The 142,957-nt window shown below is 49.6% G+C and overlaps 2 protein-coding genes, 2 pseudogenes and 4 gene segments (V, D, J or C); 6 read left to right on the top strand and 2 right to left on the bottom strand.

Moving 5' to 3' along the window:
• Positions 1-32,606: 32,606 nt before the first annotated feature.
• LOC128583500 (immunoglobulin lambda constant 1-like) lies at positions 32,607-119,732 on the top strand (annotated as a pseudogene).
• LOC128583485 (immunoglobulin lambda-1 light chain-like) lies at positions 45,566-114,830 on the top strand. Its single transcript, XM_053587689.1, has 4 exons — positions 45,566-45,887; positions 46,006-46,311; positions 106,260-106,295; positions 114,383-114,830. The coding sequence occupies exons 1-4, from the start codon at positions 45,755-45,757 to the stop codon at positions 114,700-114,702; spliced, it is 795 nt and encodes a 264-aa protein (XP_053443664.1). The 5' UTR covers positions 45,566-45,754; the 3' UTR covers positions 114,703-114,830.
• On the bottom strand, positions 65,071-65,499 carry LOC128583502 (39S ribosomal protein L42, mitochondrial-like). Its single transcript, XM_053587703.1, has one exon. It carries the CDS (start codon positions 65,497-65,499, stop codon positions 65,071-65,073), a length of 429 nt encoding a protein of 142 aa, XP_053443678.1.
• On the top strand, positions 94,127-95,722 carry LOC128583503 (immunoglobulin lambda variable 3-9-like). The segment is given in 2 exon segments: positions 94,127-94,281; positions 94,632-95,722. Coding segments are annotated over 2 exon segments (426 nt in total).
• Positions 110,170-110,259, bottom strand: LOC128585004 (uncharacterized; annotated as a pseudogene).
• A 6,708-nt stretch (positions 119,733-126,440) lies between the features above and the next one.
• On the top strand, positions 126,441-141,607 carry LOC128583421 (immunoglobulin lambda constant 6-like). The segment is given in 4 exon segments: positions 126,441-126,644; positions 127,554-127,650; positions 129,003-129,323; positions 141,498-141,607. Coding segments are annotated over 3 exon segments (621 nt in total).
• LOC128583420 (immunoglobulin lambda constant 6-like) lies at positions 132,184-134,016 on the top strand. The segment is given in 2 exon segments: positions 132,184-132,340; positions 133,697-134,016. Coding segments are annotated over 2 exon segments (477 nt in total).
• Positions 134,828-141,624, top strand: LOC128583419 (immunoglobulin lambda constant 1-like). The segment is given in 4 exon segments: positions 134,828-134,871; positions 139,768-139,774; positions 139,903-139,942; positions 141,178-141,624. Coding segments are annotated over 4 exon segments (411 nt in total).
• Positions 141,625-142,957: the final 1,333 nt, after the last annotated feature.

Raw genomic sequence — 142,957 nt, 5'->3', positions numbered from 1 at the left:
TTTAGTGTGGAAGTGAACACTCTTCCTCTTTCCCCTTTTACACAGATAGAGGCCTGCTCCACACACACACTGTTCCATCTATCAGGTAAATTCCAAGAACCAGAATTACTAAGTCAAATGAAAGGTGCCCAAGTTATTTTGAAAGGTATTAACAAATTGCCAAGAGTGTCTGTACCCATTTACACTCTGACCAGTGAGGTTCTCAGCCTGCCGATTTCCACTCAGCCTCCCTCACATGTTATCCAACGATCTTAGTTTTAACCTTTGGTCAGTTTTACACATTAGGGAGATTGTTGTTTGATATAAGTTACAAATATTTTCCCCACTCATTCAATTGTGTTTCATGTTTGCGTATGGTTGGGTTTTTGTTGTGTTGTTGTCTGTATAGAAGTTTTCTATTTTTTTATATTAAATATATTTTCTTTCATGGTTTATGGATTTTGAGGCCGGTTAAAAAGGCTTTTCTGAGTATAAAGTTATTGAAGAACTTTGTTACATTTTTCTAGTGTCTTTATGGTTTCATTTTTCACATTGAACTCTTTTTTTATTAAGTCTTTTGCACATAGATCATAACCCAGACACTTATCATCATTTGATTTTCAATAAGCCTATTAAAAATATAAATTGGGTGAAAGATTCCCTAGTCAATAAATGATGTTGGACAAATTGGCTGGCAACTTGTAGAAGACTGAAACTGGACCCACACCTTTCTCCTCTAACAAAAATTGACTCTCACTGGTTAAAGGACTTAAACTTAAGACATGAAACTCTAAATATTCTTAGAGAGAGTGTAGGGGAAATGCTTGAAAAAATTGGCCTGGGAGAATACTTCATGAGGAAGACACCCCAAGCAATTGAAGCAACATCGAAAATACATTACTGGGATCTGATCAAATTAAAAAGCTTCTGCACTGCCAAGAACACACTATGTAAAGCAAATAGACAGCCCTCAGAATGGGAGAGGATTTTTGCAAGTTATGCTACCAACAAAGGTTTAATAACCAGAATCCACAGAGAACTCAAACTTGTTACTAAGCAAAAAACAAGTGATCCCATTTCACTGTGGGCAAGAGACATGAACAGAAGCTTCTCTGAAGAAGACAGGCGCATGGCCTATAGACACATGAAAAAATGCTCATCATCTTTAATGATCAGAGAAATGCAAACCAAAACTACTCTGATATACCATCTAACTCCAGCAAGAGTAGCCCACTTCACAAAATCCCAAAACAACAGACGTTGAACTCTTGATTCATGTGTATAGTGTACAGAGTGAGGTGTAGGTCCAATTTTATTATATTTTTTTAAAGCAAGCGAGTTGTCCAGATGCTGCTTATTGAGGATTCTATTTCCGCATGGTGATCTGAGACACCCCCTTTACCAGAGATTCCATTTAGTAGAATCTGTTTCTGTTCTTTTGATTTTATTTCATTGGTCTGCCTAGTGTAGGCCAGTACCAACTTTCTTAATAGAGGCTTTTACTATTTGGTTTGGCTAGCGCCCCTGTTATTTTTGCTTTTCCCTCAGAGTTTTTCTAGATATTTCTACATTATATATTCCAAGCAAATTTTAGAGTCACTTTAGCTCAGAACAATAACAAACAAAACTCAGTACTGACTAGAAGCTCTTTTTTTTTTTAATTAAAATTACCTTAGCTGTATAAATTAACATCAAAATAACTTATATTTCCTTTCTAATCAAGGACGTATTTTACGCTTTGAGTACTAGGATTTTTGGCTTTGCATTTGAAGACTTTAGCGTTAAATCATGCAGCACTAGCTTACAGCATCTTACGGCACCTATAAGGCATTCACAATTGCAGTCACTAAGTTGCATTTAGCAACATGACCCTCTTCTCTGAAGAGTCTCTCATGCATTCTTGTGAAACAAAGTTTCTTTCCATAAATGCCCTGAAGTGTTGTCTTGATAAAAGAAGGAAACTTTTAACCTCCTACTCATCAAGCTCTCTCTATCTCTCAGCATATCACTTGCATAGGTCACAATCACATTGCATCAGATAAAACATATTTTATGGGTTTTTTTAACAATCCAAAATAACCCAAAAAGCAAGATCATAGCCAAATATATATAAAAAAATTAATTAGCTTTTTTCTGTATTCCAGAACTAACAGTTTAGAAAATTCAATAGTGAGAAAGGTTCCTTCTACAATAGCAATAAAACTATAAAATGCCTAGGCATGAACTTAATAAGAAATATGCAAAGATCTATTTGAAGAAAATTATAAAATTTTAAAGGAAATGAAAAACATTTGAATAAATGGAGAGACACACCTGAATAGGAAAACAGTATTATTAAACTTTCCTACAATAACATTTATATTTAATGCAATTCCAAAAAAAGTAGTAAGAGGATTGCAAGTTTAAGAGTTTATTTATTGAATTAAATACAAAGGAATTGTTTTATGTTTAATACATTTTTTTCAAAATTCACCAAGAAGAGAAGACCCTGGAAAATTTTAAAGCAGCAGCATGAGAAGGACTTCCCCTGTAAGAGTCGAGAATGAACTGCAAAATTCAAACCCTGAAAACGGTGTGGGTCTGTGGCAGGATTTTTTTTTTTTTTTTTTTTTTTGCACTTTTTGGTCGGGGCTGGGCTTGAACTCACCTCTGTGGCAGGAATATTTAATTTTTAAAAAGCAGAAAAAACCCACTAGAGTGCCAGAAGTAAATGTATTCTTTTCTAACATTTTATTATGAGACTTTTCAAAAGTATAAAACATAGAAATGAAAGAGGACCTAAATAAATGGAGATATTCTACATTCATGGATTGGAAGATTCTATGAAGACAGTAGTACCCTGTAGACTGATCTACAGATTCAGTGTCAAAATCCCAACAGGCTATTTTGCACATATTGATAAGCTGTTCCTAAAATTCATCTGGAAATTCAAGTGATTACCAAAACAATTTTGAAAAATAACCTTGTTGGGGAACTCCCACATCCTAACTTTAAAACTTACTACAAAGGTATAGTAATCAAAACAGTGTGGCACTGGCATAAGGAGAGACATCTAGAGTAGTGGAATAGAATTGAGAATCCAAAAATAAACCTATACATCTACGGTCAGTCAGAGCAGAGGTGTGAAAAATGAGTTTGGGCCCCCTTACCTCACATCATATACAAATATTAAGTGAGTGTGGATCAAAGACTAACAGCTAAAACTATTAGAAGAAAGTGTAGGCAGAAATTGTGACCTTGGGGATTAAACAGTGGTTTCTGAGATAGGATACCAAAAGCACAAGAAACAGGGGAAAAATAGGATTTCATTCATTTAAAAAATTTCATGCTGAATGGTCCACATGCAGTGGTGTTAACCATAATTGATTGTATTAGCTGTCACACTGATGCCCTTGTTCCTTCCCTACTCCCACTGCTTCACTTGACCAGCTTTTAAAACAAACAAAACAAGACTTTTGTGCTTCAAAAGAACCCAACAACGAAGTGAAGGACAGCCTGCAGTGGAAAGGAAATATTTGTAAATCATGTTAGATCAAGGACTTGTATTTTGGATGTATAAACTCTTACAACCCAATAATAGACACCCCAAATAAAATATAGGCAAAAGGTCTCAATAGACATTTCTCCAAATCACAGATAAGCATGTGAAAAGATGCTTGACATCCTTAGCCATCAGAGAAATGCAACCAAGACAACCACAATACTACTTCACACCCATTTGAGTGAGATGCCACTTCATACCCACTAGGATATCTATAATAAAAATACCATATAGTAACAAGTGTTAAGATAGGGAGAAATTGGGAATATTCTGCTTCTAATGGGAAAATAAATGGTGCAGCCATTTTGGAAAATAGTCTGGCAATTCTTCAAAAGGTTACATAGGTTGGATGAGCTGGCTCTTGCTTATAATCCCAGCACCTTGGGAGGCTGAGACAGGAGAATCACTCAAGCCCAGGAGTCCAGGATTATGGTGAACTGTGATGACATCACCACACTCCAGCCTGGGCAACAGAGCAAAGGCGTCTCTCTAAAAAGAAAAAGGTTAAACATATGTTACCAAATCACCAAGAAGTTTCACTCCTATGTATATTTCAAGGGAAATGGAAATATATGTGCACATAAAACACAAATATTTATAACAGCATTATTTATAATCAAAAATGGAAACCACTCAAATGTCCGTCCACTGACGAATGGATAAGTAAATTGTGGTATGTCTTTACAATGGATGTTACTCGGCAATAAGGAGAAATGAAGTGCGATAAATGGGTACAATGTGACTGGGCCTTGAAACCTGTTGCCGAGGACTACAGGATTCCATTTATACCAAACATCCAGAATAGCCCAAACATAGATACAGAAAATAGATTGGCGCTGCCTCAGGGAAAATGGGGCGTACGTATTCATGAGTACAGTTTCTGTTTGGGGTGATGAAAATGTCCTAAAATTGATTCTGGTACTGGTTGCATAATTCTGTGAAAATACTATGAACCATTTCTTTATATACTTTAAATGAATTGTACCTGAAGCTGTTTTTAAAAATTCAGTTAACATGAGTCACCATGTTACTAGAATGAAGAAAAAAATGACCATCTTAGCTAAAGAAAAATCATCTGACAAAACGTTCATGTTTCATAAACAAACAAAAAAACTCTCAGCAAATTAGGAACAGAAGAGAATTTCTCCAACGTAATAAAGGCTTCTTTTAAAAAACTTCAGCTAACATGATAACATGGTGAGAGACTGAATCCTTTTGCCTGACGCTGAGAATAAGACAAGAATGATTCTCTCCCCATCATAGGTCATAATTTCATGTTTCTTTGCATATCTGATCATTTTTTGTTGGGGTATCAGACATAGGGAATTTTATCGTTTGGGGTGTTGGATATTATAGTCCTAACATATTCTTGAGTTTTTTCTAGGACACAGTTTAATTACTTGGAAACAATTTGATCCTTGGGTCTTGCTTTTAAAATTTGTTCAGCGGGACCAGAGCAGTGGTCAGCCATGGGCTGGTATTGCCCACTGTTGAGGCAAGGTCCTTATGTGTACTCTGTCCAGTGCCTTGTGGAACGCAAGTCCATCTGCCTGTGGGGATCAGGCACTTTTCTTTCTTTTTTTGGAGACAGAGTCTCACTATGTAGTCCTCGGTAGAGTGCCGTTGCGTCACAGCTCATAGCAACCTCCAACTCTTGGGCTTCAGCGATTCTTTTCCCTCCATCTCCCAGTAGCTGGGACTACAGGCGCCTGCCACAACGCCCAGCTATTTTTTTTGTTGCAGTTGTCATTGTTGCTTGTCAGGCCTGGGCTGGGTTCGAACTTCCAGCCCCGCTGTGTGTGGCCGGCGCCCTTTTGGATGACATCCTTTTGGATGGTTCTTCCCGGGCCACCAGTAGCTTCCTCACATGCTGATTGACAGTCATCTGAGTACTCTGCAGGTAGGTCTCTCTTGGTCTCACTGTGCAGCTCTCTCCTTTCTGGCATTCTGTCCACCACACTAGTCACTTTGTTCCCCCAGACTCTCAGCTACATCTCCCCAACTTCAATCCATGGGCTCCACCAGGTTTCCCTCTGCGCCATGTCCTGGAAATGCTACCAGGGCAGTAAGCTAGGTCAGATGGAGAGCTCATCTAATTTGCTTCCCACCACTCAGGGTCACTGAGCTTTGTGGCCTGATATATGCAGCCTTGAAAACTGTTCTTTCACATATTTTCTATTCTCTGTTTTCAGGTAGTACAATGAATATGGTCACTGTTATTCCATGTTAGCCACAAGCATTTGAATTATTTTTTAACAGTTGACAAAATGATTCAATGGAGAAAAGCCAGTCTTTCCAGACTATAGTGGTAGAACAATTAGGTATCCTTAAGCAAAGGAAAGAAGAAAGAGTGAGGAGGAAGGAAAGAAAAGGAAAATTGAGAAAACTTAAGACTCTTAATACCATATGCTAAATATAATACCAAAAGGCTCATTCATAGGCTTAAATACAACAGCCAAAACTATAAAATTCTACAAGAAAACATAGGAGAAAGATTTTTAACTTTTGGATAGGCAATGACTCCTTACGTAGGATCCCAAAGAAAAATTTATGAAAGGAAAAAGTAATAAATTGGACTCATACACAGCAATTCCACTCCTGGGTATATGCCAAAAAGGATTGAAAGAAGAAACTCAGATACTTGCACACCAGTGTTTATAGCTGCATTACTCACAATCGCCAATGGGTGGGAACGTGGGAACAGCCTGGCTGTCTATCAGCAGATGCATAGGTAAATAAAACGTGGTCTTTACATTCAATGGAATACTATTCATCCAGGAGAAGAAATAAAATGCTGAGAAATGAACCTTAATGACATTGTGCTAAGAGAGAAAGAAACCAGATATAATGGACAAATATTGCATAATTACACTTATACAAGGTAACTAGAATAGGAAAATTCATAGCCAACAAAAGTAGAGTAAATGTTTCCTGGGGTGGTGATGGTGGGGGAGTTAAGACATTTATGTTCAATGGTTTATTCATTTCCTAGGCCTTCCATGATAAAGTGTCACAAACAGGGTGTTTTTTAAACCAGAAATTCATGTCTCACAATCTGCAGAGTGGAAATCCAAAGTCCAGGTGTTAGGAGGGCCATCTTCCTCGACACCTGCGGGAGAGTTCTTCCTGGCCTCTTCAGCTTCTGTGGCTCACTGGGCATTTTGACTTGCAGATGCATCACCCTCATCCTGCATCTTCTCTTGGTGGCTTCCCTGAGTCTCTTCACATGGTCTTCCTGCTGTGCATGACTGTGTTCAGATTTCCTTTTTATACACCACTCAGCTTAGGGCCCAACTTGGTGACTCCATCTTTTATTTTTTTAAATTAAATCATAGCTGTGTACATTATTGCGATCATGGGGCACCATACACTGGTTTTATAGACCGTTTGACACATTTTCATCACACTGGTTAACATAGCCTTCCTGGCATTTTCTTAGTTATTGTGTTAAGACATTTATATTCTAAATTTACTAAGTTTCACATATACCCCTGTAAGATGCACCATAGGTGTAATCCCACCAATCACTCTCCCTCCGCCCATCCTCCCCCCTCCCTCCCCTCCCTCTCCCTCTTCCCCATATTCTTAGGTTATAACTGGGTTATAGCTTCCATATGAAAGCCATAAATTAGTTTCATAGTAGGGCTGAGTACATTGGATACTTTTTCCTCCATTCTTGAGATACGTTACTAAGAAGAATATGTTCCAGCTCCATCCATGTAAACAAGAAAGAGGTAAAGTCTCCATCTTTCTTTAAGGCTGCATAATATTCCATGGTGCACATATACCACAATTTATTAATCCATTTGTGGATCAATGGGCACTTGGGTTTTTTCCATGACTTAGTAATTATGGATTGGGCTGCAATAAACATTCTGGTACAAATATCTTGGTTATAATGTGATTTTTGGTCCTCTGGGTATATACTTAGTAGAGGAATTACAGGATTTAATGGCAGATCTATTTTTAGATCTCTAAGTGTTCTCCAAACATCTTTCCAAAAGGAATGTATTAATTTGCATTCCCACCAGCAGTGTAGAAGTATTCCCTTTTCTACACATACACGCCAACATCTCTGGTCTTGGGATTTTATGATATGGGCTGATCTTACTGGAGATAGATGATATCTCAAAGTAGTTTTGATTTGCATTTCTCTGATGATTAAAGATGATGAGCATTTTTTCATATGTCTGTAGGCTGTGTGCCTGTCTTCTTCAGAGAAGTTTCTCTTCAAGTCCCTTGTCCAGACTGCAATGGGATCACTTGTTCTTTTCTTGCTTATACATTTGAGTTCTCTGTGGATTCTGGTTATTAAACCTTTGTCAGAGACATAACCTGCAAATATCTTCTCCCATTCTGAGGGCTGTCTGCTTGCTTTACTTACTATGTTCTTGGCTGTGCAGAAGCATTTTAGTTTGATCAGGTCCCAGTAGTGTATTGAAGCTTCTTCAATTGTTGAGGGGGTCCTTCTCATAAAATATTCAACCAGACTGAATTCTTCAAGAGTTTTCCCAGCACTCTCTTCTAGTATTTTCATGTCTTAAGTTTAAATCTTTAATCCAGTGAGAGTATATCATAGTTAATGGTGAAAGGTGTGGGTCCAGTTTCAGTCTTCTACAGGTTGCCAGCCAGTTCACCCAGCACCATTTGTTAAATAGGGAATCTTTTCCCCACTGAATGTTTTTAAGTGGCTTGTCGAAGACCAAATAATGGTAAGTAGTTGGGTTCATCTCTTGGTTCTCTATTCTGTTCCAGACATCTACCTCTCTGTTTTTGTGCCAGTACCATGCTGCTTTGATCACTATCAATTTATAGTATAATCTGAGGTCTGGTAGTCTGATTCCTCCTGCTTTGTTTTTATTTCTGAGTAATGTCTTGGCTATTTGAGGTTTTTTCTGATTCCATATAAAATGAAGTATTATTTTTTTCAAGATCTTTAAAGTATGACAGTGGAGCTTTAATAGAGATTGCATTAAAATTGTATATTGCTTTGGGTAGTATGGACATTTTAACAATGTTGATTCTTCCCAGCCATGAGCATGGTATGATTTTCCATTTGTTAACATTTTCAGCAATTTGTTTTCTTAGAGTTTCATAGTTCTCTTTATAGAGATCTTTGTTAGATAAACTCCCAAATATTTCATCTTCTTTGGCACTACTGTGAATGGAATAGAGTCCTTAAGTGTTTTTTCAGCTTGACTATTGTTGGTATATATAAAGGCTACCGATTTAGGAAAGCCGATTTTGTTACCTAAGATGTTGCTGTATTCGTTGATCACTTCTAAGAGTTTTATAGTAGAATACCTGGTGTTTTCCAGATACACAATGATATCTTCTGCAAAGAGCGAAAGTTTGATCTCTTCTGACCTCATATGGATACCCTTGATTGCCTTTTCTTCCCTAATTGCGATGGCTAAAACTTCCATTACAATGTTAAAGAGCAATGGAGACAATGGGCAACCTTGTCTGGTTCCTGACCTGAGTGGAAATGATTTCAATTTAACTCCGTTCAATACGATATAGGCTGTGGTTTTGCTGTAGATGGCCTCTATCAGTTTAAGAAATGTCCTTTCTATACCAATTTTCTTAAGTGTTCTGATCATGAAGTGATGCTGGATATTATCAAAAGCTTTTTATGCATCAATTGAGAGAATCTTTGTTTTTTAATTTGTTTATGTGCTGAATTATATTTATAGATTTATATATATTGAACCAGCCTTGACACCCTGGGATAAAACCGACTTGGTCATGATGTATAATTTATTTGATGTGTTGCTGGATTCTGTTTGTTAGGATCTTGTTGAATATTTTTGCATCTATATTCATTAGTGATATTGGTCTATAATTTTCTTTTCTTGTTGGGTCTTTTCCTGGTTTGGGGATCAGGGTGATGTTTGCTTCATAGAACGTATTGGGTAGTATTCCTTCTTTTCTATATTTTGGAACAGGTTGAGTAATATAGGTACTAGTTCCTCTTTAAAAGTGTTGTAGAATTCTGATGTGAAGCCATCTGGTCCCGGGCTTTTCTTTTTTGGAAGATTTTTGTGTGGTTGATGCTATTTCAGAACTTGATATAGGCCTGTTCAACATTTCCACTTGATTCTGGCTAAGTCTTGGAAGGTGATGTGCTTCCAAGTATTGGTCAATTTCCATCAGATTTTCATATTTTTGAGAATAAAGTTTCTTGTAATATTCATTATGGGTTTTTTGAATTTCTGAGGAGTCTGTTGTTATTTCGTCTTTGTCATTTCTGATTGATGAAATAAGAGATTTTACTCTTTTTTTCCTGTTTAGGTTAGCCAAAGGTTTATCTATTTTATTGACCTTTTCAAAAAACCAACTTTTTGTTTCATTGATCTGTTGTATAATTCTTTTGTTTTCAATTTCATTTAATTCTGCTCTAATTTTGGTTATTTCTTTTCTTCTACTGGGTTTGGGGTTGGAATGTTCTTCCTTTTCCAGTTGCTTGAGATATCCCATTAAGTTGTTAACTTCCTCTCTTTCTGTCTCTTGAGGAAGGCTTGCAGTGCTATAAATTTCCCTTGTAGGACTGCCTTTGCAGTATCCCAGAGGTTCTGACAATTCCTGTCTTCATTGTCGTTTTGTTCCAAAAAATTGGCGATTTCTTTCTTAATCTCATCTATGACCCAGCTATCATTCAGAATAAGGTTATTTAACTTCCATGTTTTTGTATGAGTATGCAGATTCCTGTTGTTACTGAGTTCAACTTTTATTTCATAGTGGTCCAAGAAGATACAAGGAATAATTTCTATTCCTTTAAATTTACTGAGGTTAGACTTGTAACCTAAGATGTGATTGATTTTGGAGTATGTTCTGTGGGCTGATGAGAAGTATGTGTATTCAGTTTTGTTGGGATGAAATGTTCTGTATATGTCTGCTAAATCCAAATGTTGGATGGTTAGATTTAAATCTAAAATTTCTTTGCTCTGCTTCTTATTGGAGGATCTATCCAACACTGCCAAAGGAGTATTGAAATCTCTGACTATTATGGAATGGAGGAAATCAAGTTGCTCATATCTGTTAGAGTTTCTCTTATAAATTGAGGTGCATTGTTGTTTGGTGCATAAATATCAATAATTGAAATCTCATCATATTGAATATTACCCTTAACAAATATGAAGTGACCATTCTTATCCTTCATTACTTTTGTTGGTTTAAAGCCTAGTGTACCTGTAAATAGAATTGCAACACCTGCTTTTTTCTGATTAGCATTTGCCTGAAATATGGACAACCATCCTTTCACCCTGAGTCTATATTTATCTTTTAAGGTAAGATGTGATTCTTGTATGCAGTAAATATCCTGCCTGAGTTTTGTATCCAGTCAGCCAACCTGTGCCTCTTTAGAGGACAGTTTAAGCCATTACCATTAATGGAGAATATTGATAAGTCTGGTAACATTTGGGGTATCGAGTGTTTCGAAAGTCCAGTGGATATTTTTAATCGTTTTGCCACTGTGAAAGTTGGAATTTGATCAAAAGTTTCTGAGTGAGTTTACTTTTGTGGTAGAGGATTGAGCTGGTCATTATGGAGGATAGGTCTGAGAATATCCTGAAAAGCTGGTTTGGTTATGGCAAATTTCTTTAACCTGTGAATGTCATTAAAGTATTTAATTTTTTTTTATCATAAATGAAACTCAGTTTAGCTGGATATAGAATTTGGGATTGAAAGTTATTTTGTTTTAGGAGATTAAAAGTTGATAACCACCCCCTTCTGGCTTGAAAAGTTTCAGCAGAGAGATCTGCAGTCATTCTAATATTCTTCCCTTTGTAGGTAATGTTTTTCTTACGTCTGGCTGCTTTCAGAATTTTCTCCTTCATATTAACTTTAGTGAAGTTAATTATGATGTGCCTGGGGGATGTCTTATTTGGGTTGAGTCGTGCTGGAGTTCTGAAACTGTCTGCTGTCTGAATCTCTTGGCATGTCTGGAAAATTCTCCTTCATAATTTCATGGAGAAGGGTCTCTGTGCCTTGCAAAGCCACTTCATTGCTTTCAGGGATTTCAATGAGGCAGATATTAGCATTCTTCAGATTATCCCAGAGCTCTTTGAGAGAATGGTCTGTTTTTTCTCTCCATTTCTCTTCCTCTTTGAGAGTTTGGGAGCATTCAAAAGCTTTGTCTTCAATGTCAGAAATCCTTTCTTCTGCTTGCTCCACTCTGTTACTGAGGGATACTACTGTATTTTTCAGATCTTTGAGGACTGCAAATTCTTGCTTCAATGTATCAAAATCTTTGGTGGTTTTGTCTTTAAATTTGTTGAATTCTGGAGACAATGTTTGAATTTCTCCTCAAATTTCTAATTCTGACTTTTGAATTGCTCCTCGAATTTCTAATTTCAAATTTTCATCCATTCTATTACTCTTGTTTGCAATCCAATTTTGAATTCGACTTCTGACATCTCAGCCAGCTGTTTATGAATAGGATCTTCAGTTACATCTGCTATCTTTCCTTGGGGGCATTGATCTACTCTTGTTATTCATGTTACCAGAGTTTTCCACTGATTCCACACCATGATTATTTTAAACCATTTGACTTTTCCCCTGGAGCTTTGCTGAGGATCCAAACAGTGCTGCAGCCTGAGAAACTAGGGACCTGTTTGGTGTGGTGGGGCTAAGTGGCTCTGTCTTGTTTTCAGCTGGTCTCTGTCCAACCCTAGTGATACAGTTACTCTGGGTTGAAGTCTCAGCTGTGGAGAAATACCAGCAATTAAGTCATCCGGCCCCCCACAGGTAACAACTGGAAAAGGAAAATCAAACCTTCCTACAACCACACACCCAGGGCACCACTTGGATAGTCCTCGGGCAATTGGCTCAGTTGAAATGGTCCAAATGAATTGTCTCTGTCAGCACCTGTCTCAGGTGGAAGAGTTTAGAAGGTCTCTGGCAACTAGGTCACAGGGGTCTGCTGACAACTCAAATATGACTTGCTTCGGTGCTCCATGAAGTCAGGAGGGCCCACCCAGCAAATAGATTAGTCTGGGAGGGTTGATGCCTCCTTTCCCACTTTGTACCTCTGTCACCCCCTGTCACTGATAACCCCACAGGGCTGTCACCCAGTTACCTCCAGTGAGCAGATACTCCAGGGGTTTGCACCTGCCTGAATCACAAGGAAATCTATATCTGCTCAGCCAGGCTGCTGCTCTCTGCCTCTGTCCAGCAGGGGGAGGTGAGGCCTGACACCCTCGGGTGCTTGATGGAGGCTGGGAGGGTGTTCACTCAGTGTCAGCCCCGTCCCTGATTGATGTTGCTGCCCAAAGAGAACAACTTTGTGAAATTTGTTTCTGTCCCTGCTAAATTCTCCTGCAGAAGAGAAGCTGTTTTGAGTTCACAGAACCTGCACTTCAGGCCCTGTCTTTGCTGTTGCCCCATAGTTTGTATTCACAGCAAGGTTAGCTGTCAGTTCTAGCCTCCTGCCCTCCTTTGTCTAGGCTGATGATCCCCTGAGGGCCGGTTGCATCTTAGGCTCAGTAAAGCAGTCCTCTGGGTCAGCCCCGCCATGGGAGTCTGCAGCACTGCATGTGGGTTTTATAGTCCCTGCGCTCCACCCAGGTTGGTACCGCCTCAGGCAAACCCTACTCATGGGGCCTGTGTTTAGCCATTGGCTGCCACCTGAGAAGATGCCTGGCCTCCTCTGGTTGCCCAGAGAGACAGGGGGTGTGACTTCAGAATATCCAGGGGTGAGCCCTATTGTTGCCAAAAACGGCTGCTGCTCTGCGCCTTGGGGCACCACTGCTCTGGTGTGGTTCCCTCTCAGCTGACCGTCCTTTCCTCATTCCCATGCTGCAGAATCAGCACTGACCAGCTGAAGTCCAGGCCCTGTCCACACCCCTTGAGAAATCACCCAAGAGTCTGGACTCCTGGGGGACAGGCCTCCAGACCTCAGAGTGAGAATGGAGGAGAGTGCAGGGAGCTCAGAATTGCAGGTAGAGAATATATACAGTTTTACACAGTTTTATGCCTGTCAGGAGAGTGCCATGGCACTATAGTAGGGGAAGTAGGTCCAGTTTTTAGAGGGTCTTTCCCATGGAGTATAGTGGGAGGACTTTTGAACTCTGCTCATTTGTTTATGGGGTATTCCATGCCATTCTCATTGGGGAGTGGACTCCTGTCTGCTTGGTGATGGATTTTGTACCTTTTGTTTGTATCCTTGGGATCGCAGCTTGCCTCAGCAGGGTTGATGTGCATTCTTCAACCTTCTCTCTTGGCGCAGCTCTAATCCACCAGGTTACTTGCTAAATTCCTGTCCTTTAACTCTCCTTCTGAATGGGAGCCTCTGTGGAAAGCTGGCTTCAGTCCAGCCTCTGGTGACTCCATCTTAACTTGATTACATCTACAAAGACTCTATTTACAAGTAAGGTCACATAATGTAGTAGTGGAGGTTACAACTTAAACATCTCTTTTCTTGTGTGGGATACAATTCAACTCATAACAAATAGGTTCTGAGTTTCTCTTTGGGCTGATGAAAAAATCTAAAAATTCAGAGTGGTGATGGTTATGTAACACTGCATGTACTTATGTCACTGAATTATGTACTTAAAAATTATTAAAATGGGTTCCAGAGCAATATTGCAGTGGGGTAGCAGCTTCTTTGCAACTGGGCACTGTGAGTCTGGGGAGACAGGACTCCGGGCATCTCTGGCTGGTGGAATCTGCCCATGAACATCCCTTTGAGGACACAGGGAGTCAGTGGGGGGAATTCTGGACCCCATGAGAAGGACAGAAGCAGTGGAGAACTGGCAAGTGTTTGCACGCATTTGGTCTAATCTCGCTGGCAGTTGTAAGTGCAGCAGTGAGATTGCAAACTGAAGGTGCCTTGCCTATGAGCTGTTTTGTTTTTTTTCTGGTCTTGGCACTCAGTTGAACTGCCTTGGGAGAGCTTGGGTGGGAGTGCAGAGGACTTTGGGGTTGTCTGGGGCCCCAGAATGAGCAGCTGAGCCTGACAGAGCTAATAGTGTTTGGCTACAGCCCTGCAGACCCATTGTGGGAGAAGTGCCCCAGCAAGCTCTGCCCTCAGGGTCCCAGAGAAAGGATTGGGTGGGAGCAAGTAATCTAGTGACTGAGCAGCCTAGAGGCAGGGACTAAGATACCTTACAGCTTTGGCCTTCAGGGGCACAGAGTGAGACCAGTTTTAGCACACTGGGTAAGTGCATAGCCACTTCAGGAGTGATCCCAGCAACAAGTGCTTTCCTGGAAAATCTTCTCTTCAGCCAAGTTTAGCAGTTTAAAGTGCCTTTTAAGAGGGATTAGGAGAGATTTAGGTTCTCCACCTTGCTGGGTTTGAGAAATCAACAGAGGCCTCCTGTCATATCAGCATCGTGATTAACATCTCATACCCCAGAATATCACCTGTTGCCCAGACAAAATTGAGCAAAATATATATATATATACACACACACATATATACACTATATATATATATATATATATATATATATATATATATATATATATATATATATATACAAACACACACATATATACACTACATTGTTTTTGGGTTTTTGTTGTTGTTGTTATTTTGTTTTTTAATTTTAACATTTTCCCTATAGATTTTTCTTTTTTTGTTCTTTCTATTCTTTCTTCATTTTTCTAGTTTAAATATAATTTCCCATTGTTGCCTTTTTCAACAACTAGAACTTTATTTTTGCTAGTGTTTCTACCCATATTATTTGGTTTCTACCCCAATTTTATCCCATAATGTTTTCTGTTTGCTTGTTTTCGTTTGGCTTATAGCACTTTTGTCTTTCCTCTCTACTTGGTGTAGGTGGGGTACTGTGTCTGAACAGGCTAGCAAAGAGCTGCTGACCTCAAGGGAACCACCCAACCTGGCGCCCCCAGAGGTTGGGGTTTTTTTAAGGTTGGGTCAAAGTACCCTACTGTACACCTATATTGCTCTGTCTCCCTCTTTCTGTGCCTCTCTTGTTTTTGTCAATATTCCCTTTTACCCACCCCTCTCCTTTCTCTTTTTTCTTCTCTTTCTTTCTTTCTTTTTTCCCTTCTTGCTCTTCTAACTTCTCATCGTTCTGGTCCTGTACCAAAAGGACTCATCGAAACCCTAGGCCAGAGGCACGGCAATTTAAAGAGCAAGAGCAAGTGAAAGGAAAATTAGGGCAAGGAAACAGATAGAAGAAATCATTCATGAGGAACAATCCGCAGAAAACTCCTGGCAATATGAAGAACCAGTCGAGAGCAACCCCCCCCAAGGGACCGTGAGGTAACTACTGCAGAGGATTCCACCTATAAAGAAATGTTAGAAATGACAGAAATGAAATTTAGAATACAGATGATGAAAACAATGAAGGAAATGCTGGAAACAATGAAGGAAACTGCTGACAAAGTGGAAAATAACCAAAAGGAAATCCAAAAACAGAATCAAATGACAGATGAATGATATGAAGATTATAGAAAGGATATAGCAGAGCCGAAGGAACTGAAGCAGTCAATTAGGGAATTTAAAGATGCAATAGAAAGTATCAACAACAGATTAGACCATGCAGAAGAAAGAATCTCAGAGGTAGAGGACAAAGCTCTTGAGATAACTCAGATAGTTAAAGAGGCAGAAAAGAAGAGAGAGAAAGCAAACATTCACTGACAGAATTATGAGACTTTATGAAGCATTCAAACATATGAGTAATAGGTATCCCAGAAGGGGAAGAAGAATCCCCCAGGGGAATGGAAGCCACACTAGAGAATATTATAAATGAAAATTTCTCAAGTATCACCAAAGATTCTTACACCCTCCATTCAGATTTATTGGACCCCAGGTTCCCTCAACTCTAACTGAGCTTCTCCAAGACACATTGTGATGAGCCTGTCCAAAGTCAAGACAAAAGAAAAGATTCTGCAAGCTTCCAGGAGTTAGTGTCAGTTGACCTACAGGGGCAAATCCATCAGGGTGACCACAGACTTCTCTAATGAAACTTTCCAAGCAAGAAGACAATGGTCATCTACCTTTAATCTACTTAAACAGAACAATATCCAGCCCAGAATTCTATATCATGCTAAGCTAAGCTTTAAAATTGATGGAGAAATCAAATCATTTCCTCAAAACATTGAGGAAATTCTCCACAAGTCCAGCTCTACAGGAAATACTTCAACCTGTTCTACACACTGACCAGCACAATAAATCAGTAGCAAAGTAAGAACTCAGAAGTTAAAGGACACAAACTAACTTCCACAATGATGCAAAAGATAAAACTAAGCAATGGACTCTCACAAAATAAGATGAATAGAACACTACCACACTTATCAATTATCTCAGTAAATGTTAATGTCTTGAATTCTCCACTGAAGAGACATAGATTGGCTGACTAGATTAAAAAACAAAAGCCATCCATTTGCTGTCTGCAGGAAACATGCCTAGCTTCAAAAGACAAATTAAAACTCCAAGTTAAGGTTTGGAAGACGATTTTTCAGGCAAACAGAATTCATAAGAAAAGAGGACTTGCAATCTTATTTTCGGATACATGTGGATTTAAAGCAACTAAAGTCAAAAAAGACAAAGATGGTCATTTTATATTGGTCAAGGGAAAAATACAACAAGAAGATGTTTCAATTCTAAATATTTATGCACCCAATTTAAATGCTCCCAGATTCTTGAAACAGACCTTACCTTGTTTGAGCAATATGATATCTTATAAGACAATAATAGCAGAAGATTCTAACACTCCTGTCCCAGAGCTGGACAGATCCTCTAAACAGAAATTAAACAAAGATATAAGGGACTTAAATGACGCTCCAGAACAACTGTGCTTGATAGATGAATATAGAGCACTCCTTCCCAAAGCTAAAGAATATACATTCTTCTCATTGGCACATGGAACATTCTCCAACATTGATCATATCCTAGGACACAAAGCAAATCTCAATAGAAACAAAGAAATTGAAATTTTACCTTGTATCTTCTCAGACCACAATGCACTAAGGGTGGAACTCAACTCCAGCAAAAACATTCAACCTCACACAAAGGCATGGAAATTAATCAACCTTCTGTTGAATGACAATTGGGTGCAGGAAGGAATAAAACAGGAAATCATTAACTTCCTTGAGCATAACAACAACGATGACACAAGCTACCAAAACCTGTGGGATACAGCAAAAGCAGTCCCGAGGGGAAAATTTTTATTGCTTTAGATGCCTACATATGAAAAAGAGAAAGAGAGCACCTCAACAAACTCACAAGCCATCTATAGAATTGGGAAAAGAAGAACAATCTAAGCCTAAACCCAGTAGAAGAAAAGAAATATCCAAAATTAAATCAGAGATCAATGAAATTGAAAACAAAAGAATCATTCAGAAAATTAATGAAATAAGGAGTTGGGTTTTTGAAAAAATAAATAAAATAGATAAACCATTGGCCAGTCTAACTAGAAATAGAAAAGTAAAATCTCTAGTAACCTCAATCAGAAATGATAAAGGGGAAATAACAACTGATCCCACAGAGATACAAGAGATCATCTCTGAATACTACCAGAAACTCTATGCCCAGAAATTTGACAATGTGAAGAAAATGGATCAATATTTGGAATCACACCCTCTCCCTAGACTTAGCCAGGAAGAAATAGAGCTCCTGAACAGACCAATTTCAAGCACTGAGATTAAAGAAACAATAAAAAAGCTTCCAACAAAAAAAATGCCCTGGTCCAGAATTCACTCCAGAACTCTGCTTCACTCCAGAATTCTATCAAACCTTCAAGGAAGAGCTTATTCCATACTGCAGAAATTATTCCAAAAAATTGAGAGGGAAGGAATCTTCCCCAACACATTCTACAAAGCAAACATCACTCTGATACCAAAACCAGGAAAAGACCCAACTAAAAAGGAGAATTTCAGACCAATTTCACTAATGAATACAGACGGGAAAACTCTCAACAAAATCCCAGCCAATAGATTACAGCTTATCATCAAAAAAGTCAATATGATCAAGTAGGTTTCATCCCAGGGATGCAAGGCTGGTTTAACATACGCAATCCATAAACGTTATCCACCACATTAACAGAAGCAAAAATAAAGACCATATGATTCTCTCAATAGATGCAGAAAAAGCATTTGATAAAATCCAGCATCCTTTTCTAATTAGAACACTGAAGAGTATAGGCATAGGTGGCACATTTCTAAAACTGATTGAAGCTATCTATGACAAACCCACAGCTAATAGTTTACTGAATGGAGTAAAACTGAAAGCTTTTCTTCTTAGAACTGGAACCAGACAAGGTTGTCCTCTGTCACCACTACTATTGAACATAGTACTGGAAGTTCTAGCCAATACAATCAGGCAAGAGAAGGAAATAAAGGGAATCCAAATGGGAGCAGAGGAGGTCAAACTCTCCCTCTTTGCTGACGACATGATCTTATACTTAGAGAACCCCAAGGACTCAACCACAAGACTCCTGTAAGTCATCAAAAAATACAGTAATGTCTCAGGATATAAAATCAATGTCCACAAGTCAGTAGCCTTTGTATACGCCAATAACAGTCAAGATGAGAAGCTAATTAAGGACACAACTCCCTTCACCATAGCCCCAAAGAAAATGAAATACCTAGGAATATACCTAACGAAGGAGGTGAAGGACCTCTATAAAGAAAATTATGAAATCCCAAGAAAGGAAATAGCAGAGGATATTAACAAATGGAAGAACATACCATGCTCATGGATGGGAAGAATCAACATTGTTAAAATGTCTATACTTCCCCAATAAATCTACCTATTCAATGCCATTCCTATTAAAATACCAACATCGTACTTTCAAGATTTGGAAAAAATGATTCTGCGTTTTGTATGGAACCAGAAAAAAACCTGTATGGCTAAGGCAGTTCTTAGTAATAAAAATTAAGCCGGGGCTATCACCATACCAGATTATAGTCTGTACTCCAAAGCCATAGTGGTCAGACAGCATGGTACTGGCACAAAAATAGAGACATAGACATTTGGAATCGAATAGAAAACCAGGAAATGAAACTAACATCTTACAACCACCTAATCTTCGATAAACCAAACAAGAACATACCTTGGGGGAAAGACTCCCTATTCAATAAATGGTGTTGGGAGAACTGGATGTCTACATGTAAAAGACTGAAACTGGACCCACACCTTTCCCCACTCACAAAAATTGATTCAAGATGGATAAAGGACTTAAACTTAAGGTATGAAACAATAAAAATCCTCCAAGAAAGCATAGGAAAAACACTGGAAGATATTGGCCTGGGGAAAGACTTCATGAAGAAGACTGCTGTGGCAATTGCAACAACAAAAATCAACAAATGGGACTTCATTAAACTGAAAAGCTTCTGTACAGCTAAGGAGACAATAACCAAAGCAAAGAGACAACCTACACAATGGGAAAGGATATTTGCATATTTTCAATCAGACAAAAGCTTGATAGCTAGGATCTATAGAGAACTCAAATCAATCCACATGAAAAAAGCCAACAATCCCATATATCAATGGGCAAGAGACATGAATAGAACCTTCTCTAAAGAAGACAGACGAATGGCTAACAAACACATGAAAAAATGTTCATCATCCCTAATTATTAGAGAAACGCAAATCAAAACCACCCTGAGATACCATCTAACCCCAGTGAGATTGGCCCACATCACAAAACCTCAAAACTGCAGATGCTGGCGTGGATGTGGAGAGAAGGGAACACTTTTACACTGCTGGTGGGACTGCAAACTAGTACAACCTTTCTGGAAGGAAGTAGGGAGAAACCTCAAAGCACTCAAGCTAGACCTCCCATTTGATCCTGCAATCCCATTACTGGGCATCTACCCAGAAGGAAAAAAAATCCTTTTATCAGAAGAACACTTGTACTAGACTGTTTATCACAGCACAATTTACAATCGCCAAAATGTGGAAACAGCCTAAATGCCCACCAACCCAGGAATGGATTGACAAGCTGTGGTATCTGTATACCATGGAATACTATTCAGCTATTAAAAGAAATGGAGACTTTACATCCTTCGTATTAACCTGGATGGAAGTGGAAGACATTATTCTTAGTAAAGCATCACAAGAATGGAGAAGCATGAATCCTATGTACTCAATTTTGATATGAGGACAATTAATGATAATTAAGGACATGGTGGGGGTGGGGGAAGGGGAGAGCAGAGAGAGAAAGAAGGTGGGAGGGGTGGGGAAAGGAAGAGCAGAGAGAGGGAAGGAGGGACAGGGGTGGGGCCTTGGTGTGTAACACACCTTTGGGGGGGCAAGACACGATTGCAAGAGGGACTTCACCTAACAATTGCAATCAGTGTAACCTGGTTTCTTGTACCCTCAATGAATCCCCCAAAATAAAAAAAGAAAAAAATATTAAAATGGTAAACTATTTTTTTATCACAATAAAAATGCTTGTAGGATACTCAGCAAATGTTAAAGATAGTTTTATGTACACGGTGATAGGGGTTGGGATCATTTTCTCTTTCTCTCTTTCTGTCTCTCTTTCTCTCTCTCTCTTTTTTTTCTTCAGAAAGAGTCTCACTTTGTTGCCCAGCCTAGAGTGCTTTGGCATCAGCAACCTCAAACTCTTGGGTTAAGTGATCCTCTTGCCTCAGCCTCCTGGGTAGCTGGGACTACAAGTGCTCAGCACGACTCCTGGCTAATTTGTCTGTTTTTAGTAGTGATAGGGTCATACTCTTGCTTAAGCTGGTCTGCAACTCCTGAGCTCAAGTGATCTTCCCACCATGGCCTCCCAGAGTGCTAGGATTACAGGTGTGAACCATTGCACCTGGCCAATTTTCTCCTACCTATAATTTTATACATCACTTAAAAAGAGAAAATATACTTATTTTTAACAGAGTTAATCCTAAAGAAGAGCATGTACACCAACATACTTCACTCTACTGAAAGTTCAGTTTTTAGTGGAAAATTAAACCCAGTTTCATGACATCTAGTTCAGTGAGACAGCAATTCAGGCCAGGCACGGGGGCTCACACCTGTAATCTGAGCACTCTGGAAGGCCCAAGCAGGTGGATTGCTTGAGCTCGGGAGTGTGAGACCAGCTGGAGCCAGAGCAATACCCCCATTTATAAAAAAAAAAAAATAGTCAGGCATTGTGGCAGGTGCCTATAGTCCCAGCTACTTGGGAACTGGGGGCAGGAGAACACTTGAGCCCAGGAGTTTGAGGTTGCTGTGAGCTATGATGATGTCATGGCCTTCTACCCTGGGTGACAGAGAGAGACTCTGTCTTGGGAAAGAAAAATAAATAAATAAAAGCAGCTCAGTGAAACTTTTCCACCATAAAATGTTTATTTTGGTTTCTTTGTTTTAAGGAGTCTGGATGTTTATAATGCAAAACTTCAAATGTTTAACATGAATTTCTTCATCAAAATGAGAAACAATTTTCTGTTAGGGGCTAGTAAAAGATGCCGATTCTATAGGCCAGTATGACGATGTTAAAAACTTAATCTCGAAATCTGTCCAAAATTAGGTTTTCGTTATTTTTTAAGAAACAGTCTCTTGCTCTGTCCCCCATGGTGGAGTGCAGTGGCCCTATTATAGCTCCGTGCAACCTCAGATTCCTGGGCTCAAGTGATCCTCCAGCTGCTTCGGATTCCTGAGTAGGTGATAATACAGTGAGCACTACCATGCCCAGATTTTTTTTTTTTTAAGCAATGCTCTTGCTATGTTGCTCAGGATGACCGTGCACTCCTGGACCCAAGTGATCCTCTCTTCTCAGCCCTCCCGAGTTCACAGAGATGAACCGCTGTGCCTGGTCTTAGTTCTCATTTACTTGCAGGGAATACTGAGGGATCTGGCACATTTCTTTCATTTAGGTCTGATAAATCCAACCTCTGGACCCTTGACTTTGTGCTTGATTGTTCTGGATAAGTTTTACCAGCAAATCTAATAGTTTTCCATTGTCAATTTTTAGGCATAATTATTATAAGGGAATTAGGGGATTGATACATAGTAAAAATGAGACGTAAGGTTACATCTCTATTTGGTTCGAATTGTCAGTCTACATAAGCATTTGTCGACAATCTACAATTGATTCACAGGAGTAGATTATTATTTTAGAAGACAGTGTTAATCTCTTTCCTTTCTCATGGTCAACTCAGGGAAATTTCTCACAGGTGTAAAATTTCTGCTTTCCGTGACCTTGGGAGGCTGGGCCAGCGAATCCAGGGGGTTTCTGGATTAGGGGTCTGGCATAGCCTGAGTGTCCATATGTCACGCTGAACGCTCTTTCCAGCGAACTACCACATGGTATGCTCTGAAAGAGAAAGTCTAAGCTAAGTTTATCTAGAAAATAAAAGTAGGGAAGTATTTGTATATCTGTTAACCATATTCAAATCCTGAAGAAGTAACAAAATTACTTTCATATCTCATTAGATATAATTGTATCGTTCAGCTTCATTTTCAGAAAATGGAAAGTACCACTCATTGGCATTTTGCCCCTTACCAAAACTTTTTAATATAAGATTAGCAAGATATTAAAGCTGTGGTAATTGGATGTCTTTCAGGGTAATAAACCATTAAAGTTTATGAATCATGTTAACAGAAAGCCCTCTCAGTTCCACCATTTCCTTTTATCAATTCATTGTACAATAAACATAAAATCTTCTGCCTAGAGTTCAGAGCACAGCAAGGGAGAGGGGAAAAAGCTAAATAAGAAAATCCAAAAGTAATCAGTAGCAAATGTTCAGTAACCTTCTGATTCCCAAGCTCATGACAAATGCCCAGCGCTTACTGCACTGCTGGGACCAGTGGGACTTGGCTGTGGTGAGTTTTCCTCTCAGTAACTTAGTACCTAATTTTTTTTTTTTTTTTTGTAGAGACAGAGTCTCACTTTATGGCCCTCGGTAGAGTGCCGTGGCCTCACACAGCTCACAGCAACCTCCAACTCCTGGGCTTAAGCGATTCTCTTGCCTCAGCCTCCCGAGTAGCTGGGACTACAGGCGCCTGCCACAACGCCCGGCTATTTTTTGGTTGCAGTTTGGCCGGGGCCGGGTTTGAACCCGCCACCCTTGGTATATGGGGCTGGCGCCTTACCAACTGAGCCACAGGCGCCACCCAACCTAATTTTTGTTCTTAAGGATCCCAGGGACTCCCCAGATATATTTCTGGAAGTCATGCCAAAGCCACCTCAGTCATATAAAAATAATGATGATTAATTCTAAAGAGTAACAGTGACATTAGGGTTTTGTGGGAGGAGTCACTTAATAATTCCCTGAGGTCTGGGCCAGCTGGTGGAAGCCTCTAGAACAGTGGTTCTCAACCTTCCTAGTGCTGCGGCCCTTTAATACAGTTCCTGTGGGTTGTGACCCACAGGTTGAAAACCACTGCTCTAGAAAGAACAGGGTGTGGACCACAGGCCAAATCTCCAAGTAAGGAGAGTAGATGCCCCTTGTCACTGGTGTGGACAAGAGTTTGCCAGTGAGAAGCGTGCTGGGCTATGCCACTTTGTACCACCCTACTGAGAAGTGTCCCTGGAGACAGGTCGTGGCCACTGCTGTGAGGCTGATCACAGACCACGTCGGATAAGGCCACTTAGGGTGAGCAGCCCTGAGGTTGCCCCAGCTTGCCGCCCTGCAAGGTGTGCAGGCCTCAGCCCTGGGAGAGAGAACCAGCCAACACAGTCTGAGGGCTGAGGACCTGAGGGGTCGGCATGATAGGAACTTACAGGGCAGAGTCCCAGAAAAGAAAAAGTGACAGAGAGCTCTGGAGATTTGCAGAGAATCTCCTGGAATGATGGGCAGGCTTAGAAACCAGCTGAGGTTGGGCAAGAACCACTGCAGAGGGGCAGGCAGCATAATCCAGTACAGGAGGACGTTGGGCAGAGAGCTGCCAGCAGGTGCCGCCTCCCCGGAGGGGTTGACCTCCCTGCACCTGAGGCTGCTGCGGCCCGACCTAACAAAGCATAAAGGCCAGCCCTGAAAGGATCAAACGCTAACTTAACCACGTCCCAGAACAAAGTACAAAACTATTTAAAGGCATACAACCCCCCCCAAACCTGCACCCTATAATCTAAAAGTTACGATGTCTAGCATCTAATTAATAATTTCCAGGGGTGCAATGAAATAGGAAAATATGACCCTTAATCAAGAGGAAAACTTGTTCAAGGAAATGGCACAGATGATGGGAGTGTGGAGATAAAAGCATGAAGCAGCAACGAGAAACGTCCTTAGGAGGTTCCAGAGGGTGGAGGAGTGCGTGGGCAGGCCAGCAGGGAGGTGGATGCCATCCTGCTCCTCACCAACCTTTCAACTTACCCATCTGTTCATGTCAGTTAGACTTAGAGCAGGGGTCCTCAAACTGCTGGCCGCAGGCCACATGAGGCCGTGTGAATTGTGTTTGTTCCCGTTTTGTTTTTTACTTCAAAATAAGATGTGTGCAGTGTGCATAGGAATTTGTTCATAGTTTTTTTTTTTAAAAAACTGAGGGACAGTGAATTGGCCCCCTGTTTAAAAAGTTTGAGGACACCTGACTTAGAGTTTCCTGTTACTCGCTGGGTTATAATTTGTTACTAGCACTACTTATTTTGATACGCAAATCGTACTTGACTTGATCAGTAGGAGCCCCTTCAGATTGTCATCTGTGCCCTTTTGATACATCCCAGTCATTCTTTGAGCACTCATTAAATTTCTGGTGAAGTTAAAGAGCAAGTGATGTAAACCTCACGTGCACATCAATACCCCCAGTTCCAGCCCAGTCCCACACTGGGCTCATTCTAGTTATCTGGATTTGTAACTCCTTCTCCAGCAGCCTCACTACTCTGATCCTTATATATGGATGGGTTTGGTCAGTCCCTATGACCACCGTCACTACCCTGGATGGCTGCCCCTTCCCAGCCCTGGCACCTCACACAGGGCCATTGTCACACTCCTCCACGTGCACACTCACCCTGCATGTGCTCTGACATCCTGCACCACCTTCTGCGCCCCTAAACCACATTGCAACGTCCCTCCCAGGGCCACCATGGCTCCTGCCTCTGCCCAGATACCCACCCTTATTCAGAAGCACCAGATGCTTTTAGTTCTGAGTGGTCTGGTAAGGCATGAAGAGGGGCTGTTCGATGCACAGAAGTTAATTTCCTTTATGGTTTGTGTTTTCTTGTGTCTTATTTAAGAAATCTTTTTTTTTTTTTTTTTTTTGTAGAGACAGAGTCTCACTGTACTGCCCTCGGGTAGAGTGCTGTGCTGTCACAGCTCACAGCAACCTCTAACTCTTGGGCTTATGCGATTCTCTTGCCTCAGCCTCCCGAGTAGCTGGGACTACGGGCGCCCGCCACAACACCCGGCTATTTTTTTGTTGCAGTTTGGCCAGGGCTGGGTTTGAACCCGACACCCTTGGCATATGGGGCCGGCGCCCTACTCACTGAGCCACAGGCGCCGCCTGAAATCTTTTTTCTTTTATTATTAAATCATAGCTGTGTACATTAATGCGATCATGGGGCACCATACACTGGTTTTATAGACCGTTTGACACATTTTCATCACACTGGTTAGCATAGCCTTCCTGGCATTTTCTTAGTTATTGTGTTAAGACAATCATATTCTGCATTCACAAAGTTTCACATGTACCCTTGTAAGATGCACCGCAGATGTAATCCCACCAATCACCCTCCCTCTGTGTGTTTTAAAACAGCTACAGTGGCTGCCTGGTGGAGAACAGGCTGCAGGGAGGCAGGAGGGGAGCAGGGGACTAGCAGGGAGACCCCTGCGGGTGTCCAGGCGGCCCTCAGGGCAGGCGAGTAGCCTACAGGCCCGCCGGTGTCTGAGCTGAAAGATGTGCCACTGGGGCGGCAGGCCATGGGTTTTGTCCTGAACACCTGTGAGGATAGAGTTGTCATTCATGAGATACAGAAGACTTCAGAGGGAACAGGAACTGGGGAGGAAAACCAGGTGTTTGGTTTTAAGTAAATGCACACACACAGTGACGTACAACACGCACAGACAGGAGGGCGCGGCTTGTGACAACATGATGCATTTTTACGGAGCAAACCCGTACAGGAAAGCAAGCCCTTGGTCTCCCCGCCAGGAGCGCGTGTACAGCGTCTTCTAACACCATACGTTTGGTTTGCTAGTTTTTGAGCTACATATAGATGGGGACATGGTGAATATATTCTTTCTGGTTTCTTTTGCTCAACATTTTAGTTGTTTATTTATTTTTATTCATCCCTGTTACATGTACTTGCCCTGAAGTATTCCACGTGTGAATACACCATCAGTAACTTATTCTGTAGTTGGTAGTCCAATTTACCAAATATTTTCTTTATGGGTGCTACTCTTTGGTCCTATTTAAGAAAAGTTTGCCTACTTTAAGTTTATGATAATAGTCTCTTGTGTTTTCTTCTAAATATTTTCCCTGGATTTCCTGCCTTTTGTCTTATCTTTTACATTAAATATACAATCCACTAAGAATTAATTTTTACGTGTGGAATAATGTAAACTAGAGATCAAGATTAATTTTAAAAAATACGTGTATCCAGTTAACCCAGCCTCATTGATTTACAGGTTTATTCCCTTCTCTCCGTGGTGTGCTGCAGTGTCGTACTCATCATAAACCAGGGGGCCACATATGTGTGGGTCTGTCTCTGGACTTCCTATCATGTTCATTCATCTATTTTTCTGCCTGGGTACCAAACCCCCCCAGACTTAATGATCATAGCTTTATAATACAGCTTAATTTCTGGTGGTGCAACATCTCCAGCTTTGTCATTGTTTTAGACTGCCTTGGGTATGTTTGGCCTGGAACTTGGCTGTGTCAGTGACCGTCTTGGTCTCTCTCCTGGTATCTTTGCATTTGTTTTCTCTTCCACTCGGCTGCCCCCCAAATGCTTATTCCCAGCATTCGCACCTTTGCCACTCACCTGCATGGGGCTGTGCTGACCTCAGTCTTCATCATCAGCTTTGGGCTCTTTACCTGCAAAGACCTGATCTTGTCAAGACTTTCTGGATTGAATTCATGAAAATAGGGATCTGATTGCCCGTTCACAGGTCCTCTCCTGAGGCTCTGTCCTCCCACCCCGTCAGCTGCCCATGTAGCCTGGGACCTATTCTTGTCCAGTCAGCCACAGCCAGGAGAGTAGAGTCCTTCAGTAGAAAACACAACCACCAGCTGGGCACAGTGGTGGGCATCTGCTGTCCAAGCTACTTGGGAGTCTGAGGTGAGAGAATCACTTGAGCCCAGGGGTTCAAAGCCACAGTGACCTATGATCCCACCATGGCACTCCAGCCTGGGCAACAGAGCAGGACCCCATCTCTAAACACACACACACACACCCACTCAGGTTTGCCTTCTCAGCCATCAGGGATGGTCGAGGGCAATTCTTATGAGGGGTGGAGGGTGGAGGGGTGGGGGCACATAGGTTGGCATTTCCTTTCTTTCATCGAGTTGTTTGAATTGTATCTCAAGAGAAAATGGCATCTAAGTGAAGTGCACAAGGTTTATTTTGTGGACTTTTTAACATGTGTTTTCACTTTCTGCTTGTGTATTTTTTATTGAGTACAATTTTGTTTATCACAACATAAACTCATAGCAAATATTTGTGGAATGAATTCCTTTTGAAATGATAGATAAGAACTTCCTTTTTTTTCTTGATCATACATTGATTTTCTTTTACTTCTGCATTTTTTGTTCAAAAAGAAAATCCCTATACTTCAAAAATCTCCATATATGAAAAGGAAAGTTGGACTTTTGGCAAAGTGCTGCCAGGCAAATAAGAAGTGACATTCATTTACCTGTCCCAGTTAACTAAAAGGAGGGACTTTGAGTTCTACTCCTGGAATTTAAAATTATTTTGGAATTTAAAAACTTTTCATTTACTACAAATGTATTGAGAATATTTATTTACTTAAGATGATTATTATTCCCTGAAGCCCAAATGCACAATGGATGCAAATCTAATAAATATCTTGAGATTGGATGAAATTGATTTTAGAAACAAAATGTTTCCTAAGGTCAGCATGTCCTTTTAATGTCTTTGGATCCAGATGTTTGGCCTCATTTGCTGGAGTGGTTGTAGCATTAGCCTGTCAGTCCCCTGCTGTCTGCCATTATTTAGTAGCATTAGAGGCAGTAAGTGGGCGTGCTTGTTGCAAAGTTGCAGAAAGGCTTTGGTTTGACAAAGATACCAACTGTGACCCTGTCCAAAAACGCCTGAGGTTTAAAACTACAAAACAAATGACAAAGTCATTCCATGGAGACCCAGGATAGTTCTCACTTTTATTCTATTGTCCTTGCCATGCTGGATTTACTGTCATTATTGTTGACTTCAAATGTCAGAGTGGCTGCTGCAGCTCCAACTGTCACATCCATATCCAGCAGAAAAAGTGCGCACAAATGCAGTCTGTTACTTGTCTTCACAAGAGCATAAAGCTGGGTGGCGTCTGTGGCTCAGTGGGTAGGGCGCTGGCCCCATATATCGAGGGTGGCAGGTTCAAACCCAGCCTCCGCCAAATTGCAACAAAAAGTAACTGGGTGCTGTGGTGGGCGCCTATAGTCCCAGCTACTCGGGAGGCTGAGGCAAGAGAATCACCTAAGCCCAGGAGTTGGAGAGTTGGAGGTTGCTGTGAGCTGTGTGATGCCATGGCATTCTACCGAGGGCGATAAAATGACACTCTGTCTCTACAAAAAAAAAAAAAAAAGCATAAGGCCCCAGAGAATCATTCCAGCCCCTTAGCTCTGACATCCCACAAATCAGCACGCTCTTCCTTCTCTCATAAACCAAGGATCAGAGAAGGGAATTTCTATACTCACATGGGGTTACAGAAACCACATCTGCCTGGCTCCTGACACACAGCACATGACCCACTCTGTGATGGCCTACACAGGGCTGGTGGGTCACACTGGCACATAGTGAGGCTGGACTCCCTGGTGCCCAGTCTCTCAGGTGGCAGGTGCTGTGGGGGGACCCTGGGGGAGGGAAGCTCCTGCTCCGAGTGTCCTCCCCCAGCAGGGGGCGGCAGAGCTGCAGCCTGGAGAAGCAACTGGAGCTGCCCAGTGGGGCCTGTCAGTGCAGTGACAGATCCCCCTCAGTTAAGGGACTACTGTTCACTTTACCTCCACTCATGCTCTGTGCAGAGACAGTGATTCTGGGACCCTCACAGTGAACATCAGGCCTAAGACTTCGTCTTCAGTCAGGTGGGTTTCTGGTGCTTTTTCCAAGTTTACGTAAAACATTGATGAGAAAAAAAAATAAAGAGCTGAGATGATGTTACTGGACCAAGACTGTCTGGGTGCCTGTCACTGTCAGCAAATATGTAGGGCAGGGATAGGTCCACCAATCTTTATTTGTCGGAAGGGTAGAGATTCTGGAGAGCATAAGAGTAGCGTTTCTGAGACTGTTCTGTTTTTCCATTTCCAAACGCACAGGTTTTTCTTTTTTATGCGGGGGCAGTCTCACTATGTCACCCTCGGTAGAGCTCTGTAGTGTCACAGCTCACAGCAACCTCAAACTCTTGGGCTTAAGCAATTCCCTTGCCTCAGCCTCCCAAGTAGCTGAGACCATAGGCACCCGCCACAACACCCAGCTATTTTTTGTTGCAGTTGTCATTGTTATTTAGCAGGCCTGGGTCAGGTTCGAAGCCGCCACCCTTGTTGCATGTGGCCGGCGCCATAACCACTGTGCTATGGGCGCCTAGCCCAAACTCACAGTTTTGTTTTTTTTTTTTAATTGTTGGGGATTCATTGAGGGTACGATAAGCCAGGTTATGCTGATTGCATTTGTTAGGTAAAGTCCCTCTTACAATCATGTCTTGCCCCCAGAAGGTGTGGCACACACCAAGGCCCCACCCCTTCTCCCTCCTTCACTCTGTCTGCTTTTCCTTCCCCCACCCCATGACCTTAATTGTCATTAATTGTCCTCATATCAAAATTGAGTACATAGGATTCATGCTTCTCCATTCTTGTGATGCTTTACTAAGAATAATGTCTTCCACTTCCATCCAGATTAATACAAAGGATGTAAACTCACCATTTTTTTAAATAGCTGAATATTTTTTTATTTTTCAGAAATATCTGTTTTAGTAAACCCTCACTCCTCAATTATACCAATTATTACTGATTTTAAGTATACTTTCCCCCATATTTTAACAATCAGGATGTATTTTGTAATCAATGGCCTATTGCAACGGCTATGCTTTTTTCTTCCTGGTGGTAAATGAAGTAGTTGTGCAACTTTTTTTTTTTTTTATTGTTGGGGATTCATTGAGGGTACAATAAGCCAGGTTACATTGATTGCATTTGTTAGGTAAAGTCCCTCTTGCAATCATGTCTTGCTCCCAGAAGGTGTGGCACACACTAAGGCCCCACCCCCCTCCCTCCTTCCCTCTCTCTGCTTCCCCCCCCCCGCCATGAACTTAACTGTCATTAATTGTCCTCATATCAAAATTGAGTACATAGGATTCATGCTTCTCCATTCTTGTGATGCTTTACTAAGAATAATGTCTTCCACGTCCATCCAGGTTAATACGAAGGATGTAAAGTCTCCATTTTTTTTAATGGCTGAATAGTATTCCATGGTATACATATACCACAGCTTGTTAATCCATTCCTGGGTTGGTGGGCATTTAGGCTGTTTCCACATTTTGGCGATTGTAAATTGAGCTGTAATAAACAGTCTAGTACAAGTGTCCTTATGATAAAAGGATTTCTTTCCTTCTGGGTAGATGCCCAGTAATGGGATTGCAGGATCAAATGGGAGGTCTAGCTTGAGTGCTTTGAGGCTTCTCCATACTTCCTTCCAGAAAGGTTGTACTAGTTTGCAGTCCCACCAGCAGTGTAAAAGTGTTCCCTTCTCTCCACATCCACGCCAGCATCTGCAGTTTTGAGGTTTTGTGATGTGGGCCATTCTCACTGGGGTTAGATGGTATCTCAGGGTGGCCAAACTCACAGTTTTATACATAAAAGTTAAAAGTAAGAACTATACTAACCCTTATCTTCAGCAACAGGAATTAACACTTGTCTTAAACAATCGTGATCATCATAACCCCCAACCCATAACAAACAATAGTCAGCGTAGCCCATGACCCATATAACAACATTCCAATTTAAAACTTAATCTTTTAAATCAATTTACCTAAACTACTCAAATATACACTTTCAGATTAAAGCTGAATTTACCAAACAATAAGAATGGGAGACATGAGGTGAAAGTCAGGTACGATCTAAAACCGACCGGACCAGCCGTGTCGTGTCGGCCCTAGCCTGACTGACTCTGTCTTATGCTCACTATGTGTGCTCTCAGGGACAAAGGTTAGTTTTTGGTGGAGATGGGGAGGGCACAGAAGGAGCCACACCATGTGTGCAGTGAGACTAGGAGCAGTGATGAAACCACAAAGGCGGGTGGTCATTCAACAGACAGCCTGGTAGTAAGTGATTCAGAATAATCCTAATGACACCAAACAGTATATAGACAACATGACCAGGGTCTGACCTAAGTGAGTTGGGGCTACAGGGACAGTTGGAGAAGGAGGAAGATGATTCCTAGGGTCCTCCCATGCTGGCTCAGGCATGATCTGTCATCTCGGCTGCTCCCAGCTCAGTCCCATGGCCAGGCTCCTGGAAGGGGCACAGCGCTGCTGAGCCTGGCCCGGGACACACCACAGCCAGGGCGGTTGGGACAGTAGACATGGGGCCATTTCCCAGGAGGGTGACTGTGATCTTAGGCCTTGGAGGCCAGGGCTGATTTGTTGTCCTGAGAAGCAGATGGAGGAACCTGGAGCCCACCCCTGGCTGCTCAGTCCCTGTGCTAACCCCATAGCTGGTTGAGTGACATCCCTCAAGGAGGAGGCCCATGGGACATGAATTTGCATAAACCCCAAACACACACTGCCCCACAGGGCGTGAGAGGGAATAAGACAAGCCTGGGGAGCCCATCTATGCTGTGGGCTCAGAGGCAGAGCTGTGGGGGTGTCACCATGGCCTGGACCCCTCTCCTGCTCCCGTTCCTCACTTTCTGCTCAGGTGCTGTCCCCAAACTCTGCCCCAGTCTCTGTCCTCACAGGATTCTGAGCCAGCCTCTCTGGACCCTGAGTTCAGCGCAGCACAGCCTCAGGGTGGGACCCTGGGGAATGGCTTCTTCAACTTTAAGCCCTTCTCCTGTCCTCTCTTCCAGCTCCTGGGCCTCTGATGAGCTGACACAGCCACCCTCAGTGTCAGTGTCACTGGGAGGGACAGCCAGCATCACCTGCTCTGGAGATGTACTTGCAAAAAAATACACTCAGTGGTTCTAGCAGAAGCCGGGCCAGTCCCCTGTGCTGGTGATGTATAAGGACAAGGAGCGGCCCTCAGGGATCCCTGAGCGGTTCTCTGGGTCCAGCTCAGGGACAACGGTCACCTTGACCATCACTGGGGTTCAAGCCGAGGATGAGGCTGACTATTACTGTCAGTCATGGGACAGCAGTGGTAATTATCCCACAGTGACACAGACAGATGGGGAAGTGAGACACAAACCCCACGCTCCATCTGTGTCACCCTCTCCCTCCATCCCTAGTAGGTCTATGGACACAGTCATGAGCAGGGCTTGCCCAGGTCACCTGGACCTGAGACTCCTGGCTGCCTATCCCTCCTGCCCTCCAGGGCAGCTCTGCAGAATGTGGGGCAAGGGTGGATTTAGGGCTGGCAGGCCCAGCTGTCCTGTGAGTTGAAGATAGAGGGTCTGAGTGAAAGGACAGACAGAGGGTGACATCTAAGTGATCAAGAAAAAGCCCGAGGGACAAGCAGGGCTCTCAGCTGTGAGTTCAATGCCCTCAGAGCTGTGTCCCCTGGAGGAAGCCTCCTCCTCTGCCACTGACGCCTCCAGAGCAGCAGAGCAGAGGCAGGGGGAGGGGAAGTCACATTTTTGCTGGTCGATCCCTGAGGACGTTAAACATTTCTCATGCATCATGACAGGGTCTAGCCCCTCAATCAAGCTCAGTGTGATGAAGACAGGGCAGTTAAGCACCAGACCCAGGGACCTAGGAAGGACGTGGGGGACACACAGATGAATGGTGTAAGTGACAGCTCCCAGAGATGAGAAGGGAGTGGAGATTTCAGGCCAGGTTTTTTTTTTTTTTCTTTTTGTAGAGACAGAGTCTCACTTTACCGCCTTCAGTAGAGTGCCATGATGTCACAGGACTCACAGCAACCTCTAGCTCTTGGGCTTCAGCGATTCCCCTGCTTCAGCCTCCCGAGCAGCTGGGACTACAGGCGCCCGCCACAACGCCCGGCTATTTTTTTGTTGCAGTTCAGCCAGGGCTGGGTTTGAACCCGCTACCCTTGGTATATGGGGCCGGCGCCCTACTCACTGAGCCACAGGCACCACCCTCAGGCTAGGTTTTTGAAAGGTGAGGGTGACCTACCTGGGCTGGAGGGCTGGGCAAATTCCGTAGCTTGCCAGGAAAGTTAGGGTCCTTTTGTTTGTACTTCTCTCTTGGGGGTGGGGCTAATGAGGTCCTTTGTCCGTAGGAGGAGAGGGGCAGGGAAAGGGGGAAGGGAAGGGGAAGGGTTTGAGTAGGGCTGCAGTAGCCCCCAACATTGGGCTTCTTAAAAGCAGAGGAAGTGAGATTCTCTATTGTGGCTTAGACCTGTAGGGAGAGGAAGACTTGCCCTTTTCCCCCTGAAAGTTCTCTGAAACATCGACTCACAATTAAGGCCAATTAATAAGAGATGTTTACACCAAATACCATGTGCGTGGGGAGAATCATAAGAGTGATTACCCGAGGGCTCAGTGATGGTCAGACCCCTTTATAGATGCCTTTTAGAAGGGAGACTGTGGAGCGTGGTGCAGACAGCGGGTGCCAGGGAGGATGACTCGGTGGGGGAAACAGATTCGTACATTAAGCTGAGAGACAGGTGCTGTGTTTTAAATGATTTGGGCCGGTTCTGCTCACAGAACAGGGGAGGAAAGGAAGGAGAGGGGGAGGAAAGGAAGGAGAGGGGGAGGAAAGGAAGTCAGTTGCCCCCACTTTGATCTTTTGATCAGGTCCGTCCAGTTTTATTAGATGGAGGGAAATCCCCTCCTAATGGTTTCCGATCCTGAGTGGCTTTTAATTCAAAATATTCTTTATGCCAGAAGTCATCTTTGGGGTGAAATTTTCTTAGCTCCTCAGACCAGAGCTTCTGAAATTTCCATGAGCTCCCAAATCTCCTGAGGGGTCTTGCTGAGAGGCAGATGCAGCCTCTGCAGGTCTGGTGGCCAGAGACCCTGCCTGTCTGCCAGCTCCCAGGTCAGCCTGGTCCTGCTGGTCCTCCAGGTACCAGAGTTTGCGTGGATGGGCCTCTTTCACCCTCCTCACACAGGCACGGGTGAGACTCACCTGAGGAAAGTCCTTCAAGCACTGGTGACTTTGTCCCCCTTACACTCCTGTGTGCTGAGGAGGTGAGATCAGACCCCTCCTGAGCTTCTAACTTGCATCCTGGCCCAGGGTTCCCCATCACCTCCCTGGAACGGGACATCTCTGAAGTTCAAGATTGAGGCCATGTGGTCCCTCCATGTGGCACAGTGAGGGCTTGGGAGCATCAGCTCACTGAGGCCACTTGGAGCCAAGGCTCAGACCCTGCCTGTGGTCTGTGTGCTCAGAGACACTCTTGGTCTGCTCAGCAAGGGTAGCTATATATGATGGACAGCTGGCTTAGTGTCCACGTGGGGACAATTCAGGGGTGTCACCTTGGGATCCCTGCCTCTAGCAATCTTTATCTACTTCCTACTGGGGCAGGGCCACTCTTTTCATCTTCTGAGACTTTTACACTTTCCTCCCATAACAGAATGAAGGACAGTTGAGGTGACTGATTATGAGTTACTGCAGGATGCAAATAATTTGAGGTTGGCCTGGCTGATGTGGGGTCAGGCTCAGTCTGCAACCAGCATTTCTGAGCCCAAAGGGAGGCAGGTTTTTTAGCTATTGAAGACACCTTGCCACTGCCCCACAGATTACCTTGGCTCCCTGCCCCTCATCTCTCTCCTGGGAACCATCCTTAGCTGTTTAACACTAAATTATCCTTCCTTGTTCTTTTTAAAAGCCCCTTTCTCAGGGAGGCCACACAGGGCCTGAAGACTAAACCAGAGGCCCTTGCTGCTTCTTCTCACTGCCCCTTGTGTTATGCTTTTAACACGTGACATCTCATTTAATGCCCCTGTCATCGGTCAGCCTAGCTGTGTGAGGCAGGGACCCTGTCTGAGCACTGCAGTGACAGCATATTACAGAGGTCAGGGATGACTCACATTTGAACCTGCAGAATGTGCTTGTGGAGCAGGACAAGACTCGAGACCTTGTGTGTCCCTCCTTGTGAGGGCCATGAACACGTCCCATCGACATCACACTCAGAGCTGTCCGTGCAGTCAGGATGCCCCTGTCTGCCATCACACAATGATGGGACATTTCCTTCTTTCATTCTTTTATCTTTTTTTTTTTTTTTTGTAGAGACAGAGTCTCACTGTACCGCCCTCAGGTAGAGTGTCGTGGCGTCACACGGCTCACAGCAACCTCTAACTCTTGGGCTTACGCGATTCTCTTGCCTCAGCCTCCCCGAGCAGCTGGGACCACAGGCGCCCGCCACAACGCCCGGCTATTTTTCGGTTGCAGTTTGGCCGGGGCTGGGTTTGAATCCACCACCCTTGGCATATGGGGCCGGTGCCCTACTCACTGAGCCACAGGCGCCGCCCTCATTCTTTTATCTTGATGGGACTTTTCTGAATGGTGTTTTCTAAGGGTTCCTTAGGGAGGGGTCACCCCAGCACAGGGCTGTGCATCTGGTGACAATCCCAGTTCTCGATGCCATCACCACGGCTCACCTTGTACAGGGCAGGGGCACAGGGAAACTGTCATCCCAGAGTCCAACCCTTGACCCTGACAGGATGAATGGTTTGATCCCCACACAGCTGCCAGTCTGAAAGCTTTAGCACGGGGATGGCTTCCTGAAGGGGCCAGTTGTGTGTGCAACCTCAGGGATGTACCTTATGGAACAGTAGCCCCGAGAATGGCCTCCAATTGGCTGGAAGAAAGCGGTGGGGCTGCTGCACAGAGGGCAGCCAGAGATGGTTTAGCAAAGGAACAGCAGAACAGCCATTTTCCATTCTTTTGGTGGCAGCCCATCTACTTGCAGGTTTTCTCTTTCCTTTCCTTTCCTTTTTTTTTTGAGACAGAATCTCACTGTGTTGCCCTTAGTAGAGTGTCATGGCATCACAACTCACAGCAATCTCCAACTCTTGGGCTTAAGTGATTCTCTTACCTCAGCCTCCCAAGTAGCTGCGACTACAGGCCCCTGTCACAATGCCCAGCTATGCTTTTTGTTGTTGAAGTTGTCGTTGTTGTTTAGCTGGCCCAGGCTGGGTTCAAACCCGCCAGCCTTGGTGTATGTGGCCGGTGCCCTACCCACGGAGCTGCAGGTGCCGCTGCAGGTGCTCTTAATAAACCTCTGCTAGTAACTCTGCTTGGCCTGGTTCTTTTTGGCACCTCTTCACCTTTCAACAAATAACAACCAGTCCTGCTAGATGGGGTCCACCCATTGCAATAGGACCTCATGGTAACTAACTGTAAGTGTAACCACCATACTATTTCCATGGACTGTCCCATTCTGTGGTCCAGAGGGTTAGGACTTCAGCACATGAACTGGAGGGACTGTAGAATTCCAGTCCTGCAGTGTCATTATTATGGGTGGGGCCTCTTCCTTGGCTCTGCAGATTAAACTTGCACCACCAAGCTCTCAGGTGGGGCATTACCTGACAGCCCAGAATGACCTGTGGGCCTCTACAAAATGGATGGTCTCTCCTGAACCTTGAAGGGCAGCTTTTCATGTTGTGACAGATCCTTCTGCTTTGTAAGGAGGGGCAGATCACCACGTTCATCATCCTGAGTGGAAGCTCAGGCGGCTCCAGGGCAATCACAGTGCAGTCTCTGCTGCTATGATGTGTTCATCACCAGCTGTCAGGGTTCCCAGGATGTCCAGGGTCCATCCGTGCTCTCCGACCATCACCGGAGTGAGCACATCGCTGACACGTGGACAAGCGTGTCTGCCGGGCTCCCAGCCACGTGCTCAGCTCATTTCTCCAGGGGGTGGGGCTCAGTGCAGCTGCTGCCCTGACAGAGAACCTCCTGCCCACTCTGACGCTGAGATTATCTGCTTCTCTTCTTGGACAGCAGGTGCTGGGTGTCCTGCAGCCTGTTGCTGTTGAATGTGAAATATTCCACACAAAACTTTTCCGTTTTCTTCCCTTGCCTTCATTTTCTACCCCCAGTGCCTTTGCGTAATAATAAGGATGAGGATGAGGTTAGTGAAGGGAGGGGCACTAAACATTCACACGTGTTTAAGTCACATCAGACACTACTCAAAGCACTTTGTGTTCCCTAAATCCTTCAGTCTCAGCCATGAGAAAAGCATTTTCATCACCACCCATTTTACAGCTGGGGAATCTGCAGTGCAGAGCCAAGACAAAGAGAGGAAGAGCAACTTGTCTGAGGTCAGAACTGGACAGTGGCTGACCCAGGAGAAGAACCCTGGGTCTGCTGCAGGAGGGAGAGAGGGGAGTGGGCCCACCTCTGCCCCCAGCACGCAGGGAGGGCAGTGTACCTGGTTAGACATGACAGGGTGGTGAGGAGAGGGACTGGAGAGCTGAGATGAAGTGGGAGGAGGTGAGGCTCAGGGTTGGAGCAGGGCAGGGAGGGGCTGGAGAGTCAGGCTCTGTGCACTGAGTCTCCTGGATGGAGCCTTTGAAACTGTCCTTACTAACTGATGAAAGTGTCCAAGGAGAGGATCAGGGTAGGGTCCCCAAAGTCTGTAGTAGAACAGGCTTAGCTAAAATAATGATAATAATTTGCCACTGTCCCCCCCGTTTGGTTGGTAACAGTCACTGCCCCTTGTTGGCCTGTAATTCCTTCTCTAGAGGGCACAGCTGGCAGCCATAAAGATTCTCAACGTCTCTGTGTAGTTAACCTCACCTGTCTGGAACCTAGGGGCAGTTTCTGAGATATCTTTCAGGTCCTGCATTCCAATGGCTCGGATGACCCACGCAGACAGCGACCCATGATGTCCACCCTGAACCCAGCCAATTAGCAGACCCTGGCTGCCTAACCCTCTACTCACCTGTCTTTTAAAACCCTGCCTCCCCAGTACTTGGGAGGCAGATTTGAGAATTTCCTCCCGTCTTAGGTGGCTCCTGTGGCTCAAAGGAGTAAGGTGCTGACCCCACACACCGGAGGTAGCGGGATCAAACCTGGTCCCAGCCAAAAAAAAAAAATTCCTCCTGTCTTTCTGCTTAGCACTCTGTGGAATAAACTCTTTTTTTTTTTTTTTTTTGGAATAAACTCTTTATCTGCCATAAACCCTGCTGTCTCTGGGCACCATCTTCTGGGGCAGTGCTGTGTGGCAACACCTTGACCCCACTCCCTACGGTCTGTGGCCTCTGGGAAATCACATCAGCTCCTGATGCTGTTCCCCATCAGCAGACCACAGGAGAGACTGTGCTGTGAGCGTCAACTGCTGCAGGGTTATTAGGAATGGCCTCTCAGATGGAGGGTGTCAAACCTCAGAATTAAGCTCAGAAGTAGTCATCCTGCACCAACATGTAGGATGCAGGGTGACATTCCTCCTGTGGACACCAGGGGACACTGTGGCCTTAGTTTGTAGACCCTGATAACTCAAGTCCCCTGGTAAAGCTCAAGTGCAAAGGGCAGGACTCATGATTCCTTTGAGCTCCTTATTGTCAGGTGAAATCCACTCTGCCCTCCTGACACCCTGGCCCTTCTTTTGAACTTGGGGAATGACCAGCATGACGCCCTCAGGCTCAGGTCTCAGACTAAGGCTCAGATAGAACCCCTGCAGTTGCAGATAGATCTTCATTCTCTGTCCCCCTGGGCAAAGGGAAGGAAGTGGATTTGCATGAAGAGACTCCCCCTTTTCTGATAAGAGAGGCCTGTAGGCTCCTCCTCTGCTGTAGGCTCAGAGGCAGAGCTCTGGAAGTCTCACCATGGCCTATACCCCTCTCCTCCTCCTCCTCCTCACTCTCTGCACAGGTGCTGCACCCTGGTTCAGCCCCCACAGCACCAGGGGTCAGCCTGGCCATGGCCTTCAGCTCAGCACAGGGGATACTGCAGAGTGTGGGGCCCTCTGAGAATGAGACCCTCTTCCTCAGAGTCACCTGTCCTGTCCTCTCTTGCAGGCTCTGTGGCCTCCTCTGAGCTGACTCAGGTACCTGCAATGTCTGTGGCCTTGGGATAGATGGCCAGGATCACCTGCCAGGGAGACATCATGAGAACCTATGTTACAAACTGGTACCAACAGAGGCCAGGCCAGCTACTATGTGCTGGTCATCCATAGTAGCAGCAAGAGGCCCTCAGGGATCCCTGAAAGATTCTCTGGCTCCAGATCACAGAACAGAGCCACCCTGACCATCAGTCGGCCCAGGCCCAGGATGAGGCTATTACTGTCAGTCATCTGCACACAGCTATACTTCCCACAGTGGTCCAAGTTCACGAGGAAGTGAGACCCACACCTGTCTCTGCACTGACAAGTTCTCGCTCTGTTATGAAGATGCTTCCTCTGCCCTGTGCGGAGGGGCCTTCATGTTCATGACCTTGAGAATTCTCTCCTCCCACCTGCCTCTCCCCTCCCACAATGCGATTTGCAAATCAACCTGCTCTCTGGTTGATGTTCTACTGCAGGGCCGGCTTCCTCTCAGTGTGACGGCTTCCTCTCAGTGTGACGTGGTCCTTGAACAGGCAGCTTTTTCTAACTCTTCAAAGTCAGGAAGACAGTGACCAGCAGGTGTCTACTCAGGGCAGCTCCTCCAGTTCTCAGGGAAATCCCCCACCCGCATTGCAGCCTAGATCCAGTTGTCCAGGTGTGACCTTGTCTCATTAACTCTGTGTCCACCACGCTCTAGGAAGAATGGCCATGTTGATGGCTGTTTCTCTGCATATCTCCTAAGTGACAATATCTCAGGATAGATCTGCAGATGTCACTGAGGGCATGAGGACAAAGGGAAGGATTAATTTTTAGTGTCTTTGTCTTTGATTGATATGCAGGGGGCTGAGGGGGTGAGAATTTGAGTGAAAGTAGTTATATAAGCCCAGCCCCTTAGCCTCTCCTCTCAATTCATTTCCTGGAAACAGTCATGGGGAGTGTCTCCACCTCAGGGTGGGCTCTTCTCAAATGCTCCTTTGTTCCATAAGGAAGAGGCATTTGGTGAGTCTAGCCCTTATTTCTCAGGGATAATCAAGATTTCAGATTTCCAGGTAGAACCAAAGCACTTTCTAGCTGGAATCCACATTACGAGGAATCACTCAGTTCACACATATACAAGTGACTATGTGAGAGTTTGATGGACTCCCAAGTGAACCTGGGCTTACCCTGTAGAAATTATGGTAGGGTGAAAACCCATCCTGGTTAGCGTGTGACACTCCTTGGTTTTCTTACTGCAAATTTCAAGTCTGGGAATAGGTTCATGCCAGGAAAAGCAAGGTAGTTGGTCACCTTACCCAATTCAGCTTTTCTCACGGTGTCCACAAAATTCGGGTATTTTTCCCACTGCTTTTCCATTTGCTTTCTTATTTTTTTTTTTAAGAAAGAAAACCTTTTTTTTTTAAATTTTTATTTTCATTTATTTATTCTTTTTTGCAGTTTTTGGCTGGGGCAAGGTTTGAACACACCACCTCCAGTACATGGGGTCGGCGCCCTACTCCTTGAGCCACAAGCACCACCCTCCATTTGCTTTCTTATTTACCCTTGAGAAAATTCTTTTTTTTTTTTTTTATATTTTGTTGTTGTTCTTTTTATGGCCAGGGTTGGGTTTAGAACCCACCACCTCTGGTATATGGGGCCGGTGTCCTACTCCTTTGAGGCACAGGCGCTGCCTGAGAAACTCCGGGCTTTGATCAGGTTGGGCTGGAGCAGAGACCACAGGGATCCCTGAGGAGACGGGTCACAGCCCCTGTGGGAGGGGCCTCTGTTATAGGAGACGCCCCTGTGGGAGGGGCCTCTGTTGTAGGAGACACCCCCATGTGGGCGGGGCCTCTGTTATAGGAGACGCCCCTGTGGGAGGGGCCTCTGTTGTAGGAGACACAGAAAGGTGTCCCGAGGCTTGGCCCCATGACCGTGTGAGGCTGGGCAGAGGCTGTGCCCGTTCACAGGGTGTGTGTCCCTGAGACACCAGTAGGAGGCCGAGTGAACTCTGCTCAGCTTTTCCTCTGACACTCAGCGAAGTCTGCTCCTGGAGTCCGACACCGGGATTGGGACCATCACAGGACAAGTAGACGAGCCATTCCTTAGGCTGCCGCCACTGCCTCTTCCAGGATCACGCCCCTTAAATGTCCGGAGCACGATTCCCTCTGGAGAGGTTATCACTGTATTTATCACAGGGAGTTTTATAAAGAAATCCTGTAGAGGGGCAGTGCCTGTGGCTCAGTGAGTAGAGTGTCAGCCCCATATACTGAGGGTGGGTTCGAACCCGGCCCCCACCAAACTGCAACAAAAAAATAGCCGGACGTTGTGTCTGTAGTTCCAGCCTGTAGTTCCGGCCTGTAGTTCCAGCTACTTGAGAGGCTGAGGCAAGAGAATCGCCTAAGACCAGGAATTGGAGGTTGCTGTGAGCTGTGACACCAAAGCACTCTACAGAGAGCGACAAAGGGAGTCTCTGTCTCAAAAGAAAAAAAAAAGAAAAAGAAAAAAGAAAAGAAAAGAAAAGAAATACTGTAGCTAACCTTTGTTTGAACAGGACTGTGCCTGGAGGTGCAACAGCCTTGTATATGTGGAGACTCAAACAGTGAAAAGCTCTGCCTGCGTTTTCCCCAGGTACTAACTCTTTCTTTGTAACATAGAGAGAGAGAGAAGGGTCACTTTAGTTAAAGGTGATTTGGGGTGATCATCATCACAATGTCCACCAGTGATTTGCTGTCCAAGGGAACCAACATTTCCCCTCATGGATGACTGAATTCCTGAATTACACGCCTCCACTCATTTTTGTAGCACCATTCAGGTTTTTTTTTTTTTTTTTTACTTTTTATAAAATTGCTATTGTACAAAAAAAATTGCTAATGTACAAGAAATTATTAGATCAAATTATGCCTGAAAGATAAGAAAATAGACATTGATTTTTGTCTATTTTGAATTTGTTTGCTGTGGCTTATTTATTATTCATCACTTTTTGTAAAAATATCATTTTTACCTCCCTGTTGGTGACAGTTGTGCCTCTTGCTTAGGAGTCACTTCCTTGGCACAAAAATCCAAAACCAAATTAAATAAGAACAGGGCCCCCTGCAGCATGGGGAGTCCTGAGGTTGCTCCTGGAGGTACCAGAACACCACACAGAGCAGAGGTGGCTGTTTGTGAAGAGCAGAGTCTGTCTCCTGGGGAAACACACAGACGCCTGGAGTGCATAGAGGAGTCTCCAGTCAGCCCATGACACGGGATTCAATCCCCAGGCCCCTGAGTCCCACACAGCGGCTGGGTGATTTCTGGGCAGCTGTCACCCGTTATCATTTTAGTAAGATCTTAAACAATAGACATTATTACCTAATGTCTAAAACAATAAACATGTTCATGTGTAACACAGATGCAAACAATAGTCTTCAATGCCAAACCATCACTGCCCCCTCCCCCTCCTGTCCTCACCTACCCCTTTCTTCAGCCTCCTTGGGGCCACCAGGCAGCTCAGCTCATTCTCAGCCAAACACCCCCTTTCTGTGACCTGGAGCATGTCTCTCACATGATATGAACAGTGACGCGAAAGGAGTCTCAGGGCGGCACCTGTGGCTCAAAGGAGTAGGGTGCCAACCCCACATGCTGGAGGTGGTGGGTTCAAACCCAGCCCCAGCCAAAAAACAAACAAAACCCTGAAAAATAAAATAAAATAAATAAAGGAGTTTCCACTGAATATTCACACCCATAGTGTCCAGGCCATTCCCTGAGTGGAGATTTCCATTTTATCTTTTGCAGCCAAATTCACCTCTTTCTGGAAAAACGCACTAGGTTAACCATTTCTCTGTGAATGGGGAGAACATAATCCCCATTCACAGAGGGGCTGTATGGAGGGAGCCCCGCACTCCCCAGGAGGTGGTCTCAAAGTGCACAAAGCTTGGCAGTAGGAAGAAGGCTCCTTGTCCTCTGTGATATCCAGATGTGATATCCAGATGTGCCCAGAGCAGAGTTCGCTGGAGCTGAAGCCTGGAAGCCCACCCCAATCCGAGTCCCCAGGCCCGTGACCCCCACGCATGGGGCACTCCCGGCCCTCCCTCCCTCATGCTGCAAAATTTCCTTCGACATGTCTGGTTGCCAGTGTGTCTCTTGCTTGTCCCTTGCTGTTGTTATGCCCAGATCTTGAAATCCCTCACAAAGACCACTAAGGAGCTGAGTCCAATGCAAAAGCAAAAGAGCCGTTTATTCACAGACTCGAGTCTGGGCTTCTCATTCCTGCCACAGCAGGAGGGCAGAGAGAAGCCCTGACCCTCAGAGGGAAGAGCAGTTTTAAGGATACAGAAAAGAAAAAAGCCGGAGGGGGGGGGAGTAGGGGCTTAGGGACCTAAATAATGTTTGAGTTGGGCTGATTGCTTAGGGGAAAGATTTACTACTACTGGGGCCGAGGGCGGGGGCTGTTATTGAGGGTGGGGGCTGTTATCGCTAGGGGCAGACACTCTGGAGCCCAGGGGTGGAGGAGGAAGCAGGTTGCCTATCACCTTTGGTACGCAGCTGTAAATTGAAGGCTGTGGGGCAAAGTGGGGTCAGTGAAGGCTGTGAGACAAAATGGAGTTAGTTTTAACAAATGGAGTTAGCTTGGTCCTTTCACTGTCACCCAGGTTTGTGACTCACCTGCCTAAATTGACACCTGTCTTTTCCTCAGGCCTGAGCCCAGAGCTGCCTCAGGAGCACAGACCCAGAACAAGTCAGTCCTGGGATCAGGTAGGATGTCCTGCGGGGAGGGTGAGGGCCTGCTGTGAGCACCAAGGCCAAGCAGCTGGAGGGAGCTGGAAGCCACCAGGGAGCCTGGGCCTGGGCTGGAGGAAGAGAGGGAGCAGAGCAGGGACTTCCAGCCCCACTCAGCTGCCACCCTGGGGCTAGGACCCTCTCTCTGAGGCCTGCAGGGGCAGCCGAGGCTTGGATTGGGGCAGGGAGTCACATGGGTCACAAGGGACTCTGCAAAGTTCTGAGGCTGCCTCCCCCACAAGAACACCTGAGTGACATGCTGGCCACAGGTGTGCCCTGTGTCTGTGGTGCCCTGTCGTGATCTAGGGCTGGGAAGGGGAGCGAACCATAGTGGAATTGGTGGGGAATGAGGAACATACAGCATAAGAGAAGACACGGAAACCAAGGATGAGATTGGGAGGGCTGACGGAGCTGATGGTTGCAGCCAGCCCCAAAGCACATAATCAGCTTTATGTTATAGTATCTTTACAGGGTTGTCCAGAGGGAAGTAGCATAGACAATATGGGGAAATAGCATAAACAGAAGACATAATTTTGGTCCTACAGTACAATTGGAAAATATAAATGACTTTAATAAAAACAAATCATCATGTTAATGGTTTCTACTCACTTCATTAACGAATGATAAGAAGTAAGAAGGGCAAGAACTGGAGGATCTCAGGATAATTGATGAAACAAAGGAAGAACTACATGATTTAGTAGTGTCTACTGAACTTCATTAACATGTTACAAGATCACGAGGGTCTCTGCATAGTTAACTGGACAAAGAAAGGGCTCCGTGACTTCTGGCAGAGAGAGCATGAAGACAGGAAACTGGCAGCTTTGAGAATGGAGGAGCAGAGTTGGGGGCTCATTCTCTGAATGTTCCCCAGGCTGGGAGGGCTCTGCCAGTCTCACAGCCTGCTCTGCACAGTGCCTGACACATCCTTTTCAGGAAGGACAGATAAATGCCTCCAGGCCACATATTGCTGTAGAAGTTGGGGACAAATGGATGATGAGGCCTTGTCCTAGCTGAGGGGAGCCTGGAGAAGGCTGAGGGAGAATGAAGGGACCCCAACTTGGCCTCTAGTGCTTGTCAAGATTAGATCCTCCCAGTCACTATGAGGCCCTGTCCTCACCTCACCCACTCAAAGTGGAGATAGGGCAGATCCTGACACCCTCAGGTGGGAACCCCTGGGGTTCTCATACTAGGAAGGGCAGTCACTCCTGGGTCTGGCCCTATATCCTCAGTATCCTCAGAGGCTTTGATCTTAATTTTTAAAACCCTCATCAAGGAGTTTCAATCCCCACTGCAGAGCCGTGCTGTGCAGGAACATAGGAGTCTCAGAGTCCAGAACAGGGCAGAGTGCGGGGAGGAGGCAGCTCAGGGCACAGATTTGCATGGAGGCCCCTCCCCTGAGCAGGGATAAGAGAGGGTTGGCCAGGCCCAGGGGTGCTCTCAGGGGCAGCGCTCTGGGGGTCTCCACCATGGCCTGGGCTCTAGTCCTCCTCACCCTCCTCACTCAGGACACAGGTGACACCTCCAGGGAAGGGGCCTGGGGGACCTCAGGCCTGTCCCTGTTTCTGCTGCTCCTGAGGTTCCCCTGGGGCCCAGCACTGACTCACCAGCCTTTGTTTTCTTCTCTTTTCAGGGTCCTCGGCCCAGTCTGGCCTGACTCAGCCTTCCTCCATGTCCGGGTCTCCTGGACAGTCGGTCACCATCTCCTGTACTGGGACCAGCAATGATGTTGGGAGGTATAATGATGTTTCCTGGTACCAACAGCGCCCGGGCACACTCATGAAACTCCTGATTTATGATGTCAGCACTCGGCCCTCCGGGATCCCTGATCGCTTCTCTGACTCCAAGTCTGGCAACACGGCCTCCCTGACCATCTCTGGGGTCCTCGCTGAGGACAAGGCTGATTATTACTGCTGTTCATACAGGAGTGATGGCACTTTACACAGTGGGGCGAGTTCATGGGGAAGTGAGACCAAAACCTGCTTTGAATTCACTCAGGTCCTCACTGCTAAGCTCAGGCTTTCATTTGTTCTGTTCTTTGATATTGTTTTATTTGGAAGTAATTTCATGTTTAAAGAAATTTTGACAAAAATAGTATAAAAGACTCCTTAGTCATCTATTTTGAGAATACCCAATATTTCCCATAATGCTTTCCCATAAATGCTTTGTTCCTCTCCTTCTTTTTGTGTATTTATAGATACATATTTTTGGATATCTGAGTTATATATGTACAGATATAGTCATCATTCGAAACACATATATTTGTTTGTGTTTATATATATCATATATACACACCCACACACACAGGCACATGCATACAAAGTTTATTCATTGTCTAAACCACTTGAAAGTATGTTGTATCCATAAAGCCCCTAGCCCCAGGAGGCCCCTGTGGCTCAGTGAGTAGGGCACCAGCCCCATATACCCAGGGTGGCAGGTTCGAACCTGGCCCCAGCCAAACTGTAACAACAAAAAAAAAATAGCTGGACATTGTGGTGGGTGCCTATAGTCCCAGCTACTTGGGAGGCTGAGGCAAGAGAATCGCCTAAGCCCAAGAGCTGGGGGTTGCCATGAGCTGTGATGCGACGGCACTCTACCGAGGGCAACAAAATAAGACTCTGTCCCTAAAAAAAAAAGCCCGTAGCCCTTTATATTTTTGGAAGGAATATAATACATGTTCTACAAATTCACCATTTGTAAAAGATGAAGGATGTGCAATTCAGTGGCTTATGCACATTTATGGGTATACACACCCCTTAACACTCTCTAATCCCAGCCCATCTTAAGACCCATAACTGAAGCACCTCCCCCCCACAGATGTCCCCACACCTGTCCCCACTTCCTCTGTCTCATCCCATCCACACTGTGTGATTCTGTGGAGGTTCCCGTGGTGGGCAGACCCCACACCCTACAGTAGGTGGCCCTCTGTCCCAGCTTCTTTGACTCAGCATAATGTTTTGAGGCTCACTCACACAGCAGCATCCATCAGAACTTCATGTGCAGTTACCACAGATGTTAACCTGTGTGTGAATGTGCCACATCTGGTCAGCTCCTACCAGCTGACCGGCTCTCCTTCAGCCCAGGTGTCTTCTTCCGTGGCCATCCAAGGGCAGAGTGTCTGTACAGGATTGAAGGCAGGAGATCTTGCCGACACCATGACTTCCCAAGAAGAAATTCAACTGTAATATTCATTGTTAGGAACAACATTGGGAGAAGGCGGGTCTTGATCCTGCTCTCACCCTGAGGCCTCCCAGGAGTTCCCCCGTGGGGTGCACCTTCCCTGCTCCCCTCCTGCCTTCTGAGAGGCACTGGCTGTGTGGCAGTAGCAGGGAGGGATCATAGTCCCAGCTCGGTGTCACCAGGGCAGCAGGAGAGGCTTTGCCTGCCCCAGGCTGCGTCTGTGTCTCCTCCTGTCTCCTTCAAGAATTCTGAGTGACCTGGTGACCATGACCTCCAAAATGGGGATGAAGTCTCTCCTCTCTCCTTATTGCACCTGTTCACGGAAACCTTCCCTCTTCTAGTTGTGTTCTGAAACCCTCCCTACATAGTCTGCCAAACTACAAGAATTCAGGTCCAATCTATTTTAATTTTGTCTATTTATTTTAGTGTGAGATGTATCATACCTAAATAAGAGTCTATGAGATGAACAGTTAGAATTATGAAAGACTCGAAAATGCATCCTGTGTCCTCCCTACATCTACTCACCCAAATCACCCCCCATGTCAGTGCTCACCTGAGCAGGCTCCAGCTTGTGCCCAATCCCTCTGTCTCTTTCCTTTACCTGATTTTCAACTGAGCATCATCCCCTAGGACACGTCTAGTGCTGGGCCAGTGAGCAGCCACCAGCAGAAAGGGAGGACAATGTGACTGAAAGAACCAGACTAGCGCCATCTTAAAAGTTTCACTTTCCCACCCCCCGCCATTTCACTCAGTAAATTTCACCTTTCAGGCAAGTCCAGGTGATTGCCCAGAATCATGAGATAACTGCCCACCAATCAGGGAACCCTCCCCCCACCTAACCAATCCAGAAGCACCCCCTTTGTTTCAAGCTGTGCACGCCCACCCACTGCGTGGGACCATAAAACCCCCCTGCTCCAGAGCTCGGCGCTCCTGGCTCTGATCCGTTGTAACAGAGACCCCGGGGTCCAAGCTCGAGGTTGCAATAAAACAGCTTTTTTGCTTTTGCATCGGACTCGGCTCAGGTCAGTGTCTGGCTGAGCGCCCCGTGAGGTGACCAGAGCCTGCTTGAGGATCTAACCAGCAACTGACCCGGGGGAAAGGGCAGAGACCCCCTCCCCACTGTCAGGCATCTGCCACTGTTGGGCTCTGTCCAGGTACTGGGCATCTCCTAGGAGTTCTGTGCAGGCATCAAGTGATCCCTAGCTTCTTCTTTGCTCAGAATGCTTCTTGAGGAATATTCTAAGATCCCTTCCCTAGGAAGTAGAGAGGGAGAACATTTTAGAAGCTGAGGGGGACATGGGTCATGGTTCACGACCAGGACATCGTGGTGCGGAGAAGAGAGTGCAGAGATGAAGCTGGTAAGACTCTCCTGCAGGGTACATGTCATCTTTTCAGATCACACCAGTGCTGTCAGAAGTGTGTCACTGTCAGCTTTTCCAGAAATTAGCTGCACCTGAAAAACAGGGGAAGCTGGCTCAGTGGCTCATGCCTGTAATCCTTGCACTCTGGGAGGCCAAGGTGGAAGGATTGCTTGAGCTCAGGAGGTCTAGACCAGCCTGTGTAAGAGTGGGACCTCATCTTTGAAAAATACCTGGGTGATGTGACAGGTGCCTGTCGTCTGAGTTACTTGAGAGGCTGAGGCAAGAGGATCACTTGAGCCTAAGAGTTTAAGGTTGCTGTGAGCTATGACTCCATGTCATTCTGCTGAGGGTGACAAAGTGAGACTCAAGGAAAAAAATAAATGGGGGGAGAAGGGAACAGTGAGTGGAAGGGGCTGGTCAGAGAACTCGGCATCCACAATCACATGGGTCCCTGGAAGTGACCCCACTGTCTAGTCTTCCTGTCCCCAAGCAGAGAAGTGTGTGTGACCCCCGTCCAGAGGAAACCCTGACAGGTCTAACCTGAACTCAGCCTCACCACCACAAGGGGCAGAGGATCCAGACTCCCACCTCCTCCCTAACTCTCAGCCTTCTACATCACACTCACCATCACTGCCCCAGCCAGAGGGCTGAGCTTCCTACAGGCCATCTCTGGTGGCTCTCACCACACATTTGGGAAGGAGCTGTGACATCAGATAATGAAACTCACTAATTCATGCTTTAAAAAGTGCTGCCTACCTCGCTGCTGAACATTACTATGGTCACCAGATGGCCAAGGGGAGGACTTCTGAGGTCACTGCAGTGATAGTCCTCAATGAGGCCTGGAGTACTTGTCCCAGGGTGAGTTCCCATACTCACTGGTCACTCCTTGGACCATGACAGTCCTGATGGCCATTCCAGAAAGAGTCCCAAACTTTCTTTGAAGGGTGGACTAGGTGTTGGCATCCCTGCATGGCTTCCCGAGGGAGAAACCCCACCGTAACTGTGGGATATTCAGAAATGAGGTATGTAGCCCTATTCTAGGGTGAGTCTGTGAACTTCATTGTCTGACCTCATGTGTTAGGACTAATCTAGGTAACTCTGGTCCCCCTGCTCCCTCCTTCCAAGTCTGTGCTGTTCCCTCTGCTCATGTCTCTGACATTCCTGTTGGTGGATGTGTGTTCTTAACACTTCCTGAAGTTGAGCGGAGTTTCAGGGAGGAACAGTCAGGCCTGTGTCCGTCACGTGCAATGCAGCCACTGAAGCTGTCTTCACCTGTTGCATTTTGACTGTGACCCATATGAGTGTGGCTCTTTGGACATGGGTTACCTCCTATGCTGTGATGTGAGTCCTGCTTCCTCAGCGGGCAAGAGAAATTCATTGGTGCAAATGGTGCAGTGAGAGCAGAGGGGAACAAGTGAAAGGAAGTTCATGGTAGACTCTTCAGGGAATAAACTTCCACTGTCCAGGTTTTGTTAACAATTGAGCAGTCACTGAAGCTCAGAGAAGGCTCTACAAGCATCTTTTTCAAAACAAAAATGAACTTTTGAGCGCCATCTTGATCGTTCAAACTCATTGAACTTCTTGAACCTTTTAGCTAATAGCTTCCAAGAGGATTGCTCGGTTATGTTGCCCGTATTTCTTCTGTTTCTTCGTCTTTTGAGATTGAATGACAAGCATAAGGCATCATGCGTCATCCCAGGTCTGCCCCCTATGTTTCTCTTTGCTAGGGGGGGATCTTTTTCCCCCTCTGTGCTTCACTTTCATTATGTTCTGTTGCTTTGGCCTCAAAGTCCCTAAGGTTTTCTTCTGTCGTGTGTAAGGTGGTTTCAGCAGCACTAGTTTGGGTTTACTGTTTTTTAGCAGCTCCACTTTATTTTCTCTTGTATCACTGACTGTTTTTCAGGTCCTTTCTTACCATTGACTTCAACAGTGTTCTCTCTTGTTTCCTGGGTCATTTTGTAGTAGCTGCTCTAAAGCCTCTTTCAGATAAGACCACGTGTTATCTCTGCCTAGTCACTTGTTGATTGCGTCTCCTATGTCACTTGATGTGCTCCTGCTTTCAGTATGTCAGGGGATTTGGGGTTTTATCCCAGATTATTTCATGAAACTATGGGTCCTTTACATCATACATTGACAGTGGAGTGAGGGCAGGCAAAGTGCTAAGGGGAGGAAGGTTCAGGCTATAAATTCCAAACCGTCTTCTGTGGAGTGTGTTTTCCACATGTGTTGGATTTGACTCACCTTTGCTCTGGTGCTCACATCTCTCTCGTGTGTGCAGCACTGAGTGCTCTCCGTAGTATCTGAATAGGAGTCTCCCTATTACTTTTGCTCTCCAAGCCTTTCCCATCCCATCTATGCCCAGATCCATGCACACACAGGAATTCAGATACGAGGTACACACTGGAGTTTTGAGCTCACCCCAGAGCACACTCTCTTAGTGTTTTCAAATCCCTGGGCTTTTCCTGGTTGGTCCCTTTGTCCAAACACAGGAACTTTAGTTACTTTGCAGGACAGCAAGTTTCTTTTCTTTCTTTCTTCTTTTATTATTGTTTTTTGTAGAGACAGGGTCTCACTTTATCACCCTTGGTAGAACCTCACAGCTCATAGTAACCTCCAACTCCTGGGCTTAGGTGATTCTCTTGCCTCAGCCTTCTGAGTAGCTGGGAGTACAGGCGCCCGCCACAATGCCCGGTTATTATTTGGTTGCAGTTTGGCCGGGGCCGGGTTTCGACCCACCACCCTTGAAATGGGGCCGGCACCATACCCACTGAGCCACAGGTGCCACCAGCAGCAAGTTTCTTAACGAACCCTTTTTAGGAGCCAGTTGTCAGGAGGGAAGGAAAATGCCATTGGGTATTGTGCTGCCCTCAGGGGAAAACAGTCTTTGTAATAAAAATGGAAATTTCTTGTTAATTCCAGTGTCACTGCTACCACCGGACAGAGTATATGGGAGAGTGTAAAATGGAGAGAGAGAAAATAAGGCAAAACAAAGTGTGAATTTTCCCACCCATAGTGATCATCAAAAACGTCCCCTCCCTCCCCCCAGTCTGATCAGCAGGGCTGTCCTGGTCACCTTCTGTTTTCAGGTTTGTGCTCCTTTAGCTGTGGGGCTGCCCTGGACTCAAGGCACAGGCACCAAGAGAGACTGGAAACCCCACAGTAGTTCTGTGCCATTTGAAATGCTGTGTCATTTATGTGTGATTTAATTGTCCTGGCTTCAAATGGCTGCTTCATGCACTTGCCGTGGTTTGATCGACGGTCCCAGAGGGGAGACAGGGCAGCGTGTGTTCCAGTGTGCAGTGGAAGCTGAGCTCGTTCATGGTCATGGGGACTGATGGTATTAAAGGAATTGTACCACTGGCAGCAGGAAAAGAAAACAGGGAAAGGGAAAAGGTGCAAACGTATTAGAGGAAATAAACGAACACACGTATTCGCTGAATGTCTGTGCTTGTTCCTCAGCGCAGGTGGGGGAGTCAGCCGGGCGGGGCCTGTGGGGTGCTGAGATGGGGGACCCAGAAAGCAGGACGCAGTCATCTCCCTGATGTTTATGGGAGATGAATCAGAGTACAATGAAATGAAATGTTCCCATCAAGCCGAAGTTCTTAGAAAGTGTGACTGTGATGTTCACAGAAAGGTGTGGTGTCCACCTCCCCCTCCTGACCTCTGGTCATAGCCCCTCGGATCACCACCCTGCAGAGTGGACCTGGCCGTCCTCATTTCCCAGGCTGAGAACCTGAGGCCCAGAAAGGACAAACCCCTGGCCACACCTGGGAGGGTGTAATTCAGAGACACAGACTCAGGCTCAGGACTCTGGCTCTGCTTGGGACACCTGGTTCCTCCTGTGTCCCCCTCGATGCCGCACAGGGCCTGTGGGTGGGTGGCCTGAGGTGACTGATGTGCTTGGGGGATTCAGTGCTGCAGATGGTTCAGCACAAACGGTGGGAGCAGGGATGGGGACCGTCTACAGCTGGGGAGACCTGACTCAGCACCATAGCAGGTGTTTCCACAGTGTGTGAGGCTTCATTTCCTAATAGTGGAGAGCCCCAATGTGCCTGTGCCCAGAAGAGGGCACTGCAGGGCTGTCCCAGGCCTAGTCAGGCCACAGAGACATGGTCATCTCACAGCAGAGACACTGAAGGGCCAGAAGCTGACTAGGATTGTTGTGCCCAGTCGAAATCCCCCAGAAAGACCACCAAAGAGCTGAATCCGATGCAAAAGTAAAAGAGCCGTTTTATTGCAAGTTTGAGCTTGGACTCCTGGGGTCTCCATTACAATGGATCTGAGCCAGGAGCCCTGAGCCCTAGAACAGGGGTATTTTTATTGGATAGCACAGCAAAGTAGGTGTATACAAGTTAAACAAAGGGATCGCTTCTGGATTGGTCACTACTGGTCCTGCGTATGGCCCATTCCAGGAGGCAGTTTCTGATTGGACGCTGATGACTCAAGGCCCCCAAACCAGCAATTCACAGTGACTCATTGGTTTTAGACAAAATGGCTCTGAACCTTAAGATGGTATCGGTCTGGTTCTCTCAAATATGGCATTGGTTTGGTTCTCTCATTCCCCCCTCCACTTGTAAATTAAAGGGCCCAAGTAGTGGGAAGTCAGCACATCTTTCCCTCCCATGTGAAACACATGTAAAACATTCAAGTTGCTGCCATCAGAACATGCAATTAATGAATTTCAACCCCCTGTGCAGAGCCCAGGGCTGAGTGGGGGAGGAGGCAGCTCAGGACACAGATTTGCATGGAGGCCCCCTCCCCTGGGCAGGGATAAGAGAGGGCTGGGAAGGCCTGGGGGCGATCTCAGGGGCAGCACTCTGGAGATCTCCAGCATGGCCTGGGCACTGGTGCTCCTCACCCTCCTCACTCAGGGCACAGGTGACACCTCCAGGGAAGGGTCCTTGGGGACCTCAGGGCTGACCCTTGTTCTGCATCTCCTAAGTTTTCCCTGGGGCCCAGCACTGACTCACCAGCCTGTGTTTTCTTCTCTTTTCAGGATCCTGGGCCCAGTCTGGCCTGACTCAGCCTTCCTCCATGTCGGGAGTTCCTGGACAGTCGGTCACCATCTCCTGTACTGGGACCAGCAATGATGTTGGGGGGTATAACTATGTCTCCTGGTACCAACAGCGCCCGGGCACACTCATGAAACTCCTGATTTATGATGTCAGCACTCGGCCCTCTGGGATCCCTGATCGCTTCTCTGGCTCCAAGTCTGGCAACACGGCCTCCCTGACCATCTCTGGGGTCCTCCCTGAGGACGAGGGTGATTATTACTGCGGTTCATACAGGAGCGGTTACACTCTACACAGTGGGGCGAGTTCATGGGGAAGTGAGACCAAAACCTGCTGTGAATTCACTCGGGTCCTCACTGCTAAGCTCAGGCTCTCATTCGCTGTGTTCTTTGATACTGTTTAATTTGGAAGTAATTTCATGTTTAAAGAAATTTTGAGAAAAATAGTATAAAAGACTCCTTAATCACCTATTTCGAGAATCCCCAATATTTAACATTTTCCCATAAATGCTTTGTTCCTGTCCTTCTTTTTATGTCTTTATAGATACATATTTTTGGCTATGTGAGTCATGTATGTACAGGTGTATTCACATAAACACATATATTTGTCTGTGTTTATATATACCATATACACACCCACACACACAGGCACGTGTGTACAAAGTTTACTCATTTTCTTTCTTTCTTCTTTTTTTTTTTTTGTAGAGACAGAGTTTTACTTTATGGCTCTCTGTAGAGTGCCGTGGCCTCACACAGCTCACAGCAACCTCCAACTCCTGGGCTTAAGCGATTCTCTTGCCTCAGCCTCCTGAGCAGCTGGGACTACAGGCGCCCGCAGTTTAATCATTTTCTCTCTTTTTTATTTTGAGACAGAGTCTTAGGCTGTCGCCCTTGGAAGAGTGTGGTGGCATCACAGCTCACAGCAACTTCAAACTCTTAGGTTTAAGCAATTCTCTTCCCTCAGCCTCCCAATAGCTGGGACCACAGGTGCCTGTCACAATACCCGGCCATTTTTTGGTTGTAGTTGTCATTGTTGCTTAGCAGGCCTTGGCCAAGCTTGAACCTGACACCTAGGCTTATGTGGCTGGCACACATATCTCATTTGGCAGGGCTCCCAGTTCATTTGTTTTCTCAATCACTTGAAAGGATGTTGCATCCATAAAGCCCCTAGCCCTTTATATTTTGGTGGGAAGTATAATCCGCATTCCACAAATTTCACCATTTAAAGATGTGCCATTCAGTGGTTTAAGCATGTTCGTGGGTGTATACACCCCTTAACACTGTGTAACCCCAGCCCATCTTAAACCCACCACACTAGCACCTCGCCCCTTAGCTGTCACACCCTGTCCCCACTTCCTCAGTCCCCTGCCATCCACACTGTCTGTCTCTGTGGATGTCCCCGTGGTGGGCAGCCCCACATCTGGAGTCCTACAGTAGGTGGCCCTGGGTCATCTGCTTTCTCTCAGGATGTTTTCCAGGCTCACTTACACAGCAGCATCTATCAGAACTTCATCTGTAGTTTTCACAGATATTAATCTGTGTGTGAATGTGGCACATCTGGTGAGCTCCTACTGAGAAGGCCAGATGGGCCCCATCTTGCACTCTCTCATCCCACAATCCCCACTTTCTTAAGACCTGTCCCTGGGCACTTAGGCCTTGCAGAAATGGGAAGTGTTAAATAAACTTACCCTGTGGAAACAGGGCAGATTAGCCCAGGATGCAGGCCCTTGTAAAACACCAGGGGGTTCTCTTTAATGCTGGATCCCAACCTGCCCTCTGCTCAGGATGCAGGTCATTGTAAAACACCAGGTGGTTCTCTTTGATTTTGGAATCAGACCCCCTGCCCTATAGAATTAAATTTGCGGTTTGAGTCTGTAAACTGCTTTGCAGTAGGAATTCCAATCCCCTCCCCAACTGAAAGAAGGGTATAAAAAACCTATACCTGTGTAAAGGGGGCCAAGAGTTTGAGGATATGACTCCATCTTGGTTGGCTAGCCAAGAAAGGACGCTAGACCTAATGTGAACTCAGAGTGTGGGCGTTTTCTCTCGCATTTGGGCACAACACAACCAGCTGACTGGCTCTCCTTCAGCCTGAGGTGTCTTCTTCTGTGGCCATCCAAGGGCAGAGGGTCCATACAGGATTGAAGGCAGGAGGTTCTGCCATCACCATCATTTCCTAGGAAGAAATTGAACTATAATATTCATTGTTAAGAACAACCCTGGGAGAAGGGGGTCTTGGTTCTGCTCTCACCCTGAGGCCTCCCAGGAGTTCTCTCGTGGGGTGCATTTTCCCTGCTCCCCTCCTACCCTCTGAGGGGCACTGGCTGTGCAGCTGGAGCAGGGAGGGGCGGCAGTCCCAGCTCAGTGTCACCAGGTCGGCAGGAGGGGCTTTACCTGCCTCAGGCAGCGTCTGTGTCTCCTCCTGTCTCCTTCAGAATTCTGGCTGAAATGGCCACCATGACCTCCAAAATGAGGGTGAGGTCTCTCCTCTCCCCTTATCCTTACACCAGTTCATGGAAACCTTCCCTCTTCCAGATGTGTTCTGAGACCCTCCCTATACAGTCTGGGAAAGTACCAGAATTTATGTGCAATGTATTTTAATTTTCTCTATTTAGTTTACTGTGAGCTGTATCATACCTAAGTAAGTTTGTATGAGATCAACAGTTAGAATTTATGAAAGACTAGAAAATGCAAACCACCTGCGCCCTCCCTACATCTACTCACCCAAGTCACCCCCCATGTCAGTGCTCACCTGACCAGTCTCCAGCCTTGTGCCCAATCACTCTGTCCCTTTCCTTTACCTGATTTTCAACTGAGCATCATCCCTGAGGACATGTCCAGTGCTGGGCCAGTGAGCAGCCAGCAGGAGCCAGCAGGGGAAGGAGGGACAATGTGACCATCTCAGGAGGCCCTTCACTGACTCAGGTCAGTGTCTGGCCCAGCACCCCTGTGAGGTGACCAGAGCCTGATTGAGAATGTGACTAGCAGCTGACCCTGGGGGAAAGGGCAGAGACCCTCAATGTTAGGTATCTGCCACTGTTGGACTGTGCCCAGGTCCTGGGCATCTCCTAGGAATTCTGTTCTGACATTAAGTGATTCCCAGCTTCTTCTTTGCTCAGAATGTTTCCTGGGGAATATTCCACGATCCCTTCTCTAGAAGGTGGAGAGGGAGAATATTATGTACACCGATGGGGACACAGCTCATGGCTTATCACCGTGACAAGGCTGGTGTGGAGACGAGAGTGCAGAGAAGAAGCTTGGTCAGACTCTCCCGCAAGGTACATCTCAGCTCTCCAGATCACACCAGTGCTGTCAGAAGTATGTCACTGTCAGCTTTTCCAGAAATGAGCTAGACACTGTGACCTTAAAAAAATGAGGAGGGAAGCTGTGTACTGTGGCTCATGCCTGTAATCCTAGAGTTCTGGGAGGCCAAGGTGGGCAGATTGCTTGAGCTCAGGAGTTCAAGACCAGCCTGAGCAAGAGCAAGACCCCATCTTTGAAAGATAGCCTGGCATTGTGGTGGGCACCTAAAGTCCCAGCTTCTTGGGAGGCTGAGGGAACAGCATTTCTTGGCTCGATGCCTGTGGCTCAAGCGGCTAAGGAGCCAGCCACATACACCTGAGCTGGTGGGTTCGAATCCAGCCTGGGCCCATCAAACAACAATGACGGCTGCAACCAAAAAATAGCCGGGCGCTGTGGTGGGTGCCTGTAAACCCAGTTACTTGGGAGGCAGAGGCAAGAGAATCACTTAAGCCCAGGAGTTGAAGGTTGCTGTGAGCTGTGAGGCTAGGGTACTCTACCCAGGGCTATAGCTTGAGGCTCTGTCTCAAAAAAAAAAGTATTTCTTAAGTTCAAGAGTGTGAGGTTGCTGTGAGCTATGACGCCATGGCATTCTACAGAGGGAGAAAAAATGAGACTCTGTCTCAAAAACAAAAAAAATGGGGGTGGGTGGGAGGGATCAGTGAGTAGAGGGGTCAGGTCACAGAATTCAGCATCTGTAAGCACATGGGGACCTGGAAGTGCCCAAGCTGTGTGGTCTTCAGACCCCAGCTAGAGAAGTGTGTGTGACCCCCTGTCCAGAGCAAACCCCGACAGGTCTAAGCTCTGGACTCAGCCTCACCACCACAGCAGGCAGAGGATCCAGACACCCACCTCCTCCGGATACTGCCCCACCCAGAGGGCTGAGCTTCCTACAGGCCATCTCTGATGACTCTCACTGCACAATTGGGAAGGAGCTGAGACATCACACAATGAAGCTCAATGATTCATCCTGGAAAATGTGCTACCCACCTCATTGCTGAATATTTCTATGGTCACTAGACCACCAATGGGGGGACTTCTGAGGCCACTGCAGTGATAGTCCTCAATGAGGTAGGTAGCACTTGTCCTACATTGAGTTCACAAACTTACTGCTCACTCCTTTTACCATGAGAGTCCTGAGAAAAAATGTTCTAAGTTTCTTTGAAGGGTGGATAAGGTGTTAGCATTGGTGCAGAGGGAGAACAGTAGTTGAAATAAATAGGAACATTTCCTCCTAACTCCACTGTCACTGTGTTACCAGGCCAAGAGGGTCTGGCCTCCTGTCCCTGTCAGCCAGCATGCAGAGACTGGGATAGGTCCACCTATCTTTATTAGCAGAAGGCCAGCGATCTCGGGAATAGACAGAGTAGCCTGTCCGAGACTGCTCTGTTCTTCTATTTCCAAAACTCAGCTTTACACATAAAAGTTAAAAGCAAGAAGATTTCTAACCCTTATCTGAAGTAATAGTAATTAACACTTGTCTTAACAACAGCATTGCCATAGCCCATGGCCCATAATAAACAGTAATTGACACAACACATGACCCATATAACAACATTCCAATTCAAAAGTTAATCTGTTAAATCGATTGCTCTATATTACTAAAACATATACCTTCAGGTTAAAGCTGAATTTACAAAACCGCAAGAAAGGGAGACACAAGGTGAAGGTCAGGTTGGATCTGAAACCGACCAGCCCAGCTGTGTCCCGTGCCCTCCCCTCACTGATTCCATCTCATTCTCACTACAGGTGCTCTCAGGTTCTGCCACCACATAGAATGTCCAGGAATCCGCAACACGGAGAGAGAGGAAACAAGGGAAAACAAAGTGTGAATTTTCCCAGTCCACCGTGATCAGCAGAAACATCCCCCCCCTTTCCCCAGACTGATCAGCAGGGCTGTCCTGGTCACCATCTGTTGTCTGGTTGGGACCCCTTCAAGTGTGGGGCTGCCCTGGACTCAGGGCCGGGGGTCCCCAAGAGAGACTGGAAACCTCACAGTAATTCTGTACTGTTTGAAACGCTGGTGTCATTTAGGTGTGATTTACTTGTCCTGCTCTTCAAATGGCTGGTTCATGCACTTGCTGAGGTTTGATCGATGGTCCCGGCGGGGAGACAGGGCAGCGTGTGTTCCAGTGTGCAGTGGAAGCTGAGCTCATTCATGGTCATGGGGACTTACAGTGTTAAAGGAGTCCCACCACTGGCAGCAGGAAAAAAAAAAGGCAGGGAAATGGAAAAGGTGTAAAAGTATTACAGGAAATAAATGAACACACGTATTCGCTGGATGTCTGTGCTTGTTCCTCAGTGCAGGTGGGGGAGTCAGCCGGGCGGGGCCTGTGGGGAGGACAAGAAAGCAGGAGGCAGACATCTCCCGGATGTTTACGGGAAATGAATCAGAGTAATATGGAGTGAAATCTTCCCATCAAGCCAAAGTTCATAGAAAGGATGACTGTGGTGTTCACAGAGAGGTGTGATGTCCACCTCCCCCTTCTCACCCCTGGTCATAGCCCCTCGGATCACCACCGTGCAGAGTGGACCTGGCCATCCTCATTTCCCAGGCTGAGAACCTGAGGCCCAGAAAGGACAAACCCCTGGCCCCACCTGGGAAGGCGTAATTCAGAGCCACAGACTTAGGCTCAGGACTCTGGCTCTGCCTGGGAGGGCTGGTTCCTCCTGTGTGTCCCCATGGGTGCCCCACAGGGCCTGCGATTGGGTGGCCTGAGGTGACTGACGTGTTTGGGGGATTCAGTGCTGCAGATGGTTCAGCACGAAGGGTGGGGGCAGGGATGGGGACCTTCTGTAGCTGGGGAGACCTGACCCAGCAAAACAGCAGGTGTTTCCACAGGGTGTGAGGCCACATTTCCTAACAAAGAGACCCTATGTGCCTGTGCCCAGCAGATGGCATTGCAGGGCTGTCCCAGGCCTGGGCAGGCCACAGAGACATGGTCACCTCATAGCAGAGACACTGAAGGGCCAGCCGCTGACTAGGATGAGGGAGGTCAACACATCTTTCCCTTTCCCTTCCCTTTCCCTTATGCATGCAAAACACATGCAAAACATTTAAGTTGCTGCCATCAGAACATGAAATTAATGAATTTCAATCTCCTGTGCAGAGCCCTGCTGTGCAGGGACACAGGAGTTCCTGGGTCCAGCCCAGGGCAGACTCAGGGGAGGAGGCAGCTCAGGACACAGATTTGCATGGCGGCCCCTCCCCTGAGCAGGGATAAGAGAGGGCTGGGCGGCTGGTCTCAGGGGCAGCACTCTGGGGGTCTCCACCATGGCCTGGACTCTGCTCCTCCTCACCCTTCTCACTTGGGTCACAGGTGACACCTCCAGGAAGGGACCTCACGCCTGTCCCTATTCTGCTGCTCCTCAGGCTCCCCTGGAGCTCAGCACTGACTCACTAGCCTGTGTTTTGTTCTCTTTTCAGGGTCCTGGGCCCAGTCTGCCCTGACTCAGCCTCCCTCCATCTCGGGGGCTCCTGGACAGTCGGTCACCATCTCCTGTACTGGGACCAGCAATGATGTTGGGAGGTATAATGATGTTTCCTGGTACCAACAACGCCCGGGCACACTCATGAAACTCCTGATTTATAGTGTCAGCTCTCGGCCCTCCGGGATCCCTGATCGCTTCTCTGGCTCCAAGTCTGGCAACACAGCCTCCATGACCATCTCTGGGGTCCTCCCTGAGGACGAGGCTGATTATTACTGCGGTTCATACAGGAGTGGTAACACTTTACACAGTGGGGCGAGTTCATGGGGATGTGAGACCAAAACCTGCTGTGAATTCACTCGGGTCCTCACTGCTAAGCTCAGGCTCTCATTTGCTCTTTTCTTTGATATTGTTTAATTTGGAAGTAATTTCATGTTTAAAGCTATTGTAACAATAATAGTATAAGTCTCCTTAATCACCTACTTCGAGAATCCCCAATATTTAACATTTTCCCATAAATGCTTTGTTCCTCTCCTTCTTTTTATGTCTTTATAGATACGTATTTTTGGATATGTGAGTCACGTATGTACAGGTGTATTCACATAAACACATATATTTGTTTGTGTTTATATATACCATATACACACCCCCACACACAGGCACGTGCGTACAAAGATTATTCATTTTCTGAATCACTTGAAAGTATATTTCATCCAGAAAGCCCCTAGCCCTTTATATTTTTGGAGGGAAGTATAATTCACATTCCACAAATTTCACCACTGAAAGATGTGCGATTCAGTGGCTTAAGCACATTCATGGGTATACACACCCCTTAACACTCTCTGATCCCAGCCCATCTTAAGACCCATAATAGAAGCAGCTCCGCCTTAGATGTCACACCTGTCCCCACTTCCTCTGTCCCCTGCCATCCACACTGTGTGACTCTGTGGAGGTTCCCATGGTGGGCAGCCCCCTCATCTTACAGTAGGTGGCCCTCTGTCCCAGCTTCTTTGACTCAGCATAATGTTTTGAGGCTCACTCACACAGCAGCATCCATCAGAACTTCATGTGCAGTTTCCACAGATATTAACCTGTGTGTGAATGTGCCACATCTGGTCAGCTCCTACCAGCTGACCGGCTCTCCTTCAGCCCAGGTATCTTCTTCTGTGGCCATCCAAGGGCAGAGTGTCTGTACAGGATTGAAGGCAGGAGATCTCGCCAACGCCATGACTTCCCATGAAGAAATTCAACTATAATATTCATTGTTAGGAACAATGTTGGGAGAAGGTGGGTCTTGATCCTCCTCTCACCCTGCACCATCCCTGCTCCCCTCCTGCCTTCTGAGGGGCACTGGCTGTGTGGCAGTAGCAGGGAGGGGTCATAGTCCCAGCTCTGTGTCACCAGGGCAGCAGGAGAGGCTTTGCCTGCCCCAGGCTGCGTCTGTGTCTCCTCCTGTCTCCTTCAAGAATTCTGAGTGACCTGGTGACCATGACCTCCAAAATGAGGGTGAGGTCTCTCCTCTCCTCTTATCCTTACACCTGTTCATGGAAACCTTCCCTCTTCTAGATGTGTTCGGAGACCCTCCCTATACAGCCTGGGAAAGTACAAGAATTTAGGTGCAATGTATTTTAATTTTCTCTATTCAGTTTACTGTGAGCTGTATCACAGTAAACTAAAGTGTGAGATGAGGTCAACAGTTAGAATTATGAAAGATTAGAAAATGCAACCACCTGTGCCCTCCCTACATCTACTCACCCAAATCACCTGCCTTGTCAGTGCTCATGTGACCAGGTTCCAGCCTTGTGGCCATTCACTCTGTCCCTTTCCTTTACCTGATTTTCAAGTGAGCATCATCCCTGAGGATATGTCCAGTGCTGGGCCAGTGAGCAGCCAGCAGGGGCCAGCAGGGGAAAGAGGGACAATGTGACCATGACAGGAGGCCCTGCACTGACTCAGGTCAGTGTCTGGCTGAGCGCCTTTGTGAGGTGACCAGAGCCTTCTTAAGGACGTAACCAGTAGCTGATCCAGGGGCAAAGGGCAGAGAACCCCCCCACTATGAGGCATCTGCTACTGTTGGGCTGTGTCCAGGTACTGTACGTCTCCTAGGAACTCTACCCAGGCATCCAGTGGTCCACAGCTTCTTCTTTGCTCAGAATGCTTCTTGAGGAATATTCCAAGATCCCTTTCCTGGGATGTGGAGAAGGAGAACATTTTATAAGTTGACAGGGACATGGGTCATGGCTCATGACCAGGACAACCTGACGCAGAGAAGAAGCTCGGTCAGACTCTCCTGCAAGGTACATCTCAGCTCGCCAGATCACACCAGTGCTGTCAGAAGTGTGTCACTGTCAGCTTTTCCAGAAATGAGCTGGACCTTAAAAATATGAGGGGGGAAGCTGGGCTCGGTGGCCCATACCTATAATCCTAGCACTCTTGGAGGCCAAGGTGGGACGATTGCTTGAGCTCAGGAGTTCTGGACCAGCCTGAGAAAGAGCAGGACCTCATCTTTGAACAATACCTGGGAGTTGTGGCGGGCGCCTGTAGTCCCAGCTACCTATGAGGCTGAGGCAAGAAGATCACTTGAGCTAAGAGTTTGAGGTTGCTGTGAACTATGACTCCCTGTCATTCTACTGAGGCCGACAAAGTGAGATTCTGTCTCAAGAGAAAAAAAAACAAATGTGGGAAACGGAACAGTGAGTGGAGGGGGCTGGTCACAGAACTCGGCACCCACTGAGTGGATGGGGCCCCTGGAGTGTCCATGCTGTCTGGTCTCCTGTTCCCATCCAGGGAAGTGTGTGTGACCTCCCTGTCCAGAGCAACCCCCTGGACTCAGCCTCACCACCAGAAGGGTCAGAGGATCCAGACACCCTCCTCCCGTCACTGCCCCACCCAGAGGGCTGAGCTTCCTATAGGCCATCTCTCGTGGCTCTCACTGCACATTTGGGAAGAGGTCCAGGGGATCAGACAATGAAGCTCACTGATTCATCCTGGAAAACGCCCTGCCTACCTCACTGCTGAATATTATTACTATGGTCACCAGATAGCCAAGGGGAGGACTTCTGAGGTCACTGCAGTGATAGTCCTCAATGAGGTAGGTAGCACTTGTCCCAGGATGAGTTCACAAACTTACTGGTCACTGCTTGTACCATGACAGTGCTGATGGGTCATTCCAGAAAAAGAGTCCCAAACTTTCTTTGAAGGGTGGACTAGGGATTGGCATTGCTATGTGGCTTCCCAAGGGGAGACTCCCCAAGGTGACCGTGGTAATATCCAGTGATGTGGTACATAGCCCTTTTCTAGGGTGAGTCTGTGAACTTCATTGTCTGACCTCATGTCTCAGGACTGATCTAGTTAACACTGGTGCCCCTGCTTCCTCCTTCCCAGTCTGCGCTGTTCCCTCTGCTCATGTCTCTGACGTTCCTGTTGCTGGATGTGTGTTCTCAACACTTCCCTGCACTTGAGCGGAGTTTCAGGGAGGAATAGTCAGACCTGTGTCAGTCATGTTCAATGCAGCCTCTGAAGCTGTCTTCACCTGTTGCGTTTTGTCTGCTCTTCAGGGTGTTCCTGCCAACTCTGCTGCTGGGCGTGCTGGGCACTCAGACAACTGGGAATTGCCGGGGCTGCAAACAACTTCCTCCACCCAGGTTACCCCCTCTCAGAGTCAGGCTCAGGTCTAAATGTTAGGTAGATAGCTAGAAATCCAGCTCTCCTAGGGACAAAGGACAAAGGTGGGTTCTCCAGATTCCTATCTTACCTTTTAAGAACATGTTGGTGATGTACAGAATATCAACGCTATGCTAATTTGCTTCTTAAGCATAATTTGAAAACACCTAGACAAGTTTTGACACAATTTGGGAGGTAAAAACTGGCAAATGACTTCTTTCTGGGATCAATGCTTTTTCAATTCAGAAATCTTAATGGAATGAAAATCTCTGAACCTGGAGACACAGGTTCAAGTCCAAAGTGTCTTTTGCCCATTTGTTCTTCATTAAATGTATTGCCCAAACAGCATGTGGGTACAGTTTACAGATCAGGTGAAGGTGGATTCTGTGGTTGTCTCAGTGCCCTGGAGCAGGGAACTGAAGCGTCGTCACCATATCTGCTGGTCCCCATGTGTGCAGACACCACTGTATTTTCTGGCTGACTCAGCAGGAGGCCTGTGCAGCCGTGGCCTGGCTGTGATGGGGCACCTGCCTCCACCTGGCTGCTTCCTGACAGGGTGCACGGGGATGTCCCATTCATGATATTTTGCTTCCTGCAAGACACATTTCTTTTCTTTTCTTTTTTTTTTTTTACGAGAAGGCATTTTATTATTACTATTTTACTATATAACATATTAATGAATATACCACATTGCATTTTCTCAAATGCCATCTGAGGCACATTTTTCTCAGATTCCCCTGAAAAAATCTCAGTATCATCTGTCCTTTGGAGGATTCAGTTTCTTACGACGAGTGTGATACTGTCCACGAGGATACCAACGGTGCTTAGTAGTAAAGAACATTTTGCTAAGTTGTTCTATCATGGGTCCTTGTTCAAGGCATTCACTTTTTTCTGCTAATCTAGTTTTCAGCACTTGATCATGTGTTTCTTCATTATTACACACAGGATCTGGTAGAGGAATAGGTTTTGTGTGTTCATATGGAATGTCCACAGAAGGGTGGTAGCATACTATTGTCCTGCCATCAGATGTCAAAGCAAGCTCCACTTTGCAATTATAGTCATCTGGTAGAGAAGAATATGTAGGTTTATGACAAACACAATATAAAACTCCATTTTGGATTGGAAATAAATGTTTCAAGATACTTCTCTTTGATATCACCCATTTTACTGCTGCTCCAGCCATGGTGCATCAAGATGCTTATGAAAAAAGATGTTTTGAAGAAACACTGCTTTTAAAATCTGCTTCTAGGAAAAATCAATTTTCATCCCTTGACAGTGCTTCACTGTGAGCCCGCCATCTTGTTTCAATCCTGCAAGACACATTTCTGAGAAGGTTCCCCAACTGTTGGCTCCCGATTCAGAAGGATCTCCCAGCCCCTCCTCACCCTGACTAGTTACCCTTCCACAAAGTTCACACTCTGTTTTCTGGCCCCCACAGGGGACAAAGAAGACTTTGCAGGCCATGGAGCTGCGATGGCTTCAGGAGTAGCTCATCATTGCTGGGGTGGGGATCTGCCCTTTTTCCAGTCCTGGGGTGACTCTGTGCACACCTACTTAGCCTAATCTTTGACTGAGACCTCAACTTCCACTTTTCTTATATTCATTTATTGACCCCAGAATACTTACTGTGCTGTTGATTCAATCATTCAGCCTATCTCCCACTCAACAGCCTTCCCTGGGGCTGTGCTGGGGGCTCTCAACTGAAGCTGCCTCATGATGGGTTGTCTGAAAATTACACCCACCACCAGCATACACTTCCAAGGAGTGACCAGTGCAGGGGACACTAGCCCTGCTCCTTGGCCTCTGAGGGGCACACGGCTTGGGTGCAGTTATGATCCTGAGCCCCTCCGCCAGATGCAGGCTGGAGCTAGACTTTACCTCTGCCAGGAGTGTCTCCATTTCTGAACTCTGTTTTTTTTTGTTTTTTTTTTTTTTTTGAGACGGAGTCTCACGGATTTGCCCTTGGTAGAGTACCATGGCATCACAGCTCCCAGTAACCTCAAACTCTTGGGCTTAAGTGATTCTCTTGCCTCAGCCTCCCAAGTAGCTGGGACTACAGGTGTCCACCACAATGCCCAGCTATTGTTCTTGTTGTTGTTGTAGTTGTCATTGTTGTTTAGCAAGCCCAACCCGGGTTCCAACCTGCCACCCTTGCTGTTTATGGCTGGTGTCCTACCCACTCAGCTCTGGGTGCCGAGCCGTTTCTGAACTCTTTTGAGCACACTCCTCAGTAAATCACAGGAGCCAAGTTTCTACCTCAACCCCTGTTTCCTTAAGACTGTGCATGGGGTAGAGTGAAGGGTGAGGCCCCTGTCCTGGTGCTCCATGTCTAAGATTGTCACATGTGCTATTTCTGGTGTCTTTCTGAGCTGTCCCAGGCACAGGGCTCTACCCTGTTCATTCTAGGGCTGCAGAACATTTTATGGTGGTATTTTTAACCAACCAGCCCTCGTGGCTATTATCATCATCAAGATTCTAATCTTACTGATAACATTGGAGTGAGTATCCTTATGCAGATGAATCACCTGAATTTCTAGAAGCATTGTTCTTGTGGGAGATATCTGGAGCAACATGACATTTTACTTCTGATTACCATATGGCTTGAGGTATTTCTTTAGATAAGAACAAGCTTTTATCATTTATTTGATTGGATCTTGGGTTCACCCAAGATAGTTTTACGTCACAATGCTATAATTTTTTCTCTTCTTTTTTATCCTGTGAGCTTTGGGAGTATTTTGGTATCAGAAATAAGATCCTCCTAGATGTAAAATCAGAGAGGGGAGAAAGATAAACAAGCAAGGCCAGTTTGTACCAAAATCTGGAATAATCCAGTATGGACTCTGAGAAAGGAGTCTTAAAAATCAGCATTGACGTTGAAACCAAAAAGAAATGAGATAGTCAAAGTTCTGAGAGAGAAGAAAGAAGAGGAAGAAAAGAAAGAACAGGAAAGGAAACAAGGAAGGAAGGGAGGGAGAAAAGGAGGGAGAAAAGGAGGGAGGGAGGAAGGGGGGGAAGAGGAGGGAGAGAGAGAAGGGCCCAGTGCAATGTTCATGCCTGTAATCCTAGCACTCTGGTCTTAGCACTCTGGGAGGCTGAGACAGGTGGATTGCTTGAGTTCAGGAGTTTGAGACCAGCCTGAGCAAGAGCAAGATCCCATCTCTAAAAATACCTGGGTGTTGTGGCCAGATTCCCAGCTACTTGGGAGGCCGAGCCCAAAAGTGTGAGGTTCCCATGAGCTGTGATGCCACGGTACTCTACCCAGGGTGACAAAGTAAGACACTGTGTCAAAATAAATAAATAAATAAATAAATAAATAAATAAATAAAGAGAGAGAGAGAGAGGGGAAGGAAAGAAGGAAGAAATGGAGGGAGGAAGGAAGAGAGAGAGAGAAAGAATAAGACTTAGCTGTATCAGATATTTATATAAATGAAAAAATTGTAAAACTCATTATTTAACAATGAGATAAAGAAGAAAGCTTGAGCTATTAAACTGAAGATCTTCAAAATGAACAGCTGGGAAAAGAATGGCTCCTCGTTAGTGGACATATACTTTGTTTGTTTGTTTGAGACAGAGTCTCACTATATTGCCCTCGGTAGAGTGCTGTGGCATCACAACTCACAGCAACCTCTAACTCAGTCGTTCTCAACTTTCCTAATACCGTGACCCTTTAATATAGTTTCTAGGGGGTTGCGACCCACAGGTTGAGAACCGCTGCTCTAACTCTTGGGCTTAAGCTATTCTCTTGCCTCAGCCTCCCTGTAGGATAATATTTAGAAATAAACTTATCCTACATCAAGCACACAAAGTAAATTCAGTGTGAGTTTAAAATGACTTGCTTTTCTTCCAGAGGCTTAAGAGATCTGGACCCCCCCTGGGTTACTCACAGAGTTAGGCTTGTTTGGAGTTGTAAAATTCCTTAGGCCTTTTCTCTGAAGCTGTATGCCTAGTGAAGCCTGAGATCCAAGGGCATGCCACCCTTCCTCAGAGATACGGGCCAGAGGGTTGACATATGTTAACAACATATTGTCAGAGGTCTATAGGTGCTCTGCCCCGAGAAAAGGACACAGTCATTACTTCATACTGAGTAAACTGAGTGAATGCTTGAAGATATTCTTCTATTAACTCTGTTCCCCTGTGACTACTTTCATCTTTGTGACCTGCTCGGAAATTAGTCAATGTTTAGAAGAAGAGGTTTACTACAAAGTGATTGTATTGATATGATAACAAAATATTTCCTTTCAAGTTAAATTTCCTTTCATGTTAAATTTCAAACAGGTAAAAGAAGATAACGATGAGACTAACAGATGATAGATTAAGTGTGTACGTGACTGGAAAAGTATAAAACCTAAACTTGGAATAAAGAATTTTGCTATATGCCATCCCACGGTGTATAGTCTGTTTCTTGACTCAATAATTACAGGAGCGAGTTTATACCCACGGCAAAGCTGCTGTTCGTTCGCGTCTCCGGTCATGCAACACTCCCAAGTAGCTGGGACTACAGGTGCCCACCACAACACCTGGCTATTTTTCAGTTGTAGTTGTCATTGTTTGGCTGGCCCGGGCTGGATTCGAACCCACCAGCCTCAGTGTATATGGCTGGCACCCTCGCCACTGAGCTACAGGCTTCAAGTCAATGGACATGTACTTACGTTGCAAATTATCATTTTCCATAACATGATTGTCTCCCTTTATGTGGGGTATAAGGACAGATCTCCTAGGAAACCCTCCTTCCCCACTGCCAAGGACACTCAGTCCTTGAAAACACATCAAAGGAACCTCAGATTCAAGCAGGGAAGCTGCACTTTTGCATAAGCATTGGGGATCTGTATTTGGGGGTCTGTATTTACACATCAGCAGGCTGGTGCTCAAGCCTAAAACTGGAATTTGCAGTTGAACATGCATACAACAGTGTGACAGATTCAGTTTCTTTGGAGCACGCTCTTTCTGTCTGGGATTTATCTTAATTAATTGGGACATATTATGTTCTTTAAACAATTCAAGTTCTGGTATTTTAAATTTTATTTTCTGTATCAACTATGGCTCTTTTCCATACACTGCTGAAGATACCCACATCTAACTCCACACATCCAATGGCTGCTGCTTATTAACTTAATTTCTACGGACATTTAAATTATTACCAAAACGATTTCAAGAGCAGACACATCCAATTACCCCACATCTAACTCCACACATTGCTGACACCTATTTGCTCTGTGTCTTTCAATTTTAGCAAATTAACTGAAACGTTGACTTTTCTGGACACTCAGATGCTATCAGGGAGGACAGGTGAAACTCCCCAAAGCTTTTATTGTTAAAAGAATCAGGTTGAAGCAGATCTCACGTCCCACCACACTTGATTAGGTGACTTGTAGATGAGATTTGGGTCTCGCAGAGGATGCCAAGTTAGTGTCAGTGTCCCTAATACAGACGGCCAGGATCACCTGCTCTGGTGACAAATTTAATGAAAGATACATCTACTGGTACCAACAGAAAGCAGACCAGGCCCCTGTGCAGGTGATATACAAACATAGTAAGTGGCCCTCAGGGATTCCTCGGAGGTTTTCTGGGTCCAGCTCAGGGAACAAGGCGGGGCCCAGGCTGGGGACGAGGCTGATTATTACTGTGGCAGAAGTGATGTCAGTGGGAACAGCTGGCAGTGACTCACAGTGACGCAGACAGATGGGGATGTGGGACAGGAACCTCCCTAGCCTCACTCTCACTCTCTGAGCTCCAACCCTGACCTTGGTCTCAACTCACCCAGGTCCTTGTCAATGCAGCCCAGTCAGCACAGAAAGCCCTCCACTGAATTGTGATGTTCCCAGAAACAGTTTCATTTCAATTCCACTCAACTCCGAACATTAAATCAGTTCCCTTCAAAAAGCAGCACACAGGTTCATGGTTTGCAAAATGTGTCTAGTTCGCTTGGTTTGTGCTATAAAAACCCACAGTCTCTTCATTTGTCATCACAGAGTCTGGAAGGAGTGGGGTCCATTCTCCTACCTTCTGTCCCTGATATGTGGCCCTTGGGACAGGATAAAGCCCTGGGAGCCGAGTAGATCCCCTTTTCAGGGTGACATTTGCTGATGTGTCAGGACAGCTCTGGGAGTGTGAGGACAGGGTCTGTCTGCTGGTTCATGTGCAAAAGGACCCATGTCCCTGAGCCTCTCAGATGTGACCAGAGTCACACTCTGTGTGGCACAAACACAAGTTCTGTCCATCATTCATGGATCAATGCCACTCCTTATTTCTAGCTTCAAAATTAACACTTTTGCAGCAAACACTGCACTAGGAATAATCAGGAAACCAGGGCATGAGAGGGGTCCTGGGGCTCCCAGGGCTGCACTGAGCCCAGGCTTGTCACCCTGTATTGAAAATCTCTCTTCCCAGGGAGCATGCCCCAGGCTGAGCGTCTCCCATGTCTGTGACTTTCAAATTTTGATAATTTGAAAATGCCGAGTGTTGACATTTTTAGAGAAAAAGAAGACAAGCTTCTTGTAGGTCCCCTCCCATGACAGCTGATGTCTAATTTGCAAGGAAAGGGGGTGGCGCATAAAACTTTGTACCATGTCAACAGACCCTGGGTTGTCCACTTGCCCTGTTGTATTCACAGGATCCATGAGACCAGGGCAGGAACTCCGGGATCCTTCCAGAGATACAGATGGTAAAACGCTTCTCTAGTTACTTCTGATAAAACCTCTTTGATGGGCTTCTGATCAGCCCAAAGGATGCAGAAGGCTGGCCACCCTCCCAGGCCCTGCCCTGCCCCTGTTCACGTGCAGCAGCGCCCCCACAGGTGGCTGGGAGAGCCCACAGAGCTTCTCCATCTAAAACACATTGGGTGAGGGTTTCCCCATGCCCTTCTCCTCAGACCAGGCTGGTCCCAGTGACCTGAGAAGGGGTTGTTGTCAGAGGTTTGGAGCTCCCGATCCTCCTTTTCTCAGATGCTCCTGAGGGACAATGGGATTGTCACTCCCTCTCCCCGACTCATCTCTTCTCTGTCCAGTGCACACCCCTGATTCTGTGCTCCTGGGGCATAGAACAGATGTAGTGATGGGCACCCACAGGGCATCCCAGGAAGCTGATCCAGTACCTGAGGCCCAGGTGACTGCACACGTCTCCACGGGGAAGAGGGACCAGGAACCCCTCCCCAGCTTGCCAGCCCTAGGTGAGTTAGGGAAGGGCTGGGTGGTTGTGCTGAACCCCCCGAGTCTCACCTGTCTCTATCCCAGAGCACCATCCTGGAGGCCCTCATATGTTCTAAGCTCGGGTTAAAGGAACCTCCCATTTTACCTGGAACCCCCCCCCACCACCACACTTAAGTCCACATCATTCCTGCCCCAAATCCTTCATGTCTGCAGATGTCACCATGGATCTGACATGATCTGAATCTTATGCCCCCTCAAGTTGCCAGTGTCCCATCTGATCCACAAATCCACCAGGTTCCTCCCCACAGAGGGCTGACTGAGCTCTTCCCCTCACACTCCCTGTCTCTTGTGCCCTTTTAAAGTCCTGATCGCAGTTCCAGAGAAAAAGACCTCTTAACATGTTAGTGTGTCTGTCTGCTATGTTCTGTCTAACATCCTTATTAGTTACCTGCATGGAGTTGATAGTAAAGTTTCTATGACTGGATTTATTTGTGTATGGTCAGAAATGCTGTTTTACTGAAAAATCACACACATGACATACAGAGTTACAGAAACAGAGAAGCCTATTTTTCTTTGCAAAGCAAGTCAGAGATTCCAGTACTTCCTTGAAGGCGCCAGGATCTTTTTATGTCCAGGTTCCACCCTGACTGTGATGTTGGCTTTGTTATCATTCCTGGTGTCACAAGTGTCACCATGGCTGCTCTAGCTCCAACCATCACACCTAAATTCAGGAGGAAAGGAGCAGTGGAAATCCAACAGGTTTCTTTCCTTCATGTGAGCAATGGTACCCTGAGAAGAAACAGACACTGCCCCTGACAGCCATGGGCCAGCTGTGGGCCACCCAGTCAGTCCTGGCTGTGAGAGACCTGGGGGGCAGGTGGTGATATTATTGAATGCATAGAGCAGACAGTGCTCAGGGAGAAGGTGGTGGGAACTGCTCAGGATCAGGGATCTGAGTTAGGACCCTGCAACTGCTGAGCTCTGTGTTGTCACCTGTGGAAAGGAGTAAGGAGAAACAGACAGTGTCATGTGTGAGCTCAGCATGGCCTGGAGAGAGACCTGGACATACTCGTGGGTGGAGATGTTGGCCAAGACTATGAGACCATTGGTGGGAAAGACTCCTGGTGGGTTAGGGTGGGTCTGCCAGTGGTTGCCCCTCTCTCCCCGGTCTCCTGGGCTAAGCCTCTCTGGAAACCACAGAGCTCCTCAGGCAGCAGCCTGTGACTTGGGCTCATTTACATCCTGGGCAGCTGTCTCCACCAGGAGATAAGACAGGCCTGGGAGGCCCCTGCCCAGTCCGGGCCTCGGAAGCAACCTAGGGGGTATCTCCACCATGACCTGGACCCCTGTCCTCCCTGGCCTCCTGGCTCACTGCACAGGTGCTGCCCCAGGGGCCCCACCCGCCCAGCCTCAGGGCTCAGGACAAGCCTGGGCCTGACTCAGAACTCAGCAGAGCCCTATATATGGAGTGCAGGGGCGTCCTGAAACAGCTGCAGGCTGCGAGCCGGTGGGGCTGAGATCCCAAAACTGTGCTCACGGGTCCTTTGAAGGACCCTCCATCCATGGAGAGTGCAGAACTTTTGCTGTGAGCCCTCTGGTTTCAGAACATTTATTACTCTCTCTTGCCAGTGCCCCACCTGATTCACAAATCCACCAGGTTCCTCCCCACAGAGGAGGGACTTGCAGGGTTTGTGGCCTCCTATGAGCTCACTCAGCCACCCTCGCTTTCAGTGGCCCTGGGACAGACAACAAGGTTCACCTGTGCGGGAAACAACATTGGAAGGAAAAATGCTTACTGGTATCAGCAGAAGCCAGGCCAGTCCCCTGTGCTGGTCATCTATGAAGACAGTAAGAGGCCCCCAGGGATCCCTGAGCGATTCTCAGGCTCTAACTCAGAGAACATGGCCACTCTGACCATCAGCGGGGCCCAGGCTGGGGATGAGGCCAACTATTACTGTCAGGTGTGGGACAGCGACCCTGCTCACAGTGACGCAGGCAGATGGGGAAGTGAGTCACCAACTCCTGCCCCATTTGTGTCACCCTTTCCCTCTTGTCAAGGAGGATTACAGATGCTGCCCTGAGCAGGGTTGGCCCCCACAGGCAGGCTTTGCAGAGGTTGGTGGTGGGTGGACATTGCCAGGCAGAGCAGACATGGAGACCAGCTTGAGCAAGAGTGAGCCACCATCTTCACTAAATATAGAAAAACTAGCCAGGTGGGCAGCACCTGTGGCTCAAAGGGGTAAGGCGCTGGCCCCATATGCCGGAGGTGGTGGGTTCAAACCCAGCCCCGGCCAAAAACTGCAAAAAAGAAAACAAGAAAGAAAAACTAGCCAGGCATTGTGGTGGGCACCCAGCAACTCATAAGGCTGAGGCAGGAGGATGACCTGAGCCCGGGAGTTTGTGGTTGCTGTGAGCTGTGATGACACCACTGCACACTACCAGGGGAGAGAGAGGGAGACCCTGTTTAAGAAAAAAAAAGGAGGAGGAGGAGGAAGGCGAGGAGGAGGTGGGGTCGGGGGACTTGAAGAAGCAGGGAAAGAAGAAGAAGAGAGATGAAGGAGGAGCAGAGCCATCAACAACTAAGTCAGCATCTCATGAATAACTGCCCATTGATTACATGTAGAAATGATCTATTTTTGATATGTTGGGTATCCTAAATTATATCGGATCATTATTTTGTCTTTTCGATTGTATGTGGTGATGGCACATCATACGGCTGTAGGACACAGCAGCTCTGGCCCCTTCAGGTGACAGGTGCTTCTGAGCAACCAGGTGCAGGAAGCCCCGCCTCCTCCACAGGACCCGAGTGTGAGCCCAGGGAGAGGCGCTGGAGCCGGCCGGAGAGACGAGGCCACGGTGTGGGCCAGCTGCTGGTGCAGGGGACTGAGCCTTAGCCCTGCACCTGCTCCATCCTAGATGAGCCCCGTCAGCTCCCCAGGGAGCCAGCTGGGCCTGCCTGAGCTCAGGATGGGGGACCTGGGAATTGTGGCTGTGTGGTCAGTGATGTCCTGTCTTGTGTTATGTCTACCAAGGCACAAGTGCACACCACAAGGACCTCCATTTGGTAATGGAGATGACAAGGACTTGTTCCAAAATCCACAGGTGCCCACTGGCACTCATGTGTGGGCTGTCTCAGTATCACAAGGTTCCAGTTGTTGTCACCATGTCCCGTATCATGGTGGAGACTGCAGGGTTCTGGGCCCCACTCAGCAGGACAGCTCACACCACGGCCTGGCCTGCTGCAGAGCCTCCTGCCCTGGGGCCCATAGCCCATGGGTGACCTTCCCTGGCTTCTCGTGTGTGACACAAACAATATCCCCAAATGCACAACATGCTGCTTCTGGAAACCCGTGTGACCTCCGAAGCTTTATTCCCTTCCTCGTGGAAACTGTGGATATAGTGATGTGTGTTCTGCTTTGTGAGAGACACTCAGCATGACCCTGACAGCTACACCCTAAACATCTCAGCTCTCGTGGAGGGAGGAGTCCCATGGTCTGCCCCACCCTCAGGAGGGCAGGGGTCTCACCAGAGCTTGCAGGTCCCCTGCCAGGCAATGCACATCTGACCCAGTGACCACAGCATGGCAGAGCCTTGGGTGTTCTCCCGGTGTCCAGATGGCCCAGCCCCCATGGAGTGGGTCATGACAGGGAAGGGAGGGTGATGACTCTGGGGACAAGTGTGAGCGGCTGCCTTGTCCATGCACCATGGGTGCCCTGGCTCTGACCCTCACCTTCTGGGACCCATTCAACTCTTTTTTTTTTTTTTTTAATTAACTCATAGCTGTGTACATTAATGTGATCATCGGGCACCATACACTGGTTTTATAGACTGTTTGACACATTTTCATCAAACTGGTTGACATAGCCTTCCTGGCATTTTCTTAGTTACTGTGTTAAGACATTTACATTCTACATTTACTAAGTTTCACATGTACCCTTGTAAGATGCACCGCAGGTGTAATCCCACCAATCACCCTCCCTCCGCCCATCCTCCCCCCTCCCTCCCCTCCCTTTCCCCCTTCCCCATATTCTTAGGTTATAACTGGGTTATAGCTTTCATGTGAAAGCCATAAATTAGCTTCATAGTAGGGCTGAGTACATTGGATACTTTTTCTTCCATTCTTGAGACACTTTACTAGGAAGAATATGTTCCAGCTCCATCCATGTAAACATGAAAGAGGTAAAGTCTCCATCTTTCTTTAAGGTTGCATAATATTCCATGGTGTACATATACCACAATTTATTAATCCATTTGTGGATCGATGCACTTGGGCTTTTTCCATGACTTAGCAATTATGGATTGGGCTGCAATAAACATTCTGGTACAAATATCTTTGTTGTAATGTGATTTTTGGTCTTCTGGGTATATACCTAGTAGAGGAATTATAGGATTGAATGGCAGATCTATTTTAGATCTCTAAGTGTTCTCCAAACATCTTTCCAAAAGGAACGTATTAGTGCGCATTCCCACCAGCAGTGTAGAAGTGTGCCCTTTTCTCCGCATCCACGCCAACATCTCTGGTCTTGGGATTCCATTCAACTCTTTTAGGGGCTGGTTTCATGAACTCACATATGGGCCTTGGATGTGGTCACAGACCCCACAGGAGAGGACAGGTGTCTCAGACAGTGTGACCAGCTGGAAATCCTCTTCCTCTCAGTGAAAACCAGCCCAAGGGCGCTCCAGGAGACATGTCTCATGTGGTTTTTGAGATGAGGAGTCTCTGCTCCTGTGCTGAGATGCGACTAAAACCGCTGAGGATGCCCAAATACTACCTTGGCTCCTTTCTCTAAATTCTCTTCATTTTATCCCCAGGGACCAAATTCAACTAACGTGACTGAGGGGTGTGTGCAGAGACTCTCTCTGGGGTGGTGAGAGCTGTGGGGAAAGGTCCAGGAGAAGGCGGAGAGCCCTTTCGATATTCCTACTGCTGCTTAACTGTGTCCTTAGAAATGATGATGAGGGTAAAGTACAAGGCTGATTTTACTAGTGCAAAATAAAAATGTTTTGCACACCCTGTAGTGAAAAGAAAAGCAGTTTACTGCTAAATCAGACATCTCGTAACAATTGCAAATACACTCAAATACTCAGTGTTTCTCCTTTTCTATATACTGACACCTGATTCTCTGTCTCTCTCTCTCACTGTGTCTTTGAATCTATAAACTATGCCCTTGTGTTCCCTCCAAGGTCACACTTCTCCACTTGCTGCCCAAATGGTTATTACGCCTGGTTACTTTGTTAATAATCACACTGGTTAAAATTCCCAAGCTCACACTTGGCTGTCAGCTGTGTTGGGCCAGCATTTCCCAAGCAAGGCTACTTGCAATTTTATATTGTAAGTAGGGCCCTTTCTCTGCACGGCAGGACTGAGCCGGCTTTGCCGTGCGATGCACGCACTGTGCCCCAGGACTGGGCTCTCTGTGTGCTGCTGAGATCTGCCGGCTGTGTCAGAGGGACGGTGTCCAACATTGTGTCCATTTCAAACTAACCCTCATGGGGAAGACCACCACAGCTGCTTGGCACTGATCTGCACAGAGGGACACAGGGGGCTGGGGTGTCCTACCCCTGACACGCATTAGGGGACAGGGTGTGCTGGAGGAAGCGGGGGGAAGGAACCTGCTGTCTAAAGGCGGATTTCCCACCCCGAATCTCAGCTGCCCATCACCCATCTGGCCTGTGTGCACCAGGAAAATGTGGGTCATGTGGGCCACAGGTGAGGGGACTGTGAGGAGTTCACATTTCCCGTGTCCACCCTTGGCTGTGTCACTCGGCCTTGTACAAACCCACCCTTACACCCTGTTCTCCAGAGTGGGCCTGACTCTCAATCAGTGACTCTGGGAAGTGCAGACAGGTGCAGGGGCCGGGCCCTTCAGGGACAATTTCCATCCCATGAGCCAGTGAGTACTGCTCTACAAGGACCAGGGTTTCAATGGACGACCTGCTGGAGTGACCAGAAAACTAAATCTTAGAAAACCACAATGACAAGGGAGTTCGGACCCATTTGCAGGCTGTGGGGTGGAGTGAGCAGAGCTCCGTGAGACTGAGGGTCACTGGGAGCTCCTGGGAGATCTGAGCTGGGAAGTGACAGGGATTCCTGCCCTTTCAGCACAACCTGGGACAAGTGAGGGACCCTGACCTTCTGTTCCCTGAGAATGTGGGACTCTAGAGAGAAGGACTGATGTCTTCTTCACACTATTCACTGGGGACAGAGAAGCTGATGGTGACAGTGATGAGGAGGATGCGAGTGCACAGCTGAGCTCTAGTGGCAGGAACTTCCGGGGCTCCCAGTGACCTGCAGCTGCTCTGACTGGGAAGGAGAGACTCGGTTTTGCTTCCCAAATAGGGACGAAGTCTGGCACCATATCTGTAGTCATGGGTATGTCTCTGGACCTTCTTGCTTTTTGGAAGAGCTACAGCTTGCCCTCCACCTCCCACCCCTTCAGTCACAAAGCAGGAATCAGACAAGGGAATTTCTGCACTCACAGGGGGTTACAGAAGCCGCACTCTCCTGGCTCCCTGCACACAGCATATGGACCTCTGTGTGTGGCTGTGCAGGACAGCTGGTCACACTGGTACCCAGTGAGGCTGGACTGCCTTGTCCCCACCCTCCCAGGTGACAGGTGCTGTGAGGGAAGCTGGGGGAGGAAAGTTCCTGCTCTGAGTGTCCTCCCCCAGCAGGGGGCGGCAGAGCTGCAGCCTGGAGTGGCAGGAGGGAGGTTGGGGCTGCCCAGGGGGCCTGTCCTGGCTGCAGTGACAGGTCCCCTCACTGTGGGACCACAGACCCCTCACACTCCACACCTCATGCCCTGTGCAGAGACAGTGACCCTGGTGCCCTCACAGAGACAATGGGCCTAGGTCACATCCTCAGTCAGGTGGGTTCTGGTGCCTTTTCCAAGTTCACAGGAAACATTGAAAAGACACTTGCCAAGAGTGGAAGAAATGAGGGTGACAGACACTAGTGAGCTGTGGGGAGGGGATGTCACAGAAGAGGTGACACCCTGTGTGCAGTGACACTGGAGTGTGACGCCCCCACAGAAGGTGTGTGGTGACCCCAGACTGTGGAGTCAGAAATCACTACCCAGCGTCTAAATGACACAGGACCTGATCTAGGGGAAATGACTAGGTGGGACCTCTGTGATTCTGGGGACCCGCAGGGAAGACAGAGGAGGAGGAATATGGTGGCCTGTGTGTCCCTCATGCTGGGTCCGCTGTGATCTGTCATCTCAGCAGCTCCCAGCTCAGCCCCATGGCCAGGCTCCTGGAAGGAGCAGAGCCCTGCTGAGCCTGGCCTACGACACACCACAGCCAGAATGGTTGGGACAGTGCTAGTGGGGTCAGTGCTCAGGGAGGGGACTGTGATCCCAGGCCTTGGATCCTGAGTCTGATTTGCATCCTGATAAGCAGATGTGGGAAGGTGGGTCCTCACCCCTCCCTGCTCAGTCCTGTCTAAGCCCTCAGCTGGTTCAGTGACTTGCCTCAAAGAGGAGGTCCTGAGATAGTAATTTGCATAAACCCCAAACCCTCACTGCCCTACAGGGCCTCCAAGGGAATAAGAGAACCCGAGGGAGCCCAGCTGTCCTGCAAAGTCAGAGGCAGAGCTGTGGGGGTGTCGCCATGGCCTGGAGCCCTCTCCTGCTCCCCCTCCTCACTCTCTGCACAGGTGCTGCCTCTAGGTCCTACCCCAGATCAGCCCCCACAGGACCCTGATGGGCCGGTGTGGATCAGGAGCTCAGCCCAGCACGGTTTCTGGGCAGGGCCCCTGGGAAGGGTCTTTAATTCTTATGCAATTTCTTCTCTTCTCTCTTGCAGGTTCCGTGTTTTCCTATGAGCTGACACAGCTGTCCTCGGTGTCAGTGTCCCTAGGACAGACAGCAAGGATCACCTGTTCCGGTGATAAACTTGACAAAGAATACATCTCCTGGTACCAGCAGAAAGCAGGCCAGGCCCCTGTGCTGGTGATATATAAAGATAGCCAGCGGCCCTCGGGGATCCCTGAGCGGTTCTCTGGGTCCAGCTCAGGGAACACGGCCACCCTGACCATCAGCGGGGCCCAGGCTGGGGATGAGGCCGATTATTACTGTGCCAGACCTGATGGCAGTGGGAGCAGCTGGCAGTGACTCACAGTGACACAGACAGATGGGGATGTGGGACAGGAACCTCCCTAGCCTCACTCTCACTCTCTGAGCTGTGACCATGACGTTGGTCTCAACTCACTCAGTTCCTTGTCAACGTACCCAGGGAACACACATAGCATGCCACTTGAATTGTGATTTCCCCACATCTCGCTCACATGTTTAATCCACACAAGATGTTGCATTTGTTCAGTTCCCTCAGCAGCAGCTCACAGGTTCACGGGAGGGAGAATGTGTCCAGCTGACCTGGTGCCTGTTCTAGAAACCCATATTCTCTTATCTGTCAACACGGAGTCTGGAAGGAGAGTGGTCTGGACTCCTGCATTCTGTGCCTCAGATTGTTGCCTTGGGAAAGGATGAAGCCCTGGGAGCCGAGTAGATGTTGTTCTCAGGATGACATTTGCTTATGTGTCAGGACAGCTCTGGGAGTGTGCGGACAGGGTCTGTCCTGCTGCTTCCTGAGCAGAAGGGCACATGTCCCTGAGCCTCCCCTGGCTGACCAGAGTCATCCTCTCTGTGGCAGAAGCGCCAGCTCGTCCATCATTAATGACATCAAGGCCACTCCTTATTTCTAGCTCCAAAATTAACTCTTTGTAATGAAACCCTGGACTAGGAATCATCAGGAAACCAGCACCGGAGTAGGGTCCGGGGCCTCCCAGGGTGCACCGAGCTGGTGCTTGTTGCACCATAAGAAAAATCTCTGTTCCCTGTGCCACAGGCTGAGGGTCTCCCATAAATGTGCCTTTTGCTCTAAAAACTTTACTTTTAGGTTTCCTTGATAATTTCAAAATATCAAGTGTAGAAATGATTAGAGAGAAAGAAGAGAAGCTTCCTGTAGGTCCCCTCCCATGACAGTGGATGTCTGATTTTCAAGAAGGGGGATGACAGATAAAAAGGAAATCACTCCTCTCTGACAACTGTAATTAGACTGTTGCGAGCACTGTTCCCATGTCATGTCTGCTGACCCTGAGCTGTCCACACGCCGTATTGTATTCACTGGATCCCTGATCCCTAAGTGATAATTCCAGGATCATTCCCGAGATACAGATGGTCAAAAGCTGGTCCAGTTACTTTTTTTTTTTCTTTTTTTTGAGACAGAGTCTCACTATGTTGCGCTCCGTAGAGTGCCGTACCGTCAGAGCTCACAGCAACCTCAAACTCTTGGGCTTAAGTGATTCTCTTGCCTCATCCTCCCAAGTAGCTGGGACTATTGGCACCTGCCACAATGCCTGACTATTTCTTAGTTGCCGTTGTGATTGTTTAACTGGCCCGTGCTGGGTTCGAACCCGCCAGCCTGGGTGGATGTGGCCGTCATCATAACCATTGTGCTGCAGGTGCCAAGCCGGCTCCAGTTCCCTCTGATCAAGGACTTCTTGTTGGATTTCTGATCAGTTCAAAGGGTGCAGGGAGCTGGCCCCCTCCAGGCCCTGCCCTGCCTCTGTCCAAGTGCAGCAGCGCCCCCCACAGGCGACTGGGAGACAACACAGGGACAAGCTTCTCCAACTAGGCAGGGCACATTGAGGGTTTCCCACACCCTCCTCCCCAGACCAGGCTGCTCCCGGTGCCCTGAGAAGAGGTTGCTGTCAGGGGTCTAGGGTCTCCTAATTCTCCTTTCTCAGCTCCTCCTGAGAGAGCTTGGGATTGTCACTCCCTCTCTCAGACCTGTCTCTTCCCTGTCCAGTGCACTCCCTAGATTCTATGCTCCTGGGTCATAGAATTATAGAATTTCAGAGGAAGCAGTGATGGCCGGGACCCCAGGAAGCCAGCCCAGTTTCTGAAACCCAGGTAGCAGAACAGTTCTCCAGAGGGCTGCCTGGTGGCCACAGGGAGGAGAGACCTAGAACCCCTCCCCTGAGCATCTCTAGATCTAAGTGAGCTAGGGAAGGGCTGGGGTGGTGTGCCGACCCTATGTAAATCACACCTGTTTTCTCCCCAGAGCAGCATCCTGGAGCCCCCCATATATGATAAGCAACAGTTAGGAGAACCTGATTTATTACTGGGCAATGTCCCTTAGCCACATCTCAATACACATCACTCCTGTCCCAAATCCTTCATACATGCAAACATCACCAAGGACCCAAAGTGGTTTGAATTCCAGTCCCCTCAGGTTGCCACTGTCCCATCTGACTCTCAGACTTACCAGACATTCTCCCACAAGGACTGACCTAGCACGTCTCACACACTCCTGTGTCTTGAGCCTTTTTAAGGTACTGACAGCAGTTCCAGAAAAGGAGGTCTCCTCACCTGCTATATTGACACAGCCTGCCTGTCACCTTCTGTCTAACCTCTTTATTAGTTATCTGCATAGCATCAATGATGGGGTCTTTCCCATCAAAATTTCTACGGATTTATTTACTTGAATAAATTGTTTCCCTATGGTGAGAAATGCTTTGAACTGCAAGGTCACACATATGAAATACAGAGGCGTAGACACAGGGGAGGTGATTTCTCCTAGCAATCTAAGTTGGGGTAAGACAGGGTTTCATTTAGGGAGTCTCACCATCCCGTGAAGGCACCAGGGTCTTTGTAAGTCCCTGTTCCATTGTCCCTAAGATGTTGGCTTTGTTTTCAGTCTTGTTCGGCACAAGGTCTCAAAATGGCTGCTACAGCTCCAGTCATCACACCTAAATTCAACAGGATAGAAAGAGCTGAATTTTTGGCGCGTTCCTTTCCTTAGAAGAGCAAAGTTTCCCCAAGAAGAAACAGCCACGTCGTCAAGGACTAGAGCTGGGACACACAGTGAGTCCTTGCTGAGAGAGACCTAGCTCAGCAGGTGTCTATGTTATTACATAAATAAAGCAGTGTAGAGTGAGAAGGTGGTGGGGACTGTCTGCTAAGGTGGTGGGGACTGTCTGCTGTGTCTTCAAACCCAGTGTGTCTCCTGCATGGAGTCCCAAGCAAGAGAAAAAACTCACTGCAAGCAGGCTGTGTCCTGTTCATGCTGAATTCTCAGAATGGAAGGTGCCGGAGCAGAGCGGGTCTAGATGAATATCTGCTGTGGGATGGTCTACTGTGTGTGTTTGGTGCAGCCCCACTGGCACTGGTCATGGCCCTAAATCCACAGGGGACATCAGGAAGAGCCAGTCCCCGAGCACCATGTGACCAATGCCAAGCCCTGGTATCCCCTGCACAACCAACCATGCTCCAGACGCACATGAAGGGGGGCTTCAACGGGGCCCTGCCCCTCCCCTCCAATGGGCAAGTTCATATTTTCCTGGGTAGTCTGAGCCCTCGTGCCTGGTCTGGAGGCAGCAAGGGCCACACAGAGAACAGGAACCCTCCCGGGGCAGCAGCCCGTGGATCAGCGATGCGGGGACCTGAGCAGCAGCTTGTGAATCTGCACCTGGACCCAGGAGGCCCCTGAGCTGCAGCAGCCAGTGTGGGGCGGCCACCAGGGGGTGGCAGAGTCACCTGGTTGTAATCACAGGAGTCAGCTTTGCTCCCACTCACCCTTGTCCTGCTTGATGTGAAGCCCAGATTCTGGCTCCTCGTCTCACACCAGGCTTCTCTGTCACTTCCTATTTCTCTGATCCAGGCACAAGGACTTCATGACCCCACCCGGGGAGCCCGGGGAGCCCAGGGAGGCTCAATCTCTGTAGGTGCCAAACTCACCTAGAGCGCTGGAGCTGTCCCCGACTTGTAGCACACACACAGGGGACACTGAGGTCCAAGACAAGGACCTGCCCCAGGAGCTCACACCAAGGGCAGGGACCTGCAGAGCCGCAGATGCTCTTAAACAGTGCATATGAGCGGGTGGGTGACTCACACCTGAAATTTTCCCACAGTGGGAGGCAGAGAAGGGAGAGGGCGGGAGCCCAGGTCTTCCAGCCTTCACTGAGCTGTGACCTCACCTCTGCACTCCCACACAGGTGACAGAGTGACACAATGCCTCCAACAGAAACAAATATGTACATTACAGACCACTACTGTGAAGAGGTCTGTAAGCTCAGGATCAGTGATCTGACTTGGGACCCCGAAACCACTGAGCTCTGTGTTGTCACCAGTGCAAAGGAATAAGGGCAAATGATGATCTCAGGATGGCCTGAAGAGAGACCTGGACACAGCCTAAATACTTTGGTACAGACAATGAGACCAGCTGGTGGAAAAAGATTAGGCTGGGAATGCAAGAGCTGGCCCCCGCCTCTGTGGGCCCCTGGGCTGAGCCTCTCTGGAAACCACAGAGCTTCTCAGGCAGCAGCCCCTGACTCGGCCTCATTTGCATCCTGGGTAGCTGTCTCCACCAGGGGATAAAACAGGCCTGGGAGGCCCCTGCCCAGCCCGGGCCTCGGAAGCAACCTAGAGGGTATCTCCACCATGGCCTGGACCCCTCTCCTCCTCAGCCTTCTGGCTCACTGCACAGGTGCTGCCCCAGGGACCCCACCCACTCAGCCCCAGGGCTCAGGGACAAACCTGGGCCTGACTCTGAGCTCAGCAGACCCCTGGATGTGGAGGGCAGGGGGTTCCTGAGCCTGCTGCAGGGTGAGGGGCCAGTGGGGCTGAGACCACCACACTGTGGTCACTGGTACTCTGAAGATCCTGCCACCAAGGAGAGTTGAAATTTTTTGCTGTGAGCACTCTGGTTTCAAGCCATTCATTTCTCTCCTTGCAGGGTCTGTGGCCTCGTATGTGCTCACGCAGCCACCCTCGGTGTCAGTGGCCCTGGGACAGCCAGCCAGGATCACTTGCGGGGGAAACAATATTGGTAGCAAAGCTGTGCATTGGTACCAGCAGAAGCCAGGCCAGTCCCCTGTGCTGGTCATCTATAGTGATAGCAACCGGCCCTCAGGAATCCCTGAGCGATTCTCAGGCTCCAACTCAGGGAACACGGCCACCCTGACCATCAGCGGGGCCCAGGCTGGGGACGAGGCTGACTATTACTATCAGGTGTGGGACGGCGACTGCTCACAGCGACACAGGCAGATGGGGAAGTGAGACACTAACTCCTGCCCCATCTGTGTCACTCTTTCACTCCTGCCAAGGAGGATTGTAGACGCGCCATGAGCAGGCCTGGCACCCACAGGCAGGCTTTGCAGAGGGTGCTCAGGGTGCTCATTGCCTGGCAGGAGCAGAGCTGTCTTGACTCTCAGGGCTGCGTTGTGGGGACAGAATGGGACATGAGTGGAAGGACCCACAGAGGGAATTATCCATCCACTATCCTGGCCCCAGATAAACATGTGGTGTTGAGAGCACCATTCCTTGGACCTAGTCTCTGGACCTGTCCCCATAACTGCCCAGCCCTGCTGAGATCGTGAAGGTTCCTTGGCAGCCTGGGATTTGAGCAGAGCAAAGTGTGAGTGTTCTGTGAGATTAATAGACCCCCTCCTCAGTGTGACCCCACCCCCAGCACTGCTGAGGCCCCTGGCAGCTCAGAGCTGAGCTTTCACTTCTCTCTGGGAAGTGCTGCTGGGGGCAGAGATCTGCCCCTTTCCACGAGTGTACTCTTCTCAGAGAGATCCAGATCCTGCCTCAATATAGGATACCCTGGAGGACCCTGAGCTCAGAGTGCCCTCCATAGTCACCGGTGGCCTTGCTGGCCAGCCCCATTGTGGTCACTCCCCCTCCACCCAGCACTGCTTTGTTCATTCCCCCAGCGCCTCTGTGCCTGAAGATCTCCATCTCAGGAGCAGCTTCCAGGACCCAAGCAGAGCTAGTCTGCTGTCCCCACCATGGCCATCAGGCACGGAGGAGGTCACTGTGCACAGAAGACTGGTTTCTCTCCGGGATCCCCAGAGTGAGTGTCCTAATGCCCAGCTACACCTGCCCATTCCCTGTGTGGTAGTCCAGAGTGAAAATGGGGCCTGACAGGCAGGAGCTTTCGGGGTTCAAGGGACTGGGGGGTGTCAGACCCTTCTTCCATAAGTCCAGGTGCCAGGGAAGCTTCAGCCTCAGGCCCACACAGAGAGCCCCAGGAGCACCCACAGGACGAGCTCAGGGCTCCTCATCCCACCCCACCCTGTGCACAAATCATCATTCCTTTCAGAGCCCCACCCAGCAGTGCAGGTGTCATCCTTTCCATGACACACACAGTTCAGCCTGGGAATTTCACAGTGACAAGACTCCACAACCCTCCCTTGTCCTCAGGACACCCAGTCCCTTCTCCTCCAGCCACACAAGCTCCACAGAGGGAATCTCCTGAGAGAAGAGGCCAGACCCAGGGGCTCATCCTGTAATCCTAGCACTCTAGAAGACCCAGGCAGGGGGATAACTTGAGCTCAGAGATTGGTGACCAACCTGAGCAAGAGGGAGACCCTGTCTCTCTTAAAAATAGAAAAACTAGCTTGACACTTTAGCGGGCGCTTATAGTCTCTGCTAGTCCAGAGACTGAGGCAGGAGGATCCCTTGAGTCCTAGAATTTGACCTTGCTGTGAGCTCTGATGACACCGCAGCACTCTAGCTTGGGCAATCAAGTGAGACTCTGTGTCAAAATGAAGAAGAAGAAAAAAAAAGGAAGTGGAAAAGAACAAAAGCATAGCCATGAAAAAGTTAGTAAATATCTCTTATGTACTTTTATATTGATTACATATAGAAATGATCTATTTTTGATATATTAAGTTACATAAAGTACATTATCTGAATTAGCACGTTGTCTTTTCCTGTTGTATGTAGTGCCATCACGTCACATGGCTGTAGGACACAGCAGCTCTGGCCCCTTCAGGTGACAGGTGCTTCTGAGCAACCTGGTGCAGGAAGCCCCGCCCCCTCCACAGGACCAGAGTGTGAGCCCAGGGAGAGGCGCTGGAGCCGGGGAGACGAGGCCACGGTGTGGGCCAGCTGCTGGTGCAGGAAATTGAGCCTCGGTCCTGTTCCTGCTCCCACCTAGAAGAGCCCCGTCAGCTCCCCAGGGAGCCAGCTGGGCCTGCCTGAGCTGAGGATGGGGGACCTGGCAATTGTAGCTGTGTGGTCAGCGATGTTCTGTTTTGTGTTATGTCTACCAGGGCACAAGTGCACACCTGGTTGCTGGACCATGGGTCAATACTTTGGTAATGGAGATGACAAGGACTTGTTCCAAAATCCATGGGACTCACCTGTGGGATTTCTCAGAATCACAAGGTTCCCGTTGTCATCACCAGGTCCCGTATCATAGTGGGCGCTGAAGGGTTCTGGGCCCCACTCAGCAGGACAGCTCACACCATAGCCTGGCCTGCTGCAGAGCCTCCTGCCCTTGGGGCCCATAGCCCGTGGTCACCTTCCCTGGCTCCTCGTGTGTGACAGAAACAACATCCCCAAGTGCACAACACATTGCTTCTAGAAACCCATGTGACCTCCCAAGCTTTATTTCCTTCCTGTGTGGAAACTGTGGATATAGTGATGTGTGTTCTACTTTGTGAGAGACACTCAGTATGGTCCCGACAGCTACACCCTAAACAGCTTAGCTCACGTGGAGGGAGGAGTCCCATGGTCTGCCCCATCCCCAGGAGGGAAGGGGTCTCACCAGAGCTTGCAGGACCCCCGCCAGGCAATGCACGTGTGACCCTGTGTCCACAGCATGGCAGAGCCTTGTGTGTTCTCCAGGTGTCCAGATGGCCCAGCCCCCATGGAGTGGGTCATGACAGGGAACGGAGGGTGATGACGTTGGAGACAGGTGGTGAGTGGCTGCCTCACCCATCCCCCTGGGTGCCCTGGCTCTGACCCTGCCTTCTGAGAGGAACAGAGAAGCACTGGGTTTCCACGTCAGTGCTGCCTTCTGTGCACCTGCAGGCAAGTCGTTATATTCTAGAACATTCCTCGTCTGGCTCAGATACTGCCAGCAGGACTATTGCCTCCCTAGATCAGTAAAAATCCATTTCCACCTTCTGGGATTCATTCAACTCTTGGAGGGTCAGCTTGCATGAATTCAAATATGGGGCTCAGATGTAGTGACAGACCCTACAGGAGAGGACAGCTGTCTCAGACAGCGCCACCTGCTGGACATCCTCTTCCTTTCACGGATACCCGGGAAGTGTGTCTCAAGGTTTCTGATGTGAGGAGTCTCTCTTCCTGTGCTGAGATGTCACGGACAGTGGGGAGGATGTGCAGGCACCCCCCTCGGGTCCTTCCTTGGGACCTTCTCTCAATTGTCTTCCTCTTATCCCCGGGACCAAATGCAGTTAAAGTGACAGGTGGGTGCAGAGTCTCTGTCTGAGCGGTGAGAGCTCTGGGCAGGGATGGAGGAGAGGGCTGACCGCCCTTTCAATATTCCTACTGCTGCTTAATTGTGTCATTAGAACTGTTTATCAGGATAAAATACAGGGCTTATTTACCAGTGCAAAATAAAAATAAATATTGCCCACTCTGGAGTGAAAGAAAAAGCAGTTTACTTCTGAACCAGACATCTCATAAGAATTGCAAACTGTTTCTCTTTATATTCTGAACCCTGAGTCTCTCTCTGTCTCTCTCTCTCTCTTGCTCTTGCTCTGGTTTTCCCTTTGAAATTATGAACTATGCACTTCTGTTCCCTCCAAGGTCACTCTTCCCTGGTTGCTCCCCAAATGGTTATTATGCCCGGTTACCTAGTTACCAGTCACACTGGTTATGATTCCCAGGCTCACATTCGGCTCTCAGCTGTGTTGGGCCAGCATTTCCCAAGGAGGGTTGTTGCAATCAGAGGCTTGGGGACAAGTTCGACAAAAACTACCGTCCGCCAGGACAGTGTGCATTTATGGCAGTGCCCCTTTCTCTGCACGGCAGGACCGAGCAGGCTGTGCCGTGACACCACACACTGTGCCCCAGGACTGAGCTCTCTGTGCGCTGCTGAGCTCCAGATGCTGAGTCAGCGGGACCGTGTCCACCGTTGAGTCAACTTCACATTGGACCCTCATGGGGAAGGTCACCACAGCTGCTGGGCTCTGAGCTGCACAGAGGGACACGGGGGGCTGGGGATGTCCTACCCCTGACGCGCATTAGGGGACAGGGTGTGCTGGAGGGGTGAGGGGTGGGGAAGGAACCTGCTTTCTAAAGATGGATTTGCTACCCCAAATCTCAGCTGCCCATCACCTACCTGGCCTGTGTGCACCTCGGAAATGTGGGTCATATGGGCCAGAAGTGAGGGGACTGCGAGGTGTTCACATTTCCTGTGTCCTCCCTTGGCTGTGTCACTCGCCCCTGTACAAACCCTGTCTTAGACCCTGTGCCCCACAGCGGGACTGACTCTAATCAGTGACTCTGGGAAGTGCAGACAGGTGCAGGGGCCAGGCCCTTCAGGGACACTTCCCATCCCTTGAGGCAGTGAGCACAGCTCTGCAAGGACCAGGGTTTCAATAGACGACCTGCTGGAGTGACCAGATAACTGAATCTTAGAGAACCAGAATGATAAGGGAATCCAGACACATTTCAGGGCCCCTTGTTGAAGTTAGCAGAGCTCTGTGTGTCCCAGGTTTACTGGAAACTCCTGGGAGATCTGAGCTGGGAAGTGACAGGGTTTCCCGCCCTTTCAGCACAACCTGGGACAAGTGAGGGACCCCACTCCCTGACCTTCTGTTCCCTGAGAACATGGGGCCCTGCAGAGCAGGACTGATGTCCTCTTCACACTGTTCACGGGGCCGGAGATGCTGATGGTGACAGTGATGAGGAGCATGTGAGTGCACAGCTGAGCTCTAGTGGCAGGAACTTCCGGGCTCCCAGTGACCTGCAGCTGCTCTGAGTGGGACGGGGAGACTCAGTCTTGGTTCCCAAATAGGGAGGAAGTCTCGGTCCCTATCTGGGGTCACAGGTGTTTCTTGGGACCTGTCGCTTTGCAGAAGAGCTACAGCTTGTCCTCTACCTCCCATTCCTTCAGTCACAAAGCAGGAATCAGACAAGGGAATTTCTGCAGTCACAGGGGGTTACAGAAGCCTCATGCAGGTGGCTCATTGCACACAGCACATGGACCTCTGTGTGTGGCTGTGCAGGACAGCTGGTCACACTGGTACCCAGTGAGTCTGGATTGCCTTGTCCCCACCCTCCCAGGTGACCATTGCTGTGGTGGAACCTGGGGGAGGGAAGCTCCTGCTCTGAGTGTCCTCCCCCAGCAGAGCGTGGGGGGTGGGGCAGAGCTGCAGCCTGGAGTGGCAGGAGGGAGGCTGGGGCTGCCCAGGGGGCCTGTCCTGGCTGCAGTGACAGGTCCCCCTCACTGAGGGACCACAGACCCCCCACACTCCAGATCTCATGCCCTGTGCAGAGACAGTGACCCTGGTGCCCTCACAGACACAATGGGCCCAGGTTGCCTCCTCCATCAGGTGGGTTCGGGGGCCTTTTCCAAGTTTACAGCAAACATTGAAAAGACACTTGCCAAGACTGGAAGACATGAGATGACAGACGCTCGTGTGCTGTGGGGTGGGGATGTCACAGAAGAGGTGACACCCAGTGTGCAGTGACACTGGAGTGTGAAGCCCCCACAGAAGGTGTGTGGTGCTAAGTGACCAGACTGTGGAGTCAGAAATCACTACCCAGCATCTAAATGACACAAGACCTGATCTAGGGGAAATGACCAGGTGGGACCTCAGTGGGGAAGACAGAGGAGGAGGAAGATGGTGGCCTGTGTCTCCCTCATGCTGGGTCTGCTGTGATCTGTCATCTCAGCTGCTCCCAGCTCAGCCCCATGGCCAGGCTCCTGGAAGGGGCAGAGCCCTGCTGAGCCTGGCCCAGGACACAGCACAGCCAGGATGGTGGGGACAGTGCTAGTGGGGTCAGTCCTCAGGGAGAGGACAGTGATCCCAGGCCTTGGATCCTGGGTCTGATTTGCTGTCCTGAGAAGCAGATGGGGGAAGCTGGGGCCCCATCTCTCCCTGCACAGTCCCTATGCTGTCACCTCAGCTGGTTGAGTGAATCTGTCAAGGAGGAGGCCCAGGGGACATGAATTTGCATAAACCCCAAACGCTCACTGCCCACAGGGCCTGAGAAGAATAAGAGAGGCCAGGGGAGCCCAGCTGTGTTGTGGGCTCAGAGGCAGAGCTGTAGGGGTGTCAACATGGCCTGGACCCCTCTCCTGCTCCCCCTCCTCACTCTGTGTACAGGTGCTGTCCCCAGACCCTGCCCCAGGATCCAACCCACAGGACCTTGATGGGCCAGTGTGGATCCGGAGCTCAGCCCATCACAGCTTCAGTGCAGGGCCCCTGGGAAGGGTCTTTAATTCTTTGGGGATTCATTGAGGGTACAATAAGCCAGGTGGGTCTTTAATTCTTAAGCTCTTTCTCCTCTTCGCTCTTCCAGGTTCTGTGTCTCCCTATGAGGTGACACAGCTGCCCTCCATGTCAGTGTCCCTAGGACAGATGGCCAGGATCACCTGCTCTGGTGACAAACTTGACAAAGAATACATCTACTGGTACCAGCAGAAAGCAGGCCAGGCCCCTGTGCTGGTGATATATAAAGATAGCGAGCGGCCCTCTGATCCCTGAGCGGTTCTCTGGGTCCAGCTCAGGGAACACGGCCACCCTGACCATCAGCAGGGCCCAGGCTGCGGATGAGGCGAATTATTACTGTGCCAGACGTGACGTCAGTGGTAGCAGCTGGCAGTGACTCACAGTGACACAGACAGATGGGGATGTGGGACATGAACCTCCCAAGCCTCACTCTCACTCTCTGAGCTAAGACTATGACCTTGGTCTCAACTCACTCAGTTCCTTGTCAGTGCAGCTCAGGGAGCTCAGAAAGCCTTCCAGTGAATTGTTATGTTCCCAGAAACAGTTTCATTTGAAACACGTTCAACTTCTAACATTAATTTAGTTACCTTCAAAAAGCAGCAGATTGGTTTACTGAATGGAAAATGGGGTGGAAAATGTGTCTAGTTGGCCTGGTGCCTGTTCTAGAAACCCACAGTCTCTTCTTCTCTCAACATGGATTCTGGATGATGAGGGGTCTGTTCTCCTACATTCTGTCCCTGACACCTTGGCCTTGGGAGAGGATAAAGCCGTGGGAGCCGAGCAGACTCCGTTCTTAGGATGACATTTGCTGATGTCTCAGGAAAGGTCTGGGAGTGTGAGGACAGAGTCTGTCTGCTGGTTCATGTCCAGAAGGACCCATTTCCCTGAGGCTCCCTCGTCTGACCAGAGTCACACTCTGTGTGGCACAAACACAGCTCAGTCCATCATTCGTGGATCAAGGCCACTCCTTATTTCTAGTTTCAAAATTAATCCTTTTCACCAAAACCTGGGCTAAAAATAATCAAGAAACCAGCACATGAGAAGGGCCCTGAGGCTCCTGGGGCTACCCTGAGCCTGTGCTTTTTGCCCCGTAAAAAAAAAAAAAAAAAAAATCTCTGTTCACAGCTCTCTAGCAAGCTGTGCGAGAGGCTGTGTCTACCATGTCTATGATTTCAACACTCACATATCTCATGGTTTAAACAGTTTACTTTTAATTCTCTTTGGTAATTTGGAAATGTCAAGTATAGAAAGTTTTAGAGAGAACAAAGAGAAGCTTCCTGTAGGTTCCTTCCCATGACAGCTGATGTCTCATTTGCAAAGAAGAGGGTTGACACAGGATATGGAAATCACTCCCATATGACAATTGCAATTAGACTGTTCGTGTATCATTTCCCTTTCATGCCAAGGGACCATGAGCTGTACATGCCATATTGGAGTCACAGGATCCCCGAGACCTAAGCAGTAACTCAAGGATCATTCTAGAGATACAGATGGTCAAAACCTGCTCCAGTTGGTTCTGACCAAAGACTTTTTGCCGAGTTTCTGATCAGTCCAAAGGGTGCAGGGAGCTGGCCCCTCTCCCAGGCCCTGCCTTGCCCCTGTCCAAGTGCAGCAGCGCCACCCCCGGGTGGCTGGGAGAACCCACAGGGACGAGCTTCTCCACCCAGGCGGGACACTGGTAAGGGTTTATCACACCCTCGCCCCCAGGCCACGCTGGTCCCAGTGCCCTCAGAAGAGGTCAGCAGGGGTCTAGGGGCTCCCCATATCATCCTTGGTTCAGATTCTCCTGAATGAGTTTGGGACTGTCACTTCCTCCTTCAGACCTGTCTCTTCTCTGTCCACTGCACTCTCCAGATTCTGTGCACCTGTCTCACAGAACCACAGAAGAAGCAGTGATGGATGTGCACAGGGAACCCCAGGAATCTGGCTCAGGACCTGAGGTCCAGGCAGCAAAACCATTCTCTACAGGGCTGCCTGGTGGCCATAGGGAGGAGAGTCCAGGAACCCCTCCCCTGAGCATCTCCAGTCCTAGATGAGCTAGGGAAGGGCCTGGAGTTGCTCTGAGCCCACCACACTCTCACCCGAGCAGGGTCCTAGAGGTTCCCATGTGTGCTAAGCAACTGTTAGAGACCTGACATGTTACCTGGAAATCCCTCTGCCCACACCTGAGTACACTTCACTCTGGGTCCAAATCCTTCATATATGCAAATGTCATCATGGACCTAAACTGGTTTGAAACCTGGATCCCTTGGTTGTCACTGTCCCAGAAGATCCTCCCACTCAGCAGAGTCTTCCCCACAGAGGACGGGCTCAGCTCCTCCACACACACTCCTTGTGGGACTTGTGCCTTTTTTCAGTCCTGATGGCACTTCCAGAAATACCTCTTCATGGGTCAGGAGAGGAGGGACCTGAGCAGTAGCTTGTGAATCTGCACCTGGACCCAGGAGGCCCCCTGAGCTGCAGCAGCCCGTGTGGGGAAGCCACCAGGGGGCGGCAGAGAGTCACCTGGCAGAGCCGCTCCGCCTCAGGGAGAAGCTGCTTTTCTCTACTTGATACTGAAGCAGAAATTCTGTCTCTGAGCCTTACACATCTCTCTTTGTATAATTTCCATGTGTCTCTGTTCAGGTACAAGACTCCATTACCCCACTCCACCTACCCCAGGAGGATAAAACTCTGTAAATGACAAATACTCCTAAAGCACTGGGCCTGACCCTGCACACACTGGGACACTGAGGCACAAGGTCAACGACCTGCCTCAGGCGCTCACACCAGGGGTAGAAAGTTCTATGCCCTGATTTGTTACTAATAACGCCAGGTGAGCTGGGCACCATGGTGGGTGTCTGTAATCCCAGCACTTTTAGAGTCAGATGGGAAAGGGTCCCCTGAGGCCAGGAGTTCTCAATCACCTTCGGAAACAAAACAAGACCCCATCTGTACAGGAAATTTAAAGATTAAACCAGGTACGGTGGTGCACACCTGATGTCCAAGCAGCTCAAGAGCCAGCCCAGGAGTTCCGGGCTGCAGTGAGCTATGATCACACCCTGAACTTCAGAATGGGTAATAAGTGAGACTCTACAAACCAACACAACAACCCTCCGTGTGCATGTGTCATGAGAGCAGCTTGAATGGGGATTCACTGCTCGGCAGCTGTCATCTGAGGCAGGAGCCCACAAATGGTGAAGCTTGGTTTTTCTCACTAAGATAATAGGATTAGAAAATGCAAACAGACTCACCTCCTAGCTCTGCTGTGACCAGAGCAGCCCAGGAGTGAGACTGGGCAAAGACTGGAGTAAAGATATCGACCCAGAGTGGAGGACCAGAGGGTGGAGGAGAATCTGAGGACTGAGGGTGGGTCTGCAGGAGCCTCATACACCCCCTCCCCGGGCCCCTGGACTGAACCTCCCTGGAAACCACAGAGTTCCTCAGGCAGCAGCCCCTGACTCGGGCTCATTTGCATCCTGGGCAGCTGTCTCCACCAAGGCATAAGACAGGCCTGGGAGGCACCTGCCCAGCCCAGGCCTTGGAAGCAGCATCGGGGGTGTCTCCGCCATGGTCTGGACCTCTCTTCTTCTCGGCCTCCTGGCTCACTGCACAGGTGCTGCCCCAGGGGCCCCACCCACCCAGCCCCAGGGCTCAGGGACAAGCCTGGGCCTAACTCTGTGCCCTGTTTGTGGTGGGCAAGGGGCTCTTGACCCTGCTGCAGGGTGAGGGCTGAGACCTCCACAGTGTGCTCTCTGGACTGTGTGGTCCGAAGGGCTGTATCTGTCAGCAGAGAGGGTGGGGGGACTGCTGGTTTGTTCCCTGGCTCCATCTTACAGCCAAGTCTGAGACTGACGGAGGGCCCCCTGTGTGCCCAGAGAACCCCTGAGCTGCTCCAGGACAGGTAGGGGATCTCCTGGGAAGGGTTCTTCATCTTAAGCCACCTCCCCTTTTCTTTCCTTGCAGGCTCCGTGTCCTCCCATGAGCTGACTCAGCCACTCTCTGTGTCAGTGGCCCTGGGAGAGACAGTCAGGATCACCTGTGGGGGAAACAACATTGGAAGCAAAGTTGCTCACTGGTACCAGCAGAAGCCAGGCCAGTCCCCTGTGCTGGTCATGGCTGATAGCAGCCGGCCCTCAGGGATCCCTGAGAGGTTCTCAGGCTCCAACTCAGGGAGCACGGCCACCCTGACCATCAGCGGAACCCAGGCTGTGGATGAGGCCGACTATTACTGTCAGGTGTGGGACAGCGACATTGCTCACAGTGACACAGGCAGATGGGGAAGTGAGACACAAACCTACCCGCCCAGCCTGGCTCCCCTGGCCCCACCATCCCCACTTCCCTAGTGAGTGGGGCATAACCTTCCATGCAGAGGGAAGTTTCTAGTCCCACCTTGCCCTTATGTTCTTGAGAGTTGGAGAGCAAGTCCCTGTCTGTCTTCAGGTTCAGCTTATCCACTGAAAACTGAGCAGGCTATTTTAATGCTCAAACACCAGCTCCCAAGGACCACCAGAAACCCTGATAGATTGGCTGGGCCGGGTCCATCGGCAGTAAGGGAGCATGAACCTGGGAGTCATTGCAGTGTCTCGGAGCGGGAGGGCAGTAGAAAGTTTGTAAGGTTTCGGGATCTGTCCTTGAGTGGTTTTAGGCAGGTCTTAGAAGGAGGGAACTTACTAGAACGGGGTCACATCTGTGATGTCACAGCACAGGTTGGCGGACACAAGGAAGAGGAAGTCTTGAATTGATTCTTGCTTACTAAATATGTGTTGGGTAAATGAACAATTTGCCCAGGTGAGAATTGTCTATCTCGTGGAGCCACAGTTTAACTGGATAATTGGTTTTTAGCTTTACCTGTAGCAATGAGTGATAATTCTTTACTGTTTGCACCAGTGTTTTTCAACCTTTTTTATCTCATGGCACACTTGAACCTAGAGTTAAACTTCCCCAGCACACTTAAATTATGTTGATCAAAAAAGGGGGGGGTGTAAAAAAAAGAATACGCTTACTGTGCTTTGAAGTTCTTTTGAAAATAATTGGATTAAAGATCCTTGAACATTTTCATGGCATACCTAAGATCTTCTCACACCAGCTGAAAGTCACTAGTTTTCACCGTTATTCTGCTGAGCAAGACTGTCCTGGGAATAATAGTTAAGTTGACACGGTTGATCTCAGGGCTCTGTGTCAATATTCAGGTGATAATGGAAGAGAGTGGAGTTTTTTAAATTCCTAGACATGTGTTATGACTCGGGAATTGAGCCGCAGCGTGGCGGACTGGGAGTTCCTCACACAGGGACTGGCAGACAGAGGGAGAGAAGGATGGGTTTCACGAGGGGCCGGCAGCAGGGTAATTATAAGGCAAACAAAATTCCCAAGTTTTATTAGGCGGCCCTACATACAGCCCATGTGTTCCCCAATTTTCTAGTATCCAATGATTAGGCATCTGACATTCACCACTGCACACGCAGGGTGAGAGGTATAGGGGTCAGCCAGTCCCATGAGAGCTTCTTCCTCCTTTGACCACATGAGAGCCCCCCATGTGGGAGGAGTTGTTTGTGTTTAGGAATTTAACTTGGGGCCTCAGGGCCAGTACCAGGGATAGATGATGTCTCTATGAGTTGATGCCCTGAGATCCCTTTTGCTGGGTGGGGCTGGGAGGGTAGTGATGGAGGGCTGAGCTGGTAGTCACCTAGGCTGTGAGTGAGATCAGCCCTGTGGGTCTTGCCAGCCTCAAGGTCACTGGGTAGAAGGAAGAAGTTCCAGCCAGATAGGCCTAGTGTTGAATCTGGTCCGTTTATTCATTTGGCCAAGAAATATTCATGGAGGACCCAGTAGGTGCCCCAAGCCAAGCCAGGTGACTGGGGACACAGCATTGACCAGGCCAGACGGCATCGCATCCCCGAGCCCTGCAGTCAAGTGTCCGTGCAGGGCATTGTGCATTTCTCTACAGGGTGTTTTCCCAGAGTTCCAGACAGAACGTGGACCGGGGTGAGGTGAGTAAGGCACTCACCCTGAATGATTTAAAGGAGCCTCCAAAAACATAGTAAACCCAATAAATAGGATTTAATGCACTATTTTAAAAATCAAATTAATGCCTCCAAACCTACAATGAACAAAGTATCAGGATCTGACTCGCCTCAATGACTTCCCAGACACGGTCCAGGGGTGAGGTGGGCATTAGCTGAGGATGCCAAACCAGGGTCCAGTCCCTGCTTCTCCTTCCTGCCCCAGCTGCTGGAGCCTTGCCCTAGGTCTCCACCTCCTCTGAAGAGCGTCAGGTTGGCCCAGCCTCACTACTGCTGGTCTCTGCTGCCCCCTACTGGACTCTTCCTTAGGGCTGCTCTCCAGAACTAAAAAATTTCCCCAAACCCCACCTTCTAGTTCTGGACTGGCTCCTCCTCATGTCCAAAAGGGCTAGTCTTCCCAGGTCTCGGGGCTAGCACTGGTGAATCTCAGGACACAATCTTTACATCAGTTTGCTGTGGGTCTCAGGTAAGAAACCCTCCCGGAACCTCTGTTTCCTCATCAGTAGGAGCTAGCAGATCCCTGCTAGGCCGGCAAGTCTGTGACAGAGGGAGAAGGAACCTCCCTGCAGGAGAGCTGGAGTGGGGTCTGCCACCCCAGGACCACCAAAGGAGCCAGCTGGGATCTTTGGGGCTCCTGGGGACCCCTTGGAAGGGGCTCAGGTGTTGCAGAGACAGCCCTGACTGTGAGGTCTCTGAGAGATTCAGAGCCTTTGTCACTTGTCACCCTGTGCCTCAAGCCCCTCAACCAGGCCCCAACAGTGAAAAGCTCAAGATGAGATGAAAAAGACCAGCCAGCTTGAGCTTAGGGAAGGTGGGGGAGGGTGGGAGCTAGGGACCCTTGGGTCAGGGAGAGAGGAGTCCTTGGTGGCTGCAGTTTCCTAGAGTCTGTGAGATAGAGTGTGGGTGCGGGGGCCCTCGGACATGATAGCAGGGCAGAAGGGACTGGACAGTGACACACCCCTCTGCTCTGAGAGAGAAGGGCCAGGGCAGGACCCAGAGGGCTGTGTTGAGGTGCCAGGGACTCTGAGCAGGGGGTTCATTGAGTGGAACAGCTGGACCCAGACCTCTCTATCTAGGACTGAATTCACCCCTCACACATCTCAGCTGGACGGCCACAGCTGCAGCTGCACCAGCTGGGGAGGCTCAGCCCAGCCCTCGAAGGTCCCCCAGAATCCAGCCACATGCGGATTTCCGATTGTGGCCACCACAGAAGGATGTGGTCTGCGGTGGTGGTGACGTCTGCCCAGAGACCATGGCAGGTGCAGGTGCAGGGTTAGGGGAGCAGCTGGTGATGCTATGTTTAGGGACAGCCCCTTCTTTTCCCCAAAACCTGGGGCTGTCCCCGAAGGAAACTACAGCTTCCGGGTCCTTTGCAGTGAATAAGTGTCACACCCATGGTGGGGGCGCATTGCTGGGGAAGGAGCAGCATCAGCCTGGATCCCCAGGCAAGACCTTTCCCAAGCCCCCAAGGTGTGAGGGACCAAACTCAGAGACACAGGAGTGGACCAAGACCCCCAGTGAGAGAGGAGCTGGACTGGATCAGGGGCCTCCCAGGGGCTTCCCTATACCTTGCTTGACAGCTCTTAGGATGCCCACACCCCGTTACTTTTCAGTGCCTTGCCCACCTCCAGGTTCAGGAATATATAGAGTTTCTTTGTATAATCCACCTCTCAGCTCCAGGGTTGGCCTTCAGAAGTTGCCTAAGAAATATCCAGCCTAGAGATCCCCGAAAATCCGAAGAGCTTAGTAAAACCATGAAGTCCCAATAGCCCTCCTCAGCATTACACATCCTTATTCATTCCTCTCCTTCCTCCTCCTCCTCCTCAGTATCATCGTTATCAAGAACTATGAATGGTCTGAGACTTTACCCTGCTTGCAAGCTGAAAAGTAAGCCTGCCACAGCTTCATGGATACTGACAGAAGACACGAGGCTCTTGGGTCTGAGACAAAGGACAGTCTGTCGTTCACAGCAATGACCTTGGACAGAGTATTGGCTTTGCCTCACTCCAATTCCACAAGGCAATGCAAAGAAGGCCAGGTGACACCTGCACACCTGAGCTTGGGCACCACCGATCTTTTATACTGACCAGTAATCATGCCTGCCCTTTGCTTCAAATGAAGATACTATCTGTACCTTCCAAGGCTGTTCATGCAAAGATCCTTGAAAAGACGGTTCAGCATGAAGGCAGCTAGTGCCTTTCCTGGAGAGACGTAAGATCCATGGTAGACAATCATCCCCCAACAACTATAATCTATACCAATGAAACAAAGTCCCAGGCTATTTGTCTGTTACTATGTCCCATGAAATAGCTGGACCTATTTTCACCAAAATTACATGACAAGTTAAGGAGTATCTGTCTCAAAATGTGAACCAAGAAACTCTTGGGGGCATTCAGGAAATTCACTTTGGTAGGGGCCTCCCCCTTTTTAGAGTTCCTGAAACAAAACTCTGGGAGCCCAAGAGGGCTGCAGATCTGAACTTGAGAGGATATGTTGAAGATTTTTACTGGCAGAAAAATCAAGAGGACAGAGCTCTACTGCAGTTCTGTACGGTGGCAGAGTAGAGGTCTTTGTCATTGGGATTTGGGGTCCTGAGGATCTCCGCAGACATTTGCATAGGCATCAGGAAGAATGGGAATTGTGAGAGGTAACAGAGCCCCAGTGACACCAGGGGACCAACGAGAAGGAAGAAAGCTCTATTCAACCAGATCCGGTTTGTGTTTAATTGAATGACTCCTACGCACTGAGCTCTGGGCTTTGGGTTTCCCCCGTGTACAGCATATGACCATGTGGACCTGGAGAGCTGTGTCATCATCAACAACGCACACCTGTATTGTACAAGGGCCTGGCCCCTGAGTCCAACTCCAGCCCTGCTGCCTCTTGGCCGTGTAGCGTCAGGAAAGTGAGGAATCTGCCTGCACATCAGTTTCCTCATCTTTCAATGGGCTAGGGGTGCATAACTTAGCACCCAGGGTTAGGGCTTGTACAGCACTCAGCCAATGTCACACACATAGTCATGTTAAGTATTGTATTCCTGGGCTTCCAAACAGACCCAATCCAAAGCACCTGCCCTGCCCTTCTCTCCTCCACCACCACCCCACAGAACTCAAGTCAAGCCTCGCACAAGCCTGGATTAGAGATGCAGGGGACTGGCTCAGTCCTAAATTCTAGCTCACCCTGTACCCTATACCCTATTTTAGAAATGACCTTGATCTGCATTCATTTTCTCTAGACCTTAGTTTTATTACTTGTAAAACAGGGACACTTGCCCCAAGGACACTCCCAAAATTGTCCTGAACTTCAAAGTAAGAGGAGGGATAAAGGGGAACAGGAATTTGTTTACTGTGCTTAGTAAACACATGAATTTTCTGAGTGCTTAGTAAACACATGATTTCATTAATCCTCATAATCCTCCTACTTCAGAAAACCTTTCTTCCCATTTTACAGATAAGGAAACTGAGGCCCAGATGTAGTGTACGTCTGGATGGACTCCATACTCACGATGTCACCACGAAAGGGTAGCTAGTTGCTCCCTGCAGGGCCCTTTCCTGAGGGAAGAGGGCCAGGCTTGGCCCACCCAACCAAGAAAGGGATGGTCCTGTCTGGCAAGAGGGCAGAGTGCAGGGTCCAGCCTGGGGAATTGATAGGAAAAGAAGCCATAGCCCTATCCCTGAACTCCAGCCCCTGGGGACTCCTACTCTGCTGGGCACTGGGCAGCTCTCTCCATCCCTTCCATGTCTCAGGGAGTTACTCACAGACCCTGGGTGCCTTTGGGGAACTGGCGACAAGGGTGGGTCATGTGTGCCCCAGCCAGGACCCCAGGGGTGGAGCTAGGCTGGTGGCTGCAGTGGGTGTCAGTTGAGCCCTGGGTCCCGACCGCAGTAAGGCAGTTAGCAGATGCTCCTCTAGAGAACCCCCAGCAGTAACAGCCATGGACCCTGGAAGGGGTCAGGCCTCGGGCAGGGACCAGAGACAATCCAAGGCTAGGAGAGGGCCCTGTGGACTGACGCACACTGGGATGGCCGCTGCCAGTGACAGGGACCAGGGCACCCTTCTCCACGGAGCCCAGGCCACAGGTGCCTTTGATCCTGAGGGCAGATGAGGCTCATGACAGGATCCGGCCACAGGCTGCCTTGGCACCTGCTGATGCTGGGCCTGGCCGTGTGTGCCCACAACTTTCTGCGCTCCATGGTGACAACTTGAAGCAGGGCCCTGGCCAGGCCGAGAGTCTGGAGGCGAAGTAGCTGGCCCAGCCTATGAAGCCCATGGAGCAGGTAAGGGGAGAAAGACCCGACAGGACGTGGGGCCCTGCGGTCGGAGCTGGGAATGGGCAACCGAGGGGAGACCAGCCAGAGGGGTGGCAAGGAAAGTTAGTCTCAGAAGGGGGTCTGGGTTTATTTCAAGTGTTGATATTTTGTCTATTACGGATTTGTTTGGATTAATTTTTATTTTTAATATCATACTAAAATACCATTTATCTTGATTCCTGAGTTTTCTGGACACCCCCTTTAAATTCTGCACACGGTCCTCCTCCTCTCCCCTCCCTGGGGACATGCCACCTCCACCTCTCACCCTCACTGGGCAGGGGCCCTCCCCAGAGCACCAGGTGGCAGGCTTCAGCTGATATTGTAGAGGGAGCTCCTTTGGGGTGCCCAGGTCCCCAGACACTTAGCCAAGGACCCTCAGCCAGAATTGCCTCCTGGGACTGGCCCCTCAGGAGCCCAAGCCCACCCAGAGTGCAGATGCCTCCAAGGGAAAGGCCTGAGGGAGGGTCTGTGGATCTGAAGGAACCTGGGACTCCAGCCCTCTCTTCTCTGTGTGTCTTGGGAAGTCCCCAGACAGAGCACCGACCATCTGGGTCCATTTATGACAATGTATGACAATTTATGACAACCACCAGTTTCATCACCGGCTCACTTCACACCCATCGAGTGCTAATCATTTTAGGGGCAGAACTCTCATCTCAGTGGCCCCAGAAGCCATTACCTATTGTTATCCTCATTTTATAGACAGGGAGAAAGGATCAGAGAGGGAAGGCAAACTCCCCAAGGTCACACAGCACAGGGGCACTAATGGTCCAAGAGCTGTAAGAGAGTGCTGTGCCTGCATCAGCCTGTCCTGTATTTTAAACCAAACAGTCCAAGAGCAGGGGTGGTCCGCAGGGCTCAGGGAGAAGGCAGTGAGGGCTTGGCTTGGTCTCCCCAAGGTTATCCACTCCAGGCTTGCTCGGCAGTGTTTTGCTGGGGGCCAGGATAGGGCTCGAAGGGTGGATGGATTTGAACCACAGCAGTTTGGGGGGACAGACCCAGGCCCATTTTAGGAGCAGTAAAGAAGGAGGCGCTCCCTCCATCTGTGGACAGGATAGCTCAGAGCTGGTGTCACAGATTAGATTCACAGGGACGCTGGCTGGTGTTGCCACCCAGAGAGGAGGGCTCTGTGGAGGCTGACAGAGCTGGAGTGCGGGGAGGCTCGGCCTTTATTTGCAATCTAGGGGAGGAGGTCCTGGGGGCATCTGAATAATAGCTAGATATATGTCTTGTGTTTTGGAAAAATTGGCTCTGGATGGAAGGCTGCTTGGAGGCCAGATTCCAGGCGGGAGGCCAGAGGTTGAAGGAGGTGTCTCAGGAGGTGGGGACTCGGCCACCGGGCCTGGGTGGCGAGGATGGGCAGGGCCTTGAGGCCAGGATCGCTGTGCCATGGGTGAGTGAAGGTGGAGAGATGGGTTGAGGCTGAGCGGGGAGCAAGGGGCGCGCTCATGGCCTGTCTACAGGCGTGTAAAATGAGCAACCATTTTAGCAGTAGTCAGTGAGTGGTCAAAGTCGGTGTGTTTAAATTGTGTAATTCCACTTCCAGGACTTTATCTTGCTGTGGTGGGGGGTGTGTGAGAGTCAAGCTGCAAATGTGGACACACCTGGACAGTCAGCTCAGCATTACTAATCGTGGGAGAAAGCTGGGATGACTTCAATACCCACTAAACAGGGTGTGCGGAGCAGCCCTGCACACCTGCTGTGAGGAGCTTCCACACACACGCAGAGTTATGTTTCAGAAGCATCTCTAAGATATGGAAAAATTTTTTTCAGGATAAGATGCCAATATATAGAGTGCTTCCAATTGTGTTTTTAAAGTACACGTGCATTTTCAAAAACCTGTGCAAAAATATAGACGAATTTCCCATGGTGTGTCTTTGGCTGGTGGGACTCCACCAAAGTTTAATTTTAGCTTTGTAATCTTGACTTTGTCATTTTCTGGTTTTATTTTAGAAACGTGCATAAAGAAGAGATATTTCTTTTTTTATCTCTTATCATAATTTTTAATAGAAGAGTAACGTGTACTTTTTGTTTAAAAAAATTAAGCACAGATATATATATGTAAGGCAAAAACCGAATGTTTTCTTTTTCCACCAAAATTTATTCCCAGAGATGGTCCTGGTCTATATACTTGCAGACCTTTTCCTGTGTACATATATCCAAAAAACATACACATGCAGAATTGGTGTCTGGCTTTTATTTTTCAAAAATAGAGTCATACTCTACTTATTACCAGCTTTCTAAACACTCTGTTATTGACATTTTCTATATCAAGTCATATGGGTATACCACATTCTGATAATAGCTTTATAAGAAAAGTCTGGACGTATTTAGAATGTACAGGATGTATTTAGTCATTCCCCTACTAAGGGGCATTTAGGTTGCTTCCACTGAAACAGAAACAAGCAATCCTGCGGTGGAAACCCCTGCGTTTGGGTGCAGCGGTGTGTGTATGAAGTGCACTTACCGTAACACCACAGGAGAGATGCCTAAGAGTGGAATTGCTGGGGAAGAGGATGGACTTTGGAAGGCTGTGGGCAGTGCCTTTGTTTTGCTTCCAAGAAGCTATGTAGACTCACTGCAGGGCAGTGAACGGCAGCGCCTTCTCCCTGTACCTCACCAAAAATCAGATGTTGTTAGTCATTTTTTTATTTTGCCCATCTGGTGAGCAAAACCCAGAACCTGTTGATTATTTTATTGTCTATTTGATCATTGCTGAAATGTATTATCCCTTCACACATTTACTGACCGATGTTTCCTTTTGTGAGTTACCTGGTCATCACGCTGCCTGCTTTTCCATTCAGTCCCTTGTATATTCATAGAAACTCTTACTGTATTTGGGGTATTAACCCCTGCTTTCCTGTCTATGTTGTATATATATTTTTCCCTGATCTGTTTTAGAGTTTTTTTGTTCATGGAATCTTTCGCACTAAAGCTGATATTAATTTTTATGCATTGGGTTGGTTTAACTTTTTTTTTGTAGAGACAGAGTCTCACTTTATTGCCCTCGGTAGAGTGCCGTGGCCTCACACAGCTCACAGCAAACTCCAACTCCTGGGCTTAGGCGATTCTCCTGCCTCAGCCTCCCGAGTAGCTGGGACTACAGGCACCCGCCACAACGCCCGGCTATTTACTATTTTTTGGTTGCAGTTCAGCCGGGGCCGGGCTTGACATATGGAGGGTGGTTTAACTTTTTAGTTACGGTTTCTGGGATCTGTGCCGTGTGTAAGACTGTTGCCTTTATTTCAGTGTTACAAAATAAGTTTTCTATTTTATGCTGGCACTTTCATTGGTTTGGTATTTTGGTGCTTTGTTGTTTTGTTTTTTAACTTCATCTGGAATTTAGTTTTGTGTACATAAAAATGTAACCTTATTTCAAAACTAGAAAGCCACTCGTACATAGCACATTTATTGAATAAGAATGTAACTTTTATCAAATACTAAATTCTCGATTTTTAACACTCTCTCTGTGGTTCTCTGGATCTATTGACCTATTCCTGCAATTATCCTGTTTTATCATAGCTTTGTAGTATCTTTTGGCATTTAGTAGGGAAAGAACCCATCGTTATCACTGTTTCTCAGAACATTCTTGTTGTTTTGTTTTTATTTTAGTAAACTATCACATCATTTGCAAAAAAAATTTTTTTCTCTTTTTTCCTAATAACATATGTCTCCTTCCCCCCCCCCCTTGAATTCATTTCATGGGCTAGACCATATTGAATAAAAATGACAATGGCTAACCTTGCCTTGTTGCTGACTCTAGAACGTTTTGCCACCAAATCTGAAGGTTTCTGTAAGTTTGGGCAGATATCCTTATTGAGTTGAAATTTCTTTTAATAATATAATAAAAAGAAGGATGTTTTCTTTCTTTAAATCATAAACAAGTGTTGAATTTGTTACTATTAAGTTCTGGAAATCTTATGGGCGTATCTTACATATAACCTATTGCTAAGGTAAAGACTTGCTGGCCCATCACAATGGGTATCTTCCAAAGTAAATAAATACCTTGAGAAGTAAAATTGGATTTGCAAACACTTGAGGATTCTTGGTATCACAAACTCTTAGTGTGTGACCTGGGTGTTTTCTGCTTTCTCTCTCAAGTCTTTTCACGGTATCTTGTGTTGTGGTAGCATGTTTAAGACACAGAGGGCAATTCAATGAGGGGAAAGCATTTTGGGATGACTCTAGGCCTTCAGCTTGAAGAGAAATTGCTGAAATGAAAACTGCAGGGGAGCAAGTGTGTAGGGAGACGAGGAGTTTAGTTGGGGCCTTTTGAGGTGGAGGTGCAGAATGCACATGAACCTGAAGCCAAGAAGAGAGGTGAGGGCTGGAGACAGGGGTCTGAGACCCCAGGGCAGGCATGGGAGTGCTCTGGGAGGGTCAGAGGCAGACAGAGTGATCACAGGGAGAGCAGGCCCTAGGTTGATGGCTTGGGGTCAGCAGCCAGGATGGGCCTGGAAGAAAAGACAGCTGAGAAGGAGAGTGAGTGGTCTCAGATGCCAAGGAGGATAGAGTGACCAGAAATAGGGATCTTTTGAAGAGACATGGGGGGCATAGGACTTATTGGCCATGGCCTGAGAGGTTTCAGGGAGAGATGGAGGTGAGACCCAGGGGGCCCTGCCAAGTCCCAGTGTGCAAAACAGTGCCTGGCATAGGTGGGTGCTTGGTGGTCATTGTTGGATGGTGGACAGGTGGATGGATGGATGGCTAGAAAGAGTGGTCTGAAAGATTGGAGAAGGCTTCATGAATTAGGTGGGGCTCATTGACCTCTTGAAGAATAGAAATGAAAGCAGGTGAGTTTCCAAGTGGGGAGGCCTTGAGTCAGGAATGAACCAGTGTCCTCATCAAGGGAACATGGATAGTTGTAGGAGAAGAAGACTCACAGTCCCTTAAAATGAGGCCAGGAGAGGTTGGGCAGGCTGAGCCAGCTCAGGATTCCCTCTGCCACTCCACACAGCCACTCCCAGGATGCGTCACTTGGGCATCTGACAGGTTTCTGCTATGCCCAGTGTTACCATCTTCACTGACAGCTTTTGAGGGAGAGACTTACTGGGGTGACTCCAAGGCTGAGGGGGCCCCACCTGGGACAGGGAACAGGCATGGAGATGCCCCCAGGAAGCCAGCCATGCACCTGCTGTGGGTGTCATTGGAGCCCCACCCCGTGCCTGTCACACCCGGTGGGTTCCTGCTCCAGCCCAGCCCCCGGGGGGCAGGCAGCAGATGCTGGCCCAGTAGGTTTTAGTCTGAGCCTCAATCACTGTGGTATGTCTTCGGCGGTGGGACCCAGGTCACCGTCCTAGGTAAGTGGCTTTTGCAACCTTTCCAACCTGTCCTACCACTCTGCTACCACTTTCTCTGGAAAGTCTGTTTTCCTCTCTGGGGGTCTCTTTCCCTCTGCCCTCCCCAGCCTTAAGAACTGACCCCTCACCTTTCTCCATGGGTTGCTCTGGGGGTAACCACAGGAAGGGCCCCAATAGCAATAACCACCCTGGTCAGCTTCCAACAATTGCCCACAGCTCAGTGCCGGGACTGGCTGGGGTTGGCCAGGGACTGGCTCCTTTTTCTCCACGGGGCAGTTGTCTGAGTGAGCAGCAGAGGCCAGTTTTGATGAGGGTCACAGTGGCAGCCTTAGAGAGAGTCCCCAAGTCCCCAGGGTTTGGGCTGAGGGCCAGATACCCATCCCAGCTGGAGAGGTTACCAGGGTCCAGGCACATAGGGGTACAGGAGGACACCCTGGGGGAGACCAGTGGAGGATGCAGAGAGGGTGCTGGGTCTAGGTTACAGCTCTCGGGCCTCTCTTGGGCCATGAGTACATGGGATCCCAGAGGAACTGGTTAGCTGGGGCGAGGTAACCAGAGTCCAACCCTCCTAGAAGAGGCAGCAAAAAGGACTGGGTCCCTTGGGGCAGAGGCTTCTCCCTAGAGCCTTTCACCCCTGGGCCTAGAATCTCACCTGCTCATAGCTGTCCTCCCACCATATTCAAAGGGCACCTTAGACTCAGGGGGTGAATGGGGGTTCAGAGAACCCTATGGCTGCCAGTAAAGTCAGAGGTGCTGAATGGTCCTATGGCAGCCATGTGCTGGAGTCTGTGGGAACCCCTGAGAAAAGCCAAGGCAAGGAGTCTTATGGTCAGGCTGCTGGGGAGGGGAGATGGCAGAGCCTCAGAAAAGTCCTCAGGGCTGGTCTGTAGAGCCCGCTCTCCTGGGACAACTGAGTGGGCCGGGCTGGGCCAGAGCTTGATCTCCAGGGCTCACTAGATGCTGTGCATAGCCTCAGAGCCTCCCCACACACAGCCAGGACAGTGCTTTGGGCTGGGCAGGGAACCCCTAGATCACAGAAGTCCTGAGCACTGAAAGATTGAAGGGGGCTTGGGGTTGAGGCTATGAGATCCAGAGGTCAGGGCCAGATTTCAAACTCAGATTCCAGAGACCAAGGAAGAGGATGCACAGCTTGCCTGGGGTCATGGGGAAACTGAGGCTGCAGAGGGTAGCAGCTGGGCCAGGTCACCAGGAAGGTAGAGGGCTGTTTTCCAGAGGGCTCAAGTGGGAAGAAGGGAAAAACAAGAGGAGGAAAGCAGAGTCCCCAGGTGGACCAGATGATAAACTGAGAAGGGTCACAGAGACATCAGACAGGGAGGAGGGCTTCCCAACAGGAAGGTCACCCTTCATCCATCTGACCCCTGGCCTCCATCCACACAGGTCAGCCCAAGGCCACTCCCACCGTCAGTCTCTTTGCACCCTCCTCTGAGGAGCTCAGAGACAACAAGGCCACACTGGTGTGTCTGATGAGTGACTTCTACCCACCCACCGTCTCTGTGGCCTGGAAGGCAGATGGCAGCCCCGTCACCCAGGGCGTGGAGACCACCAAGCCCTCGAAACAGAGCAACGGCAAATACGCGGCCAGCAGCTACCTGAGCCTGACAGCTGACCAGTGGAAAAGTCGCAGCAGGTACAGCTGCCAGGTCACCCACGATGGCAAGACCGAGGAGAAGACAGTGGCCCCTGCAGAATGTGCTTGGGGTCCCGGCCCCACCTCAGCCACAGGGGCCTGGAACTGCAGGATCCAAAGGGAGGGGTCTCCTCTTTCACTTAGGTCACCCCAGCCCTTCCCCCTGCACCCTGTAAATCCCCAATAAATACCCTCACTGTCAATCAGAAACCTGCTCCATGGTATTATTTCTTATGTCATATTTAATTGGATATCACTCACCTGGTCTCAGTGGGTGCTTAGGAGGATCCTGGAAGCAAGGGAAAGAGAGCCCAGGAAGAGGCTCTCAGTCTTCCTGGAGCTTCACCCCAGCAGGACCCACCTCCCCAGGCAGCTCTCTGTCCCCTCGCCTCTGTCCCCAGCAGGCTTCAGCCCAGCACCAGGTCTGGCCAGGCAGGTCTCACACCGATTCTATTTTTCCTTAATAAAGACCTAGTCACGGATGCACCCTCATCTCAACGGGGCCCTCTGTGTCTCTCAGTTCCTGTTGAGATCCTAGGTCCTCATGGTCCTACCCCCCTCTGCAAACCGGCAGGGTCCTGGGTGAACTCCCTGCCCTGAAGGGAACCTTGATCCAGACCAGGAAGCTGTCCCCAGAGAGTGGATCCTGGGACACTGTCCCTGCCCCCACCAGTGGGGAGGGAGGGAGAGGGATGGGGGCATCCCGGAGAGATAAATCAGGAGAAATAAAGGGGGTTGCAGGAACCCAGCTGTGGCCTTTTAAAGGCAAAGAAAATAGGGAAAGACATCCTCAGTGAAGGCCATGGTCTCAGCAGGAAGAGAAGCGGACATTCCTGTTTCCCTTGGAGAGCCAGTCAGGGGAGTGATCAACATCTGAAGGGTCTACAGTTCTGCTGTCATGAGGAAGTTGTAACAAAGCTTGGAAAACAGCCCACACAGGAGCGTCTCTCAGGCCCGATCTTATGGGTGTAAAGTGCACTGACAAGTCCTACAAAACAGTGAAGGCCATTGAATAGGACGAAGCCAGCTTTTTCCAAATCATGTCAACTTCCTCTCTACCTTTACATGGCCCATAATACTCTGAAGATTCAAGTGTTCCCTGGTGTGGGGTTGAGGTACCTGGGGGTTGGTGAGGGATGAGAAGGGTGCAGGGCCAGGGGCAGGCTGGCGTTTACCACGAGCCTTGGGGAATTTGGACCACTAAAGTCAGGTCAGCAAAAAGCTCTGTTTGTGGTGAGGTTGTGGATGGAGCCCGGGGACGTTCCTCCTGCTTCGGGGAGGACAAGGTGGATTTGGAGCGATGAGAAAAGCCACCAACCCCAGTGTTAAATGGGTACCCGGGCCTTGTCTTGGAGCTCAGGCAGAGTGGAATGCTCAATAGTGGACTGAGGGACACCTCATCAGGGCAGAGTGGGGGGTCGAGGGCTGAGTCAGCCTCAGGCTTTTATCAGCACCCTAGACCCTCATGCTTCCCTTGCTTACTGCCACACCCCATGTGCACCTGCTGCCTCTCATCAGACACACTCGCCCCACACAGCAGGCGAGGTCGGCCCCTTGCTGTGGAGACTCCCACATGTCTCTACGTCCTCAGTGTCCTGGGACCTCTCAGGTCACCCGTGATCTTCCTCCGGCACTTCGGGGAAAGCATCTGGCTGTTTTGACCAGGCCAGAGGCAGAATCAGCAAGCACGGAGTCTCCTCCTGCCTCCCAGGACAATTAGTGGTCGCCCGTTCTGTACTGGGGCTGGTGCTTTTTCTCGTTCATGGGATCGTGTTAGTTCAGAGAGATCTAGAGTCACAAGAGGGCCGAGAAAGGGGGCCTCCTGGTGCTCCTCATCGCCACCCCTGCGCCAAGCCCAGGCTCTGGATTAGCAGGAGGCTTAAGGGTTGTGTCCACAGCACCCGTCTGGGCTCATTTCCCACAGGCGATAACTGACACTCCAGAGGGTCAAACCCGTAGTCCTGCTGGGTACAATGCCAAGGCCCCCCCCCATCCCCAGCAGCTGCCCCAAGGACAGCCTCCTTTGTGTGTGTTAAAGTTGATACTGTGGAGAATGTTGAAAACAAAAATAAGGAGAGGAGGCATGAAAGGGACCCCACTGTTCTGATCACACAGCCCACCTAAGAAGCAATGCAGGGAGAACTCGGACCTGGCCACAGCCGAAGAGCCCCTCCCTCACTGAATATTTAAACGCAAATCCCACACATCCTACCTTTTCACCTATGGATATGGTGGCTGTCCTGGAAAGATACAGAACTAAAAATAATAATCTTTAACATACTACACTTGATCTTAGCCAAAAGGCTGAGAAGCAATAGTAATCCTTAACAACAACAAAAAAATCCAGGCCTCAGCGAATCCGTAAAGAATGCCATAGTATTTTACTTCATAGTGGGTTGGTGCTGCTGTTTCGTGTGCAGAGATGAGCTGGTGTCCTTCCCGCCCGCCAGAGTGAGGTTTTTTTTTTTAGAGACCGAGTATCACTTCATCGCCCTTGGTAGAGTGCCATGGCGTCATAGCTCAGAGCAACCTCCAACTCCTGGGTTCAAGCGATTCTCTTGCCTCAAGAGAGGCAAGTAGCTGGGACTACAGGTGACGGCCACAACGCCCGGCTATTTTTTTTCTTGCACTTTGGCCAGGGTCGGATTTGAATCCACCACTCTCGATATGTGGGGCTGGCGCCCTAAGCCACAAGCACCGCCCAAACAAGTGATCACCACTGTCTTGGTAAATTCTGAATAACAGTTGCATTAAGCTTCCTGATGCAAGGGTTTTGACAAGGTTTGAATGGGCGATAGGTGTGCCTGTGGTTAGGCCCATTGTTACCCGCAGGAGTCTCCCAGACTGCTCTAGTGTTTCCTGACAAGGCAGGGGCCCCAGGAACTTACAGCTGCTCCCGGGACCTTCCCACGGTCAAGGGCAGCACATTCTGTCTGCTTCTGCTTTTCCTGCAAAGTGCTTCTGGCCTGGAGAGGCTTGGTAGGGTTCAGGCTGCCAGTGCTGCTTCAGGAAGGCTGGGCTGCTTCCAGAAAGGACACTTATCTTGGATTGTCATTTGTTTGCTGACAAGAGCTGAGTCAGATGGTCAATGACGTTGCCCCTTGACAGATGGTCAATAACATGGCCATGACCATAGATGGTCAATAACAAGCAGGAATAAAGCCGGTTGATGTTGCAGTTCACGTTCTGCCCCTGAGGGTGAGCTTGTCCATGAGAGGAGGGCCCTGCAGCTTCAGGTCCTCCATCGGGAGCAGGTGTCTAACTCCAGGAAGGAAACACTTTGCACAGAGATGGGCCAGTGCCCTGCCCACCTCCCAGGGTGAACAAGTGATTTTTACTATCGTGGTGAACTCTAAAAAACATAGTTGTGTTAAGTAAATAAAAAAAGGTGTCAAACTGGCTTAATAGCCAAAAGTCTCACATTTATGACCTGTGCCATCCATTTATAAAAGCAGGATATCACCATTTGAATCCCCAACTCCTAAAAACCTCAGCCAGTAAATTTTTTGAAGTGTTGTGAACTATTACTGTCCAGAATTTTTTTTCTAAGAAAAACAAAGTACTTCCTGGTGGGGCGCTTGGTCTTGTTTCTCCTTGGCACGTGGTGACCCCTTTTGTTTTGTATACTGTTCAATAAAAGTGATACTTGAGTCTTTTTTTTTTTTTTGTAGAGACAGAGTCTCACTGTACCGCCCTCCGGTAGAGTGCCGTGGCGTCACACGGCTCACAGCAACCTCTAACTCTTGGGCTTACGCGATTCTCTTGCCTCAGCCTCCCGAGCAGCTGGGACTACAGGCGCCTGCCACAACGCCCGGCTATTTTTTTGTTGCAGTTTGGCCGGGGCTGGGTTTGAACCCACCACCCTCGGCATATGGGGCCGGCGCCCTACTCACTGAGCCACAGGCGCCGCCTGATACTTGAGTCTTTTAACTATAAACAGTTAACATCACAACTTGAAGCTGTATTTGAATTAAAGCAGACTCCTGGAACCTTTTCATAGAAAAAAAAAAGAACTTTTAGATGGCAGTTTAAAAATGTAGAAGGGATGGGAGGCTTCAGACAGGTAGATTCCTTGAGCTGAGGAGCTGGAGACCAGCTTGAGCAAGAGCAAGATCCCATCTCTACTGAAAGAAACAGAAAAAGAAAAAAAACAAACAAAAAAAAACTAGCCAGGTGTCACGGTGGGCACCTGTGGTCAAGAGGTGCTGAGGCAAAAGGATTGCTTAAGCCCAAGAGTTCTAGGTCACTGTGAGCTGTGATAAATGCCACAGCATTCTTCCCACAGTGACAGCGTGAGACTCTGTCTTGAAAAATAATAAATAAAAAATTATATTAAAACGAATAAAAATGTACAAAGAAAAAAGGTGTCAAATGTCTCGAGAGCTGAATCTGAATTCACTGGCATCATACTTGATTGATAAAGACACACAGCCACAGGGGTGACGAGAAGGAGGTTGTAAATACTGGACATTCGTCCACCTAGAGTCTCTTGGGGGAGCCCCTGGCTATGTGTGTGACCCCAAGGGACTTCCATGGCTCCTGATTTCTGTGGTGACAATATGTTCTACCTTGTGACATCCCATTCTTGGACCAAGCCTTGATCTGGCTTCCCTCTATGTGAAGCGCTGTTGGGAGACCAGAGTGGGGTCATGGCTTCATATCACTCATTGGAACAGGCAATGGCAGCCACCACACACCTGATCCATCCAACATGAGACCAGGCTGAGGGGACACAGGGGACATTACCAAGGATGAGGACTAGAGGATGGGGCTGGCATTTCCTAAGGGACCGGCCTCAGGCCCACTGGTTAGGACCCTGGCTAAAAGGACAACCCCAGGAAAGGCGAGGCTCACAGCCCTCCTGTCAGGCCTGGAGTTATAATGAGGCCCCACGTCTCTGCACTCTTGGGAAAGCTGCCCTTGCTGAGTGTGGGGAGGACATCCTTGTGCCACCCCAAGGTCTCATCAAGGGAGGAGAAATGTGTGAAGTCTGCTGAGGAGAGACCACCTATAGCCCTCCACACAAACAAAATGCCCTCCAATGAACTTATTCCTCTTCCTTGCACACGGCCTTTGGGAAAATCCAATCCAAGACACAACTTTCTCAGAAAGCCAGGGTTTCCAGGGAGCATGCTTCTGGACACAAGAAATCACTTGCCCTGTTACCTGAAGTGTGACGGTAGGGACCAAGTGGCCTCTCTGCTGAGCAGATGTCCCCTGGGGCAGTGGCCCAGCCTCCTCCATCACAGCTGCAGGTGGGGGCTACAGGGCACCCAGGCGGGGGTTTCTGTACGAGCCTGTGCCACTGTGTTGGGTTTCAGCGGAGGGGCCAAGTTGGCCGTCCTCGGTGAGTCTCTCCTTCCCCTCTTTCCCTTGCTCTTCCCACAGTTTGGGGGACCTTGCTGCTGCTTTTGCTGTTTACTCTGCACCTTGTCTTGTCAAGCTTTCTCCCTGGATGCAGCTCCAGGGTAAGGACCCCTCCGCTCCCTGCTCGGACCTCTGCCTGCCTCAACCCTGCCTCACTAATTCCAAAGCCAGGCCATAGGGATGGGTGACCTACTGGAACCCTACTATCTGTCAGTATGTCTGTTGGTGGGTCTTTCCATCTGTGCTTGTATCTGTCCTGTCTGTCTGTCTATATCAGGACAGATTCAGTCTGACATAGTGGGTAGGGGGCTCGGAGGGCCTCAGTGCTGCCAGGACCAGTGCTGACGTAGCCTAGGACTCAGGGAACCTTCAGGAGGGAGGAGAGGAGGCGGCTCTGGGCACAGGAGGTCACGTGCAGATCATCAGAAGATAGGAAGGTGTCCCTGGTCCTCTTAATCCCAGAGGCACAAGGCACAAGGCAGAATCCACAGGGTAAACCCTCTGGTATTATGACCAAGTGCCTTTCGGGGTAGGAGGGCCACCAGCTATGCTAGAGAGAAAGATACCCAGGAACAACAGATGGGCACTGATTTTCCTACCACACCTACACCCTGACCCCATACAAAGACCCGCAGACATAGTCTGGGCAAAACAGACCCAAAGGACAAAGACCCAAGAGTCCCTAAGAGGGAGAATTGTTCCCCACTTAGACCTTACAGGAGAGTGTGAGATGTCACCTCATGGGCTGAGGGGACAGACAGTGCCTGAAAGGCCCTGTCAGGATGTCAGAAGGCACCAGAGGCCACAGCTGAGGGTTAGCTGTGTGCAAGGGAGGACAAGGCCCAGAGAGGACAGGTGAGGCCAGGCCCAGGCTCTGGGCTTCTCTGGACAGATATGAAGTTCGTGACAACACCTGCAACCAGCCCCCTGTTGAGGACCCTTCAGCTCAAAGATCCTGAACATGGTCTCCTGATCTAAGCTTGATGTCCTAGACTTCTGTTTACAGCCCACGTCAAGGGTTCAAAAGGTAAACAGCAGGCCTCACAGCTCCCATTCCTTCCCAACCACACAGGTCAGCCCAAGGCCACTCCCACCGTCAGTCTCTTTGCACCCTCCTCTGAGGAGCTCAGCACCAACAAGGCCACTCTGGTGTGTCTGATGAGTGACTTCTACCCGGACTCCGTCTCCGTGGCCCGGAAGGCAGACGGCAGCCCCGTCACCCAGGGCGTGGAGACCACCAAGCCCTCGAAACAGAGCAACGGCAAATACGCGGCCAGCAGCTACCTGAGCCAGACAGCTGACCAGTGGAGAAGTCGCAGCAAATACAGCTGCCAGGTCACCCACGAAGGCAAGACCGAGGAGAAGACAGTGGCCCCTGCACAATGTGCTTAGGGTACCAGCCCCCTTCCCCAGCTCCGGGGGCCTGGAACTGCAGGATCCCAGGGAGGGATCTTCCCTCCCACCCCGGTCATCCCGGCACTTCCCCGTGCACCCTATAAACCCTCAATAAATACCCACATTGCCAGTCAAACCTGCTCCATCTCATCAATTCTTATCTCATGTTTATTTTGACATTTCTCCCATGTTCTCAGTGTATGCTGAGGACCCACCTGCTGTGCTCAAACTGTTACTATGATGAATCCCAGCTTCTCCGAATCACCCAGGTTCCCTTCTCCACCTTTCAGCACCCATAAGGATCTGAAAGGCAGTTAGGGGAATACAGTGAGAGCTTGAGTCAGGCAGTGGGGCTTGGTGTGGGATGAGAAGGATGTGGTGCCATGACTAGGTTCAAGGTTACTACCCTGGAGGTGGAATCTGAATCCTGGGGAATATGGGTCACTAAAGTCAGGCCCGCGATACACTGAGTTTAAGGGTGGTTTGTGGATGGAGCCCGGGGATATGCAATCTCCATCAAGGGGAGAGGAGGGCATGGAGAAATTGCTCAGGTGAGAGAAGCTACCAAGCCAGCGCTTTGCTTGTCCAGAAGGCTTACTCAGAGTGGAATTTGGGAATTGTCAAGCCGAGTGACAGTAGGTCACAGGGGGTGATGGTGGCTTGAGGATTAAGTCAAATCAGGCTTTTACAGGGACTCAGCACCTCAGAGCCTCCTGCCCTCCAGATCCCGCTGCCTCCCCTTGGGTCAGGGGCTCAGCCTCCCCTGTTCCACGTGCACCTGCTGCCTGGAGTCAGGGACACACTCACCCCCAGGTGCCCTGACCATAGGCGAGGAGATCGTGGAGAGAGTCTGTCCATCTCCCAGTGCCCTAGGGACCCTCAGGAACCTCTGTCCCGGCTTCTTGCACATCAGAGAAGGCAACTGGGCAACTTTGACAGGCCACAGACAGAGCCTGTGAGGGCTGATTGCACTTCTGCTGTCCTGGACAATCATTGATGTCCTCTCTGTACCTGGGCTCGTGTCCTTTCTCATGTATGGACACTCTCGTGGCTCCAGAGAGTCCTGGAGTCACAGTCACAACAGGCCTGAGAAAGGGGACCTCCTTCATAGCTACACCTTCCCCAAAGCCCAGACTCTGAGTTAGAGGAAGGCTTAAGGGTTCTCCGTGCACAGAACCTGCCTGTGCCCGTGTTATACAGGCGAAGGCTCACTCTGGAGGGCTCAATCATTAGACTCGCTGCCTACGGTCCCAGCGGCCCCCATCTTCAGCTGCTGCTCCAAGGCCGACCCCTTTTAATGTGTTACAAGTTTCTATCGTGGGTCACTTTGAGAACAAAGATAAGGAGAGCGAGGAATAGTAAACAAGGCCACATAAAAAAAACAATCGACACACAGTTCTAACCTGCCCGCAGCAGAATAAGACCTCTCTGACTCATTTTGAAAACCAAATTCCACACATCATACATTTTTACCTGTAAATCTTGCAGGTATTTTCTGGTAAGATATGGACCTACAAATAAATGGCGGATTCAAAGACTTCCTTATCTCAAAGATGTAGGAATCATCAGTGATTCCTTTAGAGAAAACAATAATCCAGGACATAGCAAGTCCTGTGCAAATACCATGGTGTATTGACTTCCTTGTGTGCTGATGCTTTTGTCAATTTTTGTGTTTTCCCTTGTAATAAGAGGCCTCAACAAGGTCTGGACGGGGCGATGGGTGTACGTGTTTCTAGGCCTGCCGAAAAGTGCGGAATCTCCCAGATCGCTCTAATGTTTCCCATCAAAGCAGGAGCCCCAGGCGCTGAGAGCTGCTTCTGGGACCTTCCCAGGGTCAAGGGCAGCCCTGGCCTGCCCGAGCTAGAGCCGACCAGACCTGTCTGCTTCTGATTTTCCTGCAAGGTGCTTCTAGCCTCAAGAGACTTCATAGGTTTCAGGCCGGACATTCCCAAAAGTGCATCACCAGAAGGTCAGGTGCTTCCAGCAAAGGCACCCATGGCGGGTTGCCAATCTTTTAGTGATGTTTGCTGAGTCATTTGAGCAGGAGTGAGGAGGGTGGAAGTGTCAGTGCAGGGCCTTGTCCTGAGGGCTGCAGTGCACTGCACTTAAACCCCCAGGGGTATGTTCCGTGCCCTAGGAAAGAATCAGGAAGATGAGCAAGTACAAGGGCACAGCCAGGGTCAGTAAGTCCTGCTTACTTATCGTGCTGAATTGAATTCAGTAGACGTAAGAACCACACAGACGGGTACCATCAGTGTGTGACATGGAAGTCTTTGAATCCGCCATCATTATATTTTACTGGTGAAGATACGTGGGCAAATTGCTGATGACGTGAGGCCAGCAATAATGGACATTTGTCCAGCTAGAACCAGTTTGGGGTGTACTGTGTGCATGTTCATGACCTCGGCTTATCCCCCAGTTCTTTCTTTCTGGGATCCATATACGATGTGTTCCACCCCCTCATCTCGCTTTCCAGGGCCAGGCCTGGGATCAGCCCCTGATCCTGTTGGGCCCCAGCAGGAAGATGTATTAATATTTGGGCCCCACCATCGAGCCCTTCCCTCATGTGTCTCATTGCAAGGAGGTGAAGGCACGCACCACACCCTTGAATCACCGACGGGAGACCAGATTGAGGGGACACAGTGCACGCTCCAAGGTCAGCCTGGAGGATTATTAGGTCAGCGCTTCCCACGGGGACATATAGGAATGGCTTGCTAGACCCCTTCCACTACGAAAACTCTAGGAACCGAGGGGCTAAAAGCCCTGGAGTCAGGGTTGGGTCCCAGGACCCCGCACTCCGGGAAACCCTGCCTTCCCTGGGTGGAAGAGGACACCCTTGTGTCACCACACGGTCTCACCAAGAGATCAGGGATGTGTCAAGTGTGCTGCAGGGAGACCACCTATCCCCGTCCACAAAAGTTCTCTGCTTGCGACACAGATGGTCTCCAATGAAGTCATTTCTGTTCTTGGCATGAGGCCCTTGGGAAAATCCAATCCAAGATACTGATTTTTTTAGGGAGTCCCTGGTCAGAGGAAGCCATGTGTGGGGTGAGGTTGGGGGTCATGTGGTGCCCCTGCTGAGCAGATGTCCCCAGGGGCAGTGGCCCAGCCCCCTCCATCACAGCTGCAGGTGGGGGCCGTGGGGAAACCAAGAAAGGGGTTTTTGTATGAGCCTGTGACACAGTGTAGGATTTTCGGCGGAGGGACCAAGGTGGCCGTCCTAGGTGAGTCTTTCCTTCCCCTTCTTTCCCTATTTCCCCAGGTTTGGGGCACTTATCTGCTGGTTTTGCTATTTCCTCTGTGCTCTGTCTGGGCTCTGGTCAAGTTTTCTCCCTGGATCCAGCTCTGGAGTAAGGATCCTTCCCCCCACCCCGGTCAGACCCCTACGTTCCTCAACCCGGTCCTCCGGCCGAGGAGCCTGAGTGCTGGTCGTGGTTATCTGGTCAGACTGGACAGTCGGTTTGCCTGGTTTTCTGTTTGGGTGAATCTCTGTCTGTCAGTCAATCTCTCCAGGAGGGTGGGGCTGTGGGACATGGCTCTTTTCTGATGGTCGCCTTTAGGCCGAGCTAGGACCAGGTGACTCTGTGGGGTCATTAGGGCCCTATCTAATGCGGAAGAGGTAAATAGCAATAGCTCCACGTGGGAGATGTTGGAAGGACCACAGTTCCCAGGCTCAGGGCCAGGAATCTAGTCCTGAGGGACCCAGGATCAAGGACAAGAGGGACACAGGAGGTGGGGGCCACCCAGGGCCTCAGGGCTGCCAGCACAGAGCTGTGAGCTGGCCTGGGACTCAGGGAACCTTCAGGAAAGAGGAGGGGAGAAGGCTTTGGGCAGTGGAGTTCAGGCAAAGGTCATGAGGAGGGAGGATCTTGGGGGAAGAAGATCGCTGGACCTCCTCAGAGCTCTGGCCATCCCATCCAGAGACATGCAGCATAGTGCACAGAGTGAACTCTCTGGTGCTGTGACCAAGTGCATGTGCACAGCATGAACTCTCTGGTGCTGTGACCAAGTGCACATGGTGGAGGGGGAGGGGTGATCCAAGCAGAGACTGTGCAGAGACAGAAAACAAGGAACAGCAGATTGCAGCTCTCCTCCTAGGCTGTGACCCATAGAGTCTCCAGGATACAGGTCTGGGGAAAACAGACCCAAGGGACAAGGACCACAGAGTTCCTCATGTAGCGAAGCAAGGTCACAACAGTCCCCCACGCAGATGGCACAGAAGAGTGTGAGACCTCACCTCGTTGGCTGAGGGGACAGACGATAACTGAAACTCCTGGTCAGGAGGTCATCAGAGAGTCAGCTGTCTGTGAGGGATGCCAAGGCCCAGCAAGGGCTGGTGCAGGTGGAGGGCAGGGCAAGCTTGGGGATTCTCAGAACAGATAAGGAGTTTCTGACAATATCTGGACCTACCCTTCAGGGGAGGACCCTCAGGCCAATGGCTCTTGAATAAGGTGCATACAGCTGGGCTTGGTACCCTCAGATCCCTCCTCTCTCCCTGAGTCAGGGGCTTCTACAATGGACTGACTGTGAGCCTGTCCTATCCTGCCCCTCCCCCACCCCACAGGTCAGCCCAAGGCCACTCCCACCGTCAGTCTCTTTGCACCCTCCTCTGAGGAGCTCAGCACACCAACAAGGCCACTCTGGTGTGTCTGATGAGTGACTTCTACCCGGACTCCGTCTCCGTGGCCTGGAAGGCAGACGGCAGCCCCGTCACCCAGGGCGTGGAGACCACCAAGCCCTTGAAACAGAGCAATGGCAAATACGCGGCCAGCAGCTACCTGAGCCTGACAGGTGACCAGTGGAAAAGTCGCAGCAAGTACAGCTGCCAGGTCACCCACGATGGCAAGACCGAGGAGAAGACAGTGTCCCCTGCACAATGTGCTTAGGGTACCAGTCCCCCTCCCCAGCCACAGGGGCCTGGAACTGCAGGATCCCAGGGGACGGGTCTCCTTTCCCACCCAGGTCATCCTGGCACTTCCCCTGGCACCTTATAAACCCTCAATAAATACCCTCACTGCCTATCAAAACCTGCTTCATCTCATTATTTCTTTCTTTCTATTTTTTTTTTTTTTGTAGAGACAGAGTCTCACTTTATCACCCTTGGTAGAGTGCCGTGGCATCACAGCTCACAGCAACCTCCAGCTCTTGGGCTTAGGTGATTCTCTTGCTCAGCCTCCCCAGTAGCTGGGACTACAGGCGCCCGCAACAATGCCCGGCTATTTTTTGTTGCAGTTTGGCCAGGGCCGGGTATGAACCCGCCACCCTTGGTATATGGGGTTGGCGCCCTACTCACTGAGCCACAGACACCGCCCCATCTCATTATTTCTTATCTCATATTTATTTTGACATTTCTCTCATGTTCCCAGTGGGTGCTGGGAATCATCCTGCTGTGCTCAAACTGTTACTATGATGAATCCCAGCTTCTCCCAAATCACCCAGGTTCCATTCTCCACGTTGACCACCCATAACACTCTGAAAGGCAGTTTGTGGAGCAAGGTGAGAGCTTGAGGCAGGCAGAGTGGTTTGGTGTCAGAGGAGATGGATGTGGGGCCACGACTAGGCTCAAGGATACCACTAGCCTGGATCCGGAATCTGAATCCTGAGGAGTCTGGATCACTAAAGTCAGGCCTGTGATCCACTGAGTTTATGGTTTGTGGATGGAGGCCAAAGATGTTCCGCCTGCATTAGGGGCCGGAATGGGGAAATCGGGTGAACGGGAAAAGGCACAGACCCCAGGATGGGAGGAGCACCCATAGCTTGTCGGAGAGGCTAAGTGTGAATGAAATTCAGGAGTGGTCGCACCGAGTGACACCAGGTCACAGCAGAGTAGTGTGGACTGAGGGTTTGTCAATGTAGGGCTTCCGAGGGGACTCAGCATATAAAGACTCTCCTGTTGGCCTGACCTCTCTGCCCCCCTTGCTCACTGTGGCTCCTGGTCCCCACCCCTCTGCACCTACTGTTTGATGTCAGAGACACAGTCACTGCGGGGGTCCTGACAATGCACCGGGTCAGCCTCCTGGAGGTGGACTCTCCCAGCATCCTGTGGGTCCTCTGTGCCCCCGGGCTCCCAGACCAAGTGGTCTCTGCCCCTAACATATCAGGGAGGAGAGAGCTGCCCTCTCAGTGTTCTCAGTGTGGCACAGACAGGACAGGAGCAGAATCTGCCAGGATAGGGGGCTCTGGAGGCACAGCAGGGCCTAGAGGGGGGCCCTCCTGATGCTCATCACAGCCACTCCTGCCCAAACTCTGGCTCTGAATTAGAAAGAGTCTCCAGGGCGCTGGTGTCAACAGCACCTGTGTGAGCCCTTGTCATGGAGATGCAAACTGAGATGCCCTGTGGCCAGATCAACAGTAGCCCTGCTGGGCACAATGGCAGGGAACCTATCCCCGCACCCCAGTTGCTGCCCCAAGGCAGATGTCCTCTCACTGTGTTGCATGTTTAGAGTGTGGGGAACTTGGAACCTCCAACTAAGGAAAGACAGGCATGATAATGAACTTCATAGTCCATCTCACAGCCCTGAGACACAAGTAAATCTGTATAATGGGAGCCACCCCCCAACCCCCTCCTCCTCCCCACCACAGAAGGACACCTTCCTTAGTAAGTAGAAGGTAATTTCCGGCAAGGTATGCTTTCCCCTGTGAATATGGTATGTCTGGCCTCGAAAGATTAGACCAACAAATAAATATTATCACACGTACACAGAAATCATCAGTAACTTGTCAACATAAAAAAATAACCTGGGTCTCATGAAATCCTTCAGGAATGCCATGATATGTCTACTTAGTTTTCTGTTGGTGCTGTTGTTATTTTCTGGTGTTTTGTTTGTTATATGAGGCTCCCACAAGGATGGAAGGGTGATGGGTGCGCATGTTGTGAGGCCGGCCATAGTCCCTAGGAACCTCCCAGACCACCTGGCAAGGCAGGAGGAGGAGCTGCTTCCAGGACCTTCCCAGGGTCGGGGCAGCCTCAGTCGCCCTGAGCTAGAGCTGACAGGCTCTATCCCCAAAGTGCTTCTGGCATGGAGAGGCTAAACAGCATTCAAGTTGGACATGGGCACTTCTGCTTCCTGGAAAGAAACTGGAGCCGTGTTGTCATCCATGTAGTGACATTAGATGGGAGGGAGGAGCAGGAATCAGGAGGGATGAGTTCGTGTCCTGCTCCTGAGTGGTGACAAGGCCACGTGGGAGGGCCCTGCAGCTGCAGGTTCCAGGAAGGAACCACTTTGCACAGAGATGAGCCAGATGCCTGCCCACCTCCCACGATGAGCAAGTAATGCTCCCAGTGCTGGTGAGAGCTGGAAAGATACAGACGAGTTAATGTAGAGATATGTTACTAAGTGTGCAAAGTGGACACAACAGACTGGAGTGCCCTCATCATTTACTGATGATGGATGATGACCAGCCACATTGGTGATGATGAGGGGGCTGTAAAATGGACATTTGCCACTGACTAGAGGCAGTTCAGGAGGCGCCTGGGTCTGTGTTCCTGACCCCAGGGCCGTCCATGGCGCTTGCTTTCTGGGGTGACAACACATCCCATGTCCTCCTCTCTCCTTCTTGTCTCTGGCAGGGATGAGCCACAGGGGAGGCTCCCAAGTCCCGCTGCAGGATGAGGCTGGGAACCCTGCACTGCAGGGACTAGTCAGGGCTCCCTGGCCATGCCCTTGACAAGCAAAACCATCCAAGGATAGGCGGGGCTCGCATGCTCAGATTCTGGGCTGAGGTCATGGGAAGGGTCTCAGGGCACAGCCCTCCAGGGAAACCTGCCTTCCCTTAGTGGAGGAAGACATCCTCCTGTCCCCCCATGGTCTCACCAAGGATCACAATTGTGCCAACTGTGCTCAGCAAAACCCACCCCCTTCCATAGTAATTCCCTGCTCAGGGACACAAATGCCCTCCAATGTAGTCATTCCTGTTCCTGACCCGTGGTCTGTGGGAAAACCCAATTGAAGACACCAACTTCTTCAGGGAGCCTGGGAGTCCTCGGATCCTGTGGCTGGTCACAGGATGACACTTGTCCTGTTATCTGGGAGGGGAGGGTGGGGGCCCCGGGTCTGCCTGCCGAGCAGATGCCACCTGGTGCAGTGACCAGGTTTCCAATGCCCCAGCTGCACAAGGCGATGGGGGGCCGCAGGCAGAGGTTTTTGTATGAGCCTCTGTCACAGTGTGATGTGTTCGGCGGAGGGACCCAGCTGACCGTCACAAGTGAGTCTCTTTTCCTTCCCCCTCCTGCTCTGCCCTACCCTGGGTTCCAGGCAATGTTTTTCCTTTTACTGTTTTCTGTGTGTCTTGTCTCTGCCTGTGGTCAAGCTTCTCTCTGTACCCAGCTCTGGGGACAGCACCCTCCCCTCAGAGCCCCGCATGTCTCCATCCTTCCCGTGTCACCTCAGAGCCAGAGGGCCTGATGTGTGACCTGATCGGACATTGGGACTGCCCATTTGCTTGTCTGGTTGTCCGTCTGAGGGAGTCTCTCTCCATGTGTGTGTCAGTCTGTCAGGACAGATTGGGTTCCTAGGACTTGTTCTGTTCTGTCCTGTCCCACCTGGACCCCTGTCAGCTTTGTCTCTGGGTCACTTGGGCCCCATTTAATCGGGAAGAGGGAACAAGGGGCCTGGAGGGAGTGACCGCTCGGGAGACCCTGGAAGGTCCTGCCTTTCACCGTCAGGGAGAAAGCTGAGGAGCACAGTGCTGAGGTCAGGGCCAGGACCCCTAGTCTGTGAGACACAGTCAAGGACTAGAGAGACTCAGGATGTGGGGGGACCGATGGCTTCAGGGCTCCCATGACTGAGCTCTAAGCCAGCCTGAGTACAGGGAATCTTCAGGAAAGAGGAGGGGACAAGGATCTGGGCACAAGAGTTCAGATGAAAGTTATCAGGAAGGAGGATATTGGGGAAAAGTGGTCCCTTGGCCTCCCAGGACTCAGGCCATCCCACCCACAGACCCCAGAGACAGAGGTCAGAGTCCACAGTGTGAACACTCTGCTGCTGTGACCAAGTGCCCTTGGGGTGGGGTGACACCAGCAGAGACTGTGGAGGGACAGAAACCCAGGAAAAGTATAGAGGCACCATCAGCCCCTCCTTTTCTCAGGCTCTTATCCCAGAAAGAGGCCCCAGGACACAGTTCTAGGGACCTAAAGAACAGTGTCCAGAGTCCCTCAGAGAGAAGACCAAGGTCAGAATTATCCCCCACATACACCTCACAGGAGAGTCTGAGACCTCACCCCATGGGCTGAGGGAACAGGTAAACCTGAAAGGCCCTGTCAGGAGGTCAGAAGGATCCAGAGGCCACAGCAGAGGGTAAATGTGTGTGAGGGACACCAGGGCCCCGGGAGGGCTGGGGAAGGTGAGGGGCAGGCCAGGCTCTGGGGCTCTCAGAGCAGATAATGAGTTTGTGAAAACATCTGCACCTGCCCTTACACAGAGGGCTCTCAGGCCAATAGCCCTTGAATAAGGTTCACACAGCTGGACGTAGTACCCCCAGACCTCTCCTCTCTCCCTGAGTCAGGGGCTCCCACAGTGGACTCTGAGCCTGTCATATCCTGCACCTCTCTCACCACACGGGGTCGGAAAAGGCCACTCCCGCTGTCACTCTCTTCGCACCCTCCTCTGAGGAGCTCAGAGACAACAAGGCCACACTGGTGTGTCTGAGGAGTGACTTCTACCCGGACTCCGTCTCCGTGGCCTGGAAGGCGGATGGCAGCCCCATCACCCAGGGCGTGGAGACCACCAAGCCCTTGAAACAGAGCAATGGCAAGTACGTGGCCAGCAGCTACCTGAGCCTGACAGCTGACCAGTGAAGAAGTCACAGCAGGTACAGCTGCCTGGTCACTCACGATGGCAAGACCGAGGAGAAGACAGTGGCCCCTACAGAATGTGCCTAGGGCCCTGGGCCGCCACCCCAGCCCTGGGGGTTGGAGCTGCAGGATCCCAGGGGAGGGGTCTCCCCTCTCACCCATGTCATCCCGGCTCTTCTCCCTGTACCCTGTAAACCCTCAATAAATACCCTCACTGCCAATAAGAAACCCTGCTCCATCTCATTATTTCTTCTCTCATGTTTATTTTGACATTTCTCTCCCATTCTTGATGGGTACTGGGGACCAGTCCTGCTGTGCTCAAACTGTTACTATGATGAATCCCAGCTTCTCCCAAATCACCCAGGTTCCCTTCTCCACATTTGAACACACGTAATGAACACACATTTGAACACACTTTGAAAGGCCCTTTGGGGAACAAGGTGAGAGCTTGAGGTAGGCAGAGTGGGTTGGTGTCAGAAGGGATGGATGTGGGGCCATGACTAGGCTGAAGGTTACCACTATTCTGGACCCAGAATTTGAATCCTGGTGAGTCTGGACCTCTAAAAACAGGCCTGAAATCCACTGCGTTTCTGGGAGGTTTGTGGATGGAGACCAGAGACACTCCACCTGCATCACGGGCCGACACGGGGAAATTGGGTGAACAGGCAAAGACACAGACCCCAGGATGGGAGGAGCACCCGTAGCTTGTCGGAGAGGCTAAGTCTGAATGGAATTCTGGAGTGGTCGTACCGACTGACACCAGGTCATGGCAGAGTAGTGTGGCCTAAGGGCTTGTCAGTGTCAGGCTTCCAAGGGGACTCAGCGTCCCTGGACTCTCCTGCCAGTCTGACCCCACTACCCCCCTTGCTCATGTGGCTCCTAGTCCACACCCCTCATGCACCTGCTGTCTGATGTCAGAGACACAGTCACCCCAGGGGTCCGGACATCGGGCCAGGTCAACCTCCTGGAGGTGGACTCTCCCACTGTCTGTGAGTCCTCAGTGAACCGGGGCTGAAGAGCTATGGTCTCAGTGACCTCAGTGTGGCACAGGTTGGCCATTAATACAATCTGGCGAGATAGGGACCTCTGCAGGCACAGCTGGGGTGAGAAGAGGGCCCTTTGGTGCTCACTCACAGCCACTCCTGCCCAAACCAGGGCTCTGAATTAGAAAGAGCCTCCAGGGTGCTGGTGTCCACAGCTCCCCTGTGAGCCCCTGTCATGGAGATGCAAACTGAGAGGCGACATGCCAGATCCACAGTAGCCCTGCTGGGCACCATGCTGGAGGACCCATCCCCCGGCCCCAGCTATTGCCCCAAGTCTGATGTCCACTCACGGTGTTACAATTTTATACTGTGGAGAACTTGGAATCTCCAACGAGGGAAAGACAGGCATGATAACGAACTTCATAGTATAGCCCATGGCCCTGAGACACAAGCAAATCCTGTATAATGCTGCCCTCACTCCCCCAAGCCCGGCCTCAGAAGGACACTTTCCTTATTCAGTAAGTAGAAGGTAATTCCTGGTAAGGTATGTTTTTCCCTGTAAATATGGCATGTCTGTCCTGGAAAGAAGTGACCTACGAATAAATATTATCACACGTGCACAGAAATTATCAGTAACTTGTCAACATAAAAAACTAATCTGGGTCTCGTCAAATCCTTCGGGAATGCCATGATGTGTTTACTTAGTTTTGTGTTTTTGGTCTTGTTATTTTCTAGGGTTTTGTTTGTTATATGAGGCTCCAACAGGGTGGAATGGGTGATGGGGCCCGTGTTGTGAGGCCGGCCATTATCCCCAGGAATCTTCTGGAACACTCTAGTGTTCCCTGGCAAGGCAGGAGGTCCAGGAGCTGAGAGCTGCTCCCAGGACCTTCCCAGGGTCAGGGCAGCCTCAGTCTCCTGTAGCTGGAGCTGATCAGCTCCATCTGCAAAGTGCTTCTGGCATGGAGAGGCTACACAGCCTTCAATTTGGATATCGGAAATTCTGCTGCCTGGAAGGGAACCTGAGCTGTGCTGTCATCTATGTAGTGTCATTAGATGAGGGGGAGGAGCAGGAATCAGGAGGGATGAGTTCGTGTCCTGCTCCTGAGGGGGGACAAGGCCACGAGGAAGGGCCCTGCAGCTGCAGGTTCTCCATCTGGGAGCAGGTATCATGTTCCCGAAAGGAAACACTTTGCACAGAGATGAGCCAGATGCCTGCCCACCTCCCACGATGAGCAAGTAATGGTCACTGTGCTGGTGAAAGCTGGAAAGATACAGACGAGTTAATGTAGAGATATGTTACTAAGTGTGCAAAGTGGGCACGAGTGAATGGACTGTCCTGACATTTTACTGACGATGGATGATGCCCGGCCACATTAGTGACGATGATGGGGCTGTAAAAACGGACATTTGCCACTGACTAGAGCCAGTTCAGGTGGTGCCTGAGTCTATGTTTATGACCCCAGGGCCGTCCATGGCGCTTGCTTTCTGGTGTGACAACACACCTCACCTCTTCATCTCTCCAGCTTGCCTCCAACTTGCCTCCAGCCACAGGTTTCCTAATTCATGAGACTGAATGGATGAGACTGGGGTCTCCTGCAGGGACTAGTCAGGGCTCCCTGGCCATGCCCTTGACAAGCAAAACCATCCAAGGATAGGCAGGGTTCACATGTTCAGATTCTAGGCTGAGGTCATAGGAAGGGTCCCAGGGCACAGCACTCCAGGGAAACCTGCCTTCCCTTAGTGGAGGAAGACATCCTCCTGTCCCCCCATGGTCTCACCAAGGATCACAATTGTGCCAACTGTGCTCAGCAAAACCCACCCCCTTCCATAGTAATTCCCTGCTCAGGGACACAAATGCCCTCCAATGCAGCCTTTCTTGTTCCTGGCCCATGGTGTGTGGGAAAACCCAATGCATGACACCAACTTGTTCAGGGAGCCTGGGAGTCCTCGGATCCTGTGGCTGGTCACAGGATGACTCCTACCCTGTTCTCTGGGAGGGGAGGGTGGGGGCCACGGGTCTGCCTGCCTAGCAGATGCCACCTGGTGCACTGACCAGGCTTCCTCTGCCCCAGCTGCAGCAGGGACAGAGGGTCCCTGACAGGGATTTTTGTATGAGCCTCTGTCACAGTGTGATGTTTTTCGGCGGAGGGACCCTGCTGTCTGTCCTAGGTGAGTCTCTTCTTCCCTCTCCTGCCCTGCCCTACCCTTGGGTCCAGGTAATTATTTTCCTTTTGCCTTGTCTCGTCTCTGCCTGTGGTCAAGCTTCTCTCTGTACCCAGCTCTGGGGGACACACCCTCCCCTCTGAGCTCCGCATGCCTCCATCCTTCCCATGTCACCTCAGAGCTAGGGGTCCAGATATGTGACCATTTCAGATATTGGGACTGTCTCTCTGGTTGTCTGTCTGAGTGAGTGCCTCTCCATTGTCTGGCACAATATTTCTCAGGACAGGTTGGGTTCCTAGGACTTGCTCTGCTCTGTCCCATCCCACCTGGGCCCCCATCAGACCTGCTTTGTCTGTGGGTCACTTGGGCCCCATTTCACAGGCAGCAGGGAAAAAGGGGCCTGGAGGGAGTGACCACCTGGGAGACCCTGGAAGGACCTGCCTTTCACCATGAGGGCGAAAGCTGAGGAGCACAGTGCTGGGGTCAGAGCCGGGACTCCTAGTCTGTGAGACACAGGTTCAAGGACTAGAGAGACTCAGGATGTGGGGAACACCTGGCTTCAGGGCTGCCATGACCGAGCTCTGAGCCAGCCTGGGACTCAGGGAATCTTCAGGAAAGAGGAGGGGACAAGGCTCTGAGCACAATAGTTTAGGCGAAAGTCATCAGGACAGAGGATATTGAGGAAAGATGGTCCATGGGCCTCCCAGGACTCAGTCCATCCAACCCACACACCCCAGAGACAGAGGCCAGAGTCCACAGCGTGAACACTCTGCTGCTGTGTCCAAGTGCCCCTGGGGTGGGGATGACACCAGCAGAGACTGTGGAGGGACAGAAACCCAGGGAAAGTATAGAAGCTCCATCTACCCCTCCTTTCCTCAGGCCCTGATCCCAGAAAGAGGGCCCTGGACACAGGTCTGGGTACAAGAGCCCTGAGGGACAAGGCCCAGAGTCCCTCAGAGAGAGGAGCCTGGTCAGAATTGTCCCCCATGTACACCACACAGGAGAGTCTGAGACCTCACCCCATGGGCGGAGGGAATAGATAACCTGAAAGGCCCTGTCAGGAGGTCAGAAGGAGCCAGAGGCCACAGCAGAGGGTAAATGTGTGTGAGGGACGCCAGGGTCCCGGGAGGGCTGGGGAAGGTGAGGGGCAGGCCAGGCTCTGGGGCTCTCAGAACAGTTAATGAGTTTGTGAAAACATCTGCACCTGCCCTTACACAGAGGGCTCTCAGGCCAATAGCCCTTGAATAAGGTTCACACAGCTGGACGTAGTACCCCCAGACCTCTCCTCTCTCCCTGAGTCAGGGGCTCCCACAATGGACTCTGAGCCTCTCCTATCCTGCACCTCCCTCACCACGCAGAGTTGGAAAAGGCCACTCCCGCTGTCACTCTCTTCGCACCCTCCTCTGAGGAGCTCAGAGACAACAAGGCCACACTGGTGTGTCTGATGAGTGACTTCTACCTGGACTCTGTCTCCGTGGCCTGGAAGGCGGATGGCAGCCCCATCACCCAGGGCGTGGAGACCACCAAGCCCTCGAAACAGAGCAATGGCAAATACGTGGCCAGCAGCTACCTGAGCCTGACAGCTGACCAGTGGAAAAGTCACAGCAGGTACAGCTGCCAGGTCATGCACGAGGGCAAAACCAAGGAGCAGACAGTGGCCCCTGCAGAATGTGCTTAGGGTCCCGCCCCCCACCCCCGCCACGGGGGCCTGGAGCTGCAGGATCCCAGGGAAGGAGTCTCCCCTCCCACCCAGGTCATCCAGGCGCTTCTCCCTGTACCCTGTAAATCCACAATAAATACCCTCACTGCCAGTCAAAACTTGCTCCATCTCATTATTTGTTATCTCATATATATTTTGACATTTCTCCCACGTTATCAGTTGGTGCTGAGGACCAGTCCTGCTGTGCTCAAACTGTTACTATGATGAATCCCAGCTTCTCCCTAATCACTCAGGTTCCCTTCTCCACCTTTGACCACCCGTAACACTCTGCAAGGCAGTTTGGGGAACAAGGTGTGAGCTTGAGGCAGGCAGAGTGGTTTGGTGTCAGAGGAGACAGATGTGGGGCCACGACTAGGCTCAAGGTTACCAGTGGCCTGGACCCAGAATCTGAATCCTGGGGCATCTGGATCACTAAAGTCAGGCCCGCAGTCCACTGAGTTTATGGACGGTTTGTGGATGGAGGCCCAAGACGCTCTGCCTGCATCAGGGCCGACATGGGGAAATTGGGCAAACAGGAAAAGGCATGGACCCTAGGATGGAAGGAGCGCCCTTAGCTTGGCCAGGAGGCTAAGTCTGAACGGAACTTGGGAGTGGTCACACTGAGTGACACCAGGTCACAGCAGAGTAGTGTGGACTGAGGGTTTGTCAATGTCAGGCTTCTGAGGGGATTCAGCAACCCCAGACTCCTGCAGAACTCCACGGTCCCCCTTGCTCACTGTGGCTCCTAATCCTCACCCCTCATGCACCTGCTGTCCGATGTCAGAGACACAGTCACCTAAGGGGTCCTGACAATGGGCCAGGTCAGCCTCCTGGAGGTGGACTCTCCCACCATCTTGTGGGTCCTCAGTGCCCTGGGGCTCCCAGACCATGTGGTCTCTACCCCTAACATATCAGGAAAGAGACAGCTGCCCTCTCAGTAGTCTCAGTGTGGCACAGATAGGACAGGAACAGAATCTTCCAGGATAGGGGGCTCTATAGGCACAGCAGGGCTGAGAAGGGGGCCCTCCTGGTGCTCACTCACAGCTACTCCTGCCCAAACCCTGGCTCTGAATTAGAAAGAGCCTCCAGGGTGCTGGTGTTCACAGCACCTGTGAGCCCTTGTCATGGATATGACAGATGAACAGTAGCCCTGCTGGGTACAATGTCAGGGGACCTGTCTCCGCACACCAGGGACTGCCCCCAGCCTGATGTCCTCTCATTGTGTTACATGTTTATAGTGTGGAGAAGTTGGAATATCCAACTAAGGAAAAACAGGCCTGATCATGAACTTCATCATCCAGCCCACAGCCCTGAGACACAAGCAAATCCTGTATAGCGCAGCCCCCCAACTCCCTGCCACAGAAGGATACCTTCCTTACTCAGTGAGTAGAAGGTAAATCCCAGCAGGGTATGTTTTTCCCTGTACATATGCCATGTCTGTCCTAGAAAGATTTGATGTACAAATAAATATTATCACATGCATACAGAAATTATCAGTAATGGTCAACATCAAAAAATAACCTGGGTCTCATGAAATCCTTTGGCAATGCCATGATGTGTTTATTTAGTTTTCTGTTGGTGCTGTTGTTATTCTCTGGGGTTTTGTTTGTTATATAAGGCTCCAACAAGGGTGGAATGGGAGATGGGTGTGCGTGTTCCGAGGCCGGCCCTAACACCCAGGAATCTCCCAGATGGCCTAGTGTTTCCAGGGAAGGGAGAAGGTGCAGGAGCTGAGAGCTGCTCCCAGGACAGGGCAGCCTCGGCTTCCCTGAACTGGAGCTGATCGGCTCCACCTGCAAAGTGCTTCTGGAGAGGCTGCAGAGCATTCAGTTTGGACATCGGGAATTCTGCTTCCTGTTAGGAAACCCTAGCCATGTTGTCATCCATGTAGTGACATTAGACGAGGGGGAGGAACAGGGATCAGGAGGGATGAGTTCATGTCCTGCTTCTGAGGGGGAACAAGGTCACGAGGGAGGCCCTGCAGCTGCAGGTCCTCCACCTGGGAGCAGGTATCATGTTTCAGGAAGGAAACACTTTGCACAGAGATGAGCCAGATGCCTGCCCACCTCCCAGGATGAACAAGTAATGCTCACTGTGCTGGTGAAAGCTAGAAAGATACAGATGAGTTAATGTAGAGATATGTTTCTAAGTTTGCAATTTGGACACAACTGAATGGGTTCCCCTGATAATGTATTGATGATGGATGATGTCTGGCCAGGTTGGTGATGATGATGGGACTGGAAAACGAGTATTTGCCACTGACTAGAGCCAGTTCAGGTGGAGCCTGGGTCTATGTTCCTGACCGCAGGGCCATCCATGGCTCTTGCTTTCTGGTGTGATAACACTTCTCACCTCTTCATGTCTCCAACTTGCCTCTGGGCCGGCATGAGGCACAGGGGAGGCTCCCATGTCACATTGCTGAGGTCCCTGCAGGGACTAGTCAGGGCTCCCCGGCCATGCCCTTAACAAGCAAAACCATCCAAGGATAGGCGGGGCTCACCTGCTCAGATTCTAGGCTGAGGTCATAAGGGTCCCAGGCCACAGCACTCCAGGGAAACCTGCTCCTTAGTGGAGGAAGACATCCACCTGTTCCCCCATGGTCTCACCAAGGATCACAATTGTGCCAACTGTGCTCAGCAAAACCCATCTCCTTCGATAGTAATTCCCTGCTCAGGGACACAAATGCCCTCCAATGTAGTCATTCCTGGTCCTGGTCCATGGTAGGTGGGGACACCCCATCCAAGACACCAACTTCTTCAGGGAGCCTGAGAGTCCTTGGATCCTGTGGCTGGTCACAGGATGACACTTGTCCTGTTATCTGGGAGGGGAGGGTGGGGGCCATGGGTCTGCCTGCTGAGCAGATGCCACCTGGTGCAGTGACCAGGCTTCCTCTGCCCCAGCTGCACGAGGTGATGGGAGGCCCCAGGCAGGGGTTTTTGTATGAACCTCTGTCACAGTGTGGTGTGTTCGGCGGAGGGACCCAGCTGACCATCATAAGTGAGTCTCTTTTCCTTCCCCCTCCTGCCCTGCCCTACCCTGGGTTCCAGGCAATGTTTTTCCTTTTACTGTTTTCTGTGTGTCTTGTGTCTGACACACAGAAAGCTTCTCTCTGTACCCAGCTCTGGGGACAGCACCCTCCCCTCAGAGCCCCGCATGTCTCCATCCTTCCCATGTCACTTCAGAGCCAGGGGGCCTGATGTGTGACCTGATCAGACATTGGGACTGTGTATCTGCTTGTCTGGTTGTCTGTCTGAGGGAGTCTTTCTCCAGTGTCTGTCAGAATGTCCCTCAGGACATATTGGATTCCTAGGATTTGCTCTCTTCTGTCTTGTCCCCCCTTGACCCCTGTCAGACCAGCTTTGTCTGTGGGTCACTTGGGCCCCATTTCACAGGGACGAGGGAACAAGGGGCCTGGAGGGAGTGACCACCCGGGAGACCCTGGAAGCACCTGCTGTTCACTGTCAGGGTGAAAGATGAGGAGCACAGTGCTGAGGTCAGGGCAGGGACTCCCAGTTTGTGAGACACAGGATGTGGGGGACACCCATGGCTTCAGGACGGCCATGATTGAGCTCTGAGTCAGCCTTGGAAGCAGGGAATCTTTAGGAAAGAGGAAGGGACAAGGATTTGGGCACAATAGTTCAGATGAAAGTCATCAGGGCAGAGGATATTGGGAAAATGTGGTCCCTGGGCCTCCAAGGACTCAGTCCATCCCACCCACAAACCCCAGAGACAGATGCCAGAGTCCACAGTGTGAACACTCTGCTGCTGTGACCAAGTGCCCCGGGGGTGTGGGTGACCTAGCAGAGACTGTGGAGGGACAGAAACCCAGGAAAAGTATAGAGGCACCATCTTCTCCTCTTGTCCTCAGGCCCTGATCCCAGAAAGAGGCCCCAGCACAAAGGTCTGGGTATAAGGGCCCTGAAGGACAGTGGTCAGAGTCCCTCATAGAGAGGAGCAGAGTCAGAATTGCCCCCCACGTGCACCCCTCAGAAGAGTCTGAGACCTCAGACCCATGGGCTGAGGGAATAGGCAAACCTGAAACGCCCTGTCAGGAGGTCAGAAGGAGCCAGAGGCCATAGCAGAGGGTAAACGTGTGTGAGGGACGCCAGGGCCCCGGGAGGGCTGGGGAAGGTGAGGGGCAGGCCAGGCTCTGGGGATCTCAGAACAGATAATGAGTTTGTGAAAACATCCACACCTACCCTTCTGCTGAGGACTCTCAGGCCAATAGCTCTTGAATAAGGTTCACACAGCTGGATGTGGTACCCCAAGATCCCTCTTCTCTCCCCAAGTCAGGGGTTTCCATAAGGGACTGACTCTGAGCCTGTCATATCCTGCCCCTCCCCCACCACACAGGTTCAGAAAAGGCCACTCCCGCTGTCACTCTCTTCGCACCCTCCTCTGAGGAGCTGAAAGACAACAAGGCCACACTGGTGTGTCTGATGAGTGACTTCTACCCACCCACCGTCTCCGTGGCCTGGCAGGCAGATGGCAGTCCTGTCACGCAGGGCGTGGAGACCACCAAGCCCTCAAAACAAAGCAACGGCAAGTACACGGCCAGCAGCTACCTGAGCCTGACAGGTGACCAGTGGAGAAGTCACAAAAGGTACAGCTGCCTGGTCACCCACGATGGCAAGATGGAGGAGAAGACAGTGGCCCCCGCAGAATGTGTTTAGGGCCTGGCCCCCTCCCCCCAGCCCTGGGGGCCTGGAGCTGCAGGATCCCAGGGGACGGGTCTCCTTTCCCACCTAGGTCATCCTGGCACTTCCCCCGCACCCTGTAAACTCTCAATAAATACCCTCACTGCCAATCAAAACCTGCCCCATCTCATTATTTCTTGTCTCATTTTATTTTGACATTTCTGCCACATTCTCAGTGAGTGCTAGGGACCAGTCCTGCTAAGCTCAAACTATTACTATGATGAATTCCAGCTTCTCTCTAATCACCCAGGTTCCCTTCTCCATCTTTGACCACCCATAAGTTTGGGCAACAAGGTGTGAGCTTGAGCCAGGCAGGGTGGGTTGGTTTCAGCAGAGATGGATGTGGGGCCATAAGTAGGATCAAGGACCACTAGAATCTGAATCCCGGGGAGTCTGGACCACTAAAGTCAGGCCTGCGATCCACTGAGTTTATGGCTGGTTTGTGGATGGAGGCCAGAGATGCCCCGCCTGCATCAGGGGCCAACATGTTGAAATTGGGTGAATGGGAAAAGGCACAGACCCCAGGATGGGAGGAGCACCCATAGCTTGTCGGAGAGGCTAAGTGTGAATGAAATTCAGGAGTGGTCACACCGAGTGACACCAGGTCACAGCAGAGTAGTGTGGACTGAGGGTTTGTCAATGTCAGGCTTCCGAGGGGACTCAGCATACAAAGACTCTCCTGTTGGCCTGACCTCTCTGCCCCCCTTGCTCACTGTGGCTCCTGGTCCCCACCCCTCTGCACCTGCTGTTTGATGTCAGAGACACAGTCACTGCGGGGGTCCTGACAATGCACCGGGTCAGCCTCCTGGAGGTGGACTCTCCCAGCATCCTGTGGGTCCTCTGTGCCCCGGGGCTCCCAGACCATCTTCTTTGTGCTTCTATAATATCAGGGAGTAGAGAGCTGCCTGCTCAGTGGCCTCCGTATGGCACAGACAGGACAGGAGCAGAATCTTCCAGGATAGGGAACTCTGGAGGCACAGCAGGGCTGAGAAGGGGGCCTTCCTGGTGCTCGCTCACATCCACTCCTGCCCAAACCATGACTCTGAATTAGAAAGAGCCTCCAGGGTGGTGGTGTCCAAAGCACCTGTGTGAGCCCTTGTCATGGAGATGCAAACTGAGATGTCCCATGGTCAGGTCAACAGTAGCCCTGATGGGCACAGTGCCAGGGGCCCTGTGTCTGCACCCCAGCTGCTGTCCCAAGGCTGATGTCCTCTCAGTGTGTTACACGTCACACATGAGGGCCACGCCACGGAGAATTCAGTGGCCACTGCAGAATGTGCTTAGGCCCCCACCCCAGCCACAGGGGCCTGTAGCTGCAGGATCCCAGGAGAAGGGTCTCCCCTCCTACCTAGGTCATCCCATCCCTTCCCCCTGCACCCTGTAAATCCTCAATAATTCCCTCACTCTCAATCAGAAACCCTGCTCCACCTTATTATGTTTTATGTCATGTTTAATCTGACATTTCTCCCACATTCCTAGTGGGAGAATTCTGGTACCCAGGGGGAAAGTGGCCCAGGAGAGACACCCTCCGTATCTTTGGCCCTCTTGCTAGCTGGGCCTTTCTCCACCAGGAGCTATGTGTTTACTCGCCTCTGTCCCATCAGGTTGGCATCAACTCTGTCAAGCTGGATCTCACACCGATTCTATGTCTCCTCAATAAAGACCTAATCATGGGTCTTCCAGCAGCTCTAACATTCCCTCTGTATCTGTTTGTGTCTGTAGAGTGAAGGGTCACAGCATGGAGCAGGGGTAGTTCCTGATGACATCCCATGTCCACATGGTTCCGCCCTCAAAACCCTACTAGGTACCCAGGTGAGCTCCCTGCCCTGGTAGGAACTTTGATCCCAAGCAAGAAGCTGTTCCTTGACATGATCCAGGGACACAGTCTTGTCCACCTGGGAAGGAAGAGAAACAGGGGGATCCCTGAGAGAGGCATCAGAGGATGTCCAGAGGAACCCAAGAGCCCAGCTGTGGGCTAGAGACAGAGACAATAGGGAAAGACACTCGGACTCAAGGCCACGATCTCAGCAGGAACAGACATTGGATTATTTCCTGTGACGCAAGGGAGATCCCTCAGGGTAGTATTTAACACGTGTGGGGGGGCATACTTGTGCCACCCCCAAGAAATTGTAAAAAAAATTGCACAAAGCACATACAGCTGCATTTCTTAGACTTTCACCCTCTTAAATGGTAAGCGTACTGATAAGTCCTGCAGCAAAAAGAGTTTGATGTGATGTTCCCCTTTTCCCACTTTTGGACCCAAAATACCTCGAAAACTTCCAGTGTTCTGTGGAGCCAGTTTGGGGAACATGATGTGAGGTTGATGCACACAAGGGTTGGGTTCCGTGTGGAGTGAGATTAGAGTGGGGCCGTGGCTGAGCTCAAGGTTACCACTAGCCTGGAGCTGGAATCTCAGTCCTGGGAAATCTGGACCACTAAATCAGGCAAAAGGATCCATTTACGGTTGGTTTGTGCATGTAGCCCTGGGACATTTAGGCTGAAACAGGGGAGGACATGGTGCAATTGGGCAAATAAGAAAAGGCACCAACTTTAGCACAGAATGGGCACCTATTGCTTGTCAGAGAAGCTCACTCAGAGTGGCATTTTGGAACAGCTAGGCAGAGTGACACTAGGTCAGGGCAGAGTAGTGTGCGCTGTGAGCTAAGTCGAGGTCAGGCTTCCACGGGACTCAGCACCTCCAAGCCCTCCTGCCTGCTTGGCCCCACTGCTTGCTTTGCTCACTGTGGTTCAGCCTGTCCCACCCACAGCCACCTCCTGCCCCATGTCAGAGATAGACTCGGCCCAGGGCCCCTGACAGCAGGCAAGGTCAGCGCCCTGTATGTGGAGACGCCCACCATGTCTCTTGGTTCTCAGTGCCCTGAGATCCCACAGGCCACCCTGTTTCTACTTCCAGAACAGGCCAAAGACAGAATCTGCAAGGACTGAGTGTCCTCCTGCCTCCCTGGGCAATCAATGGATACCCTTTCTGTACTGGGGCTGGTGCTTTTTCTCATTGATGGGATCTGTGAGTTCAACGAGTTCTGGAGTCAAACAGGGCTGAGAAAGGCCACCTCCTGGTGCTCCTCATCGCCACCCCTGCGCCACGCCCAGGCTCTGGATTAGCAGGAGGCTTCAGGGTTGTCGTGTCCACAGCACCCATCTGGGCTTATTTCCTATTTTCCTTATTTTCTCAGAGGGTCAAACCCGTAGTCCTGCGGGGTACTATGCCTGGGTCCCCCATCCCAGCGGCTGCCCCAAGGACAGCCTCCTTTGTGTGTGTTAAAGTTGATACTGTGGAGAACGTTGAAAACAAAAATAAGGAGAGGAGGCATGAAAGGGACCCCACTGTTCTGATCACACAGCCCACCTAAGAAGCAATGCAGGGAGAACTCGGACCTGGCCACAGCCGAAGAGCCCCTCCCTCATGAACATTTAAACGCAAATCCCACACATCCTACCTTTTCACCTATGGGTACTCGTGGCTGGCCTGGAGAGATACGGACCTACAGGTAAATAAAACATCACACGCACACAAAAATCACTAGGCATTCCTTAACACCAGAAATAACCGACGTCTCAACAAATCCCTCACAAATGATATTTTGGGGACTTTCTTTAGTTATATCTCTACGGGGCTTCAAGAAGGTTTGCATGGGCGATGGGTGCATGTGTTTTTAGGCCCCACTGTAACCCTCTGGAATCTCCCAGATGGCTCTAGAGTTTCCTGGCGAGGCAGGAGCTGCCGGAGCTGAGAGCTGCTTCTAGGTCTTTCCCAGGCCAGGGACAGACTTTGCCCCTTTGAGCTGGAACCTAACGCCTCTGTCTGCTTCTGCTTTTCCTGCAAAGTTCTTGCATGGAGAGGCTTAATAGGGTTCAGGATGGGCACAGGCAAAACTTGTTCTCAGGAAGACTGGTTGCTTTCAGCACAAACACCCATGTTGGCTGTCATTCATTTAGCATCACTGGTTGAGTCAGATGAGCAGGAGTGAGGAGGGTCCATGTTCTGTGTCATGCCCTTCTTATAGGGGCTGCAGCCTGTCCGTGAAGGGGGGGCCCTGTAGCTGTAATTAAAAACCGGTGTGTCATGCTCCGGGCAGGAAACACTTGGCACGGAGATGAGGCAGGGCCCTGCCAGCCTCCCGGGGTGAGCAAGCAGTCACGACCATGTTGAACTCTGAATAAAACGGTTGTGCTAACTCAGTAAATGTGTTAAATAAGTGTGTGAAATGGATGTGTCTGAATCCACTATCATCAAATTTTACTGATGAGGACATGCGGCCACATTGCTGGTGACAAGGATGGGGCCAATATTGCACATCTTTCCAGCTAGAGCCTCTTGGGGTGGCACCTGGGTCCACTTTCATGACTGCAGGCAATGTCCACGGCTCCTGCTTTCTGCAATGACATGTTCCACCTCATCATGTCTCATTCCAGGGCCAGGCTGAGGCTCAGCCACTGATTCTGCTCCTGTCTGTTGGGAGGAGATGTGGGAGACCACAGCTGGAACACTCGGTAATGTGTCCCATTGGAGCAAGGCAATGACAACCACTTCACACTTAACTCACCCAGTGTGAGACCAGATTGAGGGGACCCAGGGGGTGCTGCAAGGTGAAACTGGAAGATGAGGCTGGAAATTCCCACAGGGATCAGCCAGGACCATGTTGGGTCATCATTGTTTTCATGACATGAGCTGAGTCGGATGGTCATTTACTTTGCTCCTCCAATGAGCAGGAAGATCAGTGTCTCTGTTCAGGTCCTTCTCATCAGGGCCGGGTCTGGGATGGAGGGCCCTGCTGCTGTGATTTAGTCACCCAGAAGTGTGTTTCATGGTCTAGAATAAAAGAAGAATGAGACTCCTCCCTTCATTCACCACTTCACGAACTCATGCTCTGGGGCCCAGCCGCCGTCCAGAGTGTTGGCGAACGCAGAGCCATGTGAATTCTAGCCCATAGTCGCATGACAGGTAGGATCCACCGTGATGTGGTGATGACAGAACATGGACATTTGCCCACTGGGAGCCTCTTTAGGTGGCTCCTGGAATGCCTCACAAGATCCCAGGGGACTTGAATGGCTCCAGATTTCTCAGATGACAAAATGTTCCACCTCGTCGTCCCTTTCCTGCCCCAGGCCTGGGACCAGCCAGTGACCCTGCTTCCCTGTAGTAGGAAGTGGTGTTTGGAGACCACAGGCTGCTAATAGGTCCAATTAGAAAGAGGCAGTGGCAGCCACCACACACCTGATGTACCAAGCATGAGACTAGAGTGAGGGGATACAAGGGATGCTACCCAGGACACTCTGCAGGATGAGGCTGGCGTTTCCCATAGGGACCAGCCAGGCCCCTCTCACCAGGCCCATGACAAGTAGGAAAGCTGCAAGGAGGGTGGGGCTGACACCAGTGAAGACAGGGCTGGGTGTTGGAGAAGTTCCCAAGAAGCTTTGCTCCAGGGAAACCTGCCCTTCCCTGGAAGGTGGAGGACATCCTGGTGTTGCCCCCATAGTCTCACCAGGGGACCATGGATGTATCAGCTCTTCCAGGAGGAGACCACTTCCCCTTTTCCCCAAAACTCACTCCTTACTGACAAATGCCCTCCAGTGAATGCATTCTTGTTCCGGGCAGGTGGTCCATGGGAGAACCCAATTCAAAACATTGACTTCCTTAGGGAGCCTGGGTTTCCAGGAATCCTGCTGTTGGTCACAGGGTGCTGTCAACTGCTCTTTTATCTGCAGGTTGAAGGTCAGGGCCCTGCGGTCTCCCTGCTGAGCAGACACCACCTGGGAGAAGAACTTGGCTTCCTCCCTTACAGCTGCAGGTAGGGGAGGGGGAGTACCAGGGAGGGGTTTTGGTACGAGCCTCTGTCACAGTGGGATGTATTCAGCAGAGGGACCAAGGTGACCGTCCTAGGTGAGTCTCTTCTTCCCCTCTGTCCCCTGCTTTTCCCAAGACTTGGGGCACTTTGCTGCTGCTTCTGCTGTTCTCTCTGTACCTTGCTTGTCTCAGCCTGTGGTCCAGCTTTTTCCCTGGACCCAGCTCGGGAGTAAAGACCCCTCCCCTGCCTGCTCAGACCTCTGCCTGCCTCCGTCCTTCCCCTGTCTCTAGAGCCAGAGGTGCTGGACAGGGCAGTCTGGTCAGTGTTGACTGTCTGTTTGTCAAGCCATGTTGGGTCCCTAGGACTTGTTCTGTTCTGTCCTCCGTCTAGTCTCCTGTCAGACAACCTTTGTCTGTGGGATCATTTCAGCCTCATCTCAAGGGGAAAAGGAACAATGGACATGGAGGGCGTGACCACTTGGGAGACTTTAGAAGGACCCAGAACCTTCAGGAATGAGGCTGGTCACCTGGGCTGTGGGACTTTGCATCTAGGCTTGGAGACAGAAAGAAGGTGGGGGGCATCCTGGAGCCTCGGGACCACCATGTCATAGCTCCGAGCCTGGGACTCAGGGGGCCCAGTCAGGAGTGAGGAGAAGTGTCCAGAAACAAAGTCGGCAGGCACAGCATCATTGAAGACCCTGGTGTTCGGGAAGGGGGCTCCTGGGCCTCTGCCAGCTGCAGTCCTAGAGGTGTCAACCCCTGAGCTTACAGACGGGCACCTCCCATTGTGTGGCGGGTCAGCTCTGTAGGCAGAGGACTCTGACATGGACTCCACAGCTTGAGGGAGTCCAGGACAAGGAGGCTCACTCTGCCTTGTCCCCTGAGAGGTTCCACAAGAGATAGACTTGGGGAAAGACACACCTCTTAGGTTAAAGTCCTACAGCCCCTAGAGCAGATGTGTCAGGACAGAAGAGTCCCCATATTGAATCCACCAGGAGACTCAGATCTCAAGACACAGACAGCCAACCCCAGACAGGTGTCATGAGAATGTCAGGACAGGCTGGGGCCTTGGCTGAGGGGCAGGTGCCCATGAGGGGGCCCAAGGTCTAGAGGGTCTCAGGACAGGTGATGAGCAGGTCCAGCCTCAAGGGTTTCCAGGACTCACAGAGATCTGTTTTAGAAACACCCAGAAACACCCTCCCTGGAGATGGCGTGCACCATGGTTCTGCACTGACTCTGGGGGGGGCCAGGCCCCTCCTTACTCCCTGAGGTCAGGGGTGCCTACAATGGACTCTGAGCCTCTGGTGTCCTGCCCCTCCCCGACCCCACAGGTCAGCCCAAGGCCACTCCCACAGTCAGCCTCTTTGCACCCTCCTCTGAGGAGCTCAGAACCAACAAGGCCACACTGGTGTGTCTGATGAGTGACTTCTACCCGGACTCCGTCTCCGTGGCCTGGAAGGCAGATGGCAGCCCCATCACCCAGGACGTGGAGACCACCAAGCCCTCGAAACAGAGCAACGGCAAATACGCGGCCAGCAGCTACCTGAGCCTGACAGGTGACCAGTGGAGAAGTCGCAGAAGGTACAGCTGCCAGGTCACCCACGATGGCAAGACCGAGGAGAAGACAGTGGCCCCTGCACAATGTGCTTAGGGTCCCGGCCCCACCTCAGCCATGGGGGTCTGGAGCTGCAGGATCATCAGGGAGGGGTCTCCCCTCCCACCCAGGTCATCCCAGCCCTTCCCCCTGCACCCTGTAAACCCTCAATAAATACCCTCACTGCCAATCAAAACCTGCTCCATCTCATTATTTCTTATCTCATATTTAATTAGGCACGTTCCTTGGGTTCTCAGTGGGGGTTGGCGGGAATTTTGGCACCCAGTGGAAAAAAGAGACCAAGGGAGAGGCTCAAGTCTCTCCAGGAAAACAGGCCAGGACCAGAGGAGTCTGGTCATCAGGACATCAGCGCCTCTGCCTTCTTCCAGCCCTCTTCTTTTCGTTCACATGACGCCCTGGCCCCCACTCCCTATCTCCTTCCTGGGTGGAGCTGCCTATGGCTAGAGCCTCCAGATATGCCCACGCTCTCCGCCCTGGGGTCAGGGCCCTCTGTCTATCCTGAGTCCTCTCTTTCCTCAGCCTGGAAATCTGGCTTTGGGCCCAGACTCCTGCCCACACTTGTGCTTCCTCTCACTCCTGAGAGCTGGGCTGTTCAGGACACTCTAGCACTGACGACTTCATGAGCTCTTAAATTTGGGACCTACTTGGATTTTTCCCCCAACAGCAGCTTCAGAGACATAAGAGGAATAGGAGGAAGCCCAGGGAAACTCACACAAAGATCTGTCAGGAAGCTCCAGACACTTGGCAAAGATAAGCTTTGAGCTCCCTGGAAACCAGGGTGAGGAGGGAAATAGCAGCTTCTTAATTTCTATGGGATTCAATAAAGCATTTGTTGGAGGGAAGTTGGTGTCCTCTAGGCTGAAGCCAGATGTCTTGTCGCTGTTAAAAGTGAGGACATGTTGGTAGCCAGGGGAGCTGCTCTTTTTTAGGGCCCCCTGACCCCAGGTCCAGCTGCTCCAGGGGCAGGAGTTACTGCCACTTTTAGGCATCAGAACTTACCTTGATGGCTGTGACCTAAGACTCTCAAGAAGCCCTGGAGTCATGGCCCAGAAGAACCCTGGAAAAGAAGGTTGTGTGGAGCCCACCACAGTGGGGGTGCCTCCCTCAGGACCCTGAAATACTTTCATTCTGAGGACTTGGGGACTCAGTAGAGACTGCTCCTAATGGTCCCTGCTGCCTCACGGAGTGCTCTGGTCCTAAGTATACATAGCCCCTAAACCCAGCCCACTGGTCAGATCCAAGCCATGGCCCCCCAAGAGGTCCAGGACCACCTAGGGATGGAAGGCCACTGATCAGAGTGAGGTATCTCAGCAGAAGAGTCAGGAGTGGACCAGGAACTCTCAAGACAGAATGAGGCCAGGAAGACGGGAATCCTTCTTTTCTATCTATTCCATCTGCTTGTAACTGTCAGGAACCCCCTGGAATCCCTAAAGGGTCTTATTCTGACAGAAGAGATGGCTCTTCCAACAACTTTTGCTCCATTGTGCTTTTCCAGC

Source organism: Nycticebus coucang, chromosome 4, assembly GCF_027406575.1.
Source record: "Nycticebus coucang isolate mNycCou1 chromosome 4, mNycCou1.pri, whole genome shotgun sequence".
Lineage (NCBI taxonomy): Eukaryota > Metazoa > Chordata > Mammalia > Primates > Lorisidae > Nycticebus > Nycticebus coucang.
Note: the sequence above shows the minus strand (reverse complement) of the source record. Positions and strands in the feature narration are given on the sequence as shown.

Coding starts and splice junctions, on each gene's coding strand:
- LOC128583502 (XM_053587703.1), bottom strand. CDS start 65,499: ATGGCTGGAGCAGCAGTAAAATGGGTGATATCAAAGAGAAGTATCTTG.
- LOC128583485 (XM_053587689.1), top strand. CDS start 45,755: ATGGAGGCCCCTCCCCTGAGCAGGGATAAGAGAGGGTTGGCCAGGCCC. Junction 46,312..106,259: donor ATACAGGAGTGATGGCACTT/TACACAGTGGGG, acceptor AATCACTGTGGT/ATGTCTTCGGCGGTGGGACC. Junction 106,296..114,382: donor GACCCAGGTCACCGTCCTAG/GTAAGTGGCTTT, acceptor CCAACCACACAG/GTCAGCCCAAGGCCACTCCC.